Here is a 144179-nt window from a genome sequence, read left to right as displayed (position 1 = left end):
TGGATAAGGAGTCGAAAACTGAGTACAGTATTTCAAGTGAGGGACAAATAATAATTTGTATAGATAGATGTTCTATTAAAGTTAATACAGCTGTATGCAGATAACTCTTTGTGTTGTTTTCCGGGAAACCCTGGAACAAATAATTAAATATTAACTATTTATGTAAATCAAAATTATGATTTAAGCTAATTTTATTTGAATATTCATGGCAAATTAAATTCTTTTTATATTTAATCTTATATAGTGACGTTGCTTTGTTATTGTTTTTGTCAAATTTGTACAATGGTCAAAATGTGCCCTGCCCGCCGTTGAACTGATTCCGAATTCGTGAATTATAAGCCCTCGAGCTTATCGCTAAGTCAGTGAAGAACTTTTTCGAAACATTTTCACTGTCATACATATGTAAATCTGAAAATTCTCTTGTGTAGTGTTTGATTCTGGTTTTGTAAAAGATTTGGAAATAAATCTTAAAATTAAGGCAAGAAACAAGGCGTTCAATAACAGGTGGCAGTACAGTTTTACCAAGTTAAATGAATCACTCGTTTATCGTCGAATCGTCTTGCTTTATTAAAACTAATTAAAGCTAGAAGCGGAAGGTGGGTAGAGTCTACGCGATGCATTTCTTAAAATTACTTCTTAAGGTTTAGTTCTGTTTAAAAGTTTATATTGCTAGTTGTGTAATGGTATTTGTAAAGTTATTGTGAGTAAGTAAAGTGAAGCATGTTAGTATTGCTTTTACTGAATTATTGTCACTGACACAACCACTTGCCAAACTCAATGTTAAAGTTTCCTTAGTCAATTAAATAAGTCAAAGCCTGAAGACAAGAAGTATCGTATCACGCCGTGTCAAGACTCAAGTGTGGGTACTGTTACTTGTTACTGAGTTAGTATGATGTAATGTGTACTATTCGCTAATTATATATATGTTATATTTGTAGGCCGGCAAAAGGGAATGTCTTCCGGTACTTGGTTGAAAGAGTTTTGACTCATTTGTGTTTTAAGATCTTATAATTACAATTTATATTACTTGATGTTGGACTAACCTTCCTAGACCTTTGTTGAGCTTTAATTGTAAATACAGTGGAATACGGGGTGGGGCAAAACATACTAATTTACTATAAAGTTGGTACTAAAGTAAACGAATTTTTACAAAGACGTTTGAAACAAATTTAATTATTTGTTTCAGAGCAATAATTAGAAATTAAATTATGTTCTAAATGAAAAAACTGTATAGTCACCTTTGCCTCACTCAAAATAAATAAATGACCAAACTTTAAATGTTTCTGACAATAGTTATGTTATAAGTTTTATTATTAGACTGACAACATATAAATAAGTTTCAGAATTGAAGTAATAAATTGAACAGTAAGAAGATTATATTTGAGTGACTGTGATACATTTATTTATTTATTTTGTTTGTTTCAGGTTATGTAGTCTAACAATTAAATTCCAAGGACTATATCAGGGTTTAACACTTTTACAGTGCACATTAATTACAAGACTTAATCAAGCAATACCAGTTTTTGCTTGGAACTTGTGGTTACAAGTTAAAATATATTAATTAAACACAGCACTGCCATGCATAAATTAGAAATATAGAATTAAAATCAATACCAAAAATATTTTAATTTAGGATTTTAGAAATAATTAACACTAAAGGGAAAGAGTACTAAACTTAGATGTTTGGGGTCACATGTATGTATTAAAACATCAGTACATTACCTAATTTTGCTACTAATATTAGAACATATAACTTGAACCTTGATAATCTGGTAATAGTATCAGTATTTGCCAATAAGGGATGTTAGTGTTGGATTAATCTATAAACTGAGAAATAGTATAATTTTAGTTAATTATCCAATTGTTAGATATAATAGAAAATAAAGACTAGTCAGCTTCAGTTCAGTAGAGGTGGTTCAGGAATAAGTAAAATAGAATTTATAGGATGAGCTACTTTTGAAAAACATTGTCTGGTATTGAGCATGATATTCTTATGATTTGTGAATTCAGTGGACACATGGAAAAAATGTTTTTCATTCAAAAATTTCTTTTTATGAAACAACAGGACATTCAAAGTGCTTACAAAATTGAATTTATGAAGAGGCAAAAAAGAATTTTAAGGTTTATTGTATAACCTTGTTTTCTAAGACATCTCATAACTTCATTTCTAGCATAGAAAGCATGACTTCTAAAGTTCTTGCTCTGGAAGTGAAAACAAATGTAATATAATTTATACACTTTTTTTTTCACTAGTCAGCTAAGCTACTGTATGATATAATTTCTATGTACAGATTTCTGATTGTTTGTCAGTTAAATGTTTAAAATGTTAACATAAATATTCTTTAAAATCCTGCAGAAAATTACAGCGAGCATACTTTTGTTAGAAGTTTGTTACTTAGTTAAGTTTACATAATGATATATAATTTCCTGTCAATATTTCATTCTTGCTATATTATAAGATCCTATATCAGGTGTTAATGGGTAAAATAATGATTGTATGTTGCTACGTTTCAAGTTATTTCATTAAAACAAGCTATTATAGTCTGAGGGCCCATATTTGTTATGTAGAAGGTCAAGAGATACTTTAGATTTATTCATCAGGCCTGCCTTTCTCTTATTTGAAAATAGAGTACTAAGTTACATGCATTAGGCTTATCAGGCAATTTTGTTTTCAAATAGCTATCAGTTATTCATCAAAAGGTGATATCAGTACATTTCTGGTAGTGGACTATATGGTGTTTTTTGTTGTCTTTTACTTACTTAGTGTATCTTTGTGTTTTAGATTTGAAGAATATGTAACATTAATGCTACCAGTTAACTCCATAAGTTAGTAGACACGCTGTTTGGGCTGAAAGTTTGTTTTTTTTATTTCAATCTGCCATTCATTTCTCCAGTTATCATTGAGTTATAGGCCCAGCATGGCCAGGTGGTTAGGGTGCTTGACTCATAATCTGAGGATCACAGGTTTGAATCTCTATCGCATCAAACATGCTTGCCCTTTCAGCCATGGGGGTGTTATAATATGATGGTCAATCCCACTATTCATTGGTGAATGAGTAGCCCAAGAGTTGATGGTGGGTGGTGATGACTAACAGCCTTCCCTGTAGTCTTACACTATTAAATTAGGGACAGCTAGCACAAATAACTCTCATGTAGCTTTGCAGGAAATTCAAAAAACAAAAAAATCATTGAGTTATTCTGGTTTCAGGGAAATTTAACTCTTCAACTGATAAGGGCAGGTCAACTGTTTGAAGCTTATATGTAGTTACTAGCAGCAAGGAGCATTATATTTTTGTAATACATGTAGCAGCAGATTATCTTGGCAGTTGTAAATCAGAAGAGCAGCTTAGAAAATTAATTTGTTCAGATATTTAGGGATAGAAATAGGTATTGTTATTAGGTAAGTGTTCCTTGAGAACATTCATGGCTAAATTATTTTGCAAGATTCAAGTATTAAATGATATTATCAAAGATAAGCTTAGAGCAGCAGGAGGGATGATTTAACTTGTGGGATAGTTTTCAGGATGGAGGTGAGTTATGTGGACTACACTTAAGCAGACTAGGTAGCAAAATATGTAGGAAAACCTAGTGTAATTTTTGAAGATTGGTAAAACTTTCATAATTAACAAATGGATAGAAGTTGGTTAAATTTAAATATAAACAGGAAAATTCAAAATTGTCTTAGAGGTTATTTTATTGTTAGGGGACTAAAATAGAGGAGTTCAGGGCTCTAGTTGAAATAAACGACTATTTAGAGAGAACTGTAGAGGATAACTGATGGAAGATTTGAATTCTACAACATACCATCTACTGACACTAGCTATTACTAGATCTCCAGAGTTTCCACTTTCTGTATATTTAATTGTAAGAATACTTGAGTTGGTCTTTTATACCCCACTTAAATGCCCTAGGGAAATCCTTATTTACAAATTTTTTCAGTTTCAATATGCTTTTATCTAAGAACTATATAAGCACCTCATCCCAATAATGCAATCACTTTTTCTTGACAAAGTATTTTGGATGGGTTTTTATCAAGAGGAGTGTTATTTTTTAACTATGGATGTTGTGAATTTGATTGAGGTTGGCATTTCTACAGTTCTTTTTATTTATAATTATATATCATTTAACAACAACAAAAAACTTACCTACACTTAGGAATTCCAGAGTTAATGTTTCTACTATAGAGGTAAGGTAGAACTCTTCACATCCATATCTACTATCTTGTGTTTGACAACAGCCAGTGGAAGGGTCACTCTCAGTCAAAGCTATTTACAATATGATTCGTTGGGAGATGGTGGCATATGTGAATCAAGGATATTTCTGCAGGGCAATCTGAGGTGGATTTTGCAAATGGCCCAAGAGTGACTCTGTATTTTTCTGGCTTCTTCCTTTACTAATACAGCCTTAAAAGAGGATCATTTTGAGCACCCATTTTTTGTCAGTTTGTTACTTGGGTTTGTGAGGTTTTTGGAGGGGTCTCTTCTGTTGTGTTTGACTACTACTTCCTTGGTAGCAGAAAGGATGGCAAGTGAATACTTGGATTTTTCTCCTCCTGATACTGCTGTTTATGCAGGAAGTTTTTTCTACTCATTTATGCAATGGGATAGTTGTGCCTTGTCCTCCACATTTATCAGATCAGCATATTTGGCTTATCACTGTCAGGAGGAGGTCTGTTTAGATTCTCAATGGATGGATCCGTTATCCAGACTTGTGTCTGTCTAGATTGGAATCTGTGACCACTTTAAACAGGTCACAGTTTTCTCAGATTTGTTTTACTCTCATGACTGTCCTGCAGTATTTATCTTCAATCAAACTTTTGTGTGAAGGATTTATTAGATATTCCAGGTTATGGCTTCAGGGTTGGTTTTTCATTTACATCACCTTAACCATTGTCTGCTCAACCTGTTGCCTTTTCACCTCTAGTCTATCTATGGTGAGTAGAGCTTTCTTCCAAGATCATAAGAGTTGTTAGGAAAAATAAAATAGTAGAGGGTTGATCCCATTCATCTGGGTTTTTATTTCTGTTTATTCTTAGTACCCAAGAAGACAGGTGTCCAGTCATCATTTTATCTTCACTCAACCAATTTATAGATCTTCCTTGCTTCACTGTAGAATCTTTTCTCATCATAAATGGTACTTTGCAATAGGGCTGTGAATGACCAAGTTCACTGTTACTGATGCTTATCTCAATGTTCCCATAGAAGAGGTCCTTTAATTGGTCACTGTGCACCAAATGGATTATGCGTTCTGATCCTTTGGATAATCCTGTCACATTACTGAGGAGCAGTATCATTTATTAAGAATGGTGGTTGGATCAGAGCAATATTACTATTGGGATACGCATATCATCACTTTGTCTCAAGATCAGTCTGTTCACAGACTCACTTTTTAAGGGATGAGGAGCTTATCTTCAAGGTCAAGAGTTCCAGGGTACTTGGACAAAAGATGAGCCTACTCTCCATATCAGTGTTCTTGAATTTCTCGCAGTTGGTTAAAGGTCTCTTTCTTTTCAGAGGAAAAATTCATTATACATTTCAACAATTCCATGATTGTATCTAGGATTTGTTGTCAAGGAGACACATCCATGTTTTTGTACCATGGATCTTCTCTATTAGGCCCATTTTCATTGTATCAGTCTTTTAGTATGTCATATTCCAGGAGTGATGAATTTAATTGCAGATTGCTTGTCTCAACCAAACCTGATTTTTCTTACATAATGAATGCAACACAATGAGGTTTTTCAATATACTTTCTAACAGTTGATGGTTTTGTAACACACTGGAATTCTCAACTCTAAATGTTTTGGTTTCCAATATTTCATCTTCAAGTGTTGGCAGTAGATATATTCAATCAGGATTGGACAGGTTTACATTTGTATGCCTTTCCCTCGATTCAGCTACTGCCTAAGGTTCTATCTTCAGATTACAGTTCATTCTACTCCCTGTCAAGTTCTCTTGGTTGCACCTTGTTGGCCAGCTCAAGCATGATTTCCACTTCTTCTGTATCAGCAGAAATGCCCACCTCTATCTCTTCCATATTGGATCTCTGTTGATACAACCTCATTCAGACATTCTCCACCCAGATGTTCAGAAATTCAATCTTCATTCTAGGAAATTATGTAGTCCTTAGCCCAACATAAGGGTTTAACTTCTAAGGTTTCACTGTACTCAACTAAATCTCTTCATAGGCCTCCCATGATCTTGCATCAACAGAAATGGAATATTTACTGTTAGCAGTGTATTAAAAGGAACTTGAACCCCCTTCATCCAAAAGTATCTATTATATCTCATTTCTGACTTGGGTATTTGTGAAGGGGCTTGGTCCTTCTACTGTGGTTTTATACAAGGCATCCTCATCCACTGTTTTTAGGTATTCTTAATATTGAAAGGTTTTTAAATCCGAAGTTCTATCAGGTCTAAAATCCTTTCATACTCTGAGGTCCAAATGACCATTTTGATTACCAAATTGAGATTTTCCAGTTGTTTTACAGGTATTATCTCATCTTCCATTTGAGCACTTAGCTTTTTGTTCATTGTTTCATCTTTCTCTTAAATTGTATTTCTTGTTGTTATTGGCTGTATATGTTGTCAGAGTTATTTGCTATCTATGTGCATAGGGCTCTTTATCATTCCACATTTGTCTCGCTTTGCGTCAGTAGGTTTTTTTCTTTCCACTGTTTGCAGCCAGGGAAGGGTAAAGATCCTTCTCACTAATTTATGTACTACCAATTTCTCACCTTTATGACTACTCTGGTTCTGATCATTTGTTATGTTCTGTCAAGGCCCTCAAGTGTTTTGTGGATCATACTAACTTATTTTTCAGGTTGAAGAAATTGATCAGTTTGCATTTGAAAATGTAGGGAACTTCATTCATTTGTTGCACAGTTTCTTCTACTACTAGTGGAACTTTGAGAGTCCTAACTACTCTTAGTTTCCAGTTGCTTTTGTGGTGGACAGAGCTTTTCCTCCAGAGTGTTTGTGTTTCTCCTCTTTTGGAGCAGAAGGCAAAGTTGGATGTCCTACTTAAAGGGTTCCTGAATGTTTTTTTCAGGTGTTAGTAGGAGTGGCACCAGCCTTCATGAGAGCCTATTTGTACTGTTGGTTCAGTTTTGACACAAAACTATCTAGTTGGAAAATTCATGGCCTTTTTTGTTAATTTATGATTGTTTAGTATAGCATTCACAGAAGGTGATTCATTGTCTCCTCATAATTCCAAATGTAAAGTGATCCCATCCCAGGTCCTTGGTTGAGCACAGTTCCACATCTTCTCCATACTCCTAGGGGCAAACAGGAATATTTCTTTTCCATTTGGTTGAGGAGTGAGGATGAATATTCATAATTCCATACTGTATGAGTTTTGTTCCTTTGGCTGAGTATGGCACATGTGAGCTGTCATTCTGAGTTTAGGATGTTTCCTTTTGGCCTTCTTCAGGTAGAGGAGAAAGTTTGTCCATTTAGGTGTTGCTTACTTTTTAATCTTAATTTTGTTGGTGTGAAATGTATCACTATGGCTACAGATTGATATCCAATCAAAGTACATATCACTTTATTTTGCTGAGATGTGGCTTATGTTTTGAATAAATGCTGTGGCCCTGTTTACCTGTTTCCATTTTTGGAGATGGTCCCTTGTATACATTTACTATGGTATATGATATATGACTAACCAATCAACAGCCTAGAATGCTCCCAGAGTGGTTTTCTCAGTCATTTTAATATTTGAAAAGGATACTATGCTTTTTTGATTCAAGATTTCAATAAGATAGGTTGTGTCTTTAGCCTGCTTGAAGTTTCATATTTTTTAAAAATCTAAATTCACCTTCATTACTAATCTTAATAAATTATAATGGAATTCTGTGGTATCAGTTTAGTTATTTATAATTTTTTGGTTATTCATCTATATATATAAAACTGAAAAAAAACGTTTTGATGTTCTGCACATGAAAAATTTTAAAAGGATTATACTGCACAATAAAGTTTTTACTTCTTGAACACTGTTGGGTTTCCTTATAGATTTTTGGCTGCTGATCATGAAACTCACATCAAAATTTGCCCATCGTGTACCATTTCATTGAAATCTTCAGTTTCTCCAGGACATTGCTACAATGGAAAAACGATATCAGGGCAACTGGAATCCGTCAGTGCTTGCTGACTACTGTTGGACACTGCAACGTGATGCACCAGGCATTGAATACAAATGAAAATCATGAGCAAAACACTTTTAAATTATGTTGAACTTAATAGCGTATTAGAAACATAAATTCAATTAAATATGTTATTGCTGCTAAATAGTTAACTGTTTATTTCTCAGAGTTTCTATGTGATGAAGCAAAACCAAAACTATATTTGTGCATACCTATCAGGAACCTGTCACAATCAGTAAAAACTTTTGAGGAAGCAAAACTTTTCAAAAAAATTGTTGTGCAGTGTTAGCAACCTGTGTTCAGCAGCAACCGAATACCAAGGTTGTAGCAAGAAGGGATAATTGTTTGTTTTACTTCTTGTTTTATGGTTGAGCATTTTAAGAAAAATAATTTTAATAATTTACTTCTAAATAATACTTTGCAATGTATAACAACTGAAATGTGACTTGTATTACAAAATGCTAGTCCACTAAAAGCACAATGAAGACATGGAAGACTAAAGGTCAGTTTTATATTATTGGATACATAACATGAGTGCACATGCACCACATCAATTCAAGTTGTATAATGTTAGGTAGACATAACTGGAAGGTTAATATAATAGAAAATGATAAATATATATGTAAATATATGGCATTGAGACTTAAGCTACTTTGACCAAACATATCTATTTTCTTATTATAATATGTAATCATTCTTGCACACAAAAACTTTATTTTTTTAATTTTTTTTATGATTTATATAAGGTTAGTGAAGTGACAGACCCCCACGTAGTTAGAGTATATAAAATAACATCAGATATAATCTTACTGAAAACAAACGTTTGAAATGTATATAGAGATTATTTAGAGAATATTTGAGATTTTTGGGACAAATAATAGTTTTTTTTATCATAACATAAAATCACTTTTCACTTGGAATAGTAACGAAACTGACTCTATTCTTGTAAACAAGCTTTCAGCACAAAATATTTAAAAAGTCTGAATTGTTTGTGTACAAAATACTTGTAATCTTTATTAAAAGTCTACCAAATTTTATGAAGATAAACATGTTACATCAAAAGTTATCACACAAATACTTAACGTGTGAAAATCTGTAAACAAACTTCTGTATATTATACTGAGCCCATAGTGTAAAGGTTAATACACTAAAGTTTTAATAGCATCATGCACTGTCTTAATGGCTTGAGTGACTTATCCATCACAATGCAAGATCATTTTTTTTTCACTCACCATGTTAATTATGTTCCCATTTACATAAAATGTACAATTCAAGTATTGAATCCAGGGCAGTCAGATACCTAAAGTAAAGATTACAAAGTATGAAATTTAGATACTTTATTATAAAACAATAATTACAATGAATATTTCATGCACAACTCTGTGTGAGCACAAGCATATAAGACACCATAAATTACACTCAAATGCCTAACAGCCATATAAAACAATAAGTGAGTGTTAACTAATAATGTTATTTTTTAATCTATACATGTAATAATAGTTAGGCATGAATAATGAAACTTGTTTTAAAGTTTCTTCGGTATATGATCTGTATTTATCTAGGCCTAATATAACACCAGTTTAATTTACTCCATTATATAAACTGTATAGATCTAGCTCTGTTTTATTAAAATTTTAAATCTACTCTGTTATTTGACTTAGATGGGTTTAGATTTATTATGTTAAGTTTAATTTACTCTATTACATGAGCTGCATGGTAACTAGACAGCTGTACACCATACAACTAGATACCATTTTTGTTGTGAATCATCTAATTCTTCCTCTAGCTATGTTAAGTTTTTAACAGTCCTCTAAAATTATTAGGAGTATAAATGTTCTACTTTTTCATTCTTTAAGGTATGTGATTGTTCAGTGTTGAGTTATCCAGTTACCCCAGATACTGATAACTAAAGTAAATTATTTTGCTTTTATGATAGTCATTATATATATTTCCAAAAATATATATGTAAAAATGGCTGGTATGGGTAGAGAAAGCTCTATGGACAGAAGCGTGCTTAGATGTTGGATTATATTTATTAGTATAGGTATAAAGATGTTCCTTTGTATTGGTTTATTTTGGGCTTGAGTTGTTGTATAAGTAAGACTTTAATTTTGCATTTGTTTGTTTCTTTATTTAGTATTTGGGTATATTCTATGGTTCTGTTATGTTAATTTGATTTGCAGTGTTCGAATAAATATCCAACATCTTAGCATGTCCTCTACATTCCTGCACTCAATTACACAACTGCCTTCAAACATATGGTCAGCTATTGGTTAGTTACCACTTTCTTTGTGAACCTGACTATGACTGAAGAAGATTGAAATGCTGTTCACCCCTCCACATAGAGCTTTCTTTACCTATACCAGCCATTTTTTCATATGATTTTGTCAGAGATTTATACAACATAAGTGGTCAAATCATCCTGTAACACCTCAGTATCCTTAATACAGCAAGAAATCCTCAAGTTTAATATCCACAAAATGTGCTAATTTATTAATAATGTTTCCATCAGAATTAAGTCAAAAACAAAACAAACAAACAAACAAACAAAAGACCCAACCAACTGACTCTTTATGTATTCCAGTTTGGCTTGATTATAATAAAATCCTTCACTTTACAATCCAATTGTTAGCCTTTTCTGAGCTTGAGAAATTTGGTCCTCAGATTTCTGCCACTATCTTTTACCCTACTAAAAGTGGAACACAGTTTGTATATCTCATTGACATTCTTTCAAACCTAGGGGGTAAAAAACTTTTTCTGGTCTTAGTGCTTAATCTCTTTATTCAATGTCTTTTTTTTTTTAACCACCAAGTGTTTTAAAGGTAATCTCTATTCTCATATGATGCTCATGGTCAGGAATATTACTAACTGGAACTCAATGATAAGTGGAATTTGCTACTCAATTACTTTGAGAGTTAATTGATTATGTGTGAATAATCATTTGTTCTCACTATATATCTACAAGAAATAAAACAATTTCACACGAGTTAATAAAAAATATTTGCTTAAGAAACGAACATAATAGCATTATTTAATTAACTTGGACAATTGGAATAATTGAAATAGTGAAAAAAAAGTTAAATCCCTGATTTTATTTACTTTATTATTTTGTAAGCATATTAAACTCTACAGACTTGAATTAATCAAAAGTAATAAAACATAATACCAGTATTTTGATTGTTGGATACTTCAAACATTGACTTTGATTTATTAGTTTTGTGACTAAAGCATTTAAATCATAATTTCAATTACTGGATTGTTGGAATAATCAGAAACACTAGTTTATTATCTTCATGGCATTAGTTGATTTGTTTGTAATTTTGATTAATCAGTTATTTTATGTGACACTAATTGATGCTCATAGGTAATCAAGTTCTGTAAACTTACTTAATTTGGTTGCTAACATAAAACATTTAAAAATTTAGTCATAGCATAGTATTTAGCCTGTCTTATCCAGTCTCTTGTCTAACATTTTTCTTACTTTTAACATAATTCAAAAATTCTTGTTCTGTTAGTTTTAGTATTATGAGTTGTTGGCCCATATTGTATGACATTTTAGGAACTTCCTACTCTCAAAACTTCTAATTGTAACAATCTTTGACTAGAAAGAAGTGAACCCTTGCTTTTTTTCTTAAAAGCTATCAGTTTGAAGTAACTTACTTGGAATATGAAGGTAATTCCTTTATCATTATTCTTCAAAACTGTACAAATTAGTTATTTAATATATTAGTCTTTCATTTCACCCCTTGAGGTGCTTTCCTGTATGTTGCAAGGGGACCTCCCAGAGAAGGTTCTGTTCTTTCAGTTTACCTCTTCTGGGATTTGAATATCCACCCATATGTTTGCTGTCCATGGCAACCCATGAACAAGAGGAGAGGATCCTGTTGGTTGAGGGGTCCAACTCTAATGCATCACTCTGGCCTTAATTCCTGTAGAAGAGCAGCATTGGGGTGGCTCACCCAGAGTCAGTTGGCTAGTTCACTTGGGCTAGGGTCAACTGTGTATCAGTGTTGGATGTTCTCAGTGGGTGTTTTGAACATTGTGTTTGATGCTGATGTTTGGGTGTAGTGCTTACAAAACCTTGGCATTGCTGTGATGTCCTTGTTTAGCATTGTGGTGTATCCCCTTGTAAGGCTCCATGGTGGGTGGAGTCAATGGGCACTGAAATGTATTGCTCTTATCATGGATAACCCACTCAGAAATAAATAAAATTGAGAGAAAATAGACTATTGAAAAATGACCATGCATGGATGACTTTGTTGTACAGTAACTATCATAGTCAGATTCTGTACCTTGATTCCTAATTATGCATTCCTTATCCAAGAAGTCCTTAGGGCAGATACCTCTTTTTTTTTTATTCAAAAGAGATTAGAGGGGCTTGCTGGCTCCCCCAAGTCAGTAAAAAGTCATGCTTAGGAGACATTTTGGTGGAAACATCTTCACCACAACATACCAAACTTTTCTTAAAATAGGCCACTGGGGATATACCTATTGAAGTTACTCCCCATGCAACTTCTAATCATTCCAGAGGAATTATAGTTGAAAGAGAATTAAAGAACATTTTTGAATTGGAGATCCTCACTGGTTTCTTCAGCCAAGGGGTTTCTGCAGTCCTCTGAATCTCCACTTGCAAAGATGGAATTATTATATTCCGATATTGACATTTACATCACCACATCCTCCTGCCACAGTCAAAGCAGGTTATCTGAACTCTAAAGTATGGTGATACATTACATTCCCAATCCTCTGAGATGTGATCACTCAGTGTGAACTGGAATCACACTGTTAACTGTAGTAGTTCACTCTCCTCTTATTCTGTTTCTTGCTCTAAGTGGGTGGAGGAGAAACAGGTGCAATACTTTAAGACTATAAACAATATTTCCTATCCAGAGTTATTGTCCCTTGTCTCCCACTCTATCTCAGACATTATGATGCTGCACTCCATTCCACTGCCACAGTGAGAGTGCAGACAGATCTCTCCATGCCTCCAGCAGAGTCGTTTACAAAACAGTCTTTTGCCCTTCATGGTTAAAAGAGTGGATGAATCTACATCTACTTTCATCTCTGTCCCCAACTTTCCTTACAGTGACTACCCAGGTCCACTTATCTTGTTTTCAGTTTTGGGTGTTTTCTTGGGTCCAGATGCAAAACAATTGGTTGTTCACATCTTTAGTTGTTTTAATCTTTGTCTATAGACATTGACCTGCCTTCTCAACCCAGGGCAGGATCCATGATGGTTGATAGACCTCTGTTCAATGAAGAAAAAAAATGTGGTTGAAAACAGAAGCACTTCCTACCCCATTCTCCTCCACATAAATAAAAATGGCCACTTTGATTCAGTAGAACTGTCGAGGTTTTCATTCAAATATAGATTACATAAAGGAGTTGATTGATTCTTATCCTGTGTGTGTCTCTATACAGGAAACTTTTCTGAAATCTGCCAATGCAGTTACCCTTTAGAAGTTTTCTTTGTACAGAAATGACAGGTTATGTGATGGACAAGTCTATAGGGGGATGGCACTGCTGGTCACTAAGCATATGACCACCCTGTCTTTGGCACTCAATACATCCTTGTAACTTTCCATGGTTCTTTGGGTTGCAACATCATTATTTGTTCTCTGTACCTAGCTCTTGAAGCAATCTATGATGAGTCAGACCTTGATGCTCTCATTGAGCAGTTACCTTTTCTCTTGTTAATCCTGAGGATTTTAATGGACATAATCCTCTCTGAGTTGGTGCTGATATTGATGGAAGGGGTTGTTTTATAGAGCATATGCTTTTGGGTTACAACTGTTATGTCTTTAATACCAGTTCTTGTATTTATTTTCATGCACCTAGTCAGCCCTTTTGTGCTCTTAATGTCTCTATCTGCTCCACTTCACATTTTCTTAATTTTCTTGGATGGTTGACAGTAACTCAGGGGGCAGTGATCATTTTCCTAACATTTTAAAGAGATTGGCCATAGTTAATGCCATCCAATTCTTGTGTCTCAATTGAAGTTGTATCAGACCATCTAGCTGTCTTTCACTGCTCTCTCATAACTTGATCCTGCTGTCATCTGTAAGTCATCAACAAAGAGCTGCATGGCAGCAGTGACTGATTGTATTATCCAGGTAGCTGCTCAGTATATTTCTAAAACCTTGACACATTTTACACAGTGTTCTTGTCCCTGGTGGAATCCTGCAATCCACATGGCATGGAAGACTCATAAACTATGGGACAAGATTTGAAAGGTCATTGAACAGTATAGTTTTGTCCCCTTTTTGATTTTGCTCTCTGATGGCCAGGAATTTGCTGATGCCCAGAGTATTGCCAATACTCTTGGCAAAAGCTTTTCTCATGCATCGAGCAATTCTGTTTCATCCCTCAACATCTTAGACATCAAGACATGGGAAGAGTGATTGCCTCTTTCTTTTCAGGCTGATTGTCTCTATAACTGTAATTGCCCCTTTACACTGGTGGAACTCAAGCTTACTCTTCATCAGTCTGGCAGTATATCAGTTAGACTGATGATATTCACTATAAGGTGCTGCAGCATCTCTCTCTTTCCTCTCTTGCTATTCTTCTGGTTGTTTTTAACTGGATCTGGCAGGAGAACATTTTTTCTGATACTTGGCACCATGCTGTTGTTTACCTTTTCCTATGCCTGGGAAGGATCCCAAGTTTCTTCCAAACTACCATCCAGCTGCTTTGATGAGCTGTGTAAAATCTTAGAGGATGGTTAATGCTCATCTTGATTAGTTCCTCAAATCAAACAGCCTTCTCTCACCCATCCAATGTGGGTTCTGATGATGGCAGTCCACTGTGGACCACGTGATTTAACTTAAAGCCAATTGTGGAAGCCTTTCTCAAGTGACAACATCTTGTTTCTGTATTTGTTTTACCTTGAAAAAGCTTATGATACTATATGTAGGTATGGCATTCTGCAAGATCTCCACTCATATGAGTTGTGTGGCCATTTGCCTGTTTTATGAAGCATTTTTTAATAGACCTGTGATTCGAAGTTCATGTGGGTTTGACACTTTCCTGTTCTTTCCCACAGGAACATGAAATCCCTCAGAGCAATGTCTTGAGTGTCATGCTTTTCATTATTAATGCCATCAGTGGACAACTTTCCCCTACAGTTGCAAACAGTCTATGTTGTCAACTTCCACATCTTGAGTCAGTTGTTGAGCATGAGGTTTATTGAACAGCAGTTACAGACTGCCCTGAATTATTTATTGAAGTGGGCCACAGCAAATGCTTTTATATTTTATTGCTCTAAAACTGTTTGCATACACTTCTGCTGCCAACAAGATATTCACCCCAATCCCGAGCTCCATCTCAAAGAAGTTTTACTTCTCGTGGTCCCTGAGCCAGAGTTTTTGGGACTTATCTTTGACCATAAACTCGTTTATTACACAGATCAAGCAGCTATGTCAAGTATGTGAAGGTATTGAATATCCTCCGTGTCTTCTCTTCAACCTCTTAAGGTATAGATCGATGTTCTTTTCTAAAAAATCTAGTGTGTCCTCATTTGATCGAAAATAGGTTATAGGTATCTGGTATGTGGCTCTGCCAGGACCCCTACCTTGAAGATATTGGACACTGTTTACCATCAAGGGTTTTGGCTCTGCACAAGGGCCTTCTGCACTTCTCCAGTCTAAGGTTTGTACACCATGTCTCGTGAATCTTCTCTAAACTTCTGTCATTTGCAACTGTCTTTACTCCTTATTACAGCATCTTACCTCGGGTTGTGTTTTCTTTCTTCATTGGATCATGCTTTATCAGAATAGATGGTCTGCCATATTATCTTCTTGGCATTTGTATCCAGACATAGTTGGAACACATAGAAGCTATACAGTACATGAATTGTACTACTTATACCAACTGGTCTAGCTCTCTACTGGCCTGGAATTGCTTCACCTTAGTTCTAACCCTGTTCTCATCAGTGCTCTAAACTGACTGACCCATTACTCTCTATCATTTACTTCTATCCAATATTTCTTGATACCAGGCCATATCAGTATTTACAGGAACAAACTTGCTGACATTGCAATCAACTTTGTCTACTCTGAGGCTATTATGGCCATGCCTGTCCTATACATGAACTTCAGTCCTGTATTGAAAGCTTGGCTCTGCATCAGTTGGCAATCGACTTGGAGTGAGCAGCATACATTTTTCCAGATTGAACCTTCTATTGCTCTTTGGCCATCTTGCTTCCGTAAGGATCAGAATGAGGAGGTTGTCCTGGCTAGGATACTCCTTGTTCACAGTTTCTTAACTCAGTTTTTTTTTTAATCTGGTACTGATGTACTATTGTGTAGTCTGTGTGACACTCAAGTTGCAGTAGCCCACATTTTACTGTCATGCTATCATCACAACCTTGAATGACAGCACCATTTTAGACATATTTTTACCATGGGTTCACACTTGACATTAAACAGTGTCATTGGTAATGATGATACTGTCCACCTCAATTGTGTTTTTAAATTTTTAAGGACCATTGGTCTTTCTAACACTATTTAAGCTTTTAATCCAAACATTGGACTTTGTTTTGTTTTAATATGATCCATTTTTACGTATTTTAATAATTTTACTTTTTTACCAGTTGTTCAGTGCAGATGAGCCAATAAATGCCAACAAACCAATCTTTGATTTCAACTTTAAAATTTAACTCATTCATTTTATACCTGATGATAATATTACAATAATATCAATGAAGCTTTATTTAAATTAGATAATATAAAACTGTTAATTAACTTATCCTCAAAGTCTTTTCCATTCTTTTTACTGCCCTAGTGATTCAATTCATCATATTCCTAATTTCTCAAGCCACTTCATCACTGGGAAATTTTAGTTTAAGGAATTTTATAGAGCTTTATTGAATAACCTGCAAGTTAGTCTCCTAATGTGGATCTCACATGTTGCATATAATTCTCCCTTAAATTGAAAGCTGTCTTGTACATCCAATCAACACACCTTCTTTTCTGAGCCCATCCCTAATAGTTTTTCTTTTAAGTTGTGGATCATGTTCTTGAAATGGACATATCTATTTTTCTTTCTCTGAAGAAATTGTTTATACTTTTTAAGCAATTTTTCTGATCTAAAACTTCATGTGAGTTGTTAAGTATTTTGTTTTTGAAAGTGGGTTTCTCTAAAAAAAAAACTTTGAAGTGTTTAACAATTAAGCACAAGGTATTAGGAACCAGTAGAAATCAGCTGTTGAGCTCGAAACAACCCCTTGTAGAATGTTGAAGATTGAGCTTCAGCATTTCTGTTAACTGGTAAATACTACTGGGAAACTGTTTCAAATAATAGGTTACCACAGAGATAGAAGTCACCAGTCAGTTTTGTGTTTTTATAATTGGGTTAGTTCTGAGTCTAGAGAATAGCATCATATACTTATTTTCTCACCCATAGTTAAGCTTATATTCATTCCTAGAATGTAATAAATTGGTGACAATAAAAACATCATGCTCTGCCATTTTTATTGGTGGTCACATGCAAATTATCCTAAAACATTTGTTTACCACATTCATGAGGGTTTATGGTCAAAGGCCATGCCATTGTGTTTTACTTGCCATAAATTTTATTCAACTATTTTATGAATATATATCAATAAGTTTGGAATCAAATCATAAGTAATAACTCAAACTTTAATATTATATAAGTTAATTTTTTAATTTAAAAGTAAATACTAAAAGACCACATCTAAATGTAGATTTTAGCGAGTCACAGTATGTTGAATGCAGCACTGTTTAAAATGAGATGTTTGTGATGTCAAAATATTAAACCTATATGTACAAATTAGGAACTTGAATTACTAATATCAACAAGCAGGAATATAAAATAAGAACCTCATATCTTTTAACTTTGCTGAGATACAGCTTATGTACTGAATGAAACACAGTGGCCTCATTCATTTTTTTCCATTTTTGGAAATGGCCCCTTATATGCACTTACTTTAATGTGTGTATTCAGCTTGGAATGTTCCCATACTGGTTTTCTCAGCCATTTTAATCTCTGAAAAGGCATACATTCTTTTGATTCAATATTTAAGTGAGGTAGGTTGTATCTTTAGTTTATTTAAAGTTTCATATTTTTTAAAATTTGAATACTTCTTAGTTGCTAAGAATAATAAGTTATGGTGGAATTCCATGATATTAGCAGTTATTTGTGATTTTTGTGATTATTCAACTTTCTGTATAAAACAGGAAAAAAAAAGTTTGTTTTTTGCATGCAAAATTTTAAAAGGCTTACCATCCTATGTGCAGTAGCAACCAAGTTCAAAGGTTGTAACAAGTAGAGGTAATTGTTTGCTTTACTTCCTGATTTTGGCTAGTCATGGTCTAGTGATTAATGCACTATACAGAGGGTTGTGGGTTCAAATCCCTTTAACACCAAACATGCTCACACTTTCAGCAGCCATGGGGGTGTTATAATGTGACAGTCAATCCCACTATTCATTGGTAGGGAGGAGAGGATCCTGGTGGCTGAGGGGTCCAACCTTAACACTCCACTTTGGCCTTGAATTCCTGTAGATGAGCAGCCTTGAGGTGGCCCCCCTTGGGTCAGTTGGCTGGTTTTCTTGAGCTGAGGTCAACCAAATACCAGTGCTGTTGAGAACATCCAAGTGTTGTGGACATTTTATATGATGATGTTAGGGTATAGTGCTTATGATACTGTGGCATTGCTCCATTGTCCTTGTTTGATGATGCAGTGCATCCCCTAGTAGGGCTCCATGGTGGGTGGCATCAGTTAGCACTGAAATTACCCTTTTCTTATTATGGATCCTCCAAGTAAAAAGTTAAATGAAATAGTGATAAAGAAGTCCCAAGGTTAACAATCAGATTTTGAAGATTCTGAGCAGCAGTCTTCAACATCTGTGACATTTGTTGTACCTCACTTTCTTATCGTACATTCTCTTTCAGACAAACCTTTAAGGCAAATGTCTCTCTTTTTCATTCAGAAGGGACTAGAGGAACTTGCTGGCTCTCTAAAGTCAGTAAAGAAGCTTTGATCTAATGACATGTTGGTGGAAACATCCACATCTCAACACAGTGAACTCTTGCATTCAAAGGCAATTGGGGAAATACCTATTATAGTTACACCTCATGCTACTTTGAATTCATCATGAGAAGTTATTGTTGAGAGGGATTTGAAGAACATCCCTGAGTCAGATTCTTGCTGGTTTCTCCAATCAAGAAGTTTCTGTAATGAGGTGTATCTCCACTTGCAAAGATGGAATTATGATGCCCATCAATATTCTCATTCTGACATTTACCTCACCATGTTCACCTGCCACCATTAAGGCAGGTTATCTTAATTGCAGGATGTGGCCAAACATTCCAAACCTTTTTCGATGTTTCCAGCATTTTGATTACTCAAAGATGTCATGTTGTGGTTCTTTGACGTGTGTTACTTGCAGTGGCAAGGATCATGATACCTATGAGTGTGAAACGGCCCTTCATTGCATCAATTGCAATGGCTCTAACCCATCCTACTTTCTTTTCTTGCCCTGAATGGTTCGAAGAAAAAGAAATGTTATGTTTGAAAATGATTCATAACATTACTTATCCTGAGGCTTGAAAGTTGCTGTCCACCGCTACATCTCAGACATAAGCTGCTGCACTTCGTTCCACAACTATAGTGGGAGTGCAGACAGATCTTTGTGCCTCCAAAAGAAATGTTCTCAAAACAAATGAAAATTCTTTTGACCTCCATGGTTAAAAAAGTTGATGAATCATCTTCAACATCCATCTCTGTCCCTTACACACATTCCAACAAATCCCAAGATCCATTTCCTTTGTTACTGGGTACAGGCATTTCCTCAGATACATTATCTTCTCCCACCCCAAGATGCAAAATGATCATTTGTTTACGTCCTCAGTCACTGGAATTCCCTTTTAACAGCAAAGACCTGCCCAATCAACCCAGGGCAGGATCCATGGATGTTGATAGACCTCCCTCGAATAAGGACAGTAAGGAAAAAGATGTGGTCAGAAACAGAAGGGTTCTCCATCCAATTTGCCTACACGTAAATAAAAATAGCCATCCTGATACAGTGGAACTGTCGAGGTTTACGTTCTAATCTGGATGACATTGAAACACTGATTGCTTAGAGGAAACATTTCTGAAACCTGCTGATACAGTCACCTTTTAGCAGTTTTTTTTATACAGAAATGACAGACTGTGTGATGGATGAGTACATGGAGGGGTGACACTGTTAGTTTATCAGCATGTGCCCACCTGTCTTTGCCACTTGACACACCCTTGGAGGCTGTAGCCATCTCTGTTTCCTTGGGTCATATCATCACTGTTTGTTCTCTCTGTCACCTGGAGAGACATGTGATCAATCAGACTTTGATGCTCTCATTGAACAGTTGCTGTCTCCCTTTTTCATCTTGGGGCATTTTAATGGACATCATCCCCTCCGGGGAAGTACTAATATTAATAAGGAGGGTTTGCTCTGTAGAGCATATGCTTTCTGATCACAACCTTTTTCTTTTCAGTACTGGTTCTTCTACTTATTTCCATGTGCCTAGTCAGTCCTTTACTGCTATTGATCTCTCAATTTGCTCCCCTTCATTATTTTCCCATTTTTCATGGAGGGTTGACAATAATCCACGAGACAGTGATCATTTTCCTATAATCTTGAGAGAGACTGGCTGTGGTTGATGCCACCCAACCTACTTGCCCCGGTAAAAGATGAATCAGGCAAACTGCCCCTCTTTCACTGCTTTCACAGAACTTGATCCTGCCATTGTCTGTAAGCCATCAATAGATGACTGTGTGGCAACAGTAACTGACTGTATTATACAAGCAGCTGCTCAATATATTCCTAAAACCTCTATGTTTCCCACTATATCCTCATCCATGGTGGAATCCTACCTGCCATATGGCACAGAAAGCTCAAAAACGGGCTTGGGATACTTTCCGTAGATATCCCACACTCTTGAACCTCATCGCTTTCAAGTAGGCTTGTGCACATGCTCGGTGGGTAAGACATCAAAGCCAGAAGGAATCTTGGATTAAGTTCACAACCAACATATTTTCTACCACCTGTTCCAAAATCATATGGGTCAAGATTCGAAAGTTCTGTGGGCAATATAGTTCTGTCCCCCTCTCGATCTTGCTCTCTGATAGTTAGGAACTAGTTGATACCTGCAGCATTGCCAATACTCTAGGTGAAAGCTTTTTCCAGGTATCTAGCATTTTTGTTTCTTCCTCCACCTTCTTAGCCATCAAAGCTTGGGCAGAGGGATCACCTCTTTCCTTTCGAGCTGACTGTTTCTATGACTATAATCGTCCCTTTACATTGGTGGAACTCAAACTGGCCCTTCATCAATCTGGCAGTACATCAGTTAGACCTGTCGATGTACACTATGAAATGCTGCACCATCTATCTCCTGTTTCTCTTGTTATTCTTATGACTGTTTTTAATCGGATTTGGCAGGAGAATGTTTTTCCTGATGCCTGGCACCAGGCTGTTGTCCTGCCTTTCTCAAAGCCTGGGAAGGATCCCAAGATTCCTTCAAACTACCATCTGATTGCTTTGATGAGCTGTCTTTGTAAGACCTCAGAGAGGGTGGTTAATGCTCAACTTGTTTTGTTCCTCAAATGAAACTTCCTCTCACCCACCCAATGTGTGTTCCAATGACAGCACTCCACTGTGGACCACCTGGTTTGACTTGAAACGTCAATCAGAGAAGCCTTTCTCAAATGACAACATCTTGTATCAATAGTTTTTGACATTGCAAAGGCTTATGATACAACATGGAGATTTGGCATTTTGTGAGACCTCCCAAATGGGTTATGTGGCCATTTGCCCATTTTTATTAAAAATTCTTTTAGTGGACAGGAGATTCCAAGTTTGTGTGGGTTCAATATTTTCCCATTCTTTTCTACAGGGTTGTATTTTGAGTGTTTCATTTTTCAATATAAAAATTAATGCCATCACTGAACAACCCCCTTTCACTGTTGCAAACGGGCTCTATGTCGACAATTTTCACATTTCATGTCAGTCGTCGAACATGAGGTATGTTGAGCAGCAGCTACAAACTGCCCTCAATCGTTTACTGAAGTGGGCCTCAGCAGACGGCTTTAACTTCTCCCTCTAAAACCATTTGCATGCACTTTTGCCACCAATAGGGTATTCATCCTGATCCTGAACTCCATATTGGTGAAGTTATGCTGCCTGTGGTCCCTGAGACAAAGTTTTTGGGGCTAATCTTTGACTGTAAGCTGACCTTTATGCCACACATCAAGCAGCTACAGGTCAAATGTACTAGAGCACTGAACATCCTCCATGTCCTCTCTTTCACTATTTGGGGAGTGGATCAATGTTCTATGTTAAAGATATATCATGCTCTTATTTTATCAAAATTTGACTATGGATTACTGGTCTGTGGCTCTGCCAAACCCTCTGCCTTAAAGATGCTGGACCCCATTCATCATAAGGACTTGAGCTCTGCACTGGGGCTTTTTGCATTTCCTCAGTTCAGAGCTTACACACATAGAGTTTCATAAACCTTCTTTGACAATGTTGTTTGCAACTGCCTATACTATATGCTTCAAAACTTCATTCCTTACCAAAACATCCCACCTGGGGTTGTGTTTTCCTTCCTTGGTGGGCCATACTTTTTCAGAACAGACGATCTGCTGTTGCTCCTTTTGGCCTTTGTATCCAGGTGCAGTTGGATAAATTGGGTCTGTCCTGGAATAACATTTCTGCATTCACTGTTCAGCCTATCCCACCATGGCTTCTTACAGTCTCCAGTTGTGACCTATCTTCAAGTCATCAGAGAATAATAGACACTCCTGATTGGAAATACTGTCTGCTATTTGCTGAACATCTTTTGAACCATCCTTCCATTCCTATTTATACAGATGGTTCAAAATCAGGTGACTGTGTGGGCTCTGCCATGGTTTGTTATGGTTCATTGGTTGTGTGCAGAATCCCCTCTACAGCTTCTGTGTTCACTGCTGAACTGTATGCCATTTCTCTTGCCCTAGATCACATAGAAGCTAAGCAGTACTCAAACTGCACTATTTTTACTGACTTGCTTAGTTCTCTAGTGGCCCTTGAATCTCTTCACATTAGTTTGCACTCTGTTCTTGCCGATATTCAAAACCGGCTGGCCAATTACTCTTTAGCATCTACTTCTATCCAGTTTTTCTGGATACTGATCTACGTTGGTATTTGTGGGAACGAGCTCGCTGACACCACAGCAAAATCTATCTGCTCTGGCACTATCACTGATGTGCCTGTTCCATACATGGACTATGGTCCTGTATTCAAGCCTTGGCTCTATGCCAGCTGGCAGTTGACTTGGTGTGAGCAATGCCTAAACAAGTTTTTCCAAATAAAACCATATATTGGACTTTGGCTGTCTTGCTTTTGTAAGAATTGGAAAGAGGAAGTTGTTCTAACTCGACTATACATTGGCCACAGTTTTTTAACTTGGTTTTCTTTTTTCTGGAACTGATGCATCAGTGTGTAGTCTCTGTAACACTCAGATCACAGTAAGCCACATTTTACTTTCTTGCCATCGTTACAACTCTCAACGGTAGCACCATTTTAAACTTGTTCTATTTCAAGGTTTGTCTATAACGTTAGACAGTGTTATTGGTGATGGTGATACTTTCCACCTTGGTAATGTTTTTAGTTTTTTAAAGGCCATGAATGTTTTTAATGCTGTTTAAGGTTTTTAATTTATACATTAGACCTTTTTTAATGTGATTTCCTTTTAAGAATCAAAGTCCATCTAGTTTGATTGGAATAAGAAAATTTAGTGAAATTAGTGAATTTTTAAAACATAATTTGTTTTAAGAGTTGTCATCTGCCAAAAGTTCTTTCAAATGTTGTGTTTTTTGTGTATTTTAGGTATGTTTGTAATGCAATACTGTATAGTATGTGGATTATATATATATATGTAAAATATATATATATATATATCTGTGGATTTTATTAATAATCTATGGGTTTTTGTAAAAATCATAAAACCATGGTACATAATAAGAAAGCATGATGTTGACCAAAATGTGTACATTTTTGGTAGTTTTATATTTGAAAACTGATGGGGAAGGAGGGACATGGATATACAGTGGATGTTTGGTAACAATCTTTTTATGTAACTGTAGTTAATGTTCTTCTGCTTTAGATAATATATAGTTGTATTAAGTCAAGGAAATCAGGGTGATCTAAAATGTTTTCAAATTCTGCATGTTGATAAATTGTTAGAATACAGATGAAAGGTCACCTGATTGGATTGCTTTTGCCATTCATTACATCAATATTTATGATCACGCATTTGAACATATCACTTAGCAAGATAAGTGGGGTAATAGAAACTGTTCATTTTTATTTAGTTTGGTCCAGGTTGAGTTTTAATGTGCAGAAATAGACATTTTTTAGGCTTCTAATTTTTAAGATATTTAGTTTCAGATATACTGAACTTAGAAAATGTTCCTTGAGTTGGATAACATGGTTAATTTGATAAACCTTATATACATCCTGTTATTACTGTAAACTTTGTAACAATTAACAAGATACTAAGTATGTAATACAGTGACTTTTTAGTACAGTAAGAACATAGTAGGCTTACATTAAGCTGTTTTTTCTGACTTTGTATATTGTTTAATTATAGATTCCTTTTATGATTGTTTAACCAGCATCACAACTTTTGTATTGTCATGGGGTTGTCACTGCATTTTCAAAGGAGAGTGTGGAGTATATTAGTACTTTTACTACCGGTTTTTAACTTCAGCTATGAACAAGGTTAGTAACAAGTTTTAAAATATTTATATAAAATTTGGCATTGTGAAATGACTTGTAATATTTTTGTCCCAAATTATGAAATGATGTACATTGAGTAATATACTTTTTACAGTTTCATTTTATCAAACTATGTGAATATAAAACAACAGAGATTAAGATACAGAGATGCATATGTAGAGGAGCAAAATTTTTTGATTGAGTTACTTTCATTTAATTATTGTTCAACAAGTGTGTATGAGCATGTAGCCATCTGATGTTATTTCTTACAAATTTGAATAGAAATTCACCAAAACTTTAGAAAATAGTTTGACATTACGTAATTTATTTTGAACTTAAAAGTTTTATATAAGTGGTGTTATATTATTTTAATATTTACATTTGTGAGTGAATTTTGTCAAGCCATGTAAAGATTAATCTTATGCTGTAGCCTTAGCTGCTCGTTTTGCCCAGAGTGATTCTAAGGTTAGTTGTAAAGGTCACATAGATTTTGTGATTTGCTGGAAACTTTAGGTAAGTATCGTACGTGAGTCCTTATGCATAAGGGTCCAGATGGTGCTGAGGTGGCAAAAATGTATGTTCTTTTTTTTTTCTCTACTTGCCAACTTCCATTACTAATGTAATACTATATATATATTCATTATATATTTGCTATAATGAAAATTTTCTCAAACCAGGATATGCCTGCTTTATGTGGAGATTTAACAAATACTTGTGGAACAGTTTCAAGTTATTTTGCATCTGAATTTTTGAATAACACTGTAAATTGAGTGCAAATGGCATTGCGTCATGTATGTTGGTTACCATATTTGGAATCATAAAAATGGATATTTAAATTTGTTTTAACTTGATAAAATGACCAAAGTGAATATTGAATTAAAAAATTTGAACTTTTAAGTAATCTGTTAATACAACATCATTCACTCAGATATGATAATTTCCGAGATGGTAACTTACTTCTAGATACAAACGTTGTCTTTCTCATGCATCTACCTAAGAAATTTGATAACTTCATCCTTCTTCTCAACATTTTTCATAACAGATGTGTTCAAATGTTTTATCTGAGTTCAGTTTTATAATATTTGTGTTGTTAACAAATGCTGACTTTTGTTTTCTGTAGCCTTTGTTCCATACAATGTCCTGGGTGAGTGATGTTATCCACAAACAAGCTTTACTTCTACTGTGGCTTTTGGAGCCTTGTAAAATGTTGGAGACATTGCATTCAGTGATTAACATGATGTGGATTACAACTTGCTTACTGGGCCTTTTAATCCCAACTCCATTGAAAGTCTTTCTCATCACTCCAGAATGATCTTTTGAGCAACAGCTTTCACCTAATTTGTTTTGAGTAGAACTTTACAATTTGAAAAATGACCTTAATCTTCCAATCTGTTATTTTTCAATCTTTCTCCTTTGACCAGTTGTCTTCAATAATGTTCATTTGTCCCTGGTAACCTGGACTGATGTTATATAGTTGTGATCCTTGTTATCTTCCCAGGTTTTTTGTTTTTCTATTCCTTGGGGCAATTGGTCTTCCCCATTACCTTTCCATTCCAGGTCTTCTCCTTTTTTTTTCTCATCTGTCTACCAGACATCTAATTCAGTGTTCTTTTCAGTAACTATAATGTTGCATTCATTCCTGCGGTTACCCATCTCATTCTCTTCTCCTGCTGTTGGTTTCATCTTTTGTTAACAGTCATTGATTTTTTTTTCTATCACAGTCTTTGTTCTATGTGCTCCACTTCTCATTTCATTTTTTTACTCCCTCTTACCCTGTCTATGGTCTTTAATGAATCTGCTGTTAGCCATAATTGATGTGTTGGACACCTTCTTACACATCCCTCTTGATCCATCTTCCATGTTTTTCCTGTTTCCTCTATCAGACTTGCATCTTCCATTTTTTTACTTTTCCCTTAAATAGCCTTGCCCCCCTTTTGTACTCATTGTATCTGAGGCCCTTTTTTACCATATTCAAGACCTATAACTGATTCTTTACTTTGTCAGTTGCTTCCTTTTGGTCCATTCTAGGATGTTATCCTTTTCTTTTATAGGAGGCAACTCGGTTGGGGTGGCTTATTATGAGATGTATATCCTCTCTCATGCTCACTTAACATTTAGTACTTCTTGGTATTTCATTCATCTCTTGTCTCAACTGAGCTCAGTCTTAATTCTCTTTGCCTGCGAGCATGATGTATGTCTCTCACTTTCTTGACTGGTCTGCTCTTTACTAGTGGAGTGGTGGATACACCTCCAGGTTGTTCACTGGGTTACTCTTGACTGGGCACATCTCTCATAGATGCTTTTGCCATTCTTCTTAATTCCAGGCTTTCTCTCTTCTGATCCCCTGTACCTCATTTTTCAGCTGTAGTTGTTGATACTTTCATAATGAGTAGTTTGTCTCGCCTCTTTCTATATGCCTTGTTGGGTCTTATTGTTGGTGCCTCTTTGGTCAGTTCAGCTTTGGTTTCCACCCCTCGTCATCTGCTCAGTATTCTGTCTCTGTTAATTTGACATTACCACATCCCTTTGTCACCAATGGATGTTATCCCTTCATCTTCACATGTGAAATTTATCTGGTCTATTGGCCATTAAACTGAACTCTTTAGTCATGTAGCATTCTTGTCACATTCTTATCACCCACTGTGTGTGTGTGTGTGTATCAACAACAGTGGTGGATCTTTCAGTGGTCCATCTGCCACTCCTTTCCTCCATACCATTCTACTGTGAGCCACCTTTCTACCCCTTTTATCCAGCTGTGTTTGTCCAGTTTATTGGGTGACCTTCTTCATTGCAGTTTGTGTCTTCTGGTACCACAGGATATTTCCTCTCATGTCCTCTCTCCTTTGTTCTGCTCCTTTTTTGATATTTTCTCATAACTTCCATGCCTGACTTGGACATTAATATGGTTTTTGTACACACCTACATTTACCCTATGATTGCTATCATTCTGATGTGTGGGCTATTAACCCTTTTGCAACGAGCTTGGTATAATATATGAGTTCATGTGCACATTTGCACACATTAAGTATTTGCAATATAATCTTTAATATAGCATGTGTATCTATAAAATTTGGTATACTTTTAGTAATGATCACAAGTAATTTGTATAAAAAAATCAGATTTTTAATTAAATATTTTTACTGAAGGTTTTTTTGTGAAAATAGCTGTTTCATTACTAGTTTTGAGTGAAAAGTAATTTCATGTTATGATTAAAAACTATTCCTTGTCCTAAAAACCTCAAATATATTTCAGATGTATATTTTCAGTAAGGCTTAATATTTTTATTTTCTAAACTCTTAACTGTCTGGAGTCTGTCTCACTTAACCAACCTTGTAATTATAATAAAAAATTAGAAAATATAAATTGTGCTTTTTTGGCTAGAATGACTGGGTGTTATAACACAAAAATAAAAATGTTTAGTCTAAGTAGCTTAAGTCTCATAGTTCTATATATTTACATAATATTTAATTTTTTTTTATTATATTGATCTGCAGTCATGCCTAGATAATATATAACTTTCATTGAGTAGTGCATGTGCACTCAGATCGCATATCCAGTAATATAAAACTGACCTTTAGTTTTTCCTGTTTTGACTGTGTTGTAGTGAACTATTATTTTGTAATATGCAGTCACATTTCAATTATACATTACGTATACATGTGTATAGATTACTAAATCAAGAAGTCAAGCAGACAGTTATCTCTTCTCATTAAACCTTTGTACTGGGTTGTAGCTGGACATATGTTGCTAAGCCTTTTAAAATTTCAGACAGAAAGGATATCAAACAATTTTTTTTTGTTTATGTTTAAAATATACAGTTGAATAACCAAAAAAATCATAAATAACTACACTGAACCTTATTAGAATTCCACTATAATTTATTAAACTTAGTAACTAAGATTTATTTAGATTTAAAAAAATATAAAACCTTGAGACCAAAGACACAACCTACCTTCTTGAAAATTGGATTGAAAGAACAGGGTAGTTTTTCAGATCAAAATGGCTGAGAAAACCACTCTGTGAACATTCTAAGCTATTAATTGGTTATTTACATGCCATATGCTGTAGTAAGAGTATAGAAGGGATTGTATCAAACAATAGAGTTGAATGTAGTCACTGCTTGGAATCTCCTCTCTCGAACTATTTTGAGGTCCTTATTATTTGTCTCTACCCTGGGGCCACTCTTCTTCCAGGGACCACTTTCTTTCAACATAGGGTGCATTGATTCTGATTGGTATGTTTGTCTCAAACTGTGGGTGTTCAAAGGTTTATTTATGCTCTTTTGGATTCAATTTGTCATATTTCTCATTCTCTTGCATCTCATGTTCAGCAACCCAAAGACAAGATCCTCTAGATGAGCATGTGGGTGGCTCTCCATACATTCATCTCTTTTTATCTAGATCATCTTACTGTTTTATCTCTTGATGGATTTTGACTTCCACCAGTTGTCATCCTTCAATCACTACACCGTCTATGGGAGGAATACATGTCATTTCTTTTGCAGAGCTCCTTTTTAATTTTATTAGAACTCCACAGAATGACTGGTATTGTCTCCCAGGGTATACTAACTCAAACTATACTTCAATCCAGGATAACAAAGTGCTCATACCCTCTGTACTGGCTCTATCAGTGCTCACTTTGAGATGAGGTGTTTTGCAAGACTTCTTAAGGTATTCTCATGGTTTCCCTATTTTCTATATTTACCATGTTATACCTATTACATGGAGTCTCATGGAAGAAGACAGTACCAGGGAAGTGTTCTTTCCACTTCTTTGGTTGTATTTGCTGGCTCTTAAGAACTCAGTTTCATGGTCACCCATTGCACTCTCTGCATTAAAAGACTTTTCTGAATTGAAGTCTGGTGGGAATCAAGGCACTTCTCTGAGTCTCTCCAATGTAAATTCTCCTGCACTCCCTTCATCAAGTGGAGCACAAGAGATCTTTGCTTCGTAACCGGTTTTTAGATGTTAGGGTGGTGAACCATAGATAATACTCAATGGTTGGGCTTGGCATAGTGTAATGAGAAGTGGGGCAGTGGTGACACTGTCAGTGTAGTATGGAACACCCTTCTAAACCTTTAAACCTTAACTCATACCACTTGTGCTCTCCTTCTGCAGCCAGAACCTGTTCAGTAGAGTCAAGATTATTACACTTGGTACAGTCTTGTGTGCAAGTGCTTGTAGTGTCAAGTTCTTATTCTACCCATCCCTGCAACACACAGGGCTATTTAAGAGTCCTCTCCCATTACATTCTGGGCAAACAGTATATTCTGGTTAAGACAAGGTGAGTTCTCTTATGGGTATGATAGCATGAAGTCTTTGTCATCAGGTGCCACATTCTATGGACTTCTCTTTCTGAAAGACCATATTTACATAAACCTTTGTACAAGACCCTCCACAAATACAACATGAGATTCTATCTTTTCTGTTTAATTTACTTTGTTGGAAGTTAACATTTGCTTAATCTAAAAATGTATTTCTGATAGATACCTCTCCACACATTTCCACTTGTCCTTCCCCTTTTCCAATACACACTTTTACTTAACTCATCAAATGCATAAGGGGAGTTACTGCATATGAAGTTTGTGTCACCTTCCTATTGGTAGAGAGCTTTTGTTGAATGATTGACATCTTGCAGTTGCACAGTTCACATGAAATTTGGTGAGAGTTATAAGTTTAGAGACATGTGAATATCCTAGGCAGACATGAGAGATTCTTCTATGTGTATAAATGAGTATCTATTGGAAATATATTTTCAGATTTGGAAAATATTAACTTTCAGTATATGTATTATCATGGTCAATAAAGTTATATTGACATTTTTTCTCAGTGCTTAGCTGATAATAAAACTAACTCGAATTACTAAATTTGTGAATGGTTTACAGTTATAATTGTTCTTAGCTTGAGTCTGTAATTAAAATATAAAATTGTGCATATGCTCTGCTAATCTCTCAGTATTTGTTCTAAGTTTATTTTATCTTACACAATTGTTAATAAACACTTGTACATTAATGTTAGAAGCATTAAGATTTGTTCGTTGATTGTGCACTTCAAAGTGCCTAATCCTTTGTTTCATAGAATAAAATTGTAATTGAAATGATTAATCCATTCATATCTAGATATGTTATTCCTCTTCAGTTGTATTTGTTAAAGGTGTAAATAGCCAAATATGATTAGCTGTAGTAATCGGTGCAGAACAGTTAGAGGACAGTACAAGTGTTAGTGGAAAGTTTAAATTCAACTAAAACTTTTTAATTTTAAGTTACATTTTGTGAATAATTTTTAATCGATTCTCTATGGCATAAACTTGAAATATGTATGGAGACTGCTTTTTATATCATACACCTCTTGATAAATTTGTTTCTGAAAGGTTTTCCTGTATCATTGTTTGTGATTCTGATAGTAATGAATCATTAAAAGCAAAACACTTATTATGACATGTTTCACAAACTTTCCTCCTGTACATGACAAGTTTTAGTTTATAATTAAACATAAGCAGATGTAGTATTTTTACTTTGACATTTTCTCAGGTTCAGTGGCATTGTGATGGACTATTTTTTTTCAGTGTATGTTAGTCTGTTGTAAAATATTTGAAACTACTCAACATTAATATTGTGAAATTTTTAAACACAATTGTTACATAAAGTAATCAGATGTATGTGTGTATGTAGATGAGAGTGAACTGTTTTTGTAGAACGTTAACATGTTTATTTCTTATGATTTAAACTTTGTAGCCACTAAATATTTATTTTTTATTTGAATACCATTATTCATTGCTGTGCTAATTAATGTGTTCTTGTCTACTTTATATATTTAATATTTAGATCATGGTCTTTCAGAAGTTTAACATTTCTTTTATTCAGCAATATTACCACAAAAGTTTGACCATGTGACAAATGATATAATTATCTTCTAAAAACAATTTTGCCTTTTTTGTCATTTAGACCTGAGCATACACAAACCTTCTTACCACTAAGAATGCATTAGCTTTGTCCACCTCTTTTTGCTACAATGCAAAGAAATTGTGCCTTAAAATTCTTCTCCCTCACAATGACCTCCTTGTCACAAGTCTAACAGAGGAAGTGGTATTGTCATTCTGGACATAACAGACTATATCAAAAGATATGCATGATGCTGTTAACAATACTAAGTTTAAAATTTTCTTTTCAAAGATTCTTAATAAACTTTATCTTAATGTCATTTTTGAAATTTATTTTATTCTTTTTTATTTAACACAAGCTTATATCATGGAGTTCTACTTATGTGACTTAACAAAATATCAAACATTACACCTACCATTAACCAATACTTTTTGCTTTGGGAATACTCAAATGTGATTTTGCCAAGTTTCTCTGCATGACAGATGGACTTGCCATTCCCTGACACTTTCCAGTTTCATCCATGAAATAAGTTAGTTCCTTTCTTCTGGAAAAGTAAATCACGATTATTTATTACTCCCATTATTTACTGTTACCTTTTTGAAGAAACCATCAGCATCTTTCCAGGCTTTTGTAGTTTATAATTTTATTCCTTTTTAATAGAAACTTTATATTCTGTTTTGCTTACTCAACTTGTATAGTATTTCATAGCACTTGGAAATATTCTTTCTACATAATATTTTAAAACTCGAGTATTTTGTAAAGGCTTATTTGGGAAGTCATTCATGTCTTTTTATACAACCTCCAGCAACTTACTCAACAAGTCTGAAGGTTTATACAGCTATGACCCAGGTTTCAATTCCATTGGTAGGCTCAGCACAGGTAGCTCATTAATATGCTAATGTAATGAAAGCATGTGATACCAAATTCATTTAACCAGTTTCATAAGTTTAACAGAGAACTTTCAATAAAAGAAGTCTTTGTAACCAGAGAATGGTTTTCAACATTAACAATTCAGTCCTCTTTTTCAGTTAAATCTGTTCTGATTCTCTTGTAATTTTTGTATTGGTGCTCTTTTCTTCTTGGTTCTTGTATTCATGACATCTGATGGTTTTGTAAACATTATTTGATTTTTGCTACATTAATTACAGAATTTATGTTATTCTGAAACTTCTGTTGGTTTTTTTTACTATTACTGTTGTAAAGTGTTCTATCATTGGGTAGATATTTTTGTATTGTGTATCAAAAATAATGATGTACTCAGTCCACATAACAGTAACAAATCTATTTCTTCTAAAACATTTACTTCAGGTTATGTTCACTTTAAAACAAATTGTAAACCTAATTTTGTAAACAGTTTTTGACCAAAAATTCTGAGACTTGCTTGTATACAAAACTTACAGTTACAGAGCAACTTTTGCTGAAGGTCTTTATTAGTTGATTGATTAATGTAACAGAATCAATGACTCTCACCACAAACACTGAACTGATTCATGCACCAAATACTTTGAATTGATTGATTTATGAAAGTAATTACCTCTGAATAAGGATTCCATTGATTAGTGAGCCATAAACTAATTGATTAATAAAACTGACGAAAATAATCAAAATTGTCATTCCCAGTTTACAATTTTCAATTATACCAACAGTTACTTAATCAAACTTACAATGAAATCAATTATCATGAAAATATAATCAAGTAACTGAAGTTACGGTTACCTACTGTTATGATTATATACTGTTCTTAATTATTTTGAATATCAAAGTATTGGAAAAATTGCCATAATATTTTTTGTGGTATGTATAATAGTGGTTAGAGATGGATGGTTCATGACTTTAAGGTCTGGAATGAATCTCAAGAGCAATAAAATTACCACTCGTGTGTGTTATTACAAAGCTACTCAGACTCTCTATCACTGTCACTTATTTTGAACTGCTGACCAGAGGGGAGGCATCTGGGTGATAACAAACATTGTCAACTCTCTGGCTACTTAAGTAAATAATAATAAAGCATAAATTTACTGTTTTCTACATTGTGTCATGTTTCTAATTTAAAACTGAATCACTGTATTCTTTAATGATGCATAAACAGAAAGATCTGTGGTTAGGAGCCCAAGGGATGAGATGTCATCCCTATTTGTTGAGCATACATTTTGTATAAACAGCAGGGGAAGGGGTTTAAAGGATTGAAACATCCTCTCTTTTTATGTAATTAATAACTTTTGTTTAACATTGTGTGTAAGCTGGTGCAGATCTTAGGGAGGCCAAAACTTTACAAAAATTTCAAAAATTAATAAAAGTAAGCCAATAATATTAAAGGGAAGTATTAAATATTGTGTTTTTTATGTGATTATTCTATTGATTATCATAAACAATTTGATTTTTTGATTTTTCTGAACTCAATACATTTGAAGTCTACAGCAACTTTATCTCCTCAGCCAATTACTAATTATTTTTAAACAAGTACAATTAATTATTGCCATGATAAATTTCTGTGCATTTGATTTTTCTATAGACTATGTGTGTTTTAAACATTTTGTTTCATTTTCATCAGAGGTAGTGCTGTTTATATCTGTAGCTCTTACAATATCTACTTTTTAAAATAATGATTTTTGTTCATTGCTTGTAAGAAGGATGTTTCTGTATTTGTCTAAAACAGGGGTTCCCAACCAGTGAGTCGTGACCCCCAGGGGGTCGCAAAGCCTTGGCAGGGGAGTTGCGTAGCCTTGTTAGAAGTAGCTTTGGATAACATTAATTTGATTTCATCAATTACATTTTCAAGTCGCGAGTGCCAAAAGGTTGGGAACCCCTGGTCTAAAATAAGCAAAATTGCAAGTGCTATGATTGTTTAAGTGACGACTTAAAGCAAATGAAAAATATCCTATATATGTATGCTAAAATATGAATTTTGTTATAAACTTTGTTTTCCTGAGTTAAATTATAACTTTAGTTACAAAATTTAATTTTTTAACCAGTTTTTATATGTAAATCATATTGCTAAAAGCAAAGATATAAGGTTTGAAATTATTGGATTATTACACAACTGAGCTACTCGTTAGAATTTGGTAGGTTTTCCAGTTGATTTTACTCCTAAAGTTATCGTAGTATGTAGTTATAAGTAAAAAGAACAATACAAGTGATATACATGTATTAATTGTACTACATTACTATTTTACAACAATGTTCTACAGCTCTCTCTGTTTTGAATAGCTTTTCAAGATATGGAATTCTTCAGTACATTAAATGTAATTTGAAATATTTGCAAATCATGTTTGAAAAATGTTTAATGTAAGTACATCATACAGCAAGCTTTGATGTTCTGTATTATTCATGTATGTACCTCAATGTTCATTAAATATTGCATATTGATTTTTGTATGAGTTTTTAAAAATAATGTTATTTCCAACAATGAGAGAAATATTCAATTAACTGAACACATGGCATAGCTAGAGTTAGCTGTCTCTAAGTATTTTATTGATGTTTTTAGAGTTACAAAGTTTATTAACCTTACATAAAAAATTTGTTGTTTTAAAGTGTCATAAGAATAATATATTTATTTTCATCAAAAAAAAATTGGTAGTTTAAGTACATTGGAAATATTAGAGAGAAACTGAGGAAATGCTGTTCATGATGATATTTTCGGTTTATTACAGGTTTTGTACTATGCATGTATAATACATTTTCATGTACAATATTGTTTAGGATGTGAAAATAACTGCTCCTAGATCATTGTGCCTGAAGAGTTCCTTTTTTTGTGGCAGAAATACACAAAAAACTAAAGACAATTTTGTGTCAATTATACATATGTAAACAATTTTAACAGAAATATTTTAAAATATTTTATCATATTCTGGTACTTATTTGGAATAATTCATGAATAATTGTCCAGCTGTATTCATAAACTCAGGCCTTAAAGTTGAAAGTAGGTAATTCTAGTACAGAGAGAGATGACTCATTTAGTAAAATCAGTAGAGAGATTGGTTACAAGCTGAAAAAATGCATTTTAATAGCATGAAAACTGGAAGGAAATCCTCTGATTAAATAAATATGTATTTAAATTGTAAGACAAGAGTTTTGAACTTTATTTGGAAATTGCAGACCTGATGAAAAACTTTGTATATAGCCTGAAACGTTATCTTGAAATCAAGAAAAATGGCAAAAGAAGTAATTAGAAAACAGTCCACTATAGTTATGTATTTTCTTAAAGTTACATAAGTGTTGTTTATTCTTGCTTTAAAACAAGTTTTTGTTATCTTTCCTACAATAAAAATATTACCAAAATTATATAATTATAATTGTTTTGTTTTGTTCAAGTCATTCATAGTGGATCTGTAACATTTCAGTTTAAGTTACAAATCTGTTCATTTCGCATCAGTGTGTTCTTAGATATGGAGAGTTACCAATGGTTAGCCTTTGTGTGTAATGTCTACATTTTGTAGATGTTTGACTGAAACAGCAGTTTTAATGTTCCATTGAGAGATGTACAGTATTCTTTAGTTGGCTGATGTTATGAAAAGTGACAAATGTTTGCCTTTCCTGGATCAACATATGTTTACTGTTTATCACAACCTATTATTGTTTCCATAAGCACTAAAACAATTTTGCATGGAATCATCACACATTGAAGAAGCTTAATGAGTTACTTTTTAGTCTAATCATTCTACATAAAAACCAAAATATATGAATTGGTGCCTTTAGTTACCGTGCAAGACACCTAAGATGAGTATATATGCTGGTTCATTTGAACCAGGAGTGGAAATTCCAAGATTTAAGCTTGTAGTATGCTGTTGAAGACACTTCACAGTATCAGCTGTATGTGTTTGATTGAAAGTAGATACATAATGTGTGGCTGGTTCTTCTGATTAGTTGTCCTTCTTCTAAATTAACAACTATATTTGAACCTTGACATTTCTATCTTGGCCATTTAAATTGTGTCACCTAATACAGTGGAGCACCGTTAAGCCGCGGTATTTGGGGAATGAACCTGCTTAACCGCTGCTTAAGTGGTCTGCCAACAGCTCCGCCGAGGAGTCTCATCCGGGCCATTGCGTGATCAATCAGATTATCGAATTAAAAATAATACTTTAATTATTGATCACTTTTTTCACGGATTTACTACGGATTAACTTTAATGTATGGAGAGGTGTGATTCGGTAACAATAGCAGCCTCCATAAAGCTGACAGAGAGAGGATAAGGTAAATTAACGGTCGGTTTCTATTGTAATATATTTTATTTATTTCCCAAATTAAAGCAAATCCTTTTTAAATATCCCCTTGAAGTTATAAAGCCAGGATTAAATTCGTAAGCTGCGTTTTACACGTTCTTAAATTAGCTGTGAGCCTCGATAATCCTCGCTCACAAGACTTGCTACAGTGGCTTAAGCGATTTCGCGGTTTACTGGTCTGCGGCTTAATGGCGCTCCACTGTATGTTAATAGGTTAAAAATTCAATATGTGTTTTTTTGGGCTTTTTTAAGACTTCTCTGGTACTGCTGACACATGTATTTCTAGATCAATTAAAAATGAGTTTAATGTAAGTATAAATGTTGTTTCTGATGCATGCTTGATGCCATCTCTTGCATCAGTGTTTTCAATGTTCACATATATATTCAATATTATAAATATATGTATATTCAATAGTTTTATTTGGGCTACTGTGTTTTCTGCATATTTTAGAGGTGTGTTTTGGAAACTTCCAAACTAAAACTAGATACAGCAGCAGCAGTATCCCATATGAAACTATTCTGATTATTAACGTGCTGCCTTGAACTTTTTAAAAAGAATGTGTACTTTGTCAGCTTATTAATATTGTTACTGTGTGCTATTCTGAAGTTTTAGTGGATAAAGAACAAAATGATTAACCAGCAAAAGATAAAATTCAATTTGTACAACTGAATTGTACAGTAAATGGAAATGCATTTTGTTAAGAATACATCCTTTTCAAATATGAAATTCATTTACATGGTAAATCAGTTATTTAGGAAATTTTCAAAACTATTGAGAGTTTTTACACAGGATTAGTAGAAATTGTTCATTTGTTATCAGTTATCACTCTGTCTACTAAATATTACCCCAACAATTGATATTAAGATGTTTGATATGCAGAGTTGTCTTTTAATGAAGGAAGACGTACAGTATTTTAAGTGGGGTCAGCAGTGCAGAGATTGACCATACATCCATGCAAACTGATGACTGTCATGTGACAGACTCCCCTACATTATAAAAATTATAATTCTATAACTCAGGAGACACCATGAAATCAACCCTTTTCTCTCTCGCACAAATACAGCATTTGAAATATTGCTTGGAACAGAAAACATGCTGAATATTTTGTAAAATTATTGGGCTAGGCCCCTCCTTGTTGCTATTTCACTGATTATATATCTAATCACCTTTTCAGAGATATTCATTTTCTTTAAGAATCTTTAATTAACTTCATATGAAGAGAAAAAACTGTTGTGGAAAGTGAACAAGTTTAATTTGTCTCTGTGGTAATCAATTTAAATGCAAAACACATATCAAGGTATTTTTTCATAAGCACTAAAACAATTTTGCATGGAATCATCACACATTGAAGAAGCTTAATGAGTTACTTTTTAGTCTAATCATTCTACATAAAAACCAAAATATATGAATTGGTGCCTTTATTTACCGTGCAAGACACCTAAGATGAGTATATATGCTGGTTTGTTTGGGTTTCATTCATAAATGGCTTGCTGCAAGTTACACTTTTATGATATTATTTCTATATTAAGCATTCTGCTTTTCTGGCTATAATATTGCTTTAAATGACTAATGTAACTGGTTTTCTAGTGATTTGCAAGATTTTATTTAATATAAAAATAAGTTAGATATTAAATACAAGTTCTCTAAGTGACTCAGGTATATTGTATCCTGTATTGATACTTTGAAACAGCAGTAGCATAAATTGAAAAACTTAAATACATAGAATAAAATATTGCAAATGTTATTGAACATACCCCAGTCAACATTTATAAAAGTACATGAACAGAAAAGTGTTATATATTACTCTTGTATTTACACTGATTGTGCTTTTATTATTTAAGCTGGATGTTTACAGTTTAATGAGTGTATGTATATGATTAAAGTGGAAGTTTAATCAATCTCTTTTTTGCATTTTTTTTCAAGGCTGTGGTGAGCCACCAGATGTCCCTGAAGCAGAACCAAATTTACAAGGAAGGAGGCCTCCTTTTGTTGTGGGAACAAACATTACTTATTCTTGTTTTTTAGGCTTTAATCTTCGTGGAGGAAATATTGCTTATTGTGTCATGAAAGATGGTACTGCTCAGTGGTTACCTCTTAATATGAACTGTGATCCTGTAATGTGTGGTGACCCAGGGTATGTTATGAATGGGAGACAACTGAGTCACATATACACATTTGGAAATAATGTTACCTATGTGTGTAATCCTGGATTTGAGCTTGCAAATGAGAGAGGACCTACAGGCAAGGAAAGTTATACCTTGTGGTGTCTTCCAAATGGGAACTGGGACAAACCTGCTCCACAGTGTGTTGGTAAGTGTAAATAATTTTGTTATATAATTGGATTACATACATTTTGAGCATCTAAGCATTATTCATATATGTGTGTGTGTATATTGAAATAATTTATGTAATGCTCTGCTAGAATATCTTTAACAATTACTTCAAAGTTGTCTATCAGATTGAGAATTCAAGCATTTAAGATGTCATATTTTATATGATTGATGTAAGTGTAGAGGGTATAAGATATTGCTCGACTTTTGTTAGCAGGTGGATATTTTGCATCTCAGATTGTGTAGGGGAGAAGGATTAATTTTGTTTCATCAGAATATTTTTATCTCAAGTGACTTATTTTGAAAATAATCTTCCATTTTCACTTTTTTTCTTATTTTACCATCTATAAGCATTTACAGTGTAAATCAGAAAAAAATATTAAGACATGTATACAAAAAATTATCATATCTTAAACATGCAAAACAAGATGTATTTTTTATTTATTTTTACATGCACATTAGATAGCATAACATTAGCCTAAAGATAGAATGGTATCTTCACTTTGTTAGTTGCATCATTGCCAAATGGGATGAAGATGACAACTAATGTTTGTACTTTTTGCACAGGTGTGGTAAAGAAAAATCCAAATATTATGGATCACAGTATTTAATGAAATATTGCATGTCAATTCATTTTTTTATATATTATAAATAAAACTTTATTTCTAAATTAAAATGTTGATAATTTTGTCATACATTTACTTTAATCTCAATTTATTTACAATCATATCCATTTCTACAATTTCAGGTGAATTTTCCAGAATAGTTATTGAATAATAGTTTTGATACACAGCTATACTGTTATATACTTTTTCATGCTTCTTATAATTAAATTATATTTGAGCTGTACTTTTTGTATGATCATAGCACATTTCAAGTTGTCAAAAAACATAAATTGGTACGACCATTGTCTGAGACCATCAAATACATTTAATAAATGTAATGTACAGAATATAAAGGATTAGTAGTGTAAACAAAATTGTGCAACCATTTTCAAACTTGAAAGATCTCAATAAATCCTTACATTTTCAGTGATAACAAGCCTGTTGTCTGAACTTGCTAAGCTTTTTTCTCTGTTTAGATCCAGAAGCATAACCATTAGCAACAACATCAAATTCAGTGTATCACCAACTTTTCTGTATCATGTTATGTTGCACAACTGCTTCTTTTCAGCATTCACATTCCTGGCATTTTATTCCCTGGGACTCTTCTGTTTGAATCAGTTGGATTCATAAACTTGTTAGGCTGGTGAGTTCAGGCTCATCCATAGAAGGTCGTTATATCTACAATGTTTCTTCTGTTAAGCTCATCATATTACCATGTATTTGACTGCTTGCTTTCACCATACTTTGGAGATCATTCAGGCCAGAATTTAGACTACTACTAATACATTTCTTATTATTTGCATGGTCTAGCTGTATTTTCATCAACTGGACATTGTTTCTCTGCCATGGTGATTCTACACACATCTGTTCACCTTTTGACTAGAGTATATCTTGTCACTTTCTTTCATTAATTTTTTTTTTTCAGCAATACTTGTTTTACCACTCTTAATGGGATCCCACTCTGTGGTGGTATTGCATGGTTGTGTATGTTGTTCCTGAAACTTGCACCATTTACTGATTGTACTGTAATTCTCACTGTAGGATAAGGTGTTCTGAAAGACCACTGATGGCATACCCAGATATAATGAATGTGTATAAGTTTCTAGATAGCAGCAAGTTTCACTCACTGATGGATCATTTCTTGTGGACTTGATGAGTAAAGCAAAAGGGAATTTCTTCCTGTCCCTGCTGATCCTTTGATTTAATAAATTAGGATTAGTCTGCTTTTTAAAATAGTGAATCATAGATGCCCATTGCACCTTCTCTAGTGTAACATTCATCAGGAATGTCAACCAAATTTACTTCCTCCTTTTTTTTCTTTCAGTGGAGCATAGGAGTCCATTTTAGTTCCCAATTTTTGGGTTGGTAGACCATCGAGGCTTTCTACTGAATGAGCTTAGAAATTTAATTTACTGTACATACTTAGGATAATACATTCAGTTAGAAGAAAGCTAAGATGGTTTCCATTCTATCTCGTGGGTGAACAGCTTTTGGTTAAAGCAAGTCCAGCCTGTGTGGGATTCTCATAATACCAGTTTTGGTCCTGTTTATGTACATTAGAACCCTCCTCAGGAATTAATTATTTCCTGAAAAATTAAGTGTCTTTAAATTTTGATGTTTGTGAAGGGTAAACATGCAGGTACAATCTTCAATGACCAGATGATACCTTGTTATACATATAAAGTTATCTTAAGAATCATGCTATGACTTTTATAATTTTTCTTTTCTTTGCAAGAAATAACCAATAAGTCATGATAAGTTGCATATCAGCTGATGTTAAACATATAGGAAACTTTGAAGAAATCAATGTTCGATCAGTTGCTTTTTATCTGTGGGGGTTATTGAGCTTCCTGGTGATTATATATTGCTGAAGTATACACCAGAAATGAGTATTTTAATGATATTATCAAAAGATCAGGTGGAAGTAATAATTTATTTATCAAATACACAACAAATTGTTAAGTACATCTTGTTATTCAAAAAAGAAAAATTAAATTTGATACTGATGTGAACATCTTTTCAAAACCCCTTCATCACCACTATTTACATATAACGGGATAATTTAAGAATTAGATTAGTAAATTTATTTAGAAGTTTAACATTACTTCATTTCACTTTAAAATTTTCTTCACTTATCACATTATATGAAACAGGATCTTGCAACAAAAGTAACCACACAAGTCCAGGCTGTCAGTGTCAGTACTTAGAAATTTGGCAAACTGTAAAACAGACTATCATATGAAAACAAGCGAATTGTAAATAATCACATCTTTGGATCATTATTCAAAAATGAAGGAATTATGGAACAAAGTAAAAAATTCACCACCAGGTTTATTGTAGTTATTTTGAAAGTTGCTTATTAATACCACCATTTACACCACAATATTTGGTTTTGAAAAACATAATTTTACAACTGTACACTTTGCATTAAGTTATATTAATGTCAAGTTCTGATGCACACTATAGATGTTAAAGAATTAAGTAGGCCTGGCATTATAATGTGGTGGTCAATCACTGTTTGTTGATGAATGAATAGCCCAAGAGTTGACAGTAGATGGTGATGACTAGCTGCCATCCATTTAGGATTACACTACTAAATTAGGGATAACTAGTACAGATAACCCTCATGTAACTTTATGCAAATTTAAAAAAATACAAATAACATTACAAGTAATGTGGCTAAGGAAGCCTTTTTAAATCTGGTTAAAAAAAAGAAAAAAGTCATAGAGTATAGAAATATTCCTTAAGTTCAGAAACACTTAAGATATATTTGAAGTGGAATTAGTTGAATTTATTTTTTCTATATTTTTCTCAGCAATAAAGTGTCCTTCCCTGGAAAATCCAGAAAATGGGGTTGTTAGGTATAAGGAGCAGACATACAGGGCAAAAGCACAGTATACTTGCAATGAGGGGTTTTCACTAAATGGACCAGATGAAAGAATTTGCCAGGAAGACAGAAAATGGAGTGGTCCAGATCCATCTTGTACAGGTTAGTAAAATGTAGATGTTAAACTAAAATTAGTTTCCTTTCTAAGAAATTATGTAGTTAAATAATAATAAAAACTATTGGCTTTTGATGGTGTTTCCTTGTTTTGCTGATGTTCTGTTTCAGTGTCTATTCACATATGTTTAGCTTACAGTTAATAACAGTGGAATGTGTGTGAAATGATGAGAAGCTGTTTTTCAACAGTACCATTATTCTCCATTGATAAATCTCTTATACATCATTTACAACTTAATTTCTGTTTTTGTATTGCTGCTAAGGCAACACACGCTCATCAGTTGTACAGATTTTTTTATCAAAAATCATTGACATAAATATAGATATTTTGGTAAAAAAATGTGTAAGCTCTGATACTTGTTAAACTTTGTAATAGTTACAAATCATTTATTCAGGATTTTAATCCTGAATAAACTGAAAATCTGTCTCTTGAATTATTAATAATACTTTAGTTGTTTCTTTTTATAATTATATTGGACCTTAATCCTGAATAAATTGGAAATCTACCTTGTAGATTTTTAATAATAGTTTAACTCATTCTTTTAGTAATTATATTGTTACAAGTAGCTCAGAGTGGTTAAGATGAAAATTAAAAAAAGAATTTAAAATGTGACAAATTCAGAATTCTAAAGGATATAAAAAATTTGAATATTAAAATGTTTATCAAAAATGTTGGTGATCTTTGTCAAAATAAATAGTAAAAAATCTTACCCTCATTTCTTGTTTGACTGGAAATCATTACTAAATTGTATAAAAGACACTAACTATATTAAATATGTGTAAATATAAAGTATATAAAGCATTTAATATTTTTAGAAAATAAAAACATATTCAAGAATAGTTTGTTACTCTTATTGATAAAGCAGGTTGTAATTTTGGTTTTATATGTAAGAAAGTTTATACACAAATTCTATTAATGAAATTGATACCACTAAATTATTCATTAAAAGTTATTTAAGTAAAAATAGTTATTATTAACTTAACTAGAAATATACAGAATCCATATTTATATTTATTTATCCTTTTTTTATGCAGTCAGAAAACTGTGAAATACCAATTAAGTTTAGATTTATTACATATTCTATAAACCAGTCACCATTTTAGTTAGTAAAATTGTAGATTTATTTATTAAAAGAAAGATTTTGTCAGGAGATGATTTGAATTATTATTTCTGAATTATAAAAAAAGTGTGACAGTTTTGAAATGTTAAGCAACTTTAAATTTTCTGTGCTCAGCTATTTCTGTTCTTACTTATGATTTTACTGCTGTGTACACTAGTATAGATTTAAAACATCTGATTAGAGCCTTTAATAATTTGTCAATATTTAAATATGAACAGTTATTTTTAAATACAATTTTGCTAAAAGTCATTGCAAAAATTTAATTTTTCTGTATAATTGTTTTTTGATGAACAAATATTTAAAATGATAATGGAAGCTAATTTTAATGAGAATTTGGTTAATCTATGCTTTTATGAAGGTACACTTTTTGAAATAACAAAACTTAATATATATTTACTTTTACTTTTCATTATAATGAAGGCCCAGCATGGCCAAGTGGGTTAAGGCGTTTGACTTGTAATCCAAGGGTAGCGGGTTTGAATCCCAGCAGCACCAAACATGCTTGCCCTTTCAGCCATGGAGACATTATAATGTGAAGGTCAATCCCACTATTCATTGGTAAAAGAGAAGTTCAAAAGTTGGTGATAGGTGGTGATGACTCGCTGCCTTCCCTCTAATCTTACACTGTTAAATTAGGGACAGCTAGTGCAGATAGCCTTCGAGTAACTTTACGCGAAATTCTAAACAAACAAACATTATAATGAAATTGTAATTTTTATTAGTAATATAAATTTTAATCTTGCCTAAATCTATAACAGAACTTTCATTACAAAGTAGTAGCAACAGTAATCATTGCAGTCATTAATTAGAATTAAATCTTGTTTTTGTGAAAGACAAAGTGCAGTTAAGCATTTTTGATAAAAGATGAGAAGAACTTTCTCATCCTTGGTCTACCCATCCTAAACAGTATTGTTCCTCATACATTATTAAAAGGAATGGTCATTTTTTTTATTAAAAAGTTATTTAATTCTTTTTAGCAATAGTACTTTATTTATAGGTAACATTCAGTGGATAGCAAATAGATTGAAAGGTAATAGCTGTAAAGGTTGGGAACTTGTTGATAATTTTTACACACTATTGTAATAAATACCATAACTTCTTATAATTTAAATCTTTTGTAAGTGAAATGATTATTTGTAATCCTCAAGAGAATGCTAGAATTTTGAAGATATCTACATCATAAATACTAATTAAAATATTTTTCTACTGTAAAGGTGAGTTGGTCATTACTGAGCTGGAAAGGCCAATTTAGGGTAACTTAAACAAGGTTGTTAAGGGATGGGTGTTCAGTTGTTACTGAAATATTTAGGTAAGGGTTCATACTTCTTGTTAGTTAGTAGTAATTGTCCAATGGGTGAAGGTTGAATGTCTACAAGGGTAGAAATAAGGATGGTTTTTAACAACAAATTATTTTCTACTATGATGTTATTTTAGACTCGTAGTGTTTTGTGGGTGATTATCACATCACAACATAGTAGTAGGTGTTTGGACTTATGGGTTTAAACCTGCAAGTGACCTTTAGTAACAGCTATCTCATTATTCACTTGTGTTTTTGGATTATTTGTGGTAAATCAAACATCCTCAACACTTGCATTCTACTAAAACATTTTACCTTAACAATTGTCTCTTGTACTTTGTTGATAAATTGTATGTTTCTAATTTACATATGTAATGTAATTAGTTATGAAGTTCTAAGAAGTTTATATAGTTGAACTTTGTTGTTTGTAATGACTTTATTTTACAGTAGATGTTTTGGTTGTATACAAATGTCTGTCATTGTTTTACGGCACTGATTTCATTGCCAGAATACAAATAATGTAATTTGTAATATTAAACCAATTTTATTTGCATGTACTTATGTAGTTGCCACAAGGTACTGGTTCATCAATCTTTTTTTTATTATTATTCTAATTTCATAGATTCCAATCAATCTTTAAGTTTTGTGATATAACTATTGTGTGCGACATATAACAGGTGTTGGACCAAAATATTCCTGTAAGTTTGATTCGTAACAGTATGAACACCGGCAGAAAGACCCTGTAATTACATACTTTTAGTGCAAATCAATCCCCACAAGTTATGATAATGTACATCGAGAATTGTCTTGTTATAAAATATAACAGAATCTTGATCATACTAAGAGAATACTACTGAAATATTTAAATGTTACAAACTACCTTAATTATATTTTACACTTTACTACAGCTTAGAAAATTTAAAAAGCATTCTTCAGCAGCCATCACTGTGGAACATTTCCCTAAATGTCTGTCATATTGTGTAATCTCATGAACCATTCTATACATCATTCACTTTTAGCTTTATGTTATATCTAACAGGTGTATTTCTTAATTGATTTGTATGATCTAAATATCTTTATTATTTCATTAATTATTTTCTTTTTTTCAGAAATAACTTGTCCTGAGCCTGTTCTTCCGAGAGGCCGCATTTATGATATCTCGCAAAATAACTACAAGGTCGGAAGTCTCATCATCTACAGTTGTAACGAAGGAGGAGAACAAAAAACTGTTAAATGTCAAGAGAATGGTTCTTGGAATAGAAGTCCTCCAGTGTGTCCAGGTTAGTTAAGCTAATTATTACAGGCATGTCATTTCAGTCACCAAGGGCTGTGGTGGGCACATCTGATTGTAAGAGAATATGAATTATATATGAAAGTACAAATTATAATGTAAGGAAGTTTTAAAACCTGTTATTCAAATATTACTACTATTGAGTACTGTAATAAGTAACATGAAAAGTGGGGGGCTTAAGTTTTGTGCATCACTGATCTAGGAATCGAAAACTTTCACTAGGGAATAATAAATAAAAAAAAAAAATTATACCTGCTTTTCAGTTTTGTTTTTGATTGTTTTGGTGGTGAAATTGAGAATATGTTTTCAAAAATTTAAATAAAAATAAAACAACCATTTCTCCAATATTCTATCAAAAGTACCTGGCAATATTGGACTTTTACTGTTTCAATCCATAACACATGATCATTTCTCTGATATAAAGATATCCATGCTAAGTCCAGCATTAAATTTTACTTTTTTCTCATTCTTTGCATCAATAGGGCAATTTTAAATTTTGGCTAAAGTCAGTATTCAGGTGGAAGTTTTACATGAATTCATATATTAAAATTTTCTTTAAATTGGTTTAGCTAGTTCTTCACAATAAGTCTGCATTTTTAGCATTTAATAGATAATTTTATTAAATTTTCTAAAATTGTTGTCCAGTATGGTTGTAGTACAATCTTCAAACCACAATATGCGAGACCTAGAGTTTCCATTCGTAAGAGTATAATTTTCTAGTTTCTGTGATCTACTACTAAATGGTTTGTTGTTCAGTACTGCTAATATAGTTCTAGAAGACAAGCAAAGTTATGTAGTAATATAAAAATTGTTCTTGAGCTGTATGTGTGTGTGTGTAATTTTTTAACATTTTAATCTACTGCTGAGGCTTGTTAAGAATAATATTTAACTTGCTGTTATAAGTCTCGACAATTTATAAAATTCAATTTTGTGTTTGTTTACTTGGAAAAAAGTGAAATACAACTTAGAAGAAAATATACTGACTGTATTTTACAGTTTCATTTAATATTCTTGTGAATATAAATAGGTATCGATTTGGTGTTTGAAACGCATGCATGCTTTTATACAAAATAAGACTAGTTTCATCATAATTGTAATATTCATTGCTCAACAAAAAAATTATCAAAATCCTTGCCATTAAAATATTAGGAAGTTGTAAATTTTTCTGTCATTTTTACAGGTGGCAGTAGCAGCAGTAGTAGCAGCAGCAGCACCATTACCAGCTCACCCACAGTGTCATCATCTTCAGTTGTTCCAACTCCAACTGCAGCTACCACTAACCAAACTAATGATAACATAGCAAATGGTCAGCCAAACATATGTACTTTAAGTTTTTGTAAAAGGTTTTTTTTATCAATATTCATTTTGTTATACTCTTTACAGTGTAGTCACAAATTTGTGTTTTACTCTCCCTTCATATATTTTCTTTATCAGACTTTACAGTGATTGTCACAAAGCATACTTCCAGTTTTTCTTGTATCATGTATTCAGTTATTAGTTTTAATGCATAATGATAAATTCTAAATATAAACATAAAAGTTAAATGTGAAAAACTAGCTAGGAATCATGATTAAAATATAGTAATGTCACACAGATTTTATAATTGCAAAATTTTTGAATATAAAACATTATTTATGTGTAAATAAACTTAACATTTTTTTAAGTGTACTATTATTGTAAGTTACAACTACAATTGTAAGGTACATGTATAAAATAGTATAAAGAAGAATCATTTAACAGGTTAGAATATTTAGCAATAAAAACCCATAAGTCATTAAATACGTTACATGAAAATAATTTTAATTTTTAAAAATAATTCTTAGTTTACTTCTTAGTGCATTAAATGTTGTGATTTAAAATCAGAGATTCAAAATAGGAAGGAAATAAAGACCTGTGTTTATTGTTAAAAATTTGTTTATAGTTCACATTGTGTAGTGTTTAGGTAACATTTGTTTTGTGCATGCAGTACAATGTGGAGATCCTGGAGAAATCAGCAATGGATTTCACAATGGAGGAAACTCTTTTCCAGTTGATCAACTGGTAACATATCAATGCAAAGCAGGCTATTCTCTTCGTGGCAATGCAAAGTTAAAATGTTTACCATCTGGTTTATGGGACATAAGCAAGTTACCAATCTGTAAGTTTTTACACAGCTAATGCATCTTCTGTGTTCTGGGTCTTGGTGTGGTCATGTTGACTAAAATCACATACTGTGGTGTAACTGTGTTTCTGAGGTTTCTTCATTAAATATCTTGTCCTAACTGTACTGTGGTGTCCTGAAATCTTAATTTAACCACCTGAAGTTTTATTTCTTCTTGTGGATTGAAACTTGTCATTAATCTTGTGAAGTACCTTTCAGGCGTCTTACTGCAGTAGGTTACTGCTTTATTAACTACCTCAAGTTCATATTATGTTCTTGCTGTTGTGTATTAAAACTTGTCATTAACCTCATGAAATGCCACAACTGTACATTTCCACGGTAGGTTAAAAATGGAATGAAAATTCACTGGTGCTCATTCATGTTGTTACTGTTATGGGTTAGAATCACATAAAACAATGTTTTCACAACTTTGGGGGCATGCCCCAACTAGGGAGTAATGTAGTAGTGGTGGCTGGATGGAGGGGGCTTTTGGCAGGAGAGCCCAAAAGTAATGACAGAAAAAAAAATAGTTGAAGATGACGGTAACCTGACAAAACTGATATTTTGTTCCCCAAGTTTGTTTGTTTTTCTCTCGCATTTATCCTCTTGAAACAAGCAATTTTCCATTAACAAAAAAAAATTATTAAAAGCAAGTAAAGAAAATGTTGATTTTGCAGTTATTACTTGCAAGAATTATTTTAGAATGAAGTGGGATAGCAATAAAGAATTTTCCTGAAATAGGAGAAATCTGTTGCCCAAAGTTTGGGAAGCACTGATACACAACATTTTAATTTTCTTAAACTTGTTTTTTGTGTGCTTCTGTGGTACCTTGTAATTGTATGTTATACTTGTCTGTTCAAAGCATTTCTTAACATTGTTTCAAAGACCATGATACATGTTTTTACAAAACCTAGTCTTTGTGCTATAATCTCTTTGCACAATAAAGGGTTTCTTGATGCCACTCAGCCCCAAAGGTCATGTTTTTGCAAAGTTTCTGAGACTATTTCCGAAAAGTGTACCTGTGCCTGCCTTATTATTGTTGTGGTGTAGAATCATATACAACATATTAATCTCCCTGAACTCATTTAGTGTGGGGTACTGTGGTTACTTGGAATTATTAGCTGCCTGAAATCCAGTTTGTGTCTTTCTGCACTAAAATGTATATTAGAATTATATATCAACAACCTGGAGATCATATCTTGTTTCTAAATCTCATACTAAAGCCTACAGCCAATTTCTTGTTCATTGCTTTGGTTGCTTAAAATCATATATTATTAAACCCTCTGGAGCTGATCTCTACTTGTTAATTAATTGCATACTTACCTCCTGAAATTAAATTTGCATTAATTTAGTGGTTCAGAATAATATATTAACCACTTGGAGATCATTTTTCTATTTTGTGTCTTGAAATTAATTGTTAACGTCATTTGCTTCTGTGGTGACTTAGAATTCTGTAATAACCTTGTGAATCTCCTTCTGTGGGTGTTGCAGTAGTAGCTTGGAATGATATGTTAACCTCCTGAAGCTCATACCATGTGTGTTGCTATTGTGGATTTTAATTCTCCATTAATTTACAAACTTTATTTTCTGAGTATTTCTTTAGTAATTAGAATTGTCCATTAACCATTTGAAGGCTTCTATGGTGGTATAAAATTATTTAATCTCCTAAAGCTTTTTTGTTTCTGAATATTAATTTGCTGGTGTGAAAATGTTTTTGCTAATCTGAAATTTTTATGAATATTACTGTGGTAGTGTAGAATTCTTCACTAACTTTCTGAAGTTTTGTTTCTGAATGTTAATGTGGTGGCTGGGAATTCTTCACTAACTTCCCAAACTTTTGTTTCTGAATGTTAATATGGTGACTGGGAATTTTTCACTAACTTCTGAAGTTTTGTTTCTGAATGTTAATGTGGTGGCTGGGAATTCTTCACTAACTTCCTGAAGCATACCTTTTTATGTTATTATGAGAACTTCAAATTTTTCAAATAAATTAATACTTAATATTAATTTGTTAAAAGTGATTGCATAAATTTGTCATGAATTTTAATCAATACTTAGATGGTTACATGATGTTAATTGTTCTTTCCATAATTATGAACTTATCACTTGATTAATATTAAGCTTCAAAATATTAGCATAATTCTAGAATAATTTTATATTGTGTAAGGGACTGCAAAAAATTATAATAGTTCCCTTATCAGTATACTATTAAAAAAAAAAAAGTATTGATTTCTGGATTGCCTTTGTTCAGGCTTACTGATGAAGGGTGGAATTTCCTGGAACTCTTATGACTCAGTGACAAGTGGTGAATGAAATAATAGATTTTGGTGATATGGATTTTTAGCAGCTTGTTTCCTCAATAATAAGTCAACATTCTCAGTGCTACATATTTTACAAATCCTATGTAAATAAAGATTCACTAAGGGAAATGAAAGGCAACTAAATATATCTAATATCTATTGTTCATTGCTTCATGAAACCTAGTTTTTCATTTGCCCTTGTCCATGGTTACTGAAAAGGGATGGAATTCTCCAAATATGACATAATTCAGTAATTGGTGGTGAATGATAATCCATATTTTAGGTTTATTTTTAGCATCTTAAACAACTTGTCTGTTGAAAAACGTAGAAGAATCACTGTAATGTATTCAAATCCAATGTAAATGTGTTCACTGCAGTCTGTAACAAGTCAATACATACCATTTTGTGTTCACAAAATATTTTGAATATGAAAGAATTATAAGATAAAATTGTTTAGTTATGGTATAAACTAGTTTTAAAAAAAACCTTTTCTTTTCAAATGTATTTATTATTTTACACATTTTTTTGTGTAAGTATATTAAAGTACAGGGTGCTCAGAAAGTCACTGTGCACTTATATATTTATTAACAGACATGTTTCAATATAGAATACAGGAGGTAAATATGAATGACAATTATAAACAATACTGAAAGTGACCCCCATTAGCATCAATATAGGCCTGGATTCTTCTTATTTTGTTTCTAAACACTGCTATCAGTTGCTGGCTTGAAATAGACTGAATGAATGCTGTTATCGCTGTTATTACAAAACTGCACAGTGACTTTCTGAACACCCTGTTGTACATTGCAAGTATATTAAAATGTCATTTAAAAGTGTAGTGATTTGTTGAAAATATTTTTCAGCAAAGATATTTTATAATCGTATCTCTAGTTAAATATTTTATTTATATTTGTTTCAAGAGTAGGGTAATACTAGTAAGTTAGTTTTTCAGAAATTATTAAAACATTCAATGTCTCTATTGTATAAATTTTATCTTTATTTCAACTACAGAAAAGTTAATTTGAATGACATACATCAACTGTGAAAGCCATTTTTACAACAATTTAGGACAGTACATTATTTAGACTATTTTCTGGAGACACTTTTTAGTATGAACTTACTAAATATTGTCAGCTTGTGAAATAGGTTTACAATAGCTCAAAAATGGATATCTTGTGTTACAAATCCATAAAAGTATGTACAATATGTATGTATGTACTGAAAAGCATAAAGTTAGCTAACTCATTTGAGTAATCTAACATTTGTGTTATATCCATGGAATATAAATTATGATGTCAGATGCATGATGTTTTTGTAGAGGGTAATATAAATGTTTGTATATTTTTTTCTGCTGGAACGCCAACAATGTTGTGGTATACCAAATGTTATGGTGTAAGTATTGATATAGTTCAATAACTTTGTTATTAAAAGGAGTAGACAGTGTTTTATATATGCTTCCCTTGCTTTGGTTTAATGTTGAGAAGACATTTGTTCAAAACACCATATGAATCTTAAATATTTTAATTAACACCAAATAATATCTGAAGTTCATAAAATGCAGTAAGGTTGAATACTTTTAAAATTGGATTAAAAGGAAGTAGAAACAGTATATTTCTTAAAATTATTTTAATTTCATTCATAAAAGTCAGAGAATTTCTCTTAAAACATTAGATTTATTATAGTTGTTTTTTTTACTAGATAAATGATGTAAAAGGTTTTATAAACCTTTGCATTTATTGTACAAAAGATACTTATGTATTATGGTATTTATTAGATCATCAAAGCTGAAAATGAATGTGCCAAATAGGAACAAGTTATACTTATGTTTCTTAGTTTTTTTAAATATGAAACGTTATGAAATTTTGTCAAAAAAACCAAATGTTTTTTTTTTCTTTTCAATGTAATTGATCTTGTAATTTCAGGTGTGGAACCAGTACCAGTTGCAACCATCATTGGTGTAGTTATTGGTTGTCTTTTCCTCTTCGGATGTTTAATTACAGGAGGAGTATTTTTGTTTCGTTGGTTTAAGAGGAAACACTGCAACCCAGGAACACAAAGTTACCATGGAGGTAACCGTAAAGCTAATCCCACTGATGCTGGCAATGTGGATGAAATTCAACATCTTGGTTCGGAGAAATCTGTAAATTATCCTGTTACAGCTCTTTAGTCCATAACAAGGAATGGATCATCAAGGTTCACCCATTATATAATTCTCATTTGGCCTGATACAAGAGCACCTAGTCATCAAGCAATGGTAGATTAGTGTTGTATTCTTTGCTTTCATGTGGCCAACTCCAGTTGCTCTTGTATGAGAAGGCCTTTTGGAATAAGAATGGGACATAAACTCCCATAGATGCATTGAGATTGGTCTGTAAATATTATTTCTCCATAGAGGTTCATCCCACTGTCACATTATACTTGTGCAGATTGTATTTTATAACTGTGTATTGTGTGTGTGTTTTTTGTTATCGTTCTTTTGTCACGCTTTCACTTGGTACTCATTTCTGCTATGACTAGTTTGCATTTTTCAGAAAATATTGTTTTTAAGAATATAGGTTTCCCAGAAAACTACAGTAATAAAGACATAACCAGGAAAAAAAACAAAGCTTGTCAATGTATTAGAAATACAAACAAGAGAAATGTGTCAGGAAATAATTGTGTTGTGCCATGGATAAGAAAGTGCAAAAAGCTTTATTTAAATATATATAAGCATAATCTTTGTCATTTTTTGTAGGTTTCTAAATTCAGTGCAATTTATTTCAGTATCAAACAATACTTGTGAAACTTTAATCTTATTTTTTAACAGTAGAGAATGATTCAGTTTCAATGTATAATTCACTTAAAATGAAGCTTGGTAGTTTTTCTTAATCATTTATTTTTTATGGTTAGTAAAAAGCTAAAAACAATGGAATGTTTTCTCTTAAAATATAATTATGAAAAATACAAGAAAAACTTTAATAGTTGATCAGTAAGAGAATACTAAAAACTATTCTAATTAAAAAGTATAGTTATTATTGGTGCCTATTTACATTTCTGAAACTAACACTAATATTTACTATAAAAACTTATAAACTTGGATCAGTTCTTGGTATCATGATATCAGTTATTTAAACACATTAAAACTACAAAAAGCTTTTTTATTAGAGTAATTTGCAGTAATTCAGTTTTAATTTTATATGGTGTAATTGTAATTACATTATAATGGCATTAAGATTTGTGTTGCTGTGAATAAATGATAGTGTTTAGGCCCCTCTGTGATAATTTAATTACAGACTGTTCAGAGTGTTAGAACTAACTCAATACAAAATGTTTCACTGTAAGAATTTGAATATTATGTTAATGTATGTTAATTCATTAAGCTACAAAAATTATTTGTATTATCAACTTTAATGTGATTGTTACCAAACTGCAAGGAAGTATTCATAGTATTGATGCTAAATAGGTTTGAATTATTTATATTACCAACTCTTAAATGATCGTTACCAAACTGCAAGGAAGTATTCATAGTATTGATGCTAAATAGGTTTAAATTATTTATTACCAACTCTTAAATGATCGTTACCAAACTGCAAGGAAGTATTCATAGTATTGATGCTAAATAGATTTATCTTGATTGATGCTTAAAAGTATTACTAATAGTTTACAAGCTAAAGATTTTTAACACAGTTGGGGGGAAAAAAGACAGTACTCACCAAAACCAAGAAGTTTCTTTAGTTCAAACAGCCCTACCTCTTATGGAAAAAGTCTAGTTGCAGATCTGTTTTGAGATTTATTTCATTATATTGTCTTGTATTTTTTGGAAATGTACATATTTTGCCATGTCATTAAAAGGTGTGTATTAATAACATAGTTCTGTTTGAGCAAAGTGGCTGAAAAAACAGAGTTTTGTCTTATTCACTTGAGGTTTTAATTTATCTTAAACATCTTCTGCTGATCACACTTAAAGATAGTTGTAAATTCATATGTTGAAAGTTCTATGTAGCTTTCTCTAAATTCTGCCACTCCATAGACTCTTGCTTAATGTAGCATGCTCAGAGATTGTTGGGTTCATGAGTGAAATGTATATTGAAATATCTGCTTAAAGTACAGCAACAATAGATATTTAATTGAATTATGTGTATGAGCCAAACTTTGAGGTGTTTCATGTATTGCATTCATTTTCTAGTAGTTTATCAGCTGATTTTGTTTAATAAGTTGCTTTTTGTCTTTTAACTTGACGGATTAAAAATCCTATTTGTTTCAAAAATTCATTTGCTTTGTAAATTTAATTTACTAATTTCTTGAAAATTGAGATTTTTTAAAGAAAATATTGACACATTTTGAACCGTAAGAGCCCTATTATTGTTTTATTGACTTTAAATAATTTAATATAACACCAACTTTTACACTAACTTTACTATAATTGTGACTTGCATAGACTTTCAACTAAATTTTAAATAACTTACTGAATTTTATGTTAAGTAAGAAGTTTGCACCTTAACTTAGTAAAGTACGAGGGCTCATAATGCTAAAATTTGAGGTTCAGTACTTCCAGTGAGCACAACACAAATACCCTATTGAGTAGTTTTGTGCTAAGTAAAAACTATGAAACAAGAATACATTTAAAAATGATAGTTTACTAAAGCTGAGATTAATATTTAATCAATTTGACCAATTACAGCTTTTGTATCTGTGATTGTTTGGGATTTCAAAGCATAATTGCCAACACTTTTGTAGCTCAGTAATTTTTAAACATTTATCGTGAACTAAATTTTTCAATTTTAATGTTTGCTTTATTGAACTTTCACTTAAGCATTTCAGTGCCTTTATATGCAATTCAACTGCATTTAGTCATTTTGTAGTGTGTGTATAGTTATGTATGGAATTGTCTGTTATTTTGATAGAATAAACAACAAGCATTCTGACCATTATCTGCTTAAAGAACAATAACAACCATCTTACTGTGAAATGTCTTTATTGGATATGCAGTGGATATTACATGTATTTGTATGTGTTACTAAAATATATTTTCTAAGATATCAATTTTAATTTTTAGTATTTTTGAAGGAAACCAAATAAACAATAATTTGATAGGAACTTGTGTAACTAATAAAAAAAAAAAACATGATTAAAAAATGCTTGCCAGAAACTGCTTAAAGAATAGTAACGGACCATCTGTCTTACAGTTTTTCTGTTTATTGTATGTATGATGAATTTCTTGTGTCAGTGATAGGTATTTTTTTAAACACCAATTTTTGTGAGAAACTAAATAATTTGAAATTCAATCTGTATGATTAAGATAAATGTGAGGATTAGAAATATTTGAAAATTGTGTTCATAGTTTATGTAATTGAATCTTAGATTCATTTGTATAAGGGAAGAAATTATACAAATATGATCAAATGTGTTGTAGTTTACCATAAATGTTTCATTTTTAGAAGTTAAACAATATTTTGATTGACACTGTTTAGTTGTTTTTTGTTTTTTTTTGGAATATCATTTGTATATCTCAGTTTATATATTGAAAAATATATTTTCAATAGTGTATGTTAGCTATAATATGTTTAATTTGTTCTATTAATGTTTTGTTGCTTAATTTTTAGGCTTCTAATCCTTTACAAATTAAAGGACAGGTGAATGTATGTTTCTGTTACAAGACAATACTTTTTTGTATAAAATGTATTTTCAATTTTCACAAACCTCACAGCATAAGATTATCAATTACATTTACAATGTTTCTTACTTAAGTGTTTTAATACTTTTGTGAAATATTAAATAAGCCTGTTAATGATATAGATTAAAATTTGGAATAATAGAATGTAACCTCTCACATTACAGCTTCATGTTTTCAGAGCTTTCATCTTTTCCACTATTTAAAGTATAAAAAAATAAGGTAATTTGTTCATGCATTTTGTAAATTCTGTTTCATATGAGAAAAATAAACTTAAAAATCATATTAACAGCCTTAAGTAGCAAATAATTATACCGTAAGACCATTATATTGAAATTAGGTCTTGATATTTTCGGCTTCTGAATATTTTCACCTTATTATGAACATGTACATGCAATATGCACAACGAAACGTATTCTGAATTTGTTTCTTTGCTTTTAATATAAGAACTGCCCTGTGTGGTATAATTTAGAGTGAATGATGTATAATTGAAGGCTGTTTACTTGTACTATCAATATTATCAAGGTAATAAATGTCTCATTTTATTTAGTAATTTGTGGCTAATTAAAATGTTAATGTCTTATGTAGTAACATGTATTTGGTCTAGTTTTTGAGCAAAGAAAAATCTAACAAATACTTGTATATAAAAACGTATTACTATAACTTTTTTGCAGTTGCACAACCTACTAAACTGATGTTTAACAAGTAGTTTTTGTAATTAATACTTGTGTTTTTTATGAGTTTCAGTATGCTTGACAGAGCTAAAATATTTGAATGTTCAAAACTATTATAAATAATAAATTCGGTAAACTTTTTATCTTAAAATATGTGAACAGTTGAAGGTTTTAGAAGAAAAAGTTGGCTTCAGAAGTTAGATAGTTACTCTATATTAAATTATCTTTGAACACATTTACTGAAAAATAATTTGAATTAAGAATTATGACTTTTAATACTACTTTTAAAAAATGATAAATAGAAGTACTTGTAAGTTATTCATTTGTGTAATGTTTCACTATGTATTGTAAAGAACGTTTAGAAAACTATTATATACTCAATATCCCAATCACTGTTGTATTAAAAAGTGCTAAGTATTGAACCATGAGTCTGAATTACTTAATATTTCATAAAGCATATTCGCTAAAAAATACTGTATTTTGCTTGTATATAAAGGTGAAGTTTCATCATACATTATCAAAACTACGTTTATGATGAATTTTTTTACGTTTTTCGAGGTAGTCAAAAGTGATCCAATATAAAAAATCTTGTATATATTCAAGATGATTTATTTATTAACAAAAAGTCCTTTCAAGATATACCTTAGGAGATCAAAAAATATTGTGATGTCGAATTAAATAGTTTAAAAGAACAGATGGCCAGGTGGTTAAGGCACTCGACTCGTGATTCGAGGGTCGCAGGTTCGAATCCCAACCACACCAAATATGCTCGCCCCTTTCAACCGTGAGGGCGCTATAATGTTACGGTCAATCTCACTATTCGTTGGTAAAAGAGTTGGCTGTGAGTGGTGATGACTAGTTGCCTTCACTTTGTCTTACACTGCTAAATTAGGGACAGCTAGCGCAGACATCCCTCGTGTAGCTTTGCGCGAAATTCAAAAAATAAACAAAAGAACAGAAGAGGTTTTCGCAAGTCACATAGTTTCATGCATAGATTTTTAAAAATAAATTTAATATTTATTACTTAAAAAGTGAAAATGAAAAATATCGAGAACAGATTTTCCCGAGGAAAACGACCAGCACCAAGTCGTTGGGAAATACAACTGATGTTATAGTTCATGCAACTGAAGTTCAATGTTTATAAGTTAATATAGATGAAATAATTCGTATTTTTAGCTGTTTCTCATTGGATTTATTTTTAAAGACTGAATGAATACCCATAAAGTTGTATATCACTGATGTCGCTAGAGGAAAATTAACAAGAAATATAAGCAGCATTTTGGTGACATCTACCGTTGAAATTTACATATATCAAAGATGGAACAAAATATCGATAATGTGTGACCATCATGAGAATAAAGTCACTTCATTTCAAAGTTTGTTGGCTGCATGCTATGCATTTAACAAATTAAAGTGGAAAAGCATTCCATGTTGAGAATATGATTGGCGGTTTATTCAAATGAAGCAACAATTTTAATGAACTGAGTTTGGCGCAAATCCGGTGGATTGCACGGAGCCTGGTATTAGTGGCTGCTTCTACGAACTGTTGGATTTCTTCTCAGGTGCTTGATAAGTGTACGCCTTGAAGAAAAACAAGATAAAAATTAGAATTGCGTTTAGACGTATTAAATTAACACGTGGAAGTAAGATCTCTGCTGGCTTGTTAGAGGACATTCCATCCTATCGAAGGATCCGTGTCTTATTTTGGTCAATAGAAACGTTTTTTTTTTTTTTCTGTGTCGATGATTCTAGTTTTTCCCAGTTTATTGTGTGTCCAGTTGACGTGATGTACTCTGCAGTGGCTGAATTTTATATTTGCATGAGTTATACTGTAGCTATATGCTCGTTTTGAATCTATGTCCCATTTCTGTAATGTATGTTTCGTTGCAGAAACTATTTGATAAATGACGTTTTTATGCTTCTTATTGGTAGGTTTCTGTTTGTTTTTCACCAGAATGAATGTTAAAGTATTGGGTGTTTCCAAAGGACGTCTGCGTTAAATTTCTTGAATATACACTTGAGTTTTTCACTGAAATTTTGCAAGGTAAGTTGGGTAACTCGTAGTAGTGCTTGCTTTTCTTTCTGCTGTGGTCGTTTTCAGGGAGGTTTTTATGGAGGAAAATGTTAAATCGGTCTTTTTAAAAATAGCGATGTTTTGATGTTTTATGGGCGTTTGATGACAAGGCTTGAAGAGTAGGTATCCGTTCATGTGGATGGGTTTTATTTGTACACTTGGGGTCATATTTCTTTCTTGTTTGCTGATGAGTATGTCAAGAAATAGCATGTTTTGTTTCTCTATTTCCATGGTGAAGTGGGTTATCTAGTCTATAGAATTAAGATGTTCTAAGAAACCTAGCAAGTTTTCATGACGTCATCATAATGTCTGTAGAAACTTGGTTTTATACGTATGGATGAGAAGGATCTTTCTTCAAAGTCTTTCATAAAAATGTCTGCTAAGATTAGAGAGAGTGGTAATCCCATGGCTAGAACGGCTGTTTGTTCTTAGAATTCCTCGCTGTACTGGAAGTGAGTTGATTGTGAGCAACTAGTCATTAGTTCCAAGATGGTGCCTATCTTCATGTTAGTTTTGTGTGGTAGAAGTTACCATTCAGCAATCCTTGTCTGGTAATAGGAAGAATTTAAGAGGTTGGAAGATTGTTAAACAGATCTGTGACGTCAAAATGATCAGAATATCCTGAGATCTGAGTTGTTCTATGAACTCTGTCGAGTTGTGATTGTGATGTTCAGTATTCTCTCAAAATGGAGATAGGATAGGTACCTAATTGATAGAAAGGTGAGTTTTCAGAACTGATAACAGGTTTTGAAGGTTTATTAGGTAGTCCGCTGGTTCAGTGTTTTTTTATATAGAGTCATTGATGATTTAGTAAATGCTTGTATCATAATTTTTGTCATCTAGGGTGAATATACTGTTTCCTTAGTCTAGTTGTAGAATTTTGATTGTGTTGCCTCGTTTCAGACATCAAACTTGCACCATCCTTAGGAATGCCAAGGAACCAAAACCTAACAATACTACACAGGAACGCAGTGCACTGAATCATCTAAATCACTTCTTTACCTGCCAATGATTCAGCCACACCAAATATTCCTGCATGGTAGCGACTACATGTGTCTGATGAGACCCTCTCCATCTGGCTTCGGAATACCTCAAATCCAGATAGTCCACTAGATGCGCCAAATGTGGAGGTTCCCATAGTGCTTCTTACAGTATCAGCAAGTTAACAACATTGAGGTTTACACTACTTTACTTTCTCCCACAAACGATGCTCCCTTAAGTACACAAAAGAAGAAATACATTCCATGCCCCACCATCTCAAAACAAGTTTTGCCAGAACCTCATAAATACGCAGGACAGGCCAGATTACTTTTTCTACCAATCCTGCGCCGAGCCACTGTATTCAAAGCTCCAGCGTCACCTGCTTGAACAAAGTAATAGCCGACATCTGTGCTCTGGTAGCAGGATTCATGGTTGATGTGACTTATTCCTGCCACACTTCAGATTTGTTTCAACAAGATTTGCCCAACAATACCTCATCTTTTCTCACCATAAAATATATACCTTCATCAGATTAGCAACCAATTCAATGGATACGTTCTTCCTTTGATTTTCATTAAAATGGTTTGTTTTCTTAATGTCAACATGCGAGGAAGTTTATTCCTTAAAAATACTAACTACTTAGACGATGCAATCCCACTAAAACTGACATCATTAGTCTTAAAGAGACATACTAGACATCGCCATCGTTTTTCTATCGCTAATTCCATACTCCAATAGTTTTTGATAATCTCGGCAGCGACTAAGACCATATCTCTATCACCATATACAATATCCATCCCATTACTTAACCCACCAACAAAATTCTGGACTACTACCTGTTATATTTCAAGACACTAAATAAAAAAAAAATAGAAGACACTATCCTGTTGTTCTAGCTAATGCTCCCAATTAGCATAATATCGATAGTCGCTCTGCCTTACTTACAAACATCATACTACAAGCTATCGTTGACACAGTCCACAGTAAAACAGTAATTCCAAACCTTAATTCTTGGAAATTTATGCCAGAAATAAGCAACTCGACATTTATTTATTAGAATTTGCTATCATACCCTAAAGCCAAATAATAATAATGCCAATGATAAAATAAAGTAATCAAACTTTAACAAGAGAACAAATAAAATACGCTTTGCATATCGATTGATGAAGCAAAATTTAACCTATGCTGCAAGTTCGAAAAAGTATGTCACAAACACTGATTTTTCGACATTAATACCAATTCAGATACAGACGATGAAAAAGCCAAGCTCTTTGCCCAGTTTTACACAAATACGATAAACACACCAAAACAATAAACCTTTAACAGACAAACCTACAACTATATCTATTAAAATTTCGTCACCAACAGCTCATTATACACGCCTTCATTCCCGGTTTATCTTATAAAATGTGAAAATCGATACAGTTATCACACCTGCTCCATTTTCTTAACTAAAATCAAAATTATGATCAAAACTCCCAAGAGCACCGCTCATGGAGAAGAAGACATTAACAACTCTATAATCAAAAACCTTTCCAACAATGTATTAAACCACTTAGTAGCCTTTCATAATTTATCTCTATTATCCAGTCACTACCTCTCAATCTGTAAATCCACTGTTATTAAAATACTCACTAAAAAAAGAGACGATTCTCAACTCACCTAATAGGAATGCTAAGGAAAAAATCGTCTACAACAGATTTTTCCCTTTTATATAAAATACAACATTTTAGACAAAAACCAAAATACCAGCAGATAATTCGGAAAGATCACAAATCTTCTAGTTAGGTTAGTCGAGTCAGTCTATCAATGATTTAATGGCAAACATACGACAATATCTACATTTCTTGACGTAAAACAAGCCTTCGACTCCATGTGGCACGACACCCTAAAGTTCATGTTGTTTAAGTATAAAGTACCCGTTCCTATAATCAAATGATTATCTAGATTTCTTAAGTATATAATTGCCAAATACAAAGTTAATAATGCTACATCTAATCCATTTCCTTTAAAAAGCAGGGATATACCACAAGGATCAATTCTTAGCCCGGTACTGTACCTTTTATTTGTAAATAAGATACCATTCCCAGAACTAGCTTCTCACAATAATGACGATATCGCTGTTTGGGGCGCATCTCGTGATCCACTTGTTGCATCAGCCAGGATTCAAGTGATGCTAAACATCATTATTCACTGGTGCTAAAAGGTGAAGAGTATTTCTTAACCCCATCAAACTCTGAATTGTAATTTTCCTAAGAAGCAAAGATAAACACAGAAAAAAAAAACACTCAGAAGTATTAAATAATCAATTATCAGTCAGTTTCCTTCAAATCCATAGGTCTTTCTCAAAACCAAGCAAATAGAAACTTCTGTGCTTAGCCCCTCTTTTCCCTTCTCCACTTGACTCGACTACCACTTCCATTTGGCATTATGATTACGTTCTGCAGCTACATGAACTTTGGCTTCAACCATTGATTGATGGTCTCTCTTCAAGGCTTTCTTTCCACGCTTGAGTCAACATCTCCCCCTCTCGTTTACACAGCATCACAAATAATGTGCTCCAATAAAATTAGACCCAGAGGCTACTCCACTTCCAAATTCCTATGACTTTTATCTTTTCATCACGAGAAGTGGGGGATGAGGAGGAACAAAATCTTCTGAGCATCTCAAGTTGTATTTCAGGTCCCCAAAACTATTTTAGGCTTGAAAAACATTAAACCTAATTTTTACCACGAATTTGTTGTTATTACTGTTACACACTGACCTAAAGACGAAAGGAGAATTTTTGTCCTCTATACTTGTATCTCTACAACAGGTAATTGTCATTTATTCAACCAGATTTCGTCATGAATAATCTACGTAAACAATCTATCAAAGAATATAATTTTTCTTAATCATTACTCAGTGGTGCCTTAGCTACTTTCACTTTAGGTATTGTCTTTTAGCAAATGTCACATGACCTGGACAATCTGATCACATTTCTGATGACCCGTAGCCAATGAAAGTTGTTGGTGATTGTGTCTGGTGTCTTCTGTACTCCTAGGTCTCATCCAACAATTGACTCGTGAACCAACTGTATCACTTGAGTGCAATATTCTGTTACTACTATAATCTATTTAACTTCTCCAGCAGAACTGCCTTGATAGATCTGATAAAAGACTCACTTTCAGTCCTCTATTCTGCAAGTATCTTTCTTCATTGTTTTTAGCTCGACTTTCTCTTAGGCATTATCTCAATATTTCTGTAATGAAGAGTCTTTCTTCTGTACTTTTTTCAGTTATTTTAGACCAACATTGTGCCCCCAGTGGCACAGTGGTATGTCTGCGGACTTACACACTAAAAACCTGGTTTCGATACCCGTGGTGGGCAGAGCACAAATAGCCCATTGTGTAGCTTTGTGCTTAATTCTAAACAAACAAACAAACAAAGACCAACATTTGGGATGTCACTTTTCGAAATTCATAGGGACTTGATGGCTTACTTAGTTTTCCCTTCTTGAGCTCTTGTATTGACTACATATACCTCATTTTCCTTTCTTTTTGGTTCCTCCAAATTTCTACTGTCTGGTGTATTGCTAACCACCAAATCATAGATTATTGCTTTCATACACATGCCTCAAGGTCTCTTACATAGTAAGTGTCCATCATTATTCTTGTCATGGAAAACTTTCTCATTATCCCATCAACCAATAAACATATAATATGCCTAGTCCGTTATCAGATATTAGACTGGTTCAGACTTTCACTTTTCATCTCTGACATAATCTTCATTTATTCACATGTGATTCATTGACATCTCTTGATGTTTGTCACATGCTCTCATCACCGCTGGCACTATTTACCCGTTTGCTAACTTGAATTGACCATCAGCGATGTACTATTTAATTATAATGACAGCACTTCCTTTTTGTGATGAACTGTGTTTATTATGTTTTTAGTTGCAGCAAAAACTTTTTCTTGTTTTCTGGCATCATCATCTTTGTATGAAGCTTTAGTTGCTTTATATTGAGATTTCTACTGTTACTTGTTAGTGACAGACTTGCAATCACTCACAACATTTCTCATTTTATAACAAGCAAAAGCGTCTCTTCTCCCTTTTGTAACTTTGGTGGCATCATGCTTCTGGTCAGTCACCCGTGGTTTCAATTATAACTGCTTATTCAATTACTTGTCAATTATACACTATTTTTGTGCATCCATATACTGTTTTAGCAGTTTAATCATCTCATCTACGTCCTTTGGTGTTCTTTCCTTTAGAAACAGTGAAATGTCAGTTGAGCACATGATTATGAACTGTTCATATATATTAATAGATCTGTCAGTCTCTCAAAACTATCTTCACACTTGGTCATGTCAGTCCATTTCGTGAAGTACTGCCATAAACTGCCCCAAACTAAAATACAGTTTTTCCAGTATCAAGATTGACTTTTTTTGAGCTTCCAGAAGAAATCTTATTCAGTAAGCTCATAGCATCTCAATAAGGCTACTATTAACCTGTACATAGTGTTTCTTGACATCCTGTCTACATATACTTGTATGCCTTTTCCTGAAAGAAAAGGGCTGAGACACTTTTGTCCAAGTTATTATCTAGGCATATCGTTCACATCTCACCAGGAGAGCAACAATGTCCTGTTTCTGTTCATTAACTTTGGGTAAGTTGGGTAAGTTAGCCCTGACCCCATTGTCATTCTTGTGTCTTCTATCTTTCTGTTAAATAAGCCTGATAATCTCAATTTCTGTTCTTATTCTCCCTATTTCCATTCTCTCCTTTCATTGATTTTTTCTTTCTCAATTCGTATTATTATTTCTCTTCCTCTTTTCTCTGTTGATGCTCTTCTTTTCTAAGTATTATTTCGTTGTTGTTTAATAAACTCTTGTAGATCACCGTGTTTAAGCTCTGGTCGCCCCTATCTAGCTACTTATCAAAGTCAGTAGACGTGGTTATATATCGTGTTTCTAATTTCTATAATATTTTCCCCACTATATATAGGACTATTTTGTCCACTGTTGAGTAAGGTTACTGCTACAGACCCTTGGCTGGCTCGCCAGTGTCATGTTTTATATGTATGGGCGAGATTCATTACAGTGAGTGTTTGTGATTTGTTTGCAATAAACGTTAACAATAAATAAACAACATAAATAAATGTATTAAAACAAGTTAAACATAAATAGAAATTTTCTTTACACTGTTGGTTGCCACAGTTCTATCCAGCGCTTTAAATAATTGTCTCCTTTTCGTCAAAATACACAAAGGCTGGTGCAGTTACTTCAGAACACAATTTTATAAACGGAATGAACGAAAATGTTAATGGTTTTAGGTATCAGTTTGACAAGTTACAAAAAAAAAAAAAATCAGGAAAGGATAAATGAAGGAGGTTATGTCACAGATTTGAGAAGTCCTGATGAATAGCGATTTTGAAACAGAACTCAATCAGAAAGAACTTGTTGCCTAGAAATCATTCAAAATGGTTATCAAAAGGTTCTTAAGAAATTACAAAGGTAAATACTATGCTGTGATGATATGCTCAAGAACTACAGAAAAGTGGGTTCTAGGACGTCACTAAATATGCACTTCTTGCACTACCATTTAGACTTATTTCCAAATGATCTATCCTCCAGCTAGTACAGCGGTATTTCTGTGTATTTACAACGCTAAATTCAGGGGTTCGATTCCCCTCGGTGGGCTCAGCAGATAGCCTGATGTGGCTTTGCTATACGAAATACAAACACACCCAAATGATCTAGGTGCAATGAGCATGATTATGGCGTGTGCTTCCACCAAGACATTTCTGCAAAGGAACAGAAATATCAAGGATGATGGAATCTTGTGGTGAGACATGATATGCTCAGGTAGTTAGGACAATTGACTCGCAATATGCGGGGCGTAGTTTATAATCCCCATCTCACCAAACATGCTCTCTTTTTCAGCCGGGCCGGCATGGCCAGGTGGGTTAAGGTGTTCCACTCGTAATCCGAGGGTCGTAGGTTCGAATCCCCGTCTCACCAAACATGATCGCTCTTTCAGCCGTGGGGATGTTATAATGTGGCAGTCAGTCCCACTATTAGTTGGTAAAAGAATAACCCAAGAGTTTGCAGTGGGTAGTGATGACAAGTTGCCTTCCCTCTAATTTTACACTGCTAAATTAGGGACAGCAAGCGCAGTTAGCCCTCGTGTAGCTTTGTGTGAAATTCAAAATAAAACAAAAACAAAACTCTTTCAGCCAGGGGGTCATTATAATATGATGGTTAGTCCTACTATTCATTGGTAAAAGAGTAGTCCAAGAACTGTCTGTGGGTGGTGATGAGTAGCTGATTTCCCTCTGGTCTTTATTGCTAAATTAGGTCGATTAGCGCAAATAATCCTCGTATAGCTTTGCGTGAAATTCAAAACAATGTAAATCAAACCTGTGATGAAGGAAGATCACTGTCGGTTCTTGCAACGTGAAACTGAGAACCGATGCAAAAGGTGAAATAAGTCAAGCACATATTTAACAACTGCAACAGAACCATACCTTGATGAAAGTTTTGAACACAACCTGAGTGTATTTTTAGTATATAATCTTACTATACTCATTGCTTTTTTAAATTGGTGTTATTATTATGTATTGTTTTTGAATATTCTTAAATGGAATTTTCACCCAGTAAAGTTATTAAAGAAAAGAACTATTTTTACGATTTATAATTTTTATTTTGAATAAATATATCATCACGCGAAAAATGGAGGGATTCAGTAATTTTTAAAATTATTTTCATAATAGACATCATGAAATAACTCAAAAACAGTTGTTTTTTTCAGTTTGCAGTGAAACATTTTGGTGTTGTTGTTGTAGTCTGGAGTAATAAACACCACTCACAACTAAGTGTCAAGCTATTTTTTACTATCGAGTAGGATATTGGGTGTCGCATTGAATGGCGATTACGCGGCCGAAAAGGCGAGTGAAATGTAAAGTTACAGTACTATTCTAAATAATCATGTCAAAAGCAAAATGACTGCAGTAGGTGTAAAGTTGTTAAGTTTCATGCACGTACGAAGTGGGACTGGTGGTTTGAACGAACCCTCTATTTTCGTGATGTAAAAATGTGTCTGTTTATTATTAATTTTATGTGAACAGCCACGCCATTATTTTATGTAAAAGTGCTTGCAATTTTAATCTCATAGCACTTTTTTTAATATACTCAGACCACCGTAGTAGTCGCATGCTATTTTGTAGATTGTACTTCGCGTAATATGCGTTAACTCATAATCTTATAAATTAAACATTCCACACTTTTCAAACCTTATACGTGCGAACCAGTTTTTAGTATCTTGCTTTTTGTTAAAAATCATTCCAAATGTCACAGCAGAATGTCTGCAAACTAAGAAAGCTAAAAAATAGGTTTCAGTACTTGTGGTGGGCTGAGTACAAATAGCCCATAGTGTATCTTTGCGCTGAACTTCAAACAAACTGTCGAAAACTCAAGAAACAGTCCAACGTTTTAAAGAAGTAATTAACATTACACTTTTGATCAGAGAAAGTTATGTAATTAGAGCGAAACTAAAAATCAGCCTAATAATCGGCATAATTAATCAAGTAAACATTTCTTACATTCCAATTATAAATAACACAATGCACTGTTTCACCAGTTAGGTACCGTCGCCGTTAACTTTATTTTTGACAGTGATTCCAACACTATCTTACGATCTTAGATTATGATATTTACTCTGTTTTTGTTTGTAGTTAAACCCGAAGCCACTCGATGGTGTATCTGTGCGCTGGCTACTATGGGTATCGAAACCTGGTTTCTAGCGTTGCAACTTCGCAAACGTTCCTCTGTGCCACTAAAAGCAGATCATTCATATTTACATATAATAAATATACTATGCAGAACGATTTCTGTAATAAAAATGTATCTCAGAACGGCTAGTACGTTGTTCTCTCCTTATCAGTAAAAGTATTAATACCCATACCAGCTGTTCTGAGATACTTTTTTATTTCAAGTGGGTTTCTCGTCATCAAGAAGGACAGTAATAAAAAATATTAATATTCGAACTATTAAACAGTACAGTCAATAATTTTAATTAAACTGAGAATAAACATAGACATGTCTTGAATTTAATTAAAGAGATAAATAGGTTAATTGGTTAATTATACACTTTATTGTAAGACATATTACCGGTAGATGGAACTTAGTTTACAGATGCCATTTCGTATATGTGTGCCATACATCGTGGATACGTTAGGTGAAACTGTGGTAACATTAAACTATGTGAAAGTAACATTTTATTTTTCATTTTTAATATTGTAAACATAAATATGTCTCGTAATATAACTGTCCTTCCGTCTTAGCTAGTTTATTGTTCCTTACAAAGTAACTACCTCTTTTTGTTACTTGTGTATGAAACTTGAAAGCACATGCTTTCTAATACTAATACTAATTAGTATTAGTTGTACTAATAGTACAACTATAATATTATTCACTTTTAATTTAACAGTACTATAATGATATACAAATAACAATTTGTAAGCATAATGAAGTGGTTTATTTTGGGGAAGCATACTACTTGTTTCATATCTGGAAAAGATAGATTAATATTCTGTTGAAACCTGCATTATGTTCCTCAGATAAGCCACCTTTATTGATATTATACTTATAAATCGTTTTTTTTTAGTTATCAAAACCAGTTGTAGTATTATTAAAATTATAAAAGTAATGTTAGTTTATTAAAAATTATAATAATTTTGTACAAAATAAGTGATGAATTTAAGCTTATTTTTTGTTAGCAGTAGTTTTGCAAAGATTACTTTGAAGAATCGCTTGAACTCCTTTTGTCTGTAAAGTATGAGATACAGGAGATGGGCCAAAATTATCTTTTCTCTCTTAAAATTTGATAATTAACTGACTAAGGAAGTACAACCATGTAATTTTCAACATCTTATAGTCTAACCCGAACAGTTTTTTTTCTTTTTCACCTCAATAAGTAGTGTTACCCTGTAAAGTGGCAGCTGTTCAAATATAGGCTCAGCTCTTCATGTGGCTTGCAAAGATATAGTCAGTGACTATGGTGCAGTGCAATTACAGGCACCAGTACAGAAAAAGAGTATGGAGATATGTTAAGGATATGTATTGCACATCTTCAGTAAATACTATGGTGCTAAAGATCAGGATAATGGATGCCATTAACACTGTAACTATAAGCATGTTGCAGCAAATGTAGACTGAAATCAAATATCAGTTAGACTTGCTGAGAGTCACTAATGGCATAAATGTAGAAGTCTACTATTATGTCAATAAAAACTGTTTGAGTTTGTTTACAAGATGTTGAAAATTACATAGGTGTATTTTCATTGTTAATTAATTATTAAATTGAAAGATAATTTTGGACCACCCAGTATTATAGGATATATAGGTATATTAAAGGATTAGTACTTATAAGTTACAGTGAAATAGGTGTGAGAACAAAATGATGAAAAACAAGTAAATGATTTAGTCTGTGAATGTTATATTTTGATACATGTATGTCTTTCCCACAAGCACTTTGTTTTAGGCTGTTGCACAATAAAGCTGTATTTTCTTCTCAGGTACCTGCTAAGAGCACTTTTTAGTATCACATTTTGGAATGTGTAGATTTGGTTGACTATATTGATATTATTCAAAACAGTATACAATAATAGTTTAGACTGCAGTGGTTCTTAACCTGGGAGTCATGACCCCATGGGGGGCCATTTAGAGTTTCTCGGGGAGTCACGGAAAGTTTCGGAATTATTGGGGAAATCACAGAGCAGTTTGTAGTTTTTGTGGCAAGTGCCTGTAACTGCTCACCAATGAGAAACACACTGAAGTGCGGCAGTTGAACTTAGTCGAGAAGCTTGTTGCGCAACCACCTGTCTAATTTTGAGTAAACATTTTCATATATTACAATGTTTGAATTGCCTAAATTTTTTTAATTATATAATATTAATACATCAAACTTAAAATTTTAATATCAACGTTTCTGTCGTATTTAATATATTTTCTCATTATATATAATATCAACCCTCGCACTGTGTGGATAAGTAGGTTTTGTATATGTTCAGTAATTCCATGGATTTTGTATTTGTTTAGCACTTGTAGCATTTCTCAAGGTCATTTATTTGTAACATTTTCAATAAATTAGGATCTTTATATAGTTTTGTTTTATTCTACCTAAATGCAAAGTTCACCATTACAAAAATTATTATTGGGGTCACAGTAATACCCTGGAGAGTCTCAGGGGGTAAGACGACGAAAAAGGTTAAGAACCACTGGTCTAGAGTGATGATGATTTCTGAAGTTTTCAGTAATATTAAGGAACTAATAATATAGCTTTTTAGTATTAAATAATAAGGTATTGCTGCCTTTTTTCATTCATATTACCATATTTAAAGTTAAATAAAAACGAAAAGTTAAGGTAATTAAAAAGCTATGATTTTCTGATATTTCAATTTCAGTATCATTATCCATTGTGCATTAAAAATCTTGTTACTTAATCTGTTTTTAATATCTCATTTACAGCTTACTAATTCTGTAACCCATTTTCAATAAAAGCTTTGATTTCTCAGTTTTACTGTCTTCTTTCTTTTAACCTTTACAGCATAAAAAATTTTGCATTTTCATTGTTTCATATTTATATTTTCTTTTAGAAAAAGTATGAAATTTTACAGAATTTAAAACATAGGTACAATGTTCAAGATGAGTGACAAGTTTTTGGTTAGCGGGAAGTGAATTTTATCTGTGTAAGACTGTGAATAGGTTACTTGTATTAATTAATTTTATCTGTGTTACACTATGGATAGGTTTATTTATATTAATTTTGTCTTTTGAATGTGGATTGTATTTGACTGTTTAAAATGTAGTAACTTGGCATAATTGAGAAGTGAAAGCCAACTTCCTTAATTTGAGAAACTTTAATGGCATAGCTAATGTTTTTAGAGTTTAAAAATATTTATGATATTTAGATAAGTAGCTTAAAAATTCTTGTGGGTCAGCAGAAATCCTGTTAAATGTACTAAAGTGTTAAAAAACTTGTCTGTGCTATAGTCTTGTGTGTGTATTGTCACACTTGCTTAGTGGTATGGCTTCAATTATTTTTGTTATAATTCTCAAGACCTATTCTCAATGACTTTCACCTCATGACATTGAAATCTCAATGTATAATGTTAATTAAAATTATTTTGGCTTTAAGAATTACACAAGAATATGTGAGAAAACTGAAAAAAGCTGTAGAAGTTATAATATTTTGAAAACCTGTTTATATGTCATGAAGTATTTTAGTAATATTTGCTCACTCTTTGTTTTTTCTTTGTCAAGATGCTGACAAGATAATGCTTTACAAGTGTTGGAAATACAAAATTATAAATCCCTGCATGTAAATCTTGATGAAGATGGCTGGAACACACATGAAACCCAGGTAATTTAGTTTTAAAAGTATATATAATTGCCTTATTCATTTGTTCTTGTATAATTATAGCATAATAGTTCAAATATTGGTTAATTACTTACTCAGTGAAGCAAAGTGTGAGATGTATAACCAATATTAATAAATTAAAACTGTATTTTATTCTTTAATCTTTTGGTTTAAAAGGTTAGCTTTTTTAAAGTGAAATAATGTACAACTGGTGTAATTCAAGTGAAAATTATTTTTCTATTAAAATATGAAAAACAAAATTTTCCTTCAAATTTAAAGGTGTGTGTGTGAAATAATTGGCTAATGATAATTATTTGTGCACAAAAAACAATAATTATCTTTATGATAACTTGTATTTTTTCTTTTTAACAATGTCTGAGATTATGTTGTCAGTTAATGTGTTGAATTTTTCAATATTAGATTGGTTATGTTAATATTAATTTTGAACTGGAATATTTCATATGCTATATACTCTGTCAATAAGTTATAAGTTACTTGAGATAGATGGTTGTGAAAATTTAGTTAACTTTAGTATACTGGTCCACAGAAATAAAGTGAGGGCTATAGAGACAGGTTTAGTTAACATTCAGGTATCAATCTCGAATATATTTGACCCTTTGGCTGCCTGCATTTTCTAGCATTAACCCTGTTGAGACATGCAAGGGTCAGAGGGTATGTCATCACATTTGCACTTACATTCAAAATTTTGTAAACTGGACTTCTATTTTATGATTGCCTTCAATAAACCTGGTTTCAAATTGTATATTATAATTCAAATTTTAGTATTATGCATAAGTTAATTTCTTAATTTCAAAGTAAATATTACAAAAAAAAAGCTAAATATAGATTTTTAGTTCACTTACATGCCATCTTCTGAGTTTACTCAGATTACATTTTATGATGCCCACAGTAGAATGTCCATAGCTTCATGTGAGTTATAAGCTCAAATTTCAAATAGTGGCAAACTATAATATGAAATAAGAATCTCCTTCCTTTTGTACTTGATATATCATAATATTTATTAAGTCCACCATATTGTCTCTATCTATCATTTCATTATTTGAGAAGACTTGTATATCTACATTTACTTCTCTATATTTATCAGTTTAAAACCAGTGGAAAGCTCTAATAAATTTCCTCTACATAATGCTTTTTGTTTAAGTTACTGATCAGAGAAGAGTTCTTATCATTTATCTTATATGATCAATGCTATTTTCCAAACATAAATTAATTTTTTAGACCCAAATACAGCATAGTTAGGAAGTCTGGTAAATTACTATAGATGTTTATGGTATTAGTACAGTCATTTATAATTTTCTGGTATTCAAAAATGAATATATATAAAGCCTACAAATTGTTTTTCTCCACAGACATATAGATTTGGACAAGGTTTTATGATGAGGGTTAACAAGTATGGCTCATGAGTGCAAAATACTTCAAAACATTATACATTATGGAGATCATTGTTTTCTGAATGTTTTGTATTTACTGTTCTATGTTTTAAGAATAATTTAAATTTTTATTTGTAAATAATATTAATACCTAAGTACACACACACATGTAACATATTGCAGACAAAACCTCAGTGTATCTTACAAAATATTGGATCTATGCATTTACTGGTTACTTTGTAAGTAAAATAGTAAATGGGATGTTTATAAGCACTTTCAAATGTATGTTATCACTATATTCCAACAACTCAAGTTTATTGGATCAGATACAAGCTTATACAGAGCTGTATCACAAATAACTTTTCTTAGTTTTCTATAGTACTTTAGATAGTTTTTGTCGCAACTGCTGTACTTTATAAACAAACTGATAAGTCTTACCCCACTGATTTTTTAGAGCTGAGATTTGAATAGAATCAGTAGCAAACATCTGCTTATTGACCAACATTTAAATACCTACCAAGTTTAATTGTATTGGCCCAGATTTTCTACAAAGCCATAGCATAAGCATTTTACAATGCTTTACACTATTGTCACTGTAACCATTATAAGTTGATATGAAGCTTTACCAAAAATGAAAATGTTTAACATTTAATTATGAGGATCCTTATTTTTCATTTGTTTTTACTACTTATTATTGTAAAAGTAACTGAAATTTAAAAGTAGAAACCTATTAGGTAATATAATGAAAGAAAAATAATAAAAATCATCATGAAATATATGTGCCAGTAGCTTGTGCACTATATATGTTATTTAATATGGTGTAAAATGGTATGTGCATTGGGTAATTTTAAAATTTTGTCAGGTTATTCTTAGTCAGACATGATTGAAAGATCAATGAAAAATATTAATAAATATAAATACATGTATACTGCTAAAAGACTTAAGTTATTTAGAATAAATATTTATGCTTTTGTTAAAATTTGCAGTTATTTTAGAACAAAAAAAGGCTATTTAGATTTATTTCTTGATATATAGTTAATTTTACTAAAATAACAGATTAAATATAAAGTTTTATTCAAAAATATTTATCAAGAAGAATTTAGATGTTATGGAAATGAAACTTCACAATTTTTAGATAAAGAAGAGTATTTTTATTCTTAAAAATTGCATTTCATGTTGGATAGTCAACATTCTGAAAGAAAATATTCACAAGCATATTTTTAATAAACAAATCTTAATACTTAATATAAAAACTTGATATTTTCTGTATGAAAGATTTATATTGCTTTCCAATAATCTGCAAAATTGTATAAATGTACACAAACATTATCAAAAATTACAGAATAGTTACTTTCATGGATACTTTACTGGTTATGAACTGGGTGGATAACAGCCAGCCTGTTTTTGTAGGGTTAAGAGTCATTCAGTAAACTTGTATAATAAAGCTATACAAGTGAAAGATAATGTTCCCTTGAAAGAGTAAATGAACAGGAATTTTGCATTCAAGTATTGATCAACAGACTTCTGTGAAAGACAAATGAAAACAATATAGTTCATACTATTAGGATTGGTGTATATGTTACTTGTTACTTGTCTGCAGATTTGAAAATGAAGATTAAGTTTTGGGTTAACTTGCCTACATTCATCAATCCTCTATAAATTTTGGAAAGTTTTAAACAACTAAGCCTTTTGCAACTCTAGGAATATATGTGCAAGTTGAAGTTTAAAACATGTAGCTGCATTTAAACCACCTGGAGGAAGTATCCTTATGGTATAAAACTTACTGAACAATGGTATAGTAGTTGCAGAAAGTAAGATTGGTTAGGTTTCATGCCAGTAAGCCAGTCTCTCTCTATTTGAAGAAAAAAAATGGCATGAACACTGTAAACTGCCTCAGGCTAGTTGCAAAAATGGATTACTTAGCATGGTACAAGACTTAAATGAACGATTGTCAAGGATATGCCTAAGGTAACAAATTGACTGGTTGGAACTCTTATTATAGTTTCAAGATAATGGTGAATTATATGCTATAGATTAGCCCTGTTGAAATAGGCCAGATAGCAGGATAATTAGGGAAGCTCTAACATTTCATTAAAGGTAATGTTATCACTAAGTTTTAATGTTCTGATCTGTTTGTTAGCTAGATGACATAAGAAGTTAAGATCAAGTGTAATCATATGCCAATATATATAAATTTCACTTCAACTTGGTTCTGATTCTGGTGAAATTTGCATCAGGGATTGATTAGGGCTGTATTATCCTGTTTTGCTTCTTGTCATCATTCTCTTATGAAGTCATGTGTGTGTCTTCAGTGCTCATTACATTTCCTCCTTTGTGTGTGGTTTAATACTATAAGCAAGATGATTCTTTATTCCTTGCTCATTGACTGCTGTGAATGTCTCCTCTGTCCAGACATTTTGGATTTATCATTTTTCCCGTTTATGAACCATTAGCTTTGTATTCCTTGGATTTATCAGATTTTTTAATTTCATTACATATTTATTGTCCAGTATGAACTTTTCTAATTTATGTTGGAATTTAGTACAGCAGTAAGTCTTCAGATTTACAATGTTAAAATCAGAGGTTTGATTTCTCTTGGGTTACGCAGCAGATAGCAAGATGTGGTTTTGTTTCAAGAAAACACAATCCCCTGAGATTTGAGGTTTCACTCTCATTTGTTTGGAACAAAATATGAGATCGGAGTCTGTTCTGAGACCTTTTCCATATCATTTGTGCCTTTCTATGTTTCATTCCAGACAGAATTTTCAAAAATTTTATAAAAGTTCAGCTGTTACGGTTTTTGGATGATGAATGGGGATTTTAAAGATGCTTATTTACAAATCTTTATTCACCTGTCATTATGTCTATACTTTCATTCTTCACAGTTTGGAATGACTTATCAGGTTATGGTGCCACACTTTTGGTTTGGCTTCATCACCTCATGATGGGTAGTCAAACCATTAGGTTATCTTTTACACACAATGTTGACAATTCTCATTACATGGATGATTAAAGGATTCTTGCTCAGTGGTTGTGAAACATTGAATTGATGTTGTAGTTAGCTTCTCTTGGATGAATTGTTGTTGAGTCCAAGTCTCACCTTGTGCCTATTCATTAATACATTCATCTGAGATTTTACATTAACATTTTTCATTGCATTTGTTGACTGCCATTCAAAATTTTATTGAACTACTATTTTATGGATTTATGTCATAAATATACAGCTAAGGATCAAACTGTAGGTTATAATTCGAGTTTTCATATAATAAATTAATTTAAAATTAAATATTAAAAAAAACCCTAAACATTCATTTTTTTGTGTTACATGGTATGTTGAATGAAGTAGTGGTTCAAATTGGGTAATTGTGCTGTCAAAATGTAAAATTTATAGTTTTGTATGAATTAGGGACTCAAATTACTGATATTGACAAACACCACACCAACATTATTTATAAAATACAATGTGATAATTTCCATGACTTCTATATTGGAGAAATAAGTAGAAAAATGGAAACCAGATTCAAAGAACATAAAAAGTGACCTTCCCATGATTTTGAACACTGCAAGTTAAATAAACACAACATAACCAAAGAAAACACTCAAATATTAAATAAAGAAACAAACATAAACAAATGCAAATTTAAAGATGCCTTACTTATACAACAACTCAAGCCCAAAATAAACCAATACAAAGGAACACCTTTATACCTTTATTAAAAAATAAAATTATATATTCAAACATCTAAGCACACCTTCTACATTCCAACACTCAGTTATACAACCCCTTTCACACATGGTCAGCTTCCGGTCAGTTACCTGTTTCTTTCTTTGTGAACCTGATGATGACCGAAGAAGGTCGAAACATTGTTTGCTCCTTTACGTAAAAAATTCTTTTCAACCCAAACGAGCCATTTTTACATATATATTTTTCTCTACAAGTGGGTTTTCTCAACATCACTGATTAAAATCATTCTTTTGTAATTGTTCTGCAAGGAGGTTTGGCTTTAATTGAAATTCATGAACAGACTGATTGCTTGCTTATTATTTTACCTCTTCCCTGAAGCTTCTCATTCAAATTATTCAAGTGAGCCATCATGTTGCATAGAAAGTGCAACTCATACTGCCATGACAAAGTTTCAACTTTAGGGAAATTTTCAGTCTTACCTTTTTCAACAAGATACTCTTTTATTTGAGGAAATAAGGAAGTAAACTGTTCTAAGACTTTTCCTCTGTTTAACCATCTTACATTTGCGAAATCATTAAGATTATCAAAAGTACAGTCTGCTTTTCTTCAAAGACTCAACAAACTGTCGATGGATGAGAGAGCTTCCACTTCCAGTATAATTCACAATTTTTACAACAATGTCCATCAAATTTTTCATTTCATCACTTTTAGACATCTGAGCACATAAATTTTCCTGATGCAAAATGCAGTGGAAAGATGGCAGCATGGACTTCACATTATTTTCAATTAAATGCTGCTTCAAAAGAGAAACAAATTTAAATTTCTCACCATTTATGGCAGGAACACCATCTGTTGTGACAAAAACCAGTTTTTTAAAATCTAGAATGAATTTTTTGACATTTCAAGAAAATTTTCAAAACTGTTTTATCTACATATCCAATCTCGTAATTCACAAAGGCCAAGCATTTCTTCCTACACTTAAAGATCTGAAGTTACATATCGAACCTAAAATATCAACTTTGCAGTGACACTAACATCTGTTCACTCATCTAGTGCTGAAAAAAATACAATCTTTTAGTTGTTCAAGCAACTAATTTACTACATCTTTCGCTAACTCTAGCATTCTGCAGACAATTGTTTTTGACATAATTGCAAATTATTTACCTTTTGAAGAATGCCATATTTTATTTTTGAATCATAATTCTCCAACAGAGTTTCAATGACCACAATCAATATTTCTTTTACTAGTTTAGCATCAGAAAATTTCTTCTTTTGAGTTAGAATCCAAGCTACTTTATAGCTAGTTTTATCGATGTTAAAATTTTTTTTAAGTCTTCCTTTTGTTCATGAAATTGTGTTTTCAGATGGCTAATTTCATTCATACAATTTTTGTTAGCAGCTGGAAATTCTACATCAAATTGATTGTGAAAATTGTTAAAATGTTGCTTAAGGTTGTATACTCTATTATTCCTAAAATATTTGTTACACAACAGATACGCTAACTTATTTGCTTCAATAACTGCAAATTTCAGCTCCCAACTTTCATTAAATTTTTGCTTCACTTTTTTTCAGTCACGTGTCATTCTCTTTTCAGCAGTAATGGCAGAATGCAGTTAAATTGTCTTTATTTTTTGAATGTTCACCATCATCTGGATTCCTTTGTTTTTCAATTATCCACTTATCCATATTATGGGATTAAAAACAAAATATATTTAAACACTTGAAAGTTGCACAATAAAAATGTTTGCAAGTGCATGCAAAATAATGCACATTTGATAACAAACATCTAAGCCAGACTGATGTTACAAAATGGGCAGAGTCTGTGGCAGTGATGAAGTGTGTGACATTAGTGATGAGGTGAGACAGTGCAGTTGCTGATTACCAAATTTGTGATAAAAAATAAATGATGAAAAATGTTTATTCTTAAACTCGAACTGGCCACATGTGGTCTGTGTGCCATGGAGTTGCCTACTCCTGTTCTAGAGTACAAAAATCAATAATATATTTGTGTACATAAACACTGGTGTATTGTTAGTATTTTTGTACAAGCTGAAGTTTCTAGAACAGGTAATATATATTACTGATTTGCTATAGTTGGTATACTATAAACTTTGGACATTATAACTGTGATTAACACTTATTAATCAGGAAACTTCAGGTATTTGGCTAGGAACGTTTATATATTTCGAACAAATAATTTAACTTGATTTGTACTGGACAGTAGTATTGCTACAAAGACATTTAATTTCAGTGGTGAAAAGTGCAACATGTGGTCAATGAAGAGTACAGACTAGCTAGCTCCCTATTAAGTGAATTGCATCTATATCAGCTCAGAATTGATTCATTCATCATTAACTTTCAATAAGATACAAAGGAAGTTTCAGACCAAATAGAGGACTCTTTTGTTAAAACTCTTGTACATAAATCATTATTTGTAGTAACTATTGTAACTTGTGTTATTGTTTGTTTATTAAAATATAATTGTATTAAAAAAGAAAAACTATCAATCTTGTTGGTGATTATCATAACTTAGATACATATCAACATTTATTTACAATTTAACTCAGTTTCAGGCTATTTTAAGTTGTAATATATAACATCATAGACTGGGGTCTTGTGTCTGAGATCTGAATCAGAGACAAAATTTAACTTAAGTTGAAATTCACACCTTAATTTAATATATATTTATCAGTAAAAACAAGATTTGATCATGTCTGATTATCAAGGTTTTTTTGAATCGCCCTCCCTCGAACAACTGAAGATATAAGAAGTTAATTGCTTGAAATGATCAAATATGCATTTGTGCTGATTTCTTGCCTATTAGGGAAATATTCTAGTGTTTTTTTCTGAGCAGTCAGAGTTTAGAGATAAAGATAAGTTAGAGGTTCACTAAAACACACATAAAAAGGTCACTTTGTAAAGACAAAAGGTCATTTTTATATTTAGATACAGTAACGTGAGTGCTGAAAGGTCAATGTAATAAAAATAGTCTATATAAAGATTAAAATGTTATAAGATTTAAGCTGTTTAAACATTTATATTTTCATATTATAATTTGTAGTCATTCTAGAACAAAATAAGCATAACTTGTATTTATTTCCTAATTTTTTATAGTGGTTATGAGATCAGTCAAATTTACTGAACCTGTACAGAGATTTGTCAGTGAAAATAACAGAATATAGTTTTTTCTTAAGAAACATTTGATAACTATCTGAACATGATAAGGATTTTGTATGTGAAATTTAAAGATTTTCTTATGCCGTAAATGTATTTTTAATCTTGAAATGAAAGTTACTTTGCATATTGGACATGCAACGTGTGCTGGAAGCATCAACACCTGTCTCCTTTGACTTTGCAATGCCTTGAGTTTTGGATATACATACTTCCTTCATTAACAAAACACATCTCTGATTTGGAGATGATGGCTTCTGTTTATGTGAGAGTTCTTATTAATCATACTTTCTTTGGAGACCATTGTCTTATCCCTTTTCAAAGTACAAATTAATCCAGTCTTGTTGTCTGTTGAAATTTCTTTTATTACTATCAGTTGCCTTCAAGTGTGGCTCTTGTTTTTTTGCTTATTTGGGTTATAAACTCTATCCCACTTGTTTTTCTTTCTGTTGGTGATAACCCATTTCTTAATTTTTTCATCTCCTTACACCATTATTATCATCTCATGGCTTCTCTTGCTTTGTTGTATTCTTGCAGGTGAGAGTGTGTATAATCCCTACCACAGTAGTTTTCTATTTCTTACTCCATAGGGAAGTTTCACCTACTGTAGCTTTTATCTCCCTAGGTGAGAGTGTGGATAATCCCTAACACAGTAGTTTTCTATTACTTACTCCATAGGGAAGTTTCACCTACTGTAGCTTTTATCTCCCTTAACTGCCATTTTCCACTCTTCACATTAGGTGAGTTGTGTATTTTACTCCATTCTTTTTCAGGTCTTTCAGCCATCTTAATTGCTATTTACACACACACACGTGTATATGTACATAATGGAGACAATGAAAATGATGAATAGCTGATGCTGCTTTACAGAGAATACTTACCCAAAATTTGCATTGAGTGACATGCATGAAAAAGTGTTAAGTCCATCTGCCCCTACTCAATACTCATAATATATATTAAGATGTTGTTTTTTTTTTGTACGACTTCTTCGACAAAGTCTGCATGTTTTATCTTCTAAGCCCTTCTTCACTCCTGGAGAAAAAAGGAAGAACCAGGCACACACTTGTTATCTTTTAATTTTGATAACCTGTTGTACTGTTTCTCAGTGTGAGTAGCCATAACTGTGCCAGATGGCATGGTCCAATCACCGTCCTTGTATTTTTCCCAACAGGAATTCTCTCATTCCTTTTAATGGAATACAGGAGAATTCTTTCTTCCCTATTCTAAAGCCACTAGGAAAGTCAATAAGAAGAGTTTCTCACCAAGCAGTGCATTCATACTGGTTTGGGATTGAGTAGATTAACTTCTTGTTTGGAAAGTATGCCTGGGATGTTAGTATAATGCAAGACACCCTATAGCAGTGGTTTAGTTCCACTAGTTGGTCTTGGGTTTGCTTTTGAGACAGGTCTGGAATTCTTCTTTCCACACTTAATTTTTTGTGAGTATCTCATCTTAGTATTTTTGCTATTTGAAACAATCTGAGTTACAGACGTAGCCACACTATATGCTTATGTTCAGACATTTACTGTGAGATAAGAACTGGTTGTACAGTTTTGCATTTTGCTTATCTCATTGACATATTAACACTATTCAATAGATTCGTGTAACAATTTCTTTTGCTACGCCCCATCACATAATAAGTAATACATCAATAACATTGGGCAAAGAGTATTTTCTGCTTAAGATAGATGTGGGCTCACACCTAGTGCAACCACACCAGGCTAGCCTTGATTTCATGGAGGTCACACTCTATTGGCTTTTCTTTCCTGATACTGTTTCCAGAAAGTAGATAATCTTTCTAATGTGAAATAGATGTGAATAACATTTATGAAGTTAATATTTTCCTTACATAAAAATGTATTTAAATATATTTCAGTTAGATATTCAACTCCCTGCACAACTGCTTTCCCGTCTTTCCCCTCCTCTTTTGCTGCACTAAGTTTACCCCTTAAAGAACGTTCATTGTGTATGGAGAATGTACTGCTTTTCTTTTGGTAGAAGACAGTAGTCTAATGATGATTACATTGTAGGCTGGTGCAGTACACATTAATGTTTAATAATTGGAGCTTTGATGAAGGATTGTAACATGCACAGGAACTTAAACAGCAGTGTATATGAGGCAATAGGTCTTTGTGGTGCAAAGAAGTGAATATCTCTCTGTTAGTGGGTAAGATAGATACCTTTCATCCACTATTACAGAACAAGTTTGTGTCTATAGTTTGACTGGATAGGACATGTAAAAGTGTTGAAATTTGTTTCCATATAAACTTGCTGTTCTATATTAGGGGACATAAATTCTATTTCAGATTACTTTACTTGGTATTGCATATTTTCTACAATTAACTCATTCAGTGAAAACACATTTCATTGTATCTATACCTTAGAAGAAACTAAAACCTTATGCTTGATTCAAATCTTTTTAATTTTGACTTATGGGGTTCTACTTTGCATCCAAAGTAAATTGAATTTTAACATAAGCCATTCAATTTTTATTTAGGTATTAAAAACAAATGTATATGTACATACAGTACTGTGCAAAGGTGTTAAGACAAATTCAAGAATTAGATTTCAGGCTGCTTTCAAAGAACAACAGAATATAAATTACCAGTGAAACATCAAAATTTTATTAACCTTTGCATTTTGTACAACAGAAACTCAGCAGAAGTGCTTGAGTTCAGTACATAGTTAACATTTTGTATGACCCCTTTTGCTTTAATAACTGCAGACAGTTTTTCAAGCATTCTTGTTACATATTTAATCAAAGTGTCCTTTGGAATTTTACTACAAATGTCTAATACACTCTCATAAAGTTTCATTGGAAGTAATTTGATTCAAGTTTTTAATCTATCAAATTCTGGCTCTGCTTAATTGGGCAGATATTGGGACTCTGTAGGGGCCATTGGATTATTTTGATGACTTCAACAGATTCTTTCTTAATTAAAGAATTTCTACATAGGTTGGATGAGTGTTTGGGGTCATTATCTTCTCCATAATGAAATCCTTTACTAATAATACCCAAACTTCTGAGCATACTGTAACAGATCTGTATCTGATGATACTTACACTGGTCCATTATTTCATCTATTTTACAAATATCTCCTGTTGCCTCAGCATAAAAACTTCCATGTCATTATACTGCTTCCCCCATGCTTTAAGGTAAGTGCTATGCATTGAGGTAAATATCTTTCACCTTTCTTCCAACAGATGTAGAACCTATGCTTTGAACCACATATTTTAAACTTGGATCCATCACTCTTTTGCAATCATCAGCAGTCCAGTTTTTGTACATTTTAGCCAATTTCAGTTTCTTGATAATTGTTAGAAATCAAAGAAATTTTTTTTAACAGTACATAACCCAATATTCCATTTTCATTGAATCTTTTTGATACTTTAGTTCTGGACGTTTTTCTGTCATTTGGTACATGGTTGTTTATCTCACACTTAAGATCAGTAACAGTCTTTCTTCTGTCCCTATGGCTGCGTAAACAAAGATGTTTAGCATCAGTATTATTGAGTTTAGGTGTCCTGCCTCTTCCTTTCCTACTTTCAAATTTACCTGTCTTGGTCTCATTATGTAGGGTGTACTTGATAGTGTTCAGGAAGCATTTCAAGTCTGCAGCAACTTGCCTTAGAGTCCAATTAGCATCATGTAAAGCTTTTATGTGACTTTTCTGCTGTACTCACTATTCTCTATGCATTTTTGGTTGTGGGATAATAACAAAACTTGATATATGTGTGAATATTGTGCTAAACACTGTTTTTTATCAAGGTTTATCTGTGGAGTGCTATTAACTGTTTTCTTCCAGCACATACTGGTATTACATGCTACCTCCTTTCTTTATAGTTAAGGCACTTCATGGGGGTACTGTGACAGTTATTTCAGACCCTAAACTTGAACAGTATATTCCTTCAAGCAGAACTCTCACAATATGTCCTTGATACACGTATATATGGAATTCTAAAGAATGATAAATATTCTCACCATGGGTCTTTCCATTGTCAACAGGAATCATTGAAGCATTACCATAGTGTTGACATTTTTATTCTGTAATAGTATGAAAGAATTACCCACATAAAATAGAATTAATGACAAAATATTCTCTTAACATAACACTTTTGCATGGTATTGTATGTATACATAATATATGTATGTACGTACTTACATAAATCTTTTTTACCCTTTATCCCCATCGTTTTGAACTTCAAGACATTTTTATTATTTTCACAAACAGTTTTAGGGCCCATGTATATTAATTATGAATATACATAAAAATATTTTTATAAACATTTGTACAATATTTTTACAAAATGAATTGTCCTCTGGTGTGACAACTGTAAGTTTATAGACTTGCAGCTTTAAAATTTTAGACTCGCTTCCCTTCTGTAGGCACAACATATAGCTCAGTGTGACTTTATTCAAAAAACAAACAAATTGAATTGCAGTGTGACAAAGAAATAAATTTCAAATAGAAATGCTTAACATTTTTAAAACTGTTTAACAAAAGTAGGATTTGAAAGAACATTATTTCAGTTCTGAAATTTTTTAAAGCTGTGTTATTAGCCATTCATAATTTGTTTTAGCAACATAATGTTTGATTTTTTTACCATATGCAGATTGATTGAATGTCCAACTAATTTTGTTGAAACCGCAGTTGAGGATGACATAGAAAATCAGTTATATTTGGAAGATATTCTTCATGATGGAAATGAATTATGGCTGCTACAGGTACCATTGACAGTAAGTGTTTTGTGCACATCTCCTATAAGACATTTCGTTTATATTTGATTGCTGGAAACTGTTGAAAAGAAGAATCTGAATCTTAATCTTTAGAAAATGGTAAATAGTTGAAAAATGTTATTAATTTTTCTCTACAATCAAACAGTTATGATACTTTTATTATGAAAAAATGTAAACAAAATTTTAATGAAAGTTGGAAAATATAAAGGTTTAAATTTTGTAATACTGAATAAAAGCAAATTAAAAAAATACCATTCATGTTGTAACACCGTTTACTTGTGACAAGTTATAACATGAAAATGTTATTTACATGCTCATATTTCAGGGTCTTAGAGAAAAATAAAATGTTCTGGACATTAGTAAACATCCAGTGTTTGGGTTTGTGTAAGAAATTTTGTTTTGTGATTGACTTATAAAATTGACTGTTGTGACTTCCTATCATTTTTAAGTCTACTTCACTTGTGGGGGGTTGATTAGCTAGCTTTTTAAAGTTAGTGTTCATCCCACTCCATTTCTGTGTCATTTTGGAGTCTGTCTCAACTTGTTTGCTGTGTGGGCTGAACTTTCTTTGTATGTTAGATATGGAGCTTCTGGTTTCCAAAGGTGCAATGTTTCCCTTTTTCCTGCATAAGAGACTCAGTCTTGTTTGGGGACTCTACCTGCTTTTCTTCTGGGCATGCCCAGTGACCTCTTTGATAGACCAGTGAAATGTGCCTAATAATTTATTTAATTATTTATTAGCTTCCCTTTACCTCCACTTCACTTGACTACACCTGGTCTCAGATGCCTTTCTTTTCATATGGAGTGTGTTTCTTGGCATCTTCATTGCTCTTGGTATCTCTTGTTCAGGGGAGTGATATCTCCACATCAACACGCTCAAGATTTTGACAATTTAGTGGATCTGCCATCATTCCTTAATACATCAATGTAGACATCTTCTAATTGGTCCATTTGTGTAACTCTACTGTTATTTTCTTATGTCGTTCAAGAGGGGAACTTGCTTTCAAAATCTCTGTTTTCTTTGTAACTCTTGTTGGGCATGATTGTAGTATATGATTGTCAGCTATGAGCTTAGTGGTAGGTCAGCTTTATTGCCCAAACCAGATTCTTCCAATAGCATGGTTAGAGGATTTGTTCCCACATTAGTAGTAACCTTAGTGGTGGATGCTTTGAGTCAGGATTGGTTTAACCTATCTTACTCTTTAACTTCTACCCATAGTACTGTTTCTAATTCACAACATGTCTTTATAGTATCTCATCATTTTCCTCTTCTCCAGCCTATTCATGGTTTCTACTCCTATGCTTCTTGGTGATCAAGGAGCTTCTGTATCTTTTATCTTGAAGGTCTATTTTATGCTAGCCTTGGATGCATATCTTTTACCATGATGTACCACTTTTTCATTTACTATTATGACTTATGTTATTCCTTTCAAGACAGCAGATTCTTGCTGAATAGTCTGTTGTTTTTTTTTTGCTACCTTGTGTTGGCCATGTACTTTTGTAATTTATCAGTACAACTGGATGGTTTATTGATGCTGGAGGATGGTTACATGTTTTCTGTAGTCATCCTCCCTTCAGTTGTTTTCTGTATATGATTGGTTCAGACCCTGATCATCCTCTTTGTGTGGGCAGTACAATGTCACTTGGCTCACACAGCTCCCTTTAAATGCAGTAAGCATTACCTGCTTTTGAATCATCTCCACTTCTCAAGATTGTCTCATTCCACTTAGATTTGATAAATTAAGCTTGTCTGTTTCTCTAAAGGAGATGATACATTTGGTCTTTCTGATGCTACCTTCATCAAGCTTACTATCTCATAGGTTGTCTTGCCTCTTGCCATCTGTGTTTCTTGTATAAAATTTTGCAGGTGAGGATATGAAGGACCAAGGCATTTTAATGTCCCATTGCTTATACAGCATTGTCATCTTATCAGTATCTAGTTTTGTCTCTTTCCAGTTACCATTCTTCAATTTTCCCAGAAACTTGCCAACAGCAACAACAACAAAAAAAGATAGAAACCCACCGTGTGACTAATAGTGCCTCTAAGGGAGTACTTCTGTGTCCTGAAATCTACATCAAAAAGGGGATAACATAGTGGTCAGCCCATTTGTCCTGCTTAGTGATCAAAACTGAGATAAGGTGTTCCAAAAGATTGTTTAACAAATCAACAAAAATAAAAAATAAGAAGTGACTACACAACTATTTAATCAGACAGTTCCTGTTGTCCCTGTTTGCATCCCCGTTGCACCAAACATGCTCGCCCTTCCAGCCGTGGGGGGTGTTATAATGTCACGGTCAATCCCACTATTCGTTGGTAAAAGAGTAGCCCAAGAGTTGGCAATAGGTGGTAATGACTAGCTGCCTTCCCTCTAGTCTTACACTACTAAATTAGGGACGGCTAGCACAGATAGCCCTCGAGTAGCTTTGTGCAAAATTCAAAAACAAACAAACAAACAAACAAATTCTCCTTGGGTTGTTGTATTCCCATAAGTATGAGACCTAGTGGGTGCACTCCTTGGTCTGAAGTAGGACAATATTGTCAGCGTGGAAGAATAGGACAGATCACTTCAACCCTGAGAACCAGACAATTGCCAGTGACTATGACAACCCAACTGTGTCTTGAGTTGTGTCTGGGATGCATATATAAGATAAACCAGCTATGTACCTACATAACATTGTAAGTAATTCACTTATACTCTACAGTTTGTCATGCTTCCTTAGCCACACCTAACTTCTATGGTTTGAGATATGTAAGGTGGTTGAGTAGCATTCACATTCCAACTACCTTAGAAATATGATACTAAGTAGAAAACTACTTTTATAGAACTTTTCTAAACAACAACTTGTATTTAGTGAAAAGTAGTCCCTGTTTGAAATATCTGCAGTCTCTTTTTGAAAGCTTTCCTCACTAGGTCCACCCTCCCAAGTGAGAGACACTACATGATTTAAGAGTTCCCTTTCTGTTACAGTAGTCTCACTTTCTCTCACACTGGTATTCTACCATCTTCTCTGTGTGGGATTGGATTCAAGCTATTTATTTAGTGGAGTGCTGAATAGCAAAGTGTAAAATTAACATTTTGTGTCTGAAAATTTATTCCAAAGATAACTTGCCTCTGCACAAAACCATCTATTCTATCTTCCCACTTTTAGTGTTTGTAATCACCTCATTAATAATGAACATTTGATTTACATAATGAGTAATGTGCTGCTTTTTCATTTGTGTGGGGAAGTAGTCTGGTGCAATCAGCATCACAGACTATTGTAATAATTGTATTTATTTGCAGAAGTGATAGATAAAGGCACAATTCATATACAAAATTTTTGGCTTAGTTGTCTTATAAGTTCATTTGTTTGGTATATACTTTATACAAATCATATCATTATACACTAAATATTATTCACATTTGTTTTCAGTTTTATTATTATTATATAATATTTTAAATAATCTGCTGTGAAGTTTAGGTCACTTCCTGATTATTGTGAATTCTGTACAATCTTCTACTACCAGAAGAATTAGCTGAAACTAATGTATAGTTTACTTGTTGTTTCACCCTGCAGCCAATCTAAGAATGTGTTCAAAGTGTGATTTTGGAACTTTTTTCCCTATTTTTCTTTTTCCATCAGATGGATCCAACTCTTTTAAATAATAAGGAGATTAGTCTGAAAGAGGAGACATCAGTACCTCTGACCAACTCTGATGACAAACACATTGAATTTGCTCCATACCAACTATCGAAAGAGGTAGTTTAATTGTGTAATTCAGTTTCATAACATTATTGCTTTTCTGTCTTGCATACTGAACTACAGAAGTACAAATTAGTGGTATGATTCTGTACTCTAATAAAATTATGGAAGGAATATAACTGTGATAGCAGATTTCAAGCTTATTTGTAAGTAATGAAGATATAAGAGTTGCTTTACAGATAGACATAGTCAAGTGTGGCTCAGTGAGTCAGAAGGTCTGGAGTTTGGTCATTATTAATGGAATAAAAAAATGCTCTGCACTTTGGGACTGTGAGTGCATTGTAAAAAGTTCCCATTTTGTAGTCTGATAAAAGATTCCACAGTTATTATGATGGGTGATGTTGAATAGTTGCTTCTAGTCCAGTAGTCCTCAAACTATGTTTTTTGTTTTTTTTAGTTCAGGAGTTCTCACTATCACAATTGTACATTCTCATACTTTATAACTTGGGAGATTATATAGGGAATACCATGTACTGTAAATAAAAAAAGGTCTTATATGGTGTGTAAAAAAATGTCCCCTGGTGAGATAAAAGCTATTTCCAATAATTTTTCCTTTTCTTAGGATTATTTTATGCCCAATTTTTTTTGTTTTCAAACTGCTAAACCTTTATTTAAAAAATTACATGCAGCTGGCATCTCCATCTGTTAAACTAGGGAGAGCCTTCTTATAGTTTTGACAACTATTGGTTGAGTCTGTCATTTATATATATATAAACAACCAGCAGAAGTAGCCCATGAGTAGCTTCACGTGAAAGTAAAAAAACAAACACAGGTGTAGTCGACTGACTTTTGTGTACTGATGTGTCTTAAAGAAGTGATGTAGTAATTTATTCATTTACTACACTAATTGTACAGATGAAGAGCAGTCAATATGTCTATTTGATGCAGCCATCTTGGCAGGCATCTATTTATATGTATTTGAATATTATAGTTATACTGTAGGTTTTCACGGTAGTCATGTATTTATTTACTGTAATCAACTTGTAAATGAGCATAGTGGTGATGTTTTTTCTTTTACTGTAGTCATCCTGTAGATGTAATGTTCAATTGTTTGTTTATAATAGAGATCCAACAGACTTTCACAGTAGAGATATATTTGTTTACTGTAATCATTCTATAGTTACACGTGGGTATAGAGTTGTTCATTACAGTTACACAACAAATGTTCAAAATGATCATGTATTTATTTACTGTTAAGGTCCTTCACATGTTCATGATGGTCATGTGATTGTGTGCTTTAGTCCTATATTTATAGCAGTTGAGTTTGTAACAGTAATCATCCTATTGATTAATTTTGTATTTCTGTGATTGTTAGCTGTGGTCACCTTAAACAAGTGGTGTATTGGCTGTGTATTGTACTGTAATTTGACTGTACTAAAGAAATGGTGGTGTTTTGGTGATGTATTTACATGCAGTCATTCTAAAAATGTTTATATATATATATATAATCATATTTATTTCTTGTTGTCGTTCTATAGATGTAGCTTAGAAGTCATGTATTTAACTGTAATTATCCTACAGGTGAACATAGCATTTCTGCATTTGTTTACTGTAGTCATTCTAAAGAAGCAATGTAATGGTAGTGTATTTGTTTTGAAATAGTGGTGAAGAAAGTTAGGGATAACAAATTAAGGACTTGAAGAATTTGGCCATATTCTTTGAATAGTTTTTCAAATCATTAATAAACATGCTATTGATAAAACTTAAGCTGACCTCCACTTATTTTCATTTTAACAATGCAGTTTACTTTGTTTTCTAGAGATCATCAGGGTGAAAAATATAATATTAATTATTATTTTTTACCATTTAAGGTAAATTTAGAAACAATTCTAAAATTGTTAAGACAAGACAAATATCAAACATTTTGACAAAACTGTATTTGAAATTTTTGTTGTTAATTTGAAGTGTTATGCTCTCAACTTGTTATTGCAACACCAAACTTCTGAAATGTATAATAATAGTAGAGTAGCAGTATTAAAATAATATTTACATTTGATACTTGGTTATTAAGTAAACAGATGCAAAATAATAAATAACAATAAAGAAACAAGTAAAAGTGACTGTTGTTGGCTGTTTGGCTTCCTTTGGGGTAGTGGTATGACATTAAGGATGGTATCATACTATCTGACTCTTGCAATGACACACGAGCTGTAATGGAACTCCTTAGTTGGACAGATGAGAGTTTGTTTTTTGGCTGGTGTTAAACTTCTCTAGTATGCAAATTAAGTCAAATCATTTGAATGTTTGTTTATTCAGCTACATTATCAAGGAGTCTAAAAAAGTAGTTTATTTTTAGTAATTTTCAAGTTAGTGAATGTAAATTTGGGTTATGCTAAGAAGTTGTTGTGTGAATTAGATGCAACGTTTTGAAAAAGCAAAAACAGTCTGACTGAAGATTATATTAATTAATCTATACCTTAGAATAAACTGTAAAAAATGTTGTTTATTTAAACAAAAGTTCATTATCACAGTGAATCTATCATTTTATATATTTTATAAATGCTTGACAAACAAAGCAATAGTATATTCACAAAGAAAATATACATAAATTTAGCAAAATTAGTGTATTTCACTCTTCCCACAAATGAAGTATTTGAGTACTTGTTAGAATTGTCACCTTCAGTAAAAATGAAATTCATATTTGTTTTTGTGTGTTGTGGAAAGCATTTGTTTCTTTGTGCAGTTAAGTATTTGTTAATGTTTATCCTGCATGTATATATAATTACGTGGTTTAAAAAGTAGCTATGTTTGATTTCGTGTATATTAGTTATTCTGTTACAGTTGATTGCAAATTCTCATTAAATGTTTTATGAAGTCAATTTTTCCATTTAATAAGAGATGAAGTTTCGACTGTTTTGCTACATTTTATATGTATTTACATAAAACTTTCTATACATTAATCTTTTTATTTGTATGCTATTCTATCATGTATAGTTTTTGTTTGCCATTTTTTTATTTTATTTTATGAGGTATAATATGCATACTAATACATGTTTTCATTATTTATTAGCTTGATAACATCAACTTAGTTCTTCCCAGCAGACACTCAAAACAACTCGTTCCTGGTAAGGTTATTTCATTCACTAAAAATACTGAGGGTTTTATGTAGGTTTGTTGATATATTAAATAACATGCTGACATTGAAAAAGCATGTTTGCCAAATACAGAAAAAAAATTAAGTTCCTCTTAATCTATGAAATTTGAATTAAAGTTCAAATATGCATCCCAGGATTGCTGGTATGGGTGTTAACACTTTTCCTAATAAAGGAGAGAACAATGTTTCAACCATCTTATGTAATCTTCACATTAACATAGAGAAAGTTTGCAAGTGACCATTTTAAGGCACGTGTCTTAGGGATGAACAGGTACGGGGTTGTAGGGGCCTTTGCAGTTAGATGTTAGGTTATTGATTAGTTTAGGTATAAAGGTGTTCCTTTATACAGGTTTAGTTTTGGTTTTAGTTGCTGTATAAGTAAGGCTTCTCTGATTTTGCATTTGTTTATGTTTGTTTCCCTACTTAGTATCTGGGTATTTTCTATGGTTATGTTGTGTTTATTTGATTTGCAGTGTTCAAAAACGTGTGAAGATGTTTTTGTGTTCTTTGAATCTAGTTTTCATTTTTCTGTTTATTTCTCCAATATAGAAATTGTGTCAGTTGTTGCATTGTATTTTATAAATAATGTTGGTGTTGTGTTTGTCAGTGCAGTTTTTACATAGTTTTGTACCTGGGTTTTGAATAAATTTAGTGTTTACTAGAATATTATGTTTTGTTACAAGTTTTTTCCAAATGTTGTTTTTTTTGCTGATGTCAGGAATATATAGTACGCAGCAATGTAAGGTTTTGTATTTTGTTGCATCTTGGGATTTATTATTGTTTGTTTGTTTGTTGTTAATCTAGGAGTGTCCTTATAATGTTTTTAACGATTTTTGGAGGAAATTTGTTGATATTGATGGAGTGTTGTTTTATTTTGTTGATTTCATAGTTAATTTTATTGGATGAGCATAGTTTTGTGACTGTCTTTATTTGGTTTCTTAATATGTTGAGTTTTGTTTTGTTTCATTTCATATGCTGAGTCCCAGGGAATGTGTAGTCCAGAGTGGGTGATTTTTCTGTGTATTTCTGTTTTAAATTGTGTATCAGTTCTTATGATCTTGAGGTTGTGAAATGCTATTTGGTTAGTTTTTTCTTGTTCAAAGTGAACTTAATGTTGGGGTATATAGAGTTAACGTGGTTGAAAGAACTTAGTGTGTGTTCTACAGATGTGAATCCAGCAATCGTATTGTCAACATACCTGTACCAGTATAGTGGTGGGTGTAAGGCTGAATTGATTGCTTGAGATTCAATCTGTGTCATAAAAGTGTTGGCTAGAACTGATGACATGGGATTCCTTATACTTAGGCCATTTATTTGTAGGCAGTTTTGGTTATTGAACATAAAGTTAGTTTTGTTTGTAATGAATTCTATGAAGGTTGCTAATTGGTTGCTGCAGATGTATATCGATGGGTTGGGGTCTTGGATATAAAGCTTTAAAACTATTTTGGACTTCTGTGAATAGGAAGGTTACATCAAAACTGGCCATTAAGTCTTTGTTATAGTTGATTAAGAATATATTTAAAGTTAAAAGTCTTTGAAAAAGGAGCCGGCTGATGTTACATATGTACAAAATGCCCACGCTATGTATTTAACGAGGTTGTAGCTAAATGATTCATAGGTCGACATTATGAGTCATAGTGGACAGTCAGGTTTGTGAAGTTTGGGGGTGCCATGTAGTTGTCGTGTGCATGAGTCAGTTCTTCATAGGTAAAAATAAAGGTTTTGTGAGATTGTGCTGTTTTTTCTCATTTGTAGTAGTATTTTGTTTAATTGGTTTTCATGTGTTTTTGTTGGATTTGTGTTTATTAGTTTAAATTTGTTTGTATCTGATAAGATGTTCATTTTTTGAATGCATTCACTTGTGTTCAATATAACTATATATCTGCTTTTAGAATTTTGATGTTGTTGTCTTGTGTTAGGTTGTTTATTTAGTTTTGTGTGGAATTATGTCGATTGTTTTGTATTAAAAAGTCTTTGAAAAAGTTGTTTAAGATACTATTTTGAGGTATTTTGGGGAAATAGATGTTTTGAGTTTTACCTGGAAAGATAGGTTATTGGTTGTTGATAGAATTGTTGTTAGTCTTTTTTCTGGTGGTTGTTTTCAGTTTATGTAAAATGGATCACTAGTCTTCTAGCTAGGTCTTCTAGACAAGCTTTCATTTCGATGGTTGGAATATTTCTAGGTGTTACTACGAGTTGAATCCTTTGATGATTAGATGTATCTCTTCATTGCTTGAATGTCAGTCAGATCTGTTGGTTGGACCCATTGATACATAACCCCAGCAACCAATTAGCAACCCTTATAGAATTCATTATCACCAAAACTAACTTTGTGTTCATTGATCAAAACTACCTACAAATAAATGACCTAAGCAGGGGGAATTTCATGTCATCAGTTCCAGCCAACATTTTTATGACACAGATTGAATCTCAAGCAATTAATTCAGCCTATACTAGTACAGGTGTGTTGACGATACAATTGCTGGATTCACATCTACAGAACACACACTTAGTTTTTTTAACCATATTAACTCTTTACACTCAAAAATTAAGTTCACCTGTGAACAAGAAAAAATTAACAATGAAAAATTAACTCAAACAACACTTCATCAACATTAACAAATTTCCTCCAAAAATCATTGAAAAAATTATACGCATGCACCTAGGTCAACAACATGATAACAAACAAATGATGGTAAATCCCAAGATACAACAAACCACAAAACCTTAATTGTGCATACCATATATTCCTGACTTCAGCAAAATATAACTGACATTTGGAAAAATCTTGTAACAAAACATAGCATTCCAGTAAACACCAAATTTATTCAAAAACCAGGTACAAAACTAAAGTCCATCCTATGTGAAAACTACACTGACAAACACAACACCAACATTATTTATAAAATACAATGCAACAACTGCTACAATTTGTATATTGGAGAAATAAGTAGAAAAATGGAAACCAGATTCAAAGAACACTGCAAATGAAATAAACACAAGATAACCATAGAAAACACCTAGATACTAAGTAGAGAAACAAATATAACCAAATGCAAAATCAAAGAAGCCCTAAACAACTACAAACTAAAACCAAAATAAACCAATATAAAGGAACACCTTTATACTAAGTAATAAGCTAACATCTAACTGCAATGCCCCTAAAATCCTGTACCTGTTTACATTCTCACCCCTGAGATGTACCTGGCAATGGTCATTTGCAAACTTTCTCTTTGCTAACCTGAAGATAACATAATAAGGTCAAAACATTGTTCTCTGCTTTACGTGTAGATGTGTTAATACTTGTAGTAGCTGTACTGAGATACATTTTTACTTCAAGTGGGTTTCTCGTTATCATGAAAGTTTGAATATATTTACTTGAAAAGACATCATTGGTGTTATTATTAAAGTGAGGCCATTTTTACTAGAGAAAACATTGCTATGATTACTAACTCTTGCACTTAACCTCTTAACCACTGTCTGTGTTATAGTTTTCCTAGTATCACTTTTAAATTAGTCAGTGCATGTGTATAACATTTGACAGGTTATCAGTAAATGTTACAAGGCTCTCTTGTGCAAAGTATGAAATTTTTTTATTTAGTTTTAAGTTTTGTTAAGAAATGTTTTTCTTATGCCTTTTTTTATTTTTTCATGTTGACTATCCAATACGCAAATTAATTATCATTTTAAGATTAAAAATAGTTTTATGCATTGGGAAATTATCAAATTTCAGATACAAAATCCTTATAATGTCTAGATAGTTATGAAATGTTTCTCAAGAAAAAAACTTTTCACTAACAAATTTTTGTATGGGCTCAGTTGATTTGACTAATTTTGTAACCACCATATAAAATTAGGAGATTGATGTAAATTATGCATTTTCCATTCTAGAATGACTATAGATTATAAAATTAAGACAAATGTTTAGACTAAATAGCTTAAATTTCATAACATTATATATTTGTATATCTTTATTATTTTTATTATATTGGCCTTTCAGCCATGCGTGGCTAACAATACAGAAATTATAATAACGTGCCACATGCACTCGTGTTACTATATCTAATAATATGAAACTGATCTTTAGTTTTTGCAGAGTGACCTATCTTGGCTGTGGTTTAGTGGACTAGTATTTGTTTAAAAACAGTCACATTTCAGTTATTATAAATTGTATATGTATATAGACTATTTTTTATTTACAAACAAGTTCTTAAAGATTTTTCTTAAAACAGAAGAATAAATAAATAAGCAAATAGTTATGACCTTTATTCTCATTGCTCTTTGTATTCATTTGCTAAGTCTTAAGAAATTACACACAAAGGATGTGTAATTCCTTATGCTGAATACGAAAATGACATCCAATATTCTCTATCATGTACAGATTTTTCACAAAATCTCATAATGCAATATGTGAAAAGAAATACCACAACACACAGTTTTGAGACTAAAAGATGTAAATTTTACACAGAAAAATTGGGATGAATGAGAATGCATTTTCATTTGACATCAAGGTTCTTCTCTTTGTTTGTATTTTTGTAATCAAACATAAAAAAATCCTTGTTGGAAATGAAATAATTTGATTGAAGTAAGAGTTTTTTTTTCCCAGTTTGTAACCCCTCAAGGTAGATTCCTGTATGTGACAAGGTAACCTCCCAGTTAGAGGGGGTTCTGTACTTTCAGTTTACCTCCTCTGGGATCTGAACATCCACCCACGTGTTTGCCATGCGTGGCGACCCTTGAAGGAGAAGAGAGGATCCTGTTGGTTGAGAGGACTAACCCTAACACACCACTTTGGCCTTGAATTTCTGTAGACGGACAACATTGGGGTAGCTCACCCAGAGTCAGTCAGCTGACCCACTTGGGGTAGGGTTAACTGCGTACCAGTGTTGGATGTTCTCAACAGGTGTTATGGACATTGTGTCTGATGCTGGTGTTCAGATATAGTGCTCACAAAACCCTGGCATTGCTGCAATGTCCTTATTTATCACTATAGTGCGTCTCCTCGTAGGGCTCCATGGTGGGTAGGGTCAGTGAGTACTGAAGTGTATTACCTTTATTATGGATACCCCCATCTATGAAGAAAAAATAAATAAATAAAATTGAGAAAAAACTATTAGTGGTAAGTAGCTATGATTGAATGAATCTGTTCAACAATAACCATTGCTGTTGGTTTCTCTACCTAGATTTCTAATTTTGCATTCATTATCTGAAAAATTTTTATGGTACATGTCTCCATTTGTTATTCAGATAGGATTAGAGAATCCTCCAAGTCAGTAATGAAGTTATGCTCTGGAGATATTTTGGTGAAAATATCTTCACAACATACTAAACTCCTCCTGAACTGAAAGAACACTGGGGATATACCCATTGAGGTTATTTCCCATGCTACCCTGAATTCCTCAAGAGGAGTTATTAATAAAGGGATTTGAAGAATATTCCCGAGTTGGAGATTCTTGCTGATTTTTCCAACGAAGGTGTTTCTGTGGTGTGCCGAATCTCCACTCACAAAGACGGAATTATGCTGCCTAATTATTTTCTGATTTTGATTTATACATCACCATGTTCACCTACCACAGTCAAGTTATCTGAACTGGTCCAAACATTGCCAACCCACTCAGATGTTTCTAGTGTCAGCAGTTCACTCACTCAAAGACATTATTTTGTGGTTCTTTAACTGTGCTCATTGGCAAAGACCTCAATGCATATGAGTGCAAACTAGAACCACACATTGTTAACTGTAGTGGTTCACACCCCTTTTACCTTTGCTCATGCCCTATGTGGGTGGAGGAGAAAGAAGTGCAGCATTTGAAGACTGTGAAAAATATCTTCTAACCAGAGGCTTGGAAGTTATTGTTCTCCATTCCATTTTGGACATGCTACAGCACTCCGTTTCACTGCTACAGTGGGAGTGCAGACAAATCTCTCTCTGCTTCTGACAGAGTTGTTTGCAAAGCATCTGAAGAGTCTTTTGCCCTCTGTGGTTAAGAGAGTTTAAGTCTAAATTTACTCCCATCTCTTTCTCTACCATTCCTGCTAGTGACTACCCAAAGTCATTTGGGATAAAATTCGAAAGGTCAGTGGGTCGATACTTTTGTATTCTTTCAAACAGGAACTTGGAGTCCCTTAGGGCTGTGTCTTGAGTGTCACACATTCAGTAAAAAGATTCATGCCATCAGAGGACAACTCCCTTCTACAGTTGCAAGTAGACTCTGTCAACAACTTCCACATCTCGTTTTAGTCACAGAGAATGAGGTTTGTTGAATGCAGCTACAGACTGCCCTTATTCAGTTACTGATGTGGATAGAGCAAATGGTTTTATCTTTTCTCTCAAAAACTGGTTGCATGTACTTTTGCCACCAACATGGTATTCACCGTGATTCCGAGCTCCATTTTGGTAAATTTATGCTTCCTTGGTCTCTGTGGAAAAGTTCTTGAGGCTTATATTTGACCATAAGCTGACTTTCATTCCACACATCAAGCAGCTATGCATCTAGTATACAAGTGTGCTGAACATTCTTCTGTGTTCTCTTCTACCTCTTGGGGAGTGGATCAATGTTCTGTGCTAAAGATCTATCATGTCCTCATTTGATCGAAACTGTACTATGAGTTTTTGGTCTGGGACCTTCTGCACTTCTCCAGTCCAGAGTTTGTACACTGAATCTCATGAACTTTATCTACAACTCTGCCGTTTACAACTGTCTTTAATTTATACTTCAAAACTTTGATCCTTACCACAACATCCAACCTGGGATTGTATTTTCCTTCCTGAGTGGTCCGTGCTTTATCAAAATAGTTTGTCTCCCATTGTTCCTTTTGGTCCTCATATCCAGTCACAGCTGGTTGAATTGAAAGTGTGCTTGGATGACGTTGCTGTCTCCACTGGTCAACCCTTCCCATCATGGCTTATTATTGTCCCCACCTGTGATCTTTCTTTGAGTCACCTGAAAAAAACAGATACTCCTGATTAGAAGTACCATCTTCTATTTGCTGATTATCTTTCAAACCATCCTTCCATACACATTTATGCCAATGATTTGAAATAAGGTGACTCTGGGCTCTGCCATGATAGGTTATGGTTTGGTGATCTCACATGGGATCTCCTCTACAGTTTCTGATTTTACTGCCAAATTGTATGTCATTTCTCTTGCCCTGTACCATGTAAAAGCTGTACGGTACACCAATTGTACTATTTATACTGACTTGCTTAGCTCTCTTCTGGCCCTGGAATTTCTTCACATTAGTTTTCACCCTATTCTCAAAAACTGACTGGCCCATTTCTCTTTATTAACCATTGATTTCCAGTTTCTCTGGAAACTGGGCTGTATTGGCATTTACAGGAAATGAGCTTATTGACAGCACAGCCAAGTCTATCTGCTCTTGTACTACCATACCCATGTCTGTTTTATACATGGACTAAGGTCCCTGTATTCAAGGCTTTCCTCCATGCCAGTTGACTAGGAGTGAGCAATGTGATAACAAGCTTTTCCAGATCAAAGCTTCTGTTGCTCTTTGGCTGTTTTCCTTCAGTAAGGATCGAAAGGGGCTAGGTTACACATAGGTCACAGTTTTTTTAACTCATCATTTTCTTTTATCTGGGACAGATGCATCAATGTCTGGTTTGTGTGATACTCAAATCACAATAGTCCAGATTCTACCATTATGCCATCATTACGACCATGAGTTGGCACCATTTTAGGCATGTTTTTACAATGGGCTCACCCCTTATGTTGGACAGTGTCATTAGCAATGGTGGCAGTGTTCACTTCAGTTGTGTTTTTAAATTTTTAAGGGCTATTGGCCTTTTTAATTCTGTTTAAGATTTTACTTCGAAAATTGGCCTTTGTTTTGTTTAGCATGATTATTTTTTAAATATTTTAATAATTTTACTTTTATTTTTAATTTTTTACTGGTTGTTTGGCAGAGATAGCCAAACTGCTTTGCATTAATAAATGCCAGTCAATCAACCCAGTTTGTAAAAAAGCTTTATGTTATAGAATAAAATGAATGTTATTTTCAAAATCTGTGTAGCTGAATTATGGAAAAATCTGTTAATAAAACCAAAACAACTTTTCTGATGTTTAAATTCACAGGGCTGTGTTATTATTCTCCCTTTTCATAAGTGTTAAGCACAAATCTTTTAATGTTTTCCACAACTAAACAAGTATTGCCTACATGGAGCTTACATTTTTGACAAGAATTAACTTAATTTACTATTTTACGTTTCTTTATTGTGTTATGCTTTTTTTATGATTGTATTTGGACAGGATTTTACATGTGTAATATTGTATTACTGTATTACAGTCTCTGATATTGTAATCTTTTGCATTAGATTTATTGTCACTTAACAAATTTACAAGTTCTTATACACGTCTTACCCATTTGTGGTAGATCCAGTACTCCTAGAGCTGTATTTAACACATTTGAATTATTAAACTACTATTAAAGTTATCAGAGGTGGTATTCTGCCCTTAAATCTGAAAAAATTCTGCAGTCTACATTCGGGTCTAAAAATCGGGCATAAATCTATGGATATGAAAAAGCTTATATAATCATTTCTTCATTAAGATTATGTGTCTGCCTGTACAAGATTGTAATATTGATATTAGCTATTTGACTTGTTAGAAATAAGTTGTTTGATGATTCCATGTTCCTCGTAGCATCATTAGTCCCATATGATGTTATCAACAAAATTCACTTAAAGTTTTGTATTGTTTAGTTCTTTATGTCCCCTGCTGGTACAGTAGCAAGTCTACAGATTTACAACACTAAAATCAGGGACATAATTCAGTATATAGCCCAATGTGGCTTTACTGTAGGAAAACACACACGTACACAGTTCTTTATGTTGATATTCAAATATGCTGGTAATCTTGTGAGCATGAAAAACCAAGACATAACTGTACTTAATGACTGAACTAAGTGAATGTAGTTCATTAGTTGACTTGTCTTGAAAAATATAATTGTATGTCCTTTAGTATCAGTTATCAAAACTATTTTCTGAGAGTTACATGTAATTCATCATGTGATCATGTTGTAAATCCGTCACCTTAAATTTTGGTATATTTTTGTATAGCACTGAATGTTGGTTAATAGTTTTAGTGACATTTCTGTGAAGCCATTGGAATTTGAAATGGTTCAAGCCATGATTTAGCAAAAAGAAAACCTGCCACATTTTCACTTTTCCATCTAGCATTGAATCTAAAAATATTAGATACATACTGACAAAGTGGTAGTGATATGTATTAATGAAATATTATATATGTTATATATTTAGAAATGGCTGGTATGGGTAGAGAAATCACTAATAAAGGAGTGAACAACATTTTGACCTTCTTCAGTCATCGTCAGGTTCACAGATGTGAACTCTACCCGTACCAGCTGTTTTTAAATATATAATTTTCTCTAAAAGTGGGTTTTCTCATCATCACAAAAGATATACATGTGTTTTTACTCTAATTAACAGGCAGTGTTGATAACAATTTAAAAAAACAAATTAAATTACTAATTATTAGTACCTTAAATAAATCTGATCTGGATAATGGAACATTCAAAATTTTTGGCCCAGACCCCAGCCCCAGACTTTCCATACGTTTGAAGAAGTGGTATGGGTGTTGGGTGCAGTAGTAAGTGCTTGTGATGCTGAAATTGGAGGTTTAATCACTACAATTAACATTGTGCAGATAGTACATTGTACAGCTTTGTGCAAATACAACACATGAATTTTTTAACTTGCATATTTCACTTGTGTTCTAATCATATTTTTCTTCACCTTCTTAGAAATACCCACAAATTAAACAAATGTGAAAGTTGTTTCATCAACTACGTGATTTAACAAGATTTTTTTCAACTCTACAGTGCCAACCAGCTTTCATGGACAGCTTTTAATAACTGAAGATTTTCACATCCCTCCTCCTGTAATTCCTCCAACAAAGCAACAGAAGAGAAACTTTCAGTTTCCAGAAGAGTTTTTACATCAGTTTGTTCCATTTGGTGCAAGTGAGTATCACAAAGATTTTTAACATTTATTTTACTCTGCATGTCTTGCAGTTGTGGTTGTTCTGACTGAAGGTTAGGAAGCCATAAGATCAATGATTATTTGAGAATTGACATGCATAATATCATTTTATATTTTACAAGTACAGTTTGGACTAGTCAAATATAGAAATTGTCAATCTCTGAAGAAACCTTAAATTGATGGAATATTCATTATAATAGTGCTAGTGATGTAAAGATACCTCTGTCACATGTATAAAAATATGATACACATCCATGACCTCTATAAATGAGTGTGTCAGTTTGCCAATCTTGTATGTTTTTATACTTTATGCTAATTAATTTTATGCCTCTCGTTGTTCTGTGATACTTTAAGATCAAGACTGATAATTTCTCAACAAGTATCAGTTAGAGAGATCTGAAAATAACCACAGATTGTTTCAGGAAATTAAAATGATTCTTATCATATAAATTGGACTCTACTAAGTCGGCCTGGCATGGCCAGGTGGGTTAAGGTGTTCGACTCGTAATCTGAGGGTTGCGCCAAAAATGCTCGCCCTTTCAGCCATGGGGCGTTATAATGTTATGGTGAATTCCACTATTAGTTGGTAAAAGAGTAGCCCAAGAGTTGGCAGTTGGTGGTGATGACTCACTGCCTTCTCTCTAGTCTTTCACTGCTAGATTAGAGACAGCTAGTGTAGATAGCCCTCGAGTAGCTTTGCACGAAATTCAAAATGAACAAACAAGCAATTACCCAACTTAGAAGTCATTAGTTTTTGGAGGATTAAGGTCATACAAATAAAAAACACATCCCTATCTGTTAACATGGAGACCAATTTTTCACACAACTTTTACTCTATAAGTGAAAATATTATTTTTCATTGTCCTGCTAAACGTGGTCTGTGTCCGTAAACAATGACAGACATACAAACATTTGTATTTTTGAGAGCTGAATGTGACAAATGGTGGGTGGTGGAGATATGATCTCTACTGATTACTTCTCTAGTCATTTGAAGGAACAAAAAAAGAAAATGCAGCATTTGTAATTGCTCCCACCAAAAGACAGTTGCTTTCACAGTATAGATTCTTGTTGCATGATCATCTTAAGTCTTCAGTTATAATCTCTAAGTTGAAAGGAAATAATTTTGAAAGTCAACATGTAAATTCATTATATTTGTCCAGTTGACATAATCACCTTGTGACCTTTGTTCCTTACAGCATTGCTCAGTTGTTACATATGATTAACATCAGAATTTGCCGACAAAGGATATTACAATGCAGTCTTTTATATTACTGAAACTTCTTTTGAGCAGAACTTTGTGAACAAAGATAATCTTAACTTTCTGGACCACTTGTTGTTTCTGCCATTTCATCATATAAACTAAATAAGAGTTTCTGTATCAGTAAGGCAGGTAGAAAATGTAGAATATACCTGTATGTCACACTTTTTATCCCTTTTCTCTTTCAGGCTTGTCCTCAAGTTGATAATTTAGATTAATTTTAAAAACCAATTATCTTTAAACTTGTGATATGGTCAAGGAGTACATTACCTTTATTCTTAAAAACATACATGTTTCACAGATGACAGAAACCCTTTAACGATGAGCTACATAAAACTAAAATATAAAACCCTTATATTGGTATGTATAACTACATACAGCTATATCTTTATTATAAAACTGTCTTTTGAAAAGAAAGAGAGCCTTTATTTAAACCAGTTACGTGTGTGTGTATTGGTATAATAAAAAGATCATTTATTAGAATTAAGTGATAAATATATAAATGAATTTACAATTAGAATAAACACTTTGACATAGAATATGACATGGATATACTCTTTAATAACGATAAAAATGTAATATACCACTTAACAAAGAAATTGCAATTTTCAAGTATGTGAAAGAAAAGAAGAAATGAAAATGCTGAGCTGTACTATTTACTTTTAACTGTAGACAATTTGACAGACTATATCATAAAACTAAAAAAGAAATAATTGAGTGAAACAAGAACCTTCAGTGTAGATTTCACATAACAATTTTAACAATGATAAAGGTAAATTACTTGGAGCACCATCCTCATGAATAAAAGAAAATCTACAATCAAACTAACATAAGGCTTTTAAATGGTGAACATGGTCCCTGGATCAAAGTATTATTACTCTAAAATAGCAGTCACAAATGAAAATTTTTCAACACCTAATATTCAAATCAAATATTACATGAACCTTAATCAACAGGAAAGAAGATGCCTATATTATAAAAAAATTAACCTTAAACACCAGATTTGTAACCTTTGAAATAAATTAACTAATGACCAGCAATAAAACAGTTTTCTTTTTCATGAGAGGCCTGTTATGGCCAGGTGATTAGGGTGTTTGATTTGCAATCTGAGGGTTGCAGGTTTGAATTCACGTCCCATCAACTGTGCTTGCCCTTCAGTTCTGGGAGCAATGTAATGTCATGGTCAGTTGCAATAGTCATTGATAAAAGAGTATCTCAAGAGTTGGTAGTGGATGGTGATGACTAGCTGCTTTCATGCTAGTCTTTCACTGCTAAATTAGGGACAGCTAACACAGATAGCTCTCATGTAGCTTTAAGCAAAATTCAGAAACAAGTTATGAAGTGTTAAATGCATGTGCATGATACATGAAATTAAGGAAAAGATATATGCCAAATGTTTTTATTTCCCTTCTCTTTTACACATGGATGCAGGTATGAAAGTGCCAGAGTACAGCATAACAGAAATAAAAATAGAAAACTGTGAAATAGAAAAGGCTTCTGCCTTTCATGAACACAAAGCAGAGAGCATTCTAACTTTAAGCATACTACAAAGAACTAATATAAATATTAAATTATACAAGATATACATACTTCATATAGAGGTCAGGCTTCACTCCCCTTACCTTAACTCTGTAAGCAGAGCTTCCAGAGTTGTTGTAGATCCCTTGAAGTCTGATAGACCCTTACTTGGTTCTGCTCAGATTCAGCCAGCAGGTCCCACAGACATCGAACCTTCTCCTCATGCTGTGATGGAGGAGTGGCTCTTCACTTCAGCTGATTTCCTTTCCAATTCTAGAAGACCCATTTCATTGTTTATTTAACTTTCATTTTCTGGCAGTAATGCTTGAGCACTGAACTTGCTCTGACTTGTGTCTTTATGGGATTTCTCTTGTGGGTTTTTTTTTAATAAGTCGTGACATGGAGATTGTTTTAGTCTCTCAAGTGCAGCACTTAAGATTGAAGTTCATTCTTTGACAGCAGGAAATATTATATGGGTCATTTGTACCATTATCACTGTGGTCTCAATTGTTGATGCAGGACCTAGACATCCCTCAATATATTCATTGCCATATAGTCTTTATTAGTCTTAGGGAAATTATGGTCTTGTAGAATAAGTGAACACATCTGTCACCTCATCCTTAATGTTTTACCATACTCTATGATAGGAAAAAATCTCTGGGCTCTTCTTTTCTTGGTATGCACTTCCATTGATGGTGTCAACAGTGATTATAACTTCTGCTGTTAGTTGTTTTGACTCGCAGCTCTTTCAGACGTGATTGTGTCTATTCTGACAATTCAATGCTAGCAACTATCATGGGATTTTTAAAAAAACATCAGATTCTACTCAATTTTTTTAGGCATATCATTCCTAGAATACATTATTGCCAACTCATTCACCAATTCTGAAAGCTCTTGCAACTTAGAAGCATTAGCCAACAGTATGTTTTTCTCCATGGGCTTTCTAACAATAAACATCAACCCAGCATTGTCTGTCTGTCTCAATGATTTCACGTCCCTTGCTGTAGAGGAAACCTTGAGTATCTGGCAGCTGCTGTAAGGCTTCATGTATGAATGAGGAATCCATCATAGTTTGGGTAAAGAAAAACTGGAAGGAAAGAAGGCAGAAGAACCACAGGCTAGTTGATAACAGAGAAATTGACTATAGCTTATAAAATTTTACCCTTAATACTAGAAGTCCTTTTTGATATACAAAGATGGTCTAAGTTCTTATTTGTTAAAATTTTAACTAAGTGGGTAGATTAAGGCAGTGATCAAGTAGTATGTTAAGTTTAACATATACTAATGCTAATATTTGCTTATGGAACTTGTGCACAATGAACTTGAGGGATTCCTGGTTCCATAGGTTTCCTGGATTTTGTTTGATCAGCCACCTGTGGCCATGCTGCTCAGTCATTGGTAGATAGTGGGAATACATACACCAAACACTGTCCTGGATTTTGTTTGATCAGCCACCTGTGGCCATGCTGCTCAGTCATTGGTAGATAGTGGGAATACATACACCAAACACTGTCCTGGATTTTGTTTGATCAGCCACCTGTGGCCATGCTGCTCAGTCATTGGTAGATAGTGGGAATACATACACCAAACACTGTCCTGGATTTTGTTTGATCAGCCACCTGTGGCCATGCTGCTCAGTCATTGGTAGATAGTGGGAATACATACACCAAACACTGTCCTGGATTTTGTTTGATCAGCCACCTGTGGCCATGCTGCTCAGTCATTGGTAGATAGTGGGAACACATACACCAAACACTTTCCTGGATTTTGTTTGATCAGCCACCTGTGGCCATGCTGCTCAGTCATTGGTAGATAGTGGGAATACATACACCAAACACTGTCCTGGATTTTGTTTGATCAGCCACCTGTGGCCATGCTGCTCAGTCATTGGTAGATAGTGGGAATACATACACCAAACACTGTCCTGGATTTTGTTTGATCAGCCACCTGTGGCCATGCTGCTCAGTCATTGGTAGATAGTGGGAATACATACACCAAACACTTTCCTGGATTTTGTTTGATCAGCCACCTGTGGCCATGCTGCTCAGTCATTGGTAGATAGTGGGAACACATACACCAAACACTGTCCTGGCCTCATACCTAGCTTGTTTTCTAATTGTTACATAGATAGTGACTGGTTCCAGTAGGAAGGAACGAAGGTTGCATTGGTTGTATACAGTTGAAATAACTTGATTTAAGCTCTGCTAATCTCACCTTTGACCATTAGAAATTGACAGCACTTTTATTGTCCTTCCACAGGGATTTTTTCAACTTACAAATTATGTAATAGTTATGACTTGAACTACATGGTTTCTTCATGTGTTTGATTTCTTCTGTTTCACCATTGTACATTTACAGCAAGCACTTTTGTGCTTCATTCTATATTTTCTTTTGGAACAAAGTGAATAAAATGTTCAGAAGAACTGTGCTTGTTGGAATTATTTCCAATTTGCATGACTGAAAGTATTTTTATCTTGACCAAGTAACACTGATTACATCATGTGTATATATTTACGATATCTGAGCCATTGTTTATAAATATGATTTACCACTGACAGTTTCACTCACTAAAATTACAGCTTGATCAAGTTAAAATGTCTTTGCACTATACTTGTTTTCTATGTGGTTCTCATGGTATTGTTTTTTAACAAAAGCACTGTTACAGTGGGTAAATGTGTGTTTGTTATAGAAGATAAACTACTGATTAAGAAGAAACAAATCAAAATTCCAGTTCAGTTACTCTTACCAAAAAACAAAAAAAAAAAAACACTTTTACTTTCTGCACGAATAGTGCCAATATTCTCATAATAAATTGGAGTGCTCTTTTATGATGGCGTGTAAATCAATGTCCTTTCATGGTGGCGTGTAAGTTTTTTCATGTTAACACTTTATTTGAATCACTGTGTAAAACTGTGTTCTCTCTTACTGTACTTGTCTTTTCAATGAAAAATCCAAAAAAACCTGCAGAATTTCTCAAGATAAAAATTAAAACATTCTCTGAGCATTAATGAAGGTTGCATATACACCATATTTTTCAATAATACTTTCCAGGTTATTCATCATATTTAACCTTATACTCATTAATTCTTAATAACATCGTGTGGATTCCTGTATGTGGTAAGGGGACCTCCCAAAGAAGGTTCTGTTCTTTCAATTTAACTATTCTTGGATTTAAATATCCACCCACGTATTTGCCATGTGTTGTGACACATTAAAGGGAGGAGAGGATCCTGGTGGTTGAGGGGTCCAACTTAACACCACTTTGGCCTTGAATTCCTGGTCAACTTGGGCTAGGATCAACCAAGGACTAGTGTTGGATGTTCTCAACAGGTGTTGTGAACATTGTATCTGATGCTGGTGTCTGGGTATTGTGCTCATGAAACCCTGGCATTGCTGCAGTGTTCTTGTTTGGCATCGTAGTGCATCCCCTCATATGACTTCATGTAGGGTGGGATCAGTGGACACTGAAACATTCTTTCTTTATTATGGATTCCCCAAATAAAAACTTAAATAAAATACTGAAAAAATAGTCCATAGGTGAATGACTACATTTTGAAGATTCTGAGCAGCAATCTTCAACATCTGTAACACCTGTATCTCATTTTCTTATATTACATTCTCTTTCAGACAAACCTTCAGGGCAAGTGTCTCCCTTTTTCATTCAGAAGGGACAAGAGGCCTTGCTGGCTCTCCAAAGTCAGTAAAGAAGCTTTGATCTGGTGAACTCCTCTTGCGTCCAAAGGCAAATAGAGATATACCTATTGAAGTTATACCTCATGCTACTTTGAATTCATAACAAGGAGTTATTGTTGAGAGGGATTTGAAAAACATCCCCAAGCCGAAGATTCTTGCTGGTTTCTCCACCCAAAGAGTTTCTGCAGTGAGGCATATCTTCACTTGCAAAGATGGAATTATGATGCCGACCAGTGCCCTAATTTTAACATTTACATCACTGCATCCACCTGCCACCATCAAGGCAGGTTATCTTAATTGCAAGGTACCACCATACATTCCAAACCCTATCAGATGTTTCCAGTGTCAGCTGTTCGGTCACTTGAAGACATCGTATGTGGTTCCTTGATGTCTTGTCATTGTGGAGGCAAGGAACACGATGCCGATGAGTGTGAAACAGACTCTCATCGCAACGACTCTCACCCATCCTACTTTTGTTTTTGCCCTGAGTGGTTGAAAGAAAAAGAGGTGCAGTGTTTGAAAACAATTCCAAACATTACTTACCCTAAGGCTCGAAAGTTACTGTCCACCACTTTATTTCAGACACATGCTGCTGCACTTTGTTCCACTGCTACAGTGGGAGTGCAGACAGATTTCTCTGTGTCTTCAAAAGAATATTTCTCAAACTATATGAAAAATCTTTTGACCTCCATGGTTAAAAAGGTTGATGAATCAACATCAACACCCATCTCTGTCCCTAACATTCATTCCAGCAAACCTCAAGATCCACTTCCTTTTGTTCCAGGTACAGACATCTCTTTAAGTATATCTTCTTCTCCCACCACAAGATGCAAAATGATCATTCGATTGCATCCTCAGTTGCTGGAATTCTCTTCCAATGACAGAGACCTGCCCAATCGACCCAGGGCAGGATCCATGGAGGTCAAGAGACCTCCCTCAAATAAAGAAACTAAGGAATAAAGATATGGTTGAAAACAGGAGGGCTTCCCACTCAGTTTGCCTACACATAAATAAAAATGGCCACTTTGATACAATGGAACTGTCAAGGTTTATGTTACAATCTGGATGGCATCAAAGCACTCATTGTTTCCTACCATCCTGTAAGTCTTTCCTTACAGAAACGTTTATGAAACCTGCTGATACAGTCACCTTTTGGCAGTTTTCTTTGTACATAAATGATAGGTTGTGTAGTGGACAAGTGCATGGAAGGGTGGCACTGTTGGTTAATCAGCATGTGCACACTCTCTCTTTGCCACTTGACACACCCTTGAAGGCTATAGCTATCCATGTTTCCTTGGGTCATACTATCACTGTTTGTTCTCTCTACCTCTCTACTGAAGAGACCTTGATGCTCTTGTTGAACAGCTGCCATCTCCCTTTTTAACCCTGGGAGACTTTAATAGACAACTGCATGGCAGCTGTTCAGTGTATTCCTAAAACCTCAACATATTTTCCAGTATATCTTTCTTCGTGATAAGATCCTTCCTGCCACATGGCATGGAAGGCTCGAAAACATACCTGGTATACTTTTTGTAGGTATCCTACACTCTCAAACCACATCACTTTCCAGCAGGTCCATGCACATCCTCAGCAGGATGCACCATTTTAAAACTGTTTTGTCCCGAGGTTTATCCATAATGTTGGACTGTGTTATTGGCAAAAGATGACACTCCATCTTTTAGTTTTTAAAGGCTATTAATCTTTTTAATCCTATTTAAGTTTTTAATTTATAAATTATACCTTTTTTAATGTGATTCCTTTTTAAGAATTAAAGTACAACTAGTTCGACTTGAAATTAGAAAATGGCCGTAAGTCAAATAACTCAACCAGGTCTGGAAAGACCAATTTCAGGTGTTTAACGCTTATGTTTGAACTTACCTGTTAGTCATCCTGGCTAGTTATAATAATTAAAATTATACTGCAGAAAGTCCTTTACAACTTGTATTACTGTAGTTTTTCTCTTACTGCTGTAAACTAGATATAAAAATTGGTTTTATGCTATTTATGTTTTTAATTCAAAAATTAAACTTTGTTTTGTTTTACCTTGATTCATTTTAGGAATTTTAATAATTTTACTGGATGTTTGGCACAAATAGCCTAGTTGCTTTGTACCACAAAACACCAAACCACCCAAACAACATTGAGATAAAATAATTTTTGTCTCTTTAGTTTGTTTTTTTTTCTTTCCCATCTTCTTATTAGTTATTATCATTATCTGTGTATAATTCCTTCATTTGTTTTAATTTGTTTGTCATTGGCATAAACGAATTATCTATATTTCCATATACACATCACAATTACACATTCTAAATACTTTAATAATTGGCACAGATACTTCTGACTACTACACACAGTTTCAGTAATGTCCAAGTTACTTGTTGAAGTTCTACTCAGTAGTGTAATCTAGGGACCATCATATTCTTCCCATAATTATTTTATGATATATGAAACAAATAATCATTAGTGAAATTAATATGAATCAGGACTTTTGAACTACAAATATTTACAAAGATTATGATTCACACTGTGAACTCTGGTTACAGTTTGAGACCATCAGGTCTAGCTCTGATATGAGTTGAACAGTATATATCTGAAATTTCTTAATGTATATTCAAGTAAATTGGTAAGATTTTGTTAAAGATTACAAGTATTTTATATAAATATTTTAACCAAAGATTTAAATTTTATTGTAGTTGTTTTCATTCACACACTGAATATTTCAAATATTATTATAAACATATTTCAGTGAAATGTTTAAAATTAAGAAATGAAAGAATACACATACCTTTTCATTTCTCATTAAATAAACTTAAAAAAAAATATTCTTAATTACAACTCTATATGAAAAATTATTTAAGTTACAGGAACATAAAGTCAAGATTTGTAAATGCTTGTGTATCATGGGACAACATACCAAAGGTTAAGTTTTTTTCTTTAAGTTTATTCTGGAGTAAAGGAATTAAAACTTAAATAATAAAATATTGAATTTTAATGTAAATTATAATGCTAATTTCATTAAAAGTTATGGATAGTGAAGCTACTTAATTAAATTTGAATGTAACTCGGTAAAATTTTGACATCTGCAGATAAAGGGGTTAGCTGTAAGCTTAGGGAACTCCAACACATACTCAAAAAAGCTGTGCTCCTTTTCAAGATAAATCCAACATTTTTTTCAAGACTAGTGAAAAATCTAGCAAGCAATGATTGATATGCTCTGCAAGGCTCTTAACACTCAACTAGATTCTCTGAGTGATTTTTCTCAAAACAAACGATGGCTTACTTGAGAAGGAAGGGCTTACAGTACTTCTTTAAATCACTGATTTTTGATTCACTTAATCATCTCAACTTTTGATAACCTTGTTACATAGCTACAATGAGATACATACATTACATCTAACGATCTTGTAAAATAAGGAACGGTACTTCTTTTCAATCCATGATTGTACAAATTAGTAACTGGTCCAAATGTTAGTAACCAAACTGGCACTTGAACTCTCATTATTTTTTCATTAATTTAACATGTAGACATTTTAGGTGATGTAGCTTTTAATTCCATCTTTATTCACCATGTGTTAGAGAAATTACACACAGTGAATGCATCTCAATAGGATTTTGTATAAGGTGTTAATAATAAATAAATTTAGAAATTAATTTTGTAATGTAATGGAGCAATAGCATGGCCATCTTCATATCTACATGTGACCAAAATAAATACAGTGGTGCCTTCTGTTATGCTGAAATAAAGATCTCAAGTAATAATTAAGCCTTATAATAGTGGCACCATAAACAAAAATCCCCCAAAAAATGTCAATTTGGATATTCAAGATTCAAACAATTGGAAAAATAACTATTTATATGAAATAATTTTTATAACAGAATGCAGTTTTAAATAAAAGTGCTCTCCTTCCAACAAAAACACTGCATTCATTGTGGCAGCATGTAAGAGTTTGATTTTATCTTTATTCATAAAATTTTTAGATGTAACACTAAAAATTGGAATTCTTAAGAATCTTATTTTTTCAATAAAGGGTAGCAGTTATGATTTATAGAAATATTGCAGTTCATATCTATAAAACTTATGAAAAATTTGAGCTCTATACATTAAACTATACAGTTGTATATGAGTCAAGATCACAATCTAAACATTTCTTCCTTGCAGTACGGCCCAGCATGGTCAAGTGGTTAAGACATTCGACTTGTAATCTGAGGGTCACTGGTTCGAATCCCCATTATACCAAACATGTTTGCCTTTTCAACCATGGGGGCATTATAATGTGATGGTCAATCTCACTATTCATTGGTAAAAGAGTAGCCCAAGAGTTGGCAGTGGGTGGTGATGACTAGTTGCCTTCCCTATAGTCTTAGACTGCTAAATTATGGATAGCTAGTGCAGATAGCCCTCAAGTGGCTTTGTGCAAAATTCAAAACAAGTCAAATAATCCTTGCAGTACTTCCCAGAAAAATATATTTTTTAAAAAATGTTGACTCTTTACAATGAGGTATGAGAACTGTAATTGTAATTACTAGTACAAACAGCCATTTGTCAGGTGGCATTTCTGCTATTTAAATAATGTAACAACATGTATTTGTACTAAATCTCTGAAAAAAATTAATGTTCAATTTTTCTATTTAAATAACACAAGGAAATTATTTGTAATGGACATGACAAGCAGTATTAATAATAACATAAAACAACTTTACTGTAGTGCTCTATATGTTTTTATAACTACTCTTTGGTTTATCATTCGAGTGTATATTTAAATATGCTTGAAGTCATCCATTATTTGTGTAATTTCAGATGAACCTTTTGTTTCCAAAACACCAACTAAAAGAGGATCTTCATACAAGGCATCACAGAAATGTTCCAAAAATTGGGTCTCCCCTAGTTCAGAACTTGAAGATCAAGAACAAACAAATTCATATCAAGTATCAGAGAAATGGAAAAAGAAAAAAAGAAAACATAAAGAGAAAAAAAAGTGTGATTCTTCTTTATCACATACTGTTTCAGAAACGTTAGTGACCAACCAGCTCCTTTCTCCAGTTAAGGAAAAGAAGTTATTTCCTTATGAGGATGATAATAGATCTAAGAAAAAAAAAGTAAAAGCAGAAAGTGAAGTATTGTCATCTTTGGAAACGTCTTCTACACTTCTTACTAGTACAAACAACTCCAGAGGTAAAAAAGAAAAAGGTTCGATAACGAAGAATGATGAACCAGCAGTTAGCAATGAATCCCATACGCAAAGACTCAGTTCTGATCTAATACTTAATCAGGAAAGGTTTAGTGGAAGTGAAACAAGTCCCCGTAAAAAAAAAAGAAAGAGTAATGAGAAACATAAAAATATCTCAGAAATGAACAATCTTTGTAGTTTCCAAGATGTGACAAAAGAGTCATCCTGTGATGAAGCCATGTCAAAGACGAAGAAAGTACACATTAAGAGAGAAATGCATGAAGACTCAGAAGAGCCTGTAATCAACTTGAAAAACACGCCAGAAAAAATGCTTACCATAATCAAGCAAGAACCGGCAGTCAACGTAGAATGTCAAGAACAAATGAATGATTTTACCATTTTAAAAAAGAATAGGAAAAGACGTTATAAAGATGATGCACCTCCACCAAAAGCAAAACAATTTAAAAGTAATGGGAATGATTTTGATTCAGGTGTTTTTTCTAAGATAAAACCATTGTTCTCTGATATACTTGCATCAAAAGGAAAAAGTGGTAAAGTTAAGAAAAAAGGAGTATCAGGTATAAAAGATCCCATTTCAAGTCAGACAGAAGATTCTGAAACCAAAGAATATAAAGATGTTGCAAGAGTAAAACAAGAACCATCAAATGACTTAATAGTATCAAACATCAAACAAGAAAGAGTTAGTGAAAATGAAGTAAGCCCCCCAAAAAAGAAAAAAAGATATAGTAAAGTGAAACATAACAGTGAAGATTGAGTGGTTTTCAGTGCTACAGAAATAGCTCATGTGCTCGTATCTCCCATGAAGTTATAACAATCACTCTCTTCCAATAGTTCTAAGAAGATGATGAAAACATGATAAAACAAGAACCAACTACAATGGGAGAATATCAAGAACAGACTGATAGTTTTTCTAATTTGAAAATAAAAGAAAACTTGTAAAACAACTAAACTTTTCCCTTGTATAAAAGTAAAAAATAAAGATGCTCATTCGTGATTGGTTTCTAGAAGAACTACTGGAAAATCAGTGATAGTCTCTCATTCTACTAATAAAAAAATGAGTTAGTATTTATTTCTAAAAATAGTTAAAAATGAAAAAGCAAGCAACTGAAGCAAACGTTATAAGCAGAGTAAATGAAAAGGAAGACTTAATATATTCCTGATTGTTTTATCTTTTTTGTTGTATAAAATGAAATTAATGAAAATACACACACTGTTTTAAAGGTTTAATACTAAATGCAGAGTTGAATCATTATAAAAAAAAATGCCTTTATCAGTGCTTTGTATCACATTGAAGATAATCAATATTGTCTTACCCAGAGTAGCAAGTGTTTTGAAACTTTTAGATTGGAAATATTTAAAATTCATAACCAGTGCGATAAGAGCATTTGGACAGGAAAAAGCCATGCACTATTTCAGTTGTAGGTCACTGCTAGTGAAGCTTTTACTCAGTGCTAAAATTGTTTAAGCTCTCTGTGGTAAGATATTATACTGATGTCCAATTTGATTACTTATGGGAGGTAATTCAAAAATATAAGCTCATTAGGACACTCACAGGGTTAGGTTTTACTGTTCTGACCAACTTTGGTGATGCCCAGACCAAACTAATGGAAGAAGATTGTGAGCATACAATCAGTCAGATGAGCACATTTTATAATGAAATTGCTTTTTATAAAAGCAATTGAGCTTATTGATAAGGGAATTTAAGAAAAGGGGTTATAACTTGTATTTGTCAGAGATATTGCCAAAAAAGAATTTCGGAGATAAGATATTAAGTTAGCCACTAGGATTAAATGCCAGGCCTAGATCAGTATATAGGAATTGACAAATGGGCTGATTGGAGTTGTGGGATAATTTTAATGGAAAAATTAATATTTTTGAAATGGATGTCTTACACTTAAACAAGGTAATGGCTGGCATGATAGAAGGGGCTTTTTACTCAGCTGCAGTGGTTTACTTAAATTGGGGCTAAACAGGGGTGAGGGCTATGATATTAGTGAAATAGCAAATATAATTGGCAGGAAAACAGGTACAACAGACATAAAACATGAATACATTTTAAAATCTATCATTAATTGTTACTATTGTACTGCTAGGGATATTAGAAATACAATTAATTTTGATGTTATGGGAATCACTGAGACTTGGTTGAATTTGAACAATTTTGATGAGAGAAGTTTTTTTTGAAATACCAAGCTACTGACTATTTACTAGAGATATAGTATTGAAGAAGGGGTGGAGTAGCAAGATAGAATATATTAAAAAAAAACAGCACTGAGCTAGAGTCAGTTTGGTTACTGTTAATGGGTATAAATGGAAAAATATTGTAATTGGAATTTGGTATAGACTCTTGGTGTGGAAACCTGTACATGATGAGGTGACTTCTTGTAAAAGTGTCTGTCTTTTCAGTTTACCCCTCAGGGATTTGAATGTCCACCCATGTCTTTGCTGTGAGTGTTGACCAGATCCTGTTGGTCGAGTGGTCCAACCCCAACACACCCCTTTGGCTTTAAATTTCTGTAGATGGGTGGCCTTCCAGGGCTAGTTGACTGGTTGGGTTGGATGCGTGTTGCAGGCATTGTGTCTAATGCTGTTGTTCACAAAACTGGTGTTGCTGCAGCTCCTTGTTTGGCATTCTAGTGTGACCCCTTATAAGACTCCATAGTAGGTGAACTAAGTGGGTACTGAATCTTTCTCCATTTCTTATGGATCTCCCAGATATTCCAAAAAACAAAACCATAAAAAATAGCTAATTGGATGAACACATCTTGAAGACTGAACAGTCTCTATTCAGCACCTGTACTTCGTTTCCTCATACTATATTCTTCGTCAGATGAACCTTTAGGGCAAAGGTCTTCCACTTTTTTTTTATTCAGAAGAGGTTAAAGAGCCTTAGTGGCTCTCAAAAGTCAGTTAGGAGTCTATTTTCTGGAGAAATGTTGGTGGAAACATCTACCACAAAACACAGTGAACTCTTAAATTCGAAGGTCATTGGGATATAGCCATTGTGGTTAATTCCTATGTTACTTTGAATTCCTCGTGCAGAGTTATTGTTAAGAGGGACTTAAAAACATCCCAGAGTCAGATATTCTTACATGTTTCTTCAACCAAGGAGTTTCTGTAGTGCAACATATCTACTTGTAAATAAGGAATTATCATGTCTACCTGCGTTCTTATTTTGACGTTTACTTTGCCATGTCCACCTGCTTCTATCAAGGCAAGTCATTTGAACTGTTAGATACAACATATATTCCAAACACTCACTGAAGTTTCTAGTGTAAACTGGACTCTCATTGCATCAATTGTAATAGTTCCCACCCCTCTAAATTTCGTCCTTGCCCTAGGTGAGTGGAGAAGGAAGAGTTACAGCATTTAAAACTGTTAATAACATTTCTTATTCATAGGCTCGAAAGTTAACCCCAACTCCATCTTGGACTTGTGCTGTTACACTGCACTCTGCTACCACCGTGATTGTGCAGATAACATGTTTTGTACCTCCATGCATATCATGTGAATAATCTTGAACTCAGTGGATAATCGATATGAAAAGTTAATATTTACTACTGTCTCTGTTCACGCCCTTCCTTCTCATGAGTATCTGGGTCTCTTTCCTTCATTTTCAACTTGTGGTATCTCCTCAGGTTCATCTTGATTGACCCTGAGAGGCAGAATGAAATTATTCGTTCACGCTCTCAATCACTCTAATTTATGTCTACTGACATAGACTTACCCATTCAACACAGGGCAGGATCCAAAGATATTGATAGACATCCTTCTGATAGATAGATGATGAGGTCATAAACCAAAGGGTTCACCACCAAGTTCTCCTTCACACTTTGATACAATGGAAGTGTCGATATTTCTGTTCTAATCTGGATGTCATTAAAATCTTGATTGATCCCTGTTATCCTCTGTGCCTTTTCTAACACGAAATATTTCTGAAAACTGTTGATACAGTCAACTTCCGGCAGTTTTCGTTATACCAGAATGACAGATTGTGTGGAAGATGGTTGCATGGAGGGGTGGCACTTCTAATTGACTAGCATGTGTTCAATGTGTCTTTGCAGCTCAATACACCTGGAGACCATCACCATTTGCTCTCTCTACCTGTTTCCTGGAGAGATTTACGATCAATCAGACCTTGATACTCTTATTAAACAGTTGTTGCCTTTGTTTTTAATTATGGGGGATTAATTGGCACTATTTCCTCTAGGGTGGTGCTGATATTGATGGGAAAGGTCGTTTTGTCGAGTATATACTCTTGTATTACAACCTATGTCTCATAAATATCTTACACTTAATTTCATGCACCTAAACAGTATTTTACTGTTATCGATCTATCTGCTCCCCTTCACTTTTTTCGTTTTTCTTGGAGGGTTGATAGTAACACACAGGGCCGTAATCATGTTCCTATCATTTTGATGAAGATTAGCCATGGTCGATGACACGTGATCAACATGTTTTGGTGGAAGTTGAAGCAGACTAACTGGCCCTCTATCATCACATTTTCGGAACTTGATCCTGCCATAAATAGATGACTACGTGGTAGCAGTGACTGGCTGTGTTGTTCAGGCAGCTACTATATTCCTACGACCGTGAACACAGTATCTTCGTCCATGGTAGGTTTCTACCTGCCAGAAGGCGAAAAAATGTCCCAGGGAAACCTTCAAACAGTATCCCTCTACGTTATTTATCAGCAGGCCTGTGCACACCCAGGCCAGGAAGTTGCTGATGTACAGAACATTGCTAATGCTCTCGGTGATAGAGTTTTTCGTGAATGCAACACTTCTGTTATTCCCCCACCTTCTAGGGCAGAGCTGTCGCCTCTTTCCTTTCAGGTCAATCGTCTCTTTGACTATAATCGCCCTATTACAACTGCTCTTTGTTAGTCTGGTAGTACATTTACTGGACCTGATGATGTTCACTATGAAATGCTGCGCCATTTTTTTCCTATCTTGTTTGCTATTGTTATTTTTAACTGGATCTGGCAAGAAAATGTTTTCTCTGATGGACGGAGCTGAGATATTGTCCTCCATTTCTCCAAGTCTTAGAAAGATCCTAAGATTTCTAATTATCGTCCAATTTGCTTTGACTAGCTGTCTCTGTAAGGTCTTGGAGAGGATGGTTAATTTCGTTCTTTTTTGGTTCCTCGAATCAAACAACCTCTCACCCACCCAGTATGGATTCTATTGACAGCACTTCACTGTGGACCATATTATTCAGTTTGAAATATCAATTAGGGAAACCTTCAAGAGTAAAAATCTTGTTTCTGTACTCTGACTTTGAGAAGGCTTACAACACTACATGGAGTACAGAATTTTGCAGAACCCTCAATCATATAGGTTGCATGGCCATTTGCTCATTTTTATTTCGAAAGTTTTACTTGACAGGCGATTACAAGTCTATTTGGGTTCGACACTATCCCATTCTTTTCCACAGGAACTTTGAGTTTCTCAGGGTTATCTTGAGAGTCACACTTTTCAGTATCAAGATTAATCCTATCATTATGCAACTTCCTTCTCCTGTTGCAAATGGGCTCTATGTTCCACACTTCATATCAGTTCTCGAATATGAAGTTTATTGAATGGCAACTTCAAACTGGCCTCAGTCACTTGTTGAAGTGGACCAATACAAATGGTTTTACCTTTTATTTCCCCCAAACCATTTGTATGCACTTTTGTCACCAATGGGTTATACACCCTAATCTCGAGCTTCATCTCGATGACATTGTTCTTCTAGTTGTCCCTGAAACAAAGTTCTCGTGGTTTATGTTATATAATAAGATTAAGCTTACTTTAATTTTTTACATCAAGCATTCAAAAACGACTGGTCCATTTTTATTTATCTTTTGTTTCTATCCAGTTTTTATGGATACCTGGCCATGTCGGTATTTGCAGGAATGAGCTTGCTCACACCTCCGCTAAGTTTGCTCTGGTGATGTTAAGGATTTGAAGGAAGAAATTGTTCTGGTGAGGCTAGGTTACACATTGGTCACAGTTTTTAACCCATAGTTTTCTTTTATCTGAGACTTATCCTTTGTGATACTCAAGTCACAATAGCTCACATTTTACTGTCTTCCCCTCATTTCCACTCTGAGCAACAGCACCATTTTAGACACATGTTGTTTGAGGGTTTAGCCCTGACATTGCCAATGATGGTGACATTAGTGATTGTAATACTGCCAAACTTGATTGTACTTTTACATTTTCACAAGCTATTGGCTTTTTAGTTCTGTTTAATCCTTTTATCTGAATTCTCGACATTGCTTAGTTTAACTCGATTCATTTTTTACATTTTATAACAATTTTATTTTTATGGTTATATAAATAAACGACAACCAACCAACCAGATAGTTGTTATAGACCACTAGGTCAGAATGTGAAAGTTAATGAGAAACTGTATAATAGTAGTTGAAAATATCTTGTTTTTATGAGAAATTTTAATTTCGGGGGTTTTGATTAGGAAAATTTCGAGTCAAATAGTGAGAGAGATAGGTTTATACATTAACTGCTGATGGAACCTACAAGGAGAAATCTATACTGCATTTAATATTAGCATCTGATTGGATGTTTAACTGTATCAAAGATATTGCAGACTTATAAGGAGATTTAAATCATTTGATGCTTTGGGCCAGTACATAACAGATGATGTTTAACTGTCCAATCCGTAAAGGTGATGCATGTAGGTTTTCACAATTCAAATTATTGTTACATTCTAAATGGGAATGCATTAAATACTGTGCTGAAGAAACAGATTCTGATGTGATCGATAAATCACTTAAATCATCTAAACGGTGTATTGTAGCTTGCAATAGAGCTAATAGGATTTTGGATAACATCTATAGAAATATTGAATACAAGATAAGAAATATTCTTTCACTATATAGATCACTTGTAAAGCTTCAATTAGAGAACAGTTTTTGAACTCCCTTCCTTACGAAGTACATTAAACTGTTGGAGAAGGTTCACAGAAGAGCCACTAGGATGATGGAATTGTCTTATGAAGGGATATTAAAATTTATAAATTTGTTTTTTCTGAATAAGAGGGTCAGTGAGGATTTGATTGAGGTGTTTAAGATTGTGTTCAGCAGTAAAAACACGATAAGGAATCATAAATTCATCTTTTGGCAGCATAGGAGTCTTCTGCAGTTTAGACATAACCACTTTCCAAACAGGATGGTTGGTTTGTGGAATGAGCTGCTTTCAAAGGTGATGAAGGTATAAAATCTAACTTAATTCAAAAGTTAATAGAGTTTGGAGAAGTAAGGGCATCTTTAATGGGCTAAAAAGCTTCTTTTTGTTTGTTTATTAACTTAAATTTTGTAATTGTTAAACTTAGAACTATGCATCCACAAAAGCATTAAACTGATTGCTTTATTAAGAGCTGACATTCCTGGTGAGAGTAAGTTAGTAAAATAAATACCTTAATACTGGAGAAAAATTAAAACAGGAAATTAGTTGTTCATTCACGTTTGTACATTACTTACAAGGTTTTGCTTTAGTGTTTTCTGTCAGAGACCTTTATTATGAAATTTACGGATTGATGCTTCTTGCAAACTTTGTCATTATAGTTAGTGTTATTTAGAAATATATTAGGGTAATTTCTGTTCCTTATCGGTTCTTCAAAGTCAAACTTGAACAGCATATATAATAAAATTTAAACTGTGCAAACTAATTCTAAGCTACAAATAATTTCCCTTATTAAAAATTGGTGATTTTTTAGCATTTCTCAATATTCTAAGTATTATTAAACGTTGCCTTAATTTTGTTAATAAAAAGATTTTTTGTGACACTCTCATTTTTACTATTATTTTAAAATATTGGTTCGCATATTAATGACTAATTTTACGAAATCTAACGTAAATTCACATTCATTCTTAAATATTGTGTATTCCTATAAATAGTTTTGTAAATTATTTTATAAAGTGTGGAAGGTTTTTAAAATTGGTTGTAAAACAGTTTCCCGCGTAGGAAAATTGTTCCCCCTCCCCAAGAAAACTGTTTTCTGCAGCCATATGTTCTATAATATGACTGAATAAAATAATAAAAATAACACATTTCTAATATTTTGTAGAAGAACGCATTCTGCAATTGTCTCTCTCTTGTTCCTGTTACACTTTACTGCGCATGTCCTATGAATAAACTTCAACAAACACCGAAGACGATTTCGAAACTGATTTTTGTTAAGACTTTTTCAGAAGAATCGTCCATTAAATACAGTTCTAGCGCACTTACGTTACATAACTTTTGGAGCTTATTTTTATTTTACTACATACAATAAACAAAATTTAACATGAAGCAAGTTATTTTAACCTAATGAAAATAGTTTTAGATAATTTTGTTTTTCTCCCTATTTCAATCAGTTATCTACAATGATACAAGAGCATGTTTCTGTGTGTGCGTTACTGCCTTAATTTCATGAAGAAATAACCTACAAACCTGAAATTATGCACACATACAAACTGGGCATCGAAAATGTGTATCTAGCTATAAATACATATCCATATACGTGTGCATCTTTTCGTGAAGTAAGCAGCGAAAACCACATATAAAAGAACATGTGACCGCCAAAGCACCAAAAGTTAAAAACCTAGAAATCTGAAATTCTGCAACCACATTTATGTATATCAAGTTGGCTGGTAGCGATATTACCATTTTTATCAAAATAAAGCAGATAACAACGTTTCGACCTTCTTTGGTCATCTGCAGGTTAACAAAGATAGAGTTTGCAACTCACCATGTCTTAGCGATTGTAGGGGGCGTTACAGTTGATGTTAGGTTATTGATTGGTATAGGTATAAAGGTGTTCCTTTATATAGGTTTAGTTTTGGTTTTAGTTGCTGTAAAAGTAAGGCTTCTTTGATTTTGCGTTTGTTTATATTTGTTTTCCTACTTAATATCTGAGTGTTTTCTATGGTTATCTCGTGTTTATTTGATTTGCAATGTTCCAAAACGTGAAAGTGTTTTTTGTGTTCTTTGAATGTAGTTTACATTTTTCTGCTTATTTCTCCAAAATAGAAATCGTGGCAGTTGTTGCATTGCATTTTATAAATAATGTTGGTGTTGTGTTTGTCAGTGTAGTTTTTACAGAGTACGGACTTTAGTTTTACATCTGGTTTTTGAATAAATTTGGTTTTTGCTGGAATGTTGGTTATTTTTTCGCTGTTGTCGGGATGGGATGCAGTGTAAGGTTTTGTAGTTTGTTGGGATTTATTATTGTTCATTTGTTGTTAATCTGGGTTTGCTTGTTTTTTTTTAGAATTTCGCACAAAGCCACTCGAGGGCTATCTGTGCTAGCCGTTCCTATTTTAGCAGTGTAAGACTAGATGGAAGGCAGCTAGTCATCACCACCCACCGCCAACTCTTTTACCAACGAATAGTGGGATTGACCGTAACATTATAACGCCCCCACGGTTGAAAGGGCGAGTATGTTTGGCGCAACGGGGATGCGAACCCGCGACCCTCAGATTACGAGTCGCACGCCTTAACACGCTTAGCCATGCCGGGCGGTTGATCTAGGTGTGTGCGTATAATTCTTTCAACGGTTTTTAGAGGAAATTCGTTTGTGTTGATGAAGTGTTTTATTCTGTTGATTTCATCTTTAGTTTTATCAGGTGAACAGTTTTGTAGCTGTCAGGTGAACAGTTTTGTAGCTGTGTTTATTTGGTTTCTTAATATGTTTTTTTTTTTTTTGTTTCATGTCCCGAGTTCCAGAGAATGTGTAGTCCAGAGTGGGTGATTTTTCTGTGCATTTCTTTAAATTGCGTGTCGTTTCTTGTGATATCGATGTTGAGAAATGATATTTGGTTAATTTCTGTTTTTGTTCACAGGTAAACTTAATGTTGGGTATATAGAGATAACGTGGTTGGAAAAACGCAGTGTGTTCTACAGATGTGAATCCAGCAATTGTATTGTCAACATATCTGTACCAGTACAGTGGTTGATGTAAGGCTGAATCGATCGCTTTAAATTCAGTTTGTGCCATAAAAATGTTGGCTAGAACTGGTTACACGGGATTCCCCATACTTAGGCCATTTATTTGTAGGTAGTTTTTGTCATTGAACGCGAAGTTAGTTTTGTTTGCAATGGTTTCTATGAGGGTTGTTAATTGGTTGCTGGGGATGTATATCAATGAATTGGAATATTGTATGTAAAGTTCTAAAGCTATCATTCAGGCTTCTGTGGTTGGAACTTCTGCGAAAAGGAATATTACATTAAATCTAACTACAACCTAGGTAAATACATAACGTGGGCATTTTCTGAATATGCAACGTCAGTTAGCTCCTTTTTCAAAGATTCTTTTAATTTTAAATCAATTCTTAATCAAATAAGTCATAAACAAACGTAAAATCAAAGAAGCGCTTCTTATACATCGACTAAAACCAAAAGTAAACCAATATAAAAGGAACACCTTTTTATCTATACTACTTGATAAGCTAACATCTGGGCCCGGGATGGCAGCGTGGTAAGGCACTCGACTCGTAATCTGAGGGTCGCGGGTTCGAATTCCTGAATTAACAAACGTGCTCACTCTTTCAGCCGTGGAGGCATTGTAAAGTGACGGTCAATCCCACCACCATCTCTTGGGCTACTCTTTTACCAAAGAATAATGCCCTCTCTCTAGTCTTACACTGCTAATTTAAGGACGGCTAGAGCAGATAGCCCTAGTGTTGCTTTGAGCGAAATTCAAAAGAAAACAAACCAAGCTGACATCCAGCTGTAACGTCCCCTACAATCCCGTACCCGTTTACACTCTCGTCCCTAAGACATATGCCCGGCAACGGCGAGTTGCAAACTCTTTCTTTGTTAACCTGAAGATGACCTGGGAAGGTGGAAACGTTCTCTACTTATCGATGAAAGTGATAATACCCATTTCACTTTTCTGGCTTTACAGTTATTACCATTTTAATTTACGAAAGAAAACATCTTAATTGCAGAGCCAGATTTAAGACTACATCTTCAATTGAGTCCAACTTTAAAGCAGTGTGTTTTCGGAAGGTAAAAAAGTATCTCAGAATGGCTGGCATGAGCATCAACACTTTTACTCATAAGAAAAGAACATTTCGACCTTCCTAGGTCATCTTCAGCTTAAAGCCTTTCTCAACCTGAAGTTGACCTAGGAAGGTCAAAACGTTGTTCTTCTCTTATCAATAAAAGTGTTAATACCCATACCAGCCGTTCTTGGATACATTTTTATTTTAAGTGGGTTTCTCGTCTTCAAGAAACTTGAAAGTTTAGTTTTAGTGAAACTAAACTACACACACTGATAACAATATCATATATACTACGTGTTACAGAAACTTGTTTTCAATACATTCAACATAATAAAAAGTTATTTTACATTTATTACCGATTAAAGAGGCTTGGCTACAAAAACATTTTTTGTTAACCATATCTTTTCCGGTAGGTTTTTAATTTCGCGCAAAGCTAGTCGAGGGCTATATGCGCGAGTCGTCCCTAACTTAGCAGCGTAAGACTAGAGAGAAGGCAGCTAGTCATCACCACCCACCGCCAACTCCTGGGCTTCTCTTTCACTAACGAATAGTGGAATTGGTCGTAAGATTATAATGCCCCCACGGCTGAAAGAGCGAGCATGTTTGGTGCCATAGTGATTCGAACCCACAACCCTCGAATTACGAATCGAGTGCCTAAACACACCTGGCCATGCCGAGTCGCTGGGTAGGGGCTAAAGAGTGCTTCGCAGGATTTTCGAGTTCTATTTAACGCAGCATTTATGCATCTGATGGTAAGAGTAACGAACGCTTCATTTTACCCTACATTAGTGCTTTACCAACAGTTCATGGCAGGAGCAATTAAATACAATACATGCTTAAAAATACAGGGTGTTTGGATAGTCACTGTACACTTGTATATTTATTAACAGACAAAATTTAGATGTTCTGAAGGTTAATCAAATGTATTATGCAAACGCTTACCAGTCTGACGTTGTCAATTCACATACGTACTTTTGCAATACGATTTTTGTGTCTAGACTTACATTTTACTAAAAGCGTACCACATTTAGTGTGGTTATACGTAATATACTCAGAAGTGCAAGCAATGTTCATTAGTAACAGCAACTCCGATTTTAGTTTAAAATTTTCTACCTGAAGATGGTTAAAAATTTAAACAAGTTTGTTATTAAAGTTACTTAAAATTTTATAATTGTAAATAAAATTTTAAGTGTTAAGAAATGTTAATATTACGTAGATTAATATTTAGAAGCAGTATGTTTAGATATTCCTTCTTTACGAGTTAATTCCATTTTAGAACCGTTAATAGTTTTGAAAACACTGGCGTTTTATAAAAGTTTATTTTGACACATTTTACTGCTCTCCACTTTTACAAAACATTGTATTTTATGAATGATTTTTAGATTGACTGCTGATGCTTCCATTAAAATTTATATTCTAGAATTTTTCTGCAAATGAAATTTATATAGCAAGGAGTAACTTCTCTACTGCTTTGTTGAAGTTTGATTTCAGTTAAAATGCTTCCACGTTGCATCAGGGTGTGGGTTTATATTAACTTTCATTGAAAGTTAACGTTTTCTTTCAGAAATATTATACAAGTATCTGCACTATGAAAAAAAAATGGAAGAAAGAACTTGTACTTTCCAGTTTTGTATGTACAGAAGCTTTTAAGAGTAAAAGTAAAATGTAGAAAAAATCAAACAGCAACTTTTACTAATTAGGTTAAATTTAAGTTTCCTTCTTTGCATGCAATGTTTGCCAGGTGTTTTGTGTTAGTCTGAAGAGTATCACTAGTTGGGGAACTAGTCTGTAACTAAAGACAAGATATTAAATTTTACATTACTTTGAGGAAGTGAAAACAAAAGCTTACTTATCAGTCAGGGTGAGTTAGTTTAGTTTATTTAAATTCACTGCAAGGTTTATACAAACTCATTCAAAATACCATTTATAAACCAAATTTGCTTTAGCATTGCATTTAAAAAAAACAAAACAACAACAAACACGTGTATAAAGGTAGGTTTTAGGAGTTGAAGTTTAACAAATCTAAGAAATAATTTTAATGTATTTAGTCCCTGATGATTAAGTGTTCTTAATTCCAGTGGGTTTGAATTATATTACTGAAGATCATCTTTCTTTAGGGATTGTACCCCTATTCACAGAAGTGAGGAGGTGGGAAGTTTGCAGCATGATTGTCTATCCCACAATTCTATCACAGGAGGTAAAGGTTCGTAGTACCAACTTGTATCACCTCCAATTGTTTTAAAATTAGGGACAGCCAAGTAACTTTTCAATTATCCCAAGAAATTGAATGACATTCTGTACACAGATTACTACCCTACAGTGGAGTGGTTTAATTTACAAACAGGAGACCAGCTTTAAATGAAAGTGACACATTAAATAAAGAAAAAATAACTTTATACTTACAAATTTGTAAGTAATAAGTTGAAACTTTTATTCATACATTGTGCTCCAAAAACTTGTGTAGTTAAAAAAAAAAAAAAAAGCCAGATTGAGGTAATGTTATTATTTCCAGAGTAAAAACTTTTCTTGGATTAGTTTTGTAATATTAATGAAAGATTAATCATTACTTCTATCCTCAATTCATGTAATATTTTCAGCGTCCTAATTATGATTTTATTTCCATAGAAGTAAAACTAAAACTGCAGAATGAAATCATGTAATTTCAGTACCAATATTTGCAAAACAAAGAAAGGATATTTGACTTAGATTTTATTGAGAAATGATTATACGAAAACATTTCATGATGTAATCCATTGAATGTATTTAAGTAAAGCCAAATATAACAATTCCCCTTGTGTAAATCTTTCAGGTACAACTTTGTTAAAAATGAGCATATTACCAACCAGGCAAGATACACTAAGAAGGGAATGTTTTCAGTTATAAGAAAGTTCAAAAATGGAATAATGAAATTTAATTTCACCATTTTTTGCAGTAGTTGTTCCCTGTTAAGCAACTTACAGTTGAAGAAAGTATGCATCTGAAGTCTTCTAACAGTAATTTTAATTACTATGAAAATTTAGATATGTAGTTACACTCATTTTACTGAGGAGTTATTTATTTTTACAAGATGAATACACTGAATGTGGTTTAGTTTAATATTCATTCACACAGTTTGCTCTAACCAAGAGAAAGAGCTACAATTCATACAACGTAAATGACTATGGGATTTAAAGTAGTAAGTGGTGTCACTACAAATTGGAATCTTCCGTTTCTTTAGCTTTTAAAGAACCATGAACAGGTGCATTAGTGAAATGATGAGTATTGATGGGACAGGTAAATGATCATAGTTCATCATGATCCTGAAAAATATGCAAGATTATACATTTTACAAGTTATCAAATCTTAATATTAACCAATAAATTTAAACATTTATGAAAGTCGGAATACATTTAGTACTGACAGTTAAAAATTCTTAAATACTGAAATATGGTATTATGAAAGACCAAACAAAAGAAACTACAACCAAGTGTTGCATTACTAACTGATAAAAATAAGTAAAGATTACAATTATAACCAATGACCATAATGTTCATTATATGGAATAAATTTTAGGCTTAGCAGAAAAGGTATTTACATACACAACAGGGGTTGGCTGGTGGTAAACTTTTGAATACTTAATTTAAACATCTTTGACAAAGTTATTTATGATTATATAAATTCTCAATATAAAGATTTAAGTCTAATGTTACTTGAAAGGTACAAGTAATAACTAGATACATTTTACATAAGACAGACCACAATAATTTTTTTTTTTTTAAACAAGTTAACAAAAGTTAAATTATGGTAGAAAATAAACACCTGTACTCTTTCGAAACCAGTATTAGCTTATGGCTATACACCACTGTTTAAACCTACCTCTGGCTTATCTTCAGATTCACCTTCCTCATCTGCATCAACTTCCTCCTCCTTTTCAGGCTCCTCCTCCTCTTCTTCTTCTGGCAGTTCTGGTTCATCTTCAACCTTTAAGCAAAATCAAGTGACCTTAATTATAATTTGTTTTTTTACCAGCATCTTTCTAATTTTGCTTAGATGTCCATTTAATCAGGTGCCCTAAAAATTAACTATTACTAGTTCTGAAATTCAGTTTCATTTATTAGAAAAGTTTTTACCCACCTGGGCATCTTCTGGAACACCTAGAGTCTTTCTTAGTAAACTCTCCACTCTCTCAGCAAAGGAAAAGGTATCATCCAACATATAACCTGACCTCAAAGTGGCAGTCTCAAACATGATGTTGGCCATGTTCTTAGCTATGGGATCCTCTTTGTCATCCTTTATTTAGACAATAATAGTTTATTACTGATAAAAATTGACTTAACAGTAACAATAAAATTCAGTCCTATGGAAATTAGTTTAAACAGAACTAAGAAAACAGTGAAGCTTCTCATTAAAACTAACCTCAATTCTTGTCTTGAGCTCTTTAATCAGTGGATGCCTTGGATTTATTTCTAAGGTTTTCTTCTGACTGAGATAGTAGCTAGAAAAAAAATTCAGTAATATTCCCAATTTTAACATCTTGATATTTAACTTCAAAAAGGACTGCATTCTTGTGTTTGCTTTGTTGTATGAATACTATTAATTCAATACCCAAATTATAATACCAAAAATATAAGGTTTCTAATATTGTCAAAGTACTAAGTTAGACATTTGCTCATGAGCTGTAGTTTGTATTCCCGAGGTTAAACTAAACTGAACCTCAGAAACAGTAACAATTTTAATTTTAGAGCACTGTTTACAACTACTGGGGCTGTGGAACAACCTTAGTGGTGAAATTAAAATTATCTTCTGACCTGTGTAACTACTTTCTCAAAATATTAAATTTACTTTAGGGGTAGGGCATTTTAAGAGTAATTTAGTATTATGTTAAAGTTGCACAATTTCACACAGAATCTGAAAAATATGCACTCATGAAGTTAATAGTTCCACCACACTATATAAAACCTCTCCCCCCAATGTAACCATTGAGCAAGTTGATCAGTCATGTATTTTGACATTAATATTCTTACATTAATATTTAATTTGTTTGAAGTTTCAATAAAATCATTCATTGTAATAAACAGTTCACATAAAACTTTCATATAAAGTATTACTTACTCCCGAGTTGAGTCGTATGTCTTGCTGTGTGCATTACTTCGAGCTAACCTTTCCATGTTTCCTGTCCAGCCAAACTGGCTGGCTACCAGAGCACAAGGTGAGTTGTGAAGTCGCTGAGAAACTTTAGCTTTCAAAACCTGCATTAGCAAGAAATTTGGGGAATCTTAGATTAATTTATTAGGAAAGTTTTCATATATATATAAAACTCCTATAACATTGTAAGAAACTGAATAAAATTCAATTTGTTTACTCAGTATTAGTTTAAGTAGCATTTGTTTCAATATTTGTTGCGAGACTCACAAGCAGCTCTTGACAAACTTTTCCTGAAGTTACAACTGTAAATAAATTACAATTGAAAATTGGTGTACAAGAAAGTGAGTTAAAACTTACATATTTATTACTAATAATTTATGTGAATTAGATTAGATTATACAAGAGTTAAAAACAAAAACTCCAAGAAGAGTTAGTGGAATTTAGAACAATCTATTTAAAAATAAAAAGGCAAATTTATCTATTTCAATGTTTATTGACATAATTTGGTTATAGCCAGCTATATTTTAAATTTAGCTAACTGCAACAATAATATGCAACCCTAGATTTTATCAATTCAGTGAGTGTACAATAAGACTGCATATTGTTAAGTGTGGGCCATTTTAATATTCACCTTTCAAATTTAATTAGTATAGGTCAGTAGTTTTAATGAATGTCAAACCCAGTTTTACTTTTTGAATCTGAACATTAAAATGTACAAACCTTATCTTTAAGCACTTCATCTTGTAACCATTTAGTTAGTGGCTCATACTCCTTTTCAAGATCTTCAAGCCTTTCTTTAGCTTTCCCACTTTCATCCAATTTCAATCCATCTTTAGCAGCATTCTGGAATTTTTTGCCTTCAAACTCAGGAAGAGCAGATACAGAGTATTCATCAACTGGTTCAGTAAGGTATAAAACTTCATAACCTTTCTTTAAAAGACGCTCCACAAATGGAGATTTTTTTACCTGAAGAAACACTTAAATATGAGCTCCAGCTGATACATGTGCTATTTGTAGCAAGCATTAAAAGCTCGTAGTATTAAAAAGACAGAAATTACTTTAAACAAGTTTGTATAAAAGGTTTGATAAGGTTTTAGTAGTAATAACAAAAAATAAATTTCCTGATAATTTACAAACCTCATCCAGACTAGAACCAGCTATGTAATATATATGCTCCTGTTTTTCTTTCATTCTCTCAACATATTCAGCTAATGATGTGTAGTTTTCTGTGTCATTGGAAGAGAGAAACCTTAACAATTTTGCCAGTCGGGTCCTGTTTGTAGGGTCCTCAATAATTCCAAGCTTGATACTATAAAGGTAACCCAATCAACTGTTATAAACTGATAACGTTTAGATATCACACAAGTTAAAATGTTAAGTCACATATCTTCCCAACTACAAAGAAATTTAAAATTTTAGTTTAATAACAAGTTTGTATATAAATCTCAATTTTCATAATGTTGATGAATTAGATAAAACTTGCACTTAACATCCAAAAACTTGTAGTATGCAAGATTATTAATGAAGATATAATACTTACTTTGTGCTGTATTCTTTCCAGAATTTTTCATATTCTTCTTTTGGAATCTTTTTAATCATGTCTAATGTTTTTCTGACTAATTTTTTCTTAATAACTTTCAATAACTTATGCTGTTGGAGAGTTTCTCGAGAAACATTTAGAGGCAAGTCATCAGAATCCACCTATATACATCAATAATTATTATAGCCATATTTTGTATCAAAAGATCAGTAATTTAACTGAATCTTTTATATCATGTTTTAATTCAATAGGCTGTCCTACTTTGTTAATTAAAAAACAAAAATAAGCAAAATAAATACTACCCTAACTTAGACTGGTGTTAACAGCTGTATTTGTTACTAAATTAGTGATTCAACATATTAAAAGTATTGAACAGCTATATCAGACTTGGTAACTTACTTGATATTTACTAAAATATTAGGAAAGATACATAACAAATGAAGTGCACTTTATAGATAAATACATACAGCACTTTGATTTGTTTTATAGTAGATATTGTAGTATATTCTGTTTGCAAGAACCTATTCAAGTTAAAGACAGTTACTCACCACACCCCTGATAAAGTTCAAGTAATTTGGCATCATATCTTGGAAGTCGTCTGTAATAAAGACTCTCCTGACATACAGCTAGAAAAAATAAAAATATTCAATTTAGAATAAAGTTAAACTATTATGCACAAGTACCCTTCCAAATGTAAATTTAGTTATTTAACAGTAAAACTGACCCTCTGTTGAAAGTCATATTTTAAAGTCTTAGAAAGAAAAGCCAAAGGTTTAGATAACAAAAAGTCAATTTCTGAATTAAAGTCTTAGAGTTAAAAAGGCCAATAGCCCTTAAAATTTGAAGACAACTGAGGTGGGCAGTGTCCCCATGGTGAAAATATGGATAAATTGGTGCTGTTACTCATGGTCATGATGATGGCATGAAAGTAAAATGTAGGCTATTGTGATGCAAGTGTCACACAGACCACACAATGTAACATCAATCCCAGATAAAAGAAAAATTAAGAACTGACCAATGAATAGCCTAGCCAGACTAACCTTTTTCCATTCCTTATGGAAGTAAAATGGCCGAGGAGAAATAAAAGGTTTAATCTGGAAAAGCTTCACATTACTCACTCCAAGTTAACTGCTACCTGGCACAGAGCTGAGCGTTGAATATAGGACTGTAGTCCATGTATGAAATAAGCAGATGTAATGAGTATTCCATGAATACCAACTTTGGTATCCAGAAAAATTGGACAGAAGTAGACAAGAGAGAAAGATGGGCTAGTTGGTTTTGAATACTGATGAGAACAGGGTTAGATTTAACGTGAAGCAATTCCAGGGCCAGTAGAGCTAAGCAAGCCCTGCTAAGTAGTACAATTTATGTGCTGCATAGCTTTGTGATCCAGGGCAAGAGAAGAGAAATTGCATACAATTTTGTAGGGAACAAACTGAAGGAGATTTCATGTGCAACCACCAAACCACAATATACTATAACAGAACCTGCAGAGTCACCTAATTCCAAACAGTCAGTATAAATGTGAATGGAAGGATGGTTCAAAAGATTTGGAAAATACAAGATAAAAGAAAAGCTTTTGCCAAGAGCATAAGCAACTTCCTGGCCATTAGGGAGCAAGATTGAAAGGAGGCAGAAGTACGTTGTCTGCTGACTTTGAATCTTGTCCTATGTAATTTTGGAACTAGTGGTAGAAGAGATCGTAGATGTATATTCAAAGATTCCTTCTGGCTTTGATGTCTTATCTACCAAAGATGTATGGGCCTGCTGAAAAGCAATGTAGTTAAAAAGTGTGGGATACCTTCCAAAAGATCTCCAGCCTGTTCTTGAGCCTTGTGTGCTACATGGCAGACAGGATTCCACCATGGATAAGGATACTGTGGGAAAAGTGTTGAGGTTTTAGGAATAAACTACCAGTAACTGCTGCCATGCAATCATCTATTGATGGCTTACAGATGACAGCAGGATCAAGTTCTGAGAGCACAGTGAAAAAGGGCTAGTTGGGCTGGTCCAACTAGCATCAAGGTATGCAGGTGAGGTGGCACTAATGACAGCCAGTCTTTCTTAAAGTTATAGGGCAGTGATCTTTCTCCTATGGGTTACTGCCAACCCTCCAATAAAGGAAAGTGAAGGGGAGCAGATACTGCTATTAATCTCTAAAAGACTAACTAGGCACATGAAAGTAAGCACAAGAACCAGTATTGAAAAGAGAAAGGTTGAGATCCAAGAGCATCAATATCTGCATAAACCAAGAAGGGTGGCTGTTTTAAGATTCATAAAGAGAGTTGTGTAATAAAAGATCTGACTGAATGCAAGTCTCTTCAAGAGCCAAGTAGAGAACAAACAGTGATAGCAGAATCCAAGGAAACAGATGGCTGCAGCTTACAAGGATGTATTAAGTGGAAAAAACAGTGGGCATATGCTTATTGATCACTAATGCTTACAATCCATACATTCAATCACACAACCTGTTATTTCTGTACAAAGAAAACTGCCAAAGGGTGACAGTATTGATAGGTTTTAAAAATGTTCCCTGTAAGGAGACAGGATAAGAATCAAATTCTTAATGTCATCTATATATTAAAATTAGTAGGAACAGAGATGAAAGATTTGTTAACATTTAACTATGGAGGGCAAAAACATGATGTTTTACAAGCAAGTGCTGGAGACACAGATTTACCTGCACTCCCACAGTAGCACAGGAATTGAGTGCAGGAGCATATGTTCTTGAAGGAGAACTTGTATGCCTTTCTCCTCCACCTGCTTAGAGCAAGAAAGAGTAATAGGGTTGGTGAAGCACTACATTTAAAACTGTGGTCCTGGTTTGCACTAGGAAGCATTGTGGTCTTTGCTACAACATACACATTAAAAGAACCACAACATGGTGCAAAGTGACTGAACTACTGGTACTGGAAGCATCGAGAGTTAGGAGTATATGGCAATACCTTACAATTCAGATCAGCACATTCTTCTAGCACAGTCAAAGCAGGTTAGGTAAATGTGAATATCAGAACATTAATAGCCATCATAATTTCATATTTACAAGTAGATATTTGGCACAGTGAAGAAATACCTTGGCTAGATAAACCAGCAAGGGTCTCGGACTTACGTGTTCTTTAAATCTCTCTCAACTATAATTTTTCCTGAAGATGTTAGTTGTATAGGGAGTAACTTTGATGGGTACATCACCAATGGCCTTCAATTTCAAGAGTTGGTTTTCGAGCCAGCAACCTCCTCTAATTCCTTTCAAATAAGGAAAGGAAGACATCCAGTCTGAGGATTTTTTGGATAATGGAATGTATAATTATAAATTGGGGTATGGAATATGATTGTGATGGTTACTGTCAAGTGTTGTCCATGCATGCTTGTTTGATAATTTATTTATTTATTTTATTAAATGGGGCTATCCACAATAAAAGCATTATATTTTGGGGGTCTACTGACCCTACCCACCATGGAACCCTATGAGGGGATGTACTAAACTGCTAAACAAGGACACTGCAGCAATTCCAGGGTTTCGAGAGCACTATATCCAAATACTGGCATTAGACAATGTCTACAAACACAGAACATCCAACACTGATACTCCATTGAGCACATTCCAAGTGGACCAACTAATTGACCCTTGGGGTTACCCAAGACTAACCCTCTACAGGAATCAGAGACCAAAGTGGTATGTTAGGGTGGACCCTTCATACCACCAGGATCCTCTCATCCACTTCATGAGTGGACAAACAAATGCAGACATGGGTAGATGTTTAGTTGTCAGAGATACTGAAAGCTTAGAACTTTCTCTGGGAGGTTTCCCTTACCACATACAGGAATTCACCTCAAGGGGCAATGCAGATCTTAAGATAGCATTATCTATCACAATTTAGTACTGGTACTCTTGTTAGCTGCTATAAAAATATTTAAGCTTCATTTTTAATGCTCACCTTAATGTGATCAACCTTAGTTCCATATCTGTTGAAAGTTTCTGTTGGCTGTGAACTAGGGATATATAGTACAGACTTAAAGGTGACTTCTCCCTCAGCAATAAAGTGAGTTTTTGCTAAAGGCTCCGATGTGTCTTTAGTAATTGATTTGTAGAATTCTTTGTATTCATCTTCAGTTATGTCTGCTGGTCTATTAAATAAGAAAACTTAATATAATTAATAAACAATATTTTAACATCAGCTAGGCATTATTTAACTTACTATAGATTAAGACTTCCAACATGCCCAATTTTTGCAATTATTTTCCTCACTCCAATACACAAGAATTTAGTGATAAAGAACAAAAATTTAAAAACAAAGAAAACTAGTTTATTGTAGTAAATGTCTAAATTTCTGAATGAAGATAGTGTAAATGCTTGGTTATATAAAAACAAATTTGAGACAATCTAAGAAAAATATGAAAGGTCAAGTAATATGACCTACTAATTAGTACTTAAATTACTATGACACACAGAATAAATTAGCTGCCTGAACAAGTTTAAAGTGGGTACTAAACTTGTTATTGAGGATCAAAATTTAACAAACTAAAAGATTAACAGTTTACATTTTACTTAATGCTACACTATTAATTAGATACATAAAATTTGCATTATGACCTTAAATTAAACAATTTCAGGAGAGAGAATTTAAAGTTACACGAACAATGATAATTGTTATTTAAAATGACATTTATACTTAAATTTCTTAATGATAATTAACGACAGTAAATAAATAAATAAATAAAAAAAACAAAAAAAACTTACTTTCTCTGCCAGATAGGTTTAGCAGAGTTCATAAGCTCCCAGTCCCATGTGGTTTTCTCAACTTTTTTAGTCTTGGGTTTGTCTTCCTTCTCTTCTTCCACTTTACCATCCTCCTCAATTTCTTCATCAGGCTTTTCTTTTATAACTTCCTCCTCATCCTCTTCCACAGGTTCTTCAACTGTTTCAGTCTAAGGTATGAGGAGGAATTCAAAATATTAGAAATGATGCATATGAATACATTAAGAAAACAATTACCAAAAACTTAAAGTAATGAAATTGTTTATATAACAAATGAAAGATTTGTAACTATGAACATGAATTGTAATTATCCATTCGTTGTTAAACTGATGGAAAATACAGATTTGAAAATATTACTGCCACATGCCAAATATACTATTAAACAGTTCATTGTTAAATGTAGGGAATTTCAAAAAACATTGAAAGAAATAGGTTTTAGTAAAAAAGTCAAAATGGGAAGGCATTGATGTACAATTTAATGTTCCATGTAATTTGATGTATACAAAATGCAACATTCATCTTGTATTTCAGACTGATTCAAGTTATTTCTAAATATTTTCAGTCTAAAAGACTAGTACTTATTTGTAATATAAAAAGTGTACACTTCCTCATTAGATTTGGTAACAAAAGTTTAAAACATTAGAATATTAACTGAATTTAATATTATCCTATGGAAGTGGGAAAATTTGCAAGAGTTTTTAAATATTGTATAGTAGCAAATGATAAACTATTTCATGTAATGGTATAAACAGAATTAACATCTAAAAAAAGGCGATACATAATGTGCAACGAATCTGAAATCAGATTTACCTTACTAGTCCATAAATATATGTTGAAGTTTATGAATTGACTATATTTCTTAATAAGTTCTTTTAAAGTGTCTTCTTCCAGGAAATCTCTAGCTTCTTCCTTTAGGTGGAGACTGACAGTGGTGCCTCTTTTCAGGGTATCTCCTCGAGGGTCTTCAACAATTGAGAATGATCCTGAATCAGATTCCCAGATGTACTGTTTGTCATCATTATGTTTGGTTGTCACTACAACTCTGTCTGCCACAAGGAAGGTAGAATAGAAACCAACACCAAACTGAAAAGAAAAATTTAGACTGCTGTATATGACAACTTCACATGCACCTATATATAAAAGTATTTGTTACAATAAAAAACCTGTGTAAAAATCTTAAAAGGTAGAAGCTACAGTAATCATCTGAAGTAATAAATAAAGTATACATTTAAATATAAAACCCCTTGATTTCTAGAGTATTATAGCATACAAAAAATGATGGTAGGTACAACTTCAAGACATTACTCCCTCTAAAAAGAAATTGGTAGAGGGTTTTACCAGTAAGTAGTGCAATCACTTATCCAAGTATTAAAACAGTATACAACATTTCCATTTGAGTATTCATTTCTACAAATCACTAATCCTCTCACTTAAGGTTTTTTTATTTCAAATTTCAACTGTCTGCAGCAAGTATGATCAAATGAAGTTTACCTGGCCAATTAGATCATTCAATTCTACTGTGCTCTCTGCTTCACCAATTTTTTGAAGAAATTCAGAAGTTCCAGATTTTGCAATTGTTCCCAAGTTATTCACAAGGTCGTCATGAGTCATTCCGATCCCAGTATCAGTCACATGCAAGATATTGTTTTCTTTATCACTCTGAAAGAAATTGCAGGAGAAAGAACATTAAATAAATTTACAAAATAATTCAATACACCCAGTCTTCATTCATAATTGAATCTTGCACAAAAATTAAACTAAAATTTAAGATAAAGCATTACATCTAAAAATGAATATAAAATTCCATTCAACATTGAATTGTTTTCTTATTACAAATTACTTTTTGAATTATAGAAATTCAAAAGTAAGAAATCTAGTATATTACAATATAGTTAAAGTGCTACTTAGATATTTTATTTCAATTATTAATGAAGTAACCACAAATATTAAATGAGCAATTACTCACAATTGATGTTTATATTTTGCAGCAGTAAAAAAAAAGTTAATAATTTAACCTTGTCATGAGCATTTTTGGCCTACAGATTTAAAACAAAAACAAGTATTTAACAAAGACAACCTAAATAACTAAAACAAAAGGTGAAGTAATGTCCCAGTTCCTACATCAAGTTCTTATGAAAATCAAAAATCTTAGTAACAATGAAATATTTGAAAGAAAACAAAGTTGGTTCTTCAAACAAGAGTAGAAAAATTTGGATTAATGATACATTTAGAAATTTTAATAAGTCACCATTCTAAAGAAAGATGGTTCTACATAGAAAATACCATCTCTTGTTAAGTACAAAGTTATACACGTGGCTATATATAGGGTGCATATCAAAAACAAGTATTACATCTTAAGACTTTCCACAGAGCCATTAAGAATTATTGTGCATAATTAAAAAATTCATGAAGTTAAAAACATTTAGACTGAAGCATCATCAACATACCTTTATTTTGATAGACAGTTCTTCTGTTGCACTTAATGCCTCATTTTCTGTGAGAGAAAGTAATCTTATTTTGTCAAGAGCATCTGAAGCATTAGAAATCAGCTCCCTCAAGAAAATCTGAAAATATAAGGATAGAAAAAAATTGCAAACAGTCTTAAATTCAGTTACTGGTTTCTCAAGTGAAACCTATAATTAAAAATAGAAAATTAGGGTATTTTCTGTAGGGGTGGGGTGGGGAAAGTACTTCTTGCACTAAACTGCTTAATGACTGGCTATATGTATCAATATACAACTAGAAATAAGAATTTTTTTGCTTGAAAATAATTTTTAAAACTTAAGCCACCTTTATTTGATCCTTCAGTTTGTCCTATAGTTTGTCAATTACAAACTATAAATTTTCAACCACAGATAGTTAAAGTAGAAGCTTACCTCTTTATTCCTATATAGTGAATTTATGATCAATTTCATCATTCTATTCACTTCAGCCTGAAATGCAAACTTTTCAGCTTTTTCTCTCAATTCTTTCATCTGAGCAACATTTAAACCATCTAACTTAATTGCTTCTTCTTCCCTGGAGAAAAAAAGAAGAATAGTAGCAAGTTATTAACTACAATCTGCAACTTATTAGAAAGCTGGAAAAAAATTGTTCCTCTTAATTTAGTAATTACCTTTGGAAGTGTTTTAACATATATGCTGCAATTTATTAAAATAAATTCTGTTCCAATATAGAGTTTATTATACTGAAATTGACACAAGGTGTGCAAAATTAGATTTGCAGGGAGCTTGAGCAGCACTGGTTTGTTTTGAGTTTTGCACAAAGCTACACAAGGTCTATCACTGCTAGCCATCTAATTCATCAGCATAATACTAGAGGGAAAACAGCTAGTCACCCATTGCCAACTCTTGGGCTACTTTTAGCAGTGAATAGTGGGACTGACTGTCACATAACATCCCCATAGCTGAAAGGGCAAGCATGTTTGGTGCAATGGGGATTTGACTCCATGACCCTCCAATTATGAGTCAAATGCCTTAACCACCTGTTCATGCCAGATCAGCAGCACTGGTACAAATTTAGATTTCAGATGCACATTTGATGAAAACTCAGATCTCAATCTAAGCATTTATGATGGGAAGGGAAGACTAGTCAACTATAATTCCAACTTAAACAGTTCATTTACAAAAGATTTGTAAAATAATGGATAGTTAACTAAGGGACTACTTGGGATGAAGTCATAGCAAGTAAACCAAAAAATTAACTTAGCAATATAATGTTGACCTAATGTAGTTAGGTATTAAGAGTTAATTAAGTCTAGAAGTTTGTAGTGTACAAACCACTATAAGACAAGTCAATGTTATGTTACTTTACCAGCTATTTTCATTCTAGTTTGTTTTACCTTTCCTTAAAATATTGTATGGGAATAATTTAATGCATTTAAGTAAATATTAAAAGAACACCTAAATAGATTTTGAAGAGTCGCATGCCATGTTGGATGTTTACAATTGCACGTTTCTGATGTGTAAAATACCAAATCTAGAGTTTTGTACAAATTAAGAACAAGTTACTAATGTTAAACAAACTAGAATATAAAAACCTTACATTTTTTTTTTTTTTTTGTTGTTGTCTAGATATAACTTACATACTGAATCAAAAACACAGTAGCCCCATTTTGGAAGATGGGGTCGTACACTTAGTTCACTATAGAACACGTAAATAACCAATTAACAGCTTAGAATGTCTTCCTAGAGGTTTTTTTTTTAGCCACTTTGAACTGAAAAGGCTCCCACATTTTTTTGAACCAACATTAGAAAGGGAATGTGTATTTAGTCTGCTCAAAGTTTAGTTTAGTATTTATTTATTCACTATCAGTTTTCTTTACACCTAAGATGTTAAGTCATTTAACAGCTATTTATCTTATTTTTTAAACATCTGCATTAAAATGACTAAACTCAGTTTTAAGTACAACAAAAGTTTAAAAACAATTTTGTCTCCTTCACATAAAACTAAGATTCAACCAAGAAATAAAATGCAAGTTTTTAAATGTCAATAGGTTTAGTATACCTTATTATTGACCTTTAACGTGCAACACATTAAGTTAATAACGTACGAGAATCATATTGTGCTTAATGTAAAGTGTATATGAATATCTGACAGAGGTCATCACTGAGCACAATAAGTTAACTAATAGCTAGAGAAATCCTAATTTCAAAATTTACACCAAATTTGACAGTCCACATTTTAAGATGCGAATTTTAATGAATTAGGATTGTTATTAATCCACTTCCGAGTTATCTAAAATTTATACAAGTCTGATGTAAATTATGCTAGAAATACACAGAAGCCTTAATGCGAGAGTTACACATACTAGCACAATTAGGTTTCACCAAGTTTGAAAATTACTCCACAGATCTGTAGTCATTGAATGGTTTCCACACACACACTAATTTTTGTGAATATACATGCAGATTAAGTAAATGAAAATAATGTATTGGAAGTAAGACAATATAAAGGACACACAATACAAAATTTAAAGAATGATATCAGTAAAAGGCAAACCTTTGTACAACTTCATCATCAGTTCTTGAACCTTCTCGACTACTTCCTATATCTTGGTCAACATTCATCTCCACTTCTTCAGCTGTGGCATCATCAGCCAAGCAAAGCCCTATGAAACAAGTTAACCTTAAGTTTATTTAAACTATTAGTACTTAAGAACAGTGGCAGCTTGCATTAACAAGGCTGGCGATATTTTACTCTTACTCCCAGAAAGTAAACAGTACAACAGAAATCAATTTGTGCAAATATCAGCCACTTTCCCGGTTGCAACCACATAGCTAGCATTGTGGTATCAGAACAAGTTTAGCTATTATTTGAACCATTAAACTTAAGAAAATCAAATAGTCAAAACCATTTAAACTTTTACTCAGCCCGTGAACATAACTTTCAAAGGCTCCTGTCCTCTTCACGATTTTCATCAATTCTTATGAAAATCTAGATTCTGACTGGTTCTATTAAGAATGCTACAAGCCTTGAATTAGTTAAACTCAATAAGAAGACTTAGCTCTTATTAGCAATTTCATTGTAACAAATCTCAAGATAAAACCAACTCAGATCATGAAATGTTATCAAAAGTGCGAGTATGACAAATGTTTAGGTAGTTTGTCACAAAAGATAAATTGGGAATTATGGAACCAAATAAAAAGAAAATATAGGTAGTGATTCAATAAATGCTTTACATTTCAACTTCCAAAATAGAATGGATTCATTATCCTCTAAAAAAATAACTAGTACCAAATATATGCATGTATGTTTAAGCATTTGTGCATGCGTGTTCATTTATACACAAGCTGTAAGAAATGTACATTACAGTTTGGATTTATTATTGCTACTGTTCAAGGTGAAGACACCATAGTCTGTACAAATTCACCAGAGATTATATGCTAAGTTCATCCCTCCAATAATTAGAAGAGAAAAACAAAAAACCCAAGTAAGATGTTTCTTATTTTAAAATCTTACAAATTTACACTATGATGAGAGAAAAAGCCTTGAAATAATTCATTTACATCAGTTTTATGACATGTTTTTCAGATTTAAAAAAGATAAAAAAAAAACTATAGATTGAAGATCACCACTGGTTATTATTCAAAATCAGGAACTATACAAAAATTAAATACAAGGCTTATGTACTAGTAAATACTGAAACATTGATTTGGAGAATGCTGAAGTCATTTTTGAATTCCATAAGTTATTGAATACTAGTAAACTTAAAGATATAAGGAGGTAAAGTAGATTCAGGGTAGAGAAAAAAAAATATGCAAGTTTAATTCAAAATTGTTGTAGACTGCTTGATTAAGGAAATTAAAATCAACAAGATATTATATGAAGTCAGTGTTATTAAAAAACATACTGCTGCAATGCACCAACTACACAAGAATAATTTTACACATCGATATGGTTGGTAAAGTCAAGAATTAAGGTAGAAGTATTGTAGATTGTTTCGATAACCACCAACAAGAATGTTATTGTTAAAGCTGAGTAATCAGTGTTTAAGCCAATTTGTCATAGGAGTCAATTATTTTCTATTAATATCTGTTAGTATGTGAAAAAAGTGGTGTAGTTATTGTGTACATGTAAATCAATTAAAATGGTACAGTTCTACTTTAGCTGAGAAACATTTTAGAGTAAATGTTACATCTATAATCACAAAAGATTATAGAAAGTCTAACAGATTTACAAACCTATTCAGTGAAGATTAAAAAAAAAAACAACAACAACAACAACAAAGAGACAAAAGATAATTATGCCTTAATATTATGTTTCTGAGGATGTTACCAGTAAAAATTATTGAAAAACAAGTTATATGGTTAATAGGCAGTTCAGTTGAAGATACAAGGTTATCAACAGTTATTAACCTGAAACCATTACAAGTGGAGAGCTTTATTAATGATATTCAGAGGGAAAAGTTGCAAAGTATTACTTTCTTGGTTATTTCCAGAAGCATTGAGGCATTAGGCAATTGATAATTAAATAAATATTCATGAACTTCCAACTATTATATTAACAAGGTAATAAACCTATGAAAGAAGTTAATCATGTTTATGAATAGCTCTTAACATCATGACACAACACCAGATTTAATTTTAAGGCTATTAAGACAGTACTAGTAGAAAAACTAACAAAGTATTTTGGGATGTGTTTAAACATCAATTATATCAAAAGAAAGCTGTTTCTTCTACAAAGTTATACCTCAATTTAAAGTATTGTATGCATTTTATACTTTCTTACCTTCTCTCCCTTCCAATTATAACTTGTTTTAGTAAGACTTTTAGCTTAATACACTTTATTATTGATAATATTACAAAAGTTTTATATACCACTTAAAAATATTATCTTACCTGACATTAAAAGTAATCCTACAAATAAAAGGATCCACTTCATATTTATTTTTTTTAAATAATGCTAAAAATTGGTATAAATTAATTTGTTTGTAATGACCAAAATTAATACAAAAACAATCACACAAACCCACTACCACCTCAATCAGTGAATTAAACAACGTCTGAACGAAAGATTATATTAAAACACCAACGACCAATGACGTTTACACACGCTGAATATTCCACCAACCAGACTTTAGCAAGTCAACAATGCACATGTCTGCGCTGGCTTTCTATGATTGGACAACTATGTGCCGACTCAATAAAAATCATACAAAAACTCTTTGTAAAAGAGGGCGCTAAAAATGTCACTGTTATTGGTTTGTTTCTTTTAAGAGAGAGAGAATAGTACAAAGCAACACATAAACTTGTTTTATTAAAATAAGAAGCAAATGGCAATTAGTTTAAAATATATCGTTTCATTAAATTAACGGTCACTATAACTTCATCTATATTAGTTATGAAGAATCCCAAACATATTTAATTGTCACAACAGATAAAACTGTTACCTCCATAACCATGGTCGAAGACAGAATTTGAGGTTGGGAAAAAAAATGAAGTGGATGGTTGGTGCAAGTTTTGAAGCTGAAAAAAGTGATTAGATGCTTTGTAAAATTCTTGAATTTGAAAGATAAAAGTAAAAAGAGCCTAATTGGTTTATATATAATTTTAGAATAGACTAATAGAGTATCAGCCTGATATAGCTATTCTAAACTTTTTATATGATTTATTAATTAAATTTGTGTAATTGTCATTTTGTGTCATATCTCACCTCCCACACTGGTGCAAAAGAAGAGGGGGAGAGAAGGTAACTATTAAAATATCGAGGAAGTTTCAACTCTATTACAAGTTAGCGGAATAGTTTTGGGCTCTCCTAAAAAGAAGTCGTATGGCGTCCCGCCTCATCCTAGTAAAAGAAAAGATAAGAAGGGTTACAGCAGACTAGCTCTACCGTTGGAGGATCTGATCCTGGTGTAGAGTTTAGTTTGTGTTGTGTGCGATTATGAATTCAGGTTCCATGC

At 33.0% G+C, this 144179-nt stretch overlaps 3 protein-coding genes across 9 annotated transcripts; 2 read left to right on the top strand and 1 right to left on the bottom strand.

Annotated features, from left to right (window-relative positions):
* Positions 1-465: 465 nt before the first annotated feature.
* Positions 466-57829, top strand: LOC143247362 (protein lev-9-like). 3 transcript variants are annotated; one of them, XM_076495295.1, is made up of 8 exons: positions 466-596; positions 24772-24902; positions 38926-39312; positions 42753-42926; positions 46466-46636; positions 47828-47953; positions 48614-48784; positions 53010-57829. In XM_076495295.1, exons 2-8 carry the CDS (start codon positions 24818-24820, stop codon positions 53252-53254), a joined length of 1359 nt encoding a protein of 452 aa, XP_076351410.1. In that variant the 5' UTR covers positions 466-596; positions 24772-24817; the 3' UTR covers positions 53255-57829. The 3 variants fall into 3 exon arrangements, with proteins under 3 accessions (XP_076351410.1, XP_076351409.1, XP_076351411.1); XM_076495294.1 differs by having other exon boundaries at positions 564-859; XM_076495296.1 differs by lacking the exon at positions 48614-48784 and having other exon boundaries at positions 580-859.
* Positions 57830-68592: 10763 nt separating this feature from the next.
* LOC143247361 (uncharacterized) lies at positions 68593-114386 on the top strand. 5 transcript variants are annotated; one of them, XM_076495291.1, is made up of 7 exons: positions 68593-68697; positions 71773-71872; positions 84731-84854; positions 88479-88595; positions 91609-91663; positions 101548-101688; positions 112975-114386. In XM_076495291.1, the coding sequence occupies exons 2-7, from the start codon at positions 71841-71843 to the stop codon at positions 114117-114119; spliced, it is 1614 nt and encodes a 537-aa protein (XP_076351406.1). In that variant the 5' UTR covers positions 68593-68697; positions 71773-71840; the 3' UTR covers positions 114120-114386. The 5 variants fall into 5 exon arrangements, with proteins under 5 accessions (XP_076351406.1, XP_076351405.1, XP_076351403.1 ...); XM_076495290.1 differs by having other exon boundaries at positions 68603-68718; XM_076495288.1 differs by having other exon boundaries at positions 68638-68814.
* Positions 114387-127392: 13006 nt separating this feature from the next.
* On the bottom strand, positions 127393-143346 carry Gp93 (heat shock protein 90 Gp93). Its single transcript, XM_076495287.1, has 17 exons — positions 143116-143346; positions 140777-140885; positions 138652-138793; positions 138223-138339; positions 137267-137434; positions 136586-136858; positions 135758-135945; positions 134955-135144; positions 131568-131645; positions 131020-131180; positions 130617-130788; positions 130200-130445; positions 129447-129583; positions 128751-128829; positions 128469-128624; positions 128211-128315; positions 127393-127654 (listed from the first exon to the last, which is right to left on the bottom strand). The coding sequence occupies exons 1-17, from the start codon at positions 143156-143158 to the stop codon at positions 127637-127639; spliced, it is 2382 nt and encodes a 793-aa protein (XP_076351402.1). The 5' UTR covers positions 143159-143346; the 3' UTR covers positions 127393-127636.
* Between the last annotated feature and the right edge of the window lie 833 nt (positions 143347-144179).

This window comes from Tachypleus tridentatus, chromosome 3 (genome assembly GCF_004210375.1).
Source record: "Tachypleus tridentatus isolate NWPU-2018 chromosome 3, ASM421037v1, whole genome shotgun sequence".
In the NCBI taxonomy this organism is placed as follows: domain Eukaryota; kingdom Metazoa; phylum Arthropoda; class Merostomata; order Xiphosura; family Limulidae; genus Tachypleus; species Tachypleus tridentatus.
This window is presented reverse-complemented; position numbering and strand designations above follow the sequence as displayed.

Excerpts from the sequence above, each read along its gene's own strand:
- LOC143247362 (XM_076495295.1), top strand. The coding sequence starts at position 24,818 with ATGGGGTTGTCACTGCATTTTCAAAGGAGAGTGTGGAGTATATTAGTA. Across the intron at positions 39,313-42,752 it reads ACCTGCTCCACAGTGTGTTG|CAATAAAGTGTCCTTCCCTG; the intron begins GTAAGTGTAAAT and ends TATTTTTCTCAG. Across the intron at positions 47,954-48,613 it reads TAATGATAACATAGCAAATG|TACAATGTGGAGATCCTGGA; the intron begins GTCAGCCAAACA and ends TTGTGCATGCAG.
- LOC143247361 (XM_076495291.1), top strand. The coding sequence starts at position 71,841 with ATGAAGATGGCTGGAACACACATGAAACCCAG. Across the intron at positions 84,855-88,478 it reads TGCTACAGGTACCATTGACA|ATGGATCCAACTCTTTTAAA; the intron begins GTAAGTGTTTTG and ends TTTTTCCATCAG. Across the intron at positions 101,689-112,974 it reads GTTTGTTCCATTTGGTGCAA|ATGAACCTTTTGTTTCCAAA; the intron begins GTGAGTATCACA and ends GTGTAATTTCAG.
- Gp93 (XM_076495287.1), bottom strand. The coding sequence starts at position 143,158 with ATGAAGTGGATCCTTTTATTTGTAGGATTACTTTTAATGTCAG. Across the intron at positions 138,794-140,776 it reads GATGATGAAGTTGTACAAAG|GGAAGAAGAAGCAATTAAGT; the intron begins GTTTGCCTTTTA and ends TTTTTTCTCCAG. Across the intron at positions 138,340-138,651 it reads CACTATATAGGAATAAAGAG|ATTTTCTTGAGGGAGCTGAT; the intron begins GTAAGCTTCTAC and ends TTATATTTTCAG.